The following is a 113,022-nucleotide window of genomic DNA, read 5'->3' as shown; positions in this document are numbered from 1 at the left end:
CAGCAAAAGTTATTTAAAATCAAAAGTCATATATTCAAAAGGATCAGCTTACCCAATATTCAGCTTACACAATGAACAAATTTCCACCAATAACAATTCTCTCTACTCTGGACCAGTTTATTTTCAGGCATTATTCTTCACCATGACTCTAAGGGAAATAAACTCATTCTACCTCTGGGACAAAACATCTTATCAGTGCAAATCAATGCTATTGGGAATCAAACTTGGCTCTTGGGTAGGCAAGTCAAATAAGACTGAAGAAAAATGACCTTTATTTGGCAATAGAAGCAAAAGATGCTATGGAAGAGCAAAGAGACATCTTTCAACTGTGAAGAAAAATAGCTTCAGGCCAATGCTGAACACAACCTGTTAACAGAAACGTCTATATTTTTCCTTTGAGTGTCCTGTGGGAATGTGGGTTCTTTCAGGGAGGCAGAGAACTTGCTGGTGCAGGAGGCAAAACATTCCACAACTGCAATGACTTCCAGTGTACCCTGGAAGAATGCTGAGTGTGACAAGAGTTTATAAGGCCTGGCAACATGCAGGGAGATCAACAGGCAGCTCCTGAAATACCATGATGGAAGTGGACAATATGAAAATGTGTAGATGCGTTTACGACATGGGTTATATGTAATTTAGAAAACTCTGACATACACTCACTGAGATCTTCTCCAAACTCTGTTAGAGTTGCCACCCACTATGATGAATATTAACATAGGATTAAATGAACCAATACTTCATTTTAATTCTGAGGAACACTTGGTTTTGTCATTATTTACTATTATTTATTGATATTCATTTCCACAGACCAAAATATTTTATTACATATGTAGCTGAACATTTAATTAGTAATTGTATAGCATAGAAAATAAACTTTTGGTATTATCCTCAGCATTTAATAATGCAAAACTAGTGACAAACATCTTTAGAAAAATTAACAAAATAGTCCTTCTGTATTAAAATTTCTTATTAAAAAGCATTAGATCAAAGTTAAGAGTGTGACATGTTTTAATGCATAGATGAGTTAGGCAGGAATAAAATGGATCACACTGTGGGTTTATTAATAAATCAAAATATTTGAAATCCCATCTCTCATTATAAATCAAAATATTTGAAATCTGAAGGTCACAGTTTGTCATAGGTCAAGTGCAAAAACAATGCATTCAAAGGTTTCATTGTTCTGCAGTTTTTGATGATGTGCATTTAAAATAATGTGAACTCAGGACATAAGCAATGCACTGAATACTTACCAGGTGTTTTTTATGCCACTTTGTTGAATGCAGGGTTAGTTTATTTGGGCTTTTTATTGCTTGAGTAGAAAGTGCTCATTACTTATTATTTTATGCTTATAATATAGAAAATAAAAATAAAACCAAAAAGTTTTTTAAATGGCATACATCACACTGTTGTAGTGGTTGATTTCCTCAAGATGGTCTTCTGTGGTTTTGGTGCAGTGGGAGGAGGCACAGTTGCAGGTCTGAGAGGGGGGAAGCTGTTACTGTGGCTTATTCCCAGTCCCCCATTTTCTAGGGGGAAAGGAGGAAGATGGGGTGGAGGAGGGAGGGGAGGGCCTTGGAGAGGAATCTTTCCTGGTGGGTGGATAGGTTCACTGTGTAAGTGGATCTCCCTGTTTTTTATGTTATACCGGGTATCACAGTCAGGACAATAGCCATGGTACTGCACTTTTTCATTGAACCGTACTCGTTCCCGAGGCCCTGCCTGGGGACACCTGTCTTTTTCAGGTCTGTGCATCAGAGGCGGCACTGGAGCCTTGTCCAAGTTACTATTGGGTATGCAGCAGATATCTCCATTTGGAATTTTCTTGGGTCCACCTGGTAAGCCTCCATTCCGTAGAAGGGTGCCATTGGTCTTGACAGGATTGCCAGTTGGCACCACCCTTTGAGGGTCTTCATACTTCACAGGTGTCAACCGTGGAGGAGGTGGTGGAGGGTTTGGCTTTCTCAGGACTGTGAGGATAGCAGATGGGTGCGCTGGAGGTTTAATAAGCGGTGCGTTAGCCTGCACTTTGATCTTCTCTATGCTGGAGGCCGTGGTGCCGCTGGAGCTACTATTCAGTGTGTCTGTTTTGGAGCTGTCTGTCATTTCATCCTCCAGCTGTAGGTCAGAGGTCAGGGTATCAATCTGGTCAACCACCTGGTAGAAAGGACAAGGTAATTGTGTTGAAGAATGATTCAAAACAGAATATGCTAGAAACTTTTTTTTTTTGGTCTAGCTATCATCTACTATGGGAGCATTGACTGATATTGAACTGTGAATTCCACTGCTGCTTCAAATTTTCAGTCAATAAATTTACAGAGCAGCTACATCCCGCAAAGTGCTAACTGCTTGATAGCACAATTTCAAATGCCTAGAATGTAATACACTATTTATGTGCACATTCTATTCCTGGCTCTGATACACCCACCAAAGAGAATTCTGATGTAAAAATGTAACTTCTTTGTAAGAGAATATGACTTCTCTCCTGCTTAGCACATAGAAAGCTAGAGGAGAAGATTGTTTCAATGCAGAAAGTGAGAAAAAGCCAAATAATGTGCAAAATTTCAATCATGGTTTTGCTTCTGAAAACATAATTGGCCCTTGTTAGGCAGTGCTGAGTTGGCTCGAGCACATCGCCTGCTCTCACTCCTAAAAATCCTCCCATCTTCAACCCTAATAAATTCCGTTCTTTTCTGTTCTCAAATCTCTCAGTCTTCTTTTTGACCACTATCGTTGCCAGTCTGCTTCCTGCCACAGGGTGTTTACACATATGAATATTTCTTCTTGAAATGCTCTGGCCTCTCTTCTACATCAAATTAACTCTTTCAAATATTAAGAGTTTTAGTTCAGGAGGCATTCATGAATGACTTCCCAATCCAACTGCAATTATAGGTCAAGCTAATATGTTCAATATCCCCAAGCGATCTTATTTGTTTCATTGAACACTTTCACATCATTTTAATGACATGTTGAGCAGTAGTGTGAATACTGAAATAATGTTTCCCACATAGCCCCTAATCTCAGTGAGAGAAGGGCCCTTGATTGGTTTTGCTGTTATATTCTGATGACCTGATATAGTGACTGATACTTATTAGGGGGACAGGAAATATTTGTTAGGTAAATACCTTGAGGATCCTTTCTGCAGTTCAAGTGTGGGCATAAGGATTTTCTTTGTTGTTTGACTTTTAGAGTTGTCATTATTTTTAAACTTACACAATTCTTCCAGAAGACATATTCTGTAAAAAAATTTAGCCATAAATGATGGCACAAATGGTGGTACACTGGCTCATTCTAAACTCGATATGTAAAGATTGGAGTGGGAAGGTATAGCTAACAAATCTGAGGTAATGGAACTGTCATGGCTCATGGGCACTGGGTACCAGTTCACTTGGAGTTGTATCTACCCCAGGTTTTTAATTGTATTAAATATTTGTGGCAAAAGAGAGGAAACTCATCTACTGTGAGGGAAGTGAAGCCAATTTTCAGAGCTGATAAAATACTGATGATGTGATAGGCCATGCCTCTTTAATTTCTGCACTGTCATTTCCCAAGTGTCTATTAAATGCCAAGAGAAGAAAACACACACACACACACACACACACACACAAACAGTGCTGTCATGTAGCCGGACATCTAGTAGAAGGGCTGACCTTAACTGGATCCTCAAACAAATAAAAGCACAATTTCCCAGAGTGCTTGAAAGCATATGCAGCATTAAAGATGAGAACAGGACCCCACAAGAGAGGTGGGTGAAGTCCTCCTGGAAGGTGAACTGCAGCTAACTGGCAGGAGCATGGTGGCTCAAGCAGGAAAGCGTCTGATCAAATCCCCATGAGGAAGAGGGTGCCTGAGTGAGAGCTATTTAAAGAGGCTCTAGGATGAGGGGAACCATAAAATAGGATGATACAGAGGGACCCTGAGAGTCCTTGTAGTGCTGTGAAAATGTTCCCACTTAGTTTAAAAAGAGTTCCAGAAGTTAGAGAACCAGTGTTCAGACAGACAATGAGTTTGTTCATGGGAACCTTAATTGATATATATGCATACATGCATGTAAATATACATAAAGCTAATGTGTACTCTAGTTAAATTATACACAATTTCAAATAGGAAAATGTATGCAAACTGTCACCTGAGACATACAGAGTTCAACTACAGAACAATGAAAAATAATGATAAAAATTTTGCATCAAAAAGGAACACTAAATATTCAAATAATTACAGAGTAACAAAAATTAGGCAAACAGGAGATGCTTACAAAAATAATAGACACCTCAAGACAACTTAAAAATACATTTCATACTGAATGACAGCTATTGGAATTTTATATAGTTTAACTTTTATGCAAAAATGAGAGAAATAGACCTTTTCAGATAATAAAGATTAAGAGATTATGCTGCTTACAGCTCAGTATTGAAAGTAACAAAAACAAAACAATATTCAATGAAAATACAGCTCGGTATTGAAAGTAACAACAACAACAACAACAAAATTCAATGAAAAGTTAAAAAAAACAAAAGGGACTGGAATAGAAGCAGCACAGATGAACACAGAAATTGGTCAATAAGTCAAAATATACATCAATTACAAAACAATAATACATTAATGACTAATTTACAGCAGGATTCAAAAAACATAAAAACTAAAATACTTGGGAAAATAACATGTCTAATTGATGAACAATAAAAGTCCAAGCATATTAAGGTCTCATTGTATCCTTTCAAGTGTGGGAGAAAAAAAATTACTATTTCATTTTTATTGAACTTAGAGCATATTAAGTCAAGAATGCATTTGTAAACTTTTAGGGTAACTATTGAAATGATAGACTTAAAATTATAACTTCTACCGCTGGAGTTGTGGCTCACTGGTAGAGTACTTGCCTAACATGTACAAGGCCCTTGGTTCAATCCTCAATACCACATAAAAATAAATGAATAAAATAAAGGTAGTGTATCCAACGACAACTATAAAAAATGCATTAAAAATTATAACTTCTAAAATAAAAAAGGAATAAAAAATGGGTATAGAGGGGCGGGGCTGGGGCCCAGTTGCAGAGCGCTTACCTGGCAAGTATGAGGCACTGAGTTCGATCCTCAGCACTGCATATAAATAAATGAAAAATAAAGGTACATGAACAACTAAAAAATATTTTAAAAAATAGGTATAGAAGCTCCAATAAATCTTTCAAAGGAAGAAAATAAGAAAACTAACAAATGAGGAATAAAAAAGCATGGTAAAAAAAATCACTACACATAAGAATATAAATAATTTCAACATATTTGTCATCATAACAAATACAAATAAAGTAAGTTATTTTAAAAAGTAATTTCTATTTAAAAAAAAGACTGAATATAAAGTGAAAGAAATAAGATATCAGGCAAAAAAAAATGGAATATTGATGCCAAGGATTGAACCTAGGGTGCTTTACCACTGAACCACATCCCCATCCCTTTTTAATATTTTGTTAAGAGATACAGTCTAGCTGAGTTATTTAGGGCCTCACTAAGTTGCTGAAGCTGGCTATGAACTTGACATCTTCCTGCCTCAGCCTCCAGAGCCACTGGGATTATAGGCACATACCATTGTACCTGGCACAGCCTAAGCCTTAGGAGAGAAAAATATAGTATCAACACCAATTTAGGTGAGTAAGAGAATGATACAAAACTGAAAGTTCACGTTCATATAAGAACACATAGATACAAACAAGAAATTGGGAAAAAGTTATGAACAACTAACTCACATAAAATGAGCACCGTATTTCCAAAGGACATAGGATATATTTGATCTCACTAGTACTAGAGAAAACATAAACTGAATGAAAATGAGAAAGCATTCAAATAGTTAAAATCAATAAAGTGAGCTCTTGTGTATCACCAGGGATATATCTCAAAAACCTGATACTGAATAGTTTTAAAAGCTATAAAAACGTATGTTCAGTATTCATATACTGTTTATATGGAAACACAGGTAGTTTAGTTTATACAATATGGAAATAAATAATACACAAGGAGGAAAAGGAATGGGTGTTGGGAGCCATCAAGTACATAGCAAAATTATTTAATTTTCAAAAATTTGATATATAGTAATTATGATAAAATGTTAACATTTCTTAAGTCAAAGTTATTTTTTCTATATTAATTTATTTATTTCATATTATATATACACATATAATTTTGTAATGAAAAATTGAATTTGAAATAAAGTTTATTGTGTATATTTAAGTTATGCACATGATGTTATAAAGCATACAGGGAATATAATAGTCCCTACAGAGGAACAAATCTATGTATGCATCCTTTTACATGTTACTCATTTTGCTTCTCGGTGGCCAGCACAGCTACAGTCTACTAATTTAGCACTAAGTCATGAATGCCATACACTATTGTTAACTATAGTCCTCATGCTGTATGTTAGATTTTTGACTTTTTCATCCTATATATCTACTACTTTGTATCCTTTGACTTCCATCTCTCCCTTACCTTTCCTTTCCCCTGTTCCTGGTAAAAATATACCTATTTTTATAAAAGAGAGCAGGTTTAGAAAAAATTAAGTGATTATGTAATATAACTTATTTGAGAAAATAAAAATTCAGTACAGATGACTTATATACCTCTTAAACTATAAAGAATAAACAATAAATATACTGTAGGGATGTCATCAAAATAGAATTCAGGAAAAATAGATTTACCTAAATTTAAAAAAAAAAATCAGGAGCTCATTCTGTTATGCTTCCACTAAGCCTTAATGTACTGGAATTGTCTGTTTATGTCTATTTTCCTTAGACTATGTAGGGACTTTCTATCCATTATCTCATGCAGAGAACATAGTGATTGCCCACCTTCAGTATTCAATAGAAATTTGCTTAGTGAAAGAATTGAATAAATCTAAACTCAGAGAAAAGTAAATTCCAGCCTTTATCTCCATTCCTCCCCAGCTTTCCACACTTTGTTCTGATTTACAAAGTCTTCAACCCCACCAAACCCCAATCGTCCAGAAAGACACATAGGAACTGATTAGGAAGAGAGAAAGGAAGGCCGAAAATGATTTGGTGAGACTTTGTTACCTCTTCCTTGTATTCCCTGACTCTTAAAACCTTACAACAAATCTTGGCAGAAGATATGTGCCATTCCAACTCCTAACAACTAAGAGAGCTTCAATGTATATTTTTCTTTAAATATTTGTCTGTATTACTCTAAACATATTGATAGTTTTTTAAAAATCCTATTTATATAATTAAAAATATACAGTATAGAATTCCATTACCTAGAAATAATACCAAAAAAAAATACCTTTTCAATTTCAGTGAAGCATTCTGTAGCATCTCCTTATCAACAATTCTCCAATACAAAATTTCAATTACAAGATTAATGGAGGAGAAGGAGGAATTTGAGTTCAACTGAAATCATTACAAGAAAATACATTAATTTTTCTAAGATCTTTAAGATCGATCTTTGGAAACAACCCCATTTTAAATAGGTGTAGTGTTAGTGGTAAATAAATGAAAAAGTGAAATCGATGGGAGCCAAAGGAATTCCTACCAAGAGTAAGATAATTTTAAAAGCACAATCCCCCACCACCACATGCACACTATTTGATCATGCTCAGTAACTGCCCTCAAATGCTGGCTGACAGAACTTTGTTCAACGGAGGTACAACATACAGGGTAACAACTGACAGACCCTGTCAGTTTCTTCCCTATGGGGGAATGAATATCAGTTTGACAGAATAGACTCAAAGTAGTGGAGTTAATAGTGAGGATATTCCATCATTAAGACAGCTGAGCCAATTTATCCAGAGCTCATGTTCATAACTCAGACATTTTATTTTCACTTTTGACATTAAATCAAAATTTTAAAAATATGTATCTACCTCAATGATCTACTGACACAATTAAAATAAATAGTTCTTCATCATATAGCATACAACTTTGTGTTCTGTTGATAGATTATAGTAGATGTTAAATACGGCATGTGAATTAAAATATTTGGATAAGTCCTATAATTATCTTGCTAATGGTCACATTATATTGAATTGCATCCATGTTAGAAAAAACTTAATAAATGAAAACATTTGAATTATACCTCAATTTGGTTAACTCTGTTTTGACATTTATTTATGGAAATGAATTTATTTATGTAAAAGGACTTTAAAAAGCACAGTAACTCTTGCACTTTCCAACCGTTAAGAAGGCTCAACCACAGGTATGGAAGAATTGCTCAGATAATTAATACAAATGCTTATTTCCAAAGGGATGGCTAGGCTTGCCTTGGAATACTAGAGCCTCCTCTGGATTTCTAGAGGAATCACTAGTTCCCTGATGTCATTGTTAATCAGTGATGAGCCCAATCAGCTACTGGGAGAGTTTTGTACTTTTCCTAAGTTCTCTTTATTACCTAGCCAAAATAAACATGTTTCTCTTTGCAATCTGAAACAGCAAATAACATAATTATATAATTTTGTTAGTTAGCTTTCATCATTATGACCAAAATACCTGATAAGAACAACTTAGAGGAAGAAAAGTTTATTTTGAGCTCACAGTTTCAGAGGTTCAGTTCACAATTGACCAATTCCATTGCTCTGGGTCTGAGGTGAGGCAGAACCTAGAAGGGTGTGATGGAGGAAAACTCTTCAGCTCATAAAGCATGAGAGAGAGAGAGAGAGAGAGAGAGAGAGAGAGAGAGAGAGAGACAGAGACATCAGGGATAAGAAAGATAAAATCCCCAAAGCCATACCCAAGTGATCTACTTTCTCCAGACAAACCCTACCTGCCTATATTTACCATCCAGAAATCCATACCAATTATTGATCTATCAAATGTATTAATCCATTGATGAGGTTACAGCTCTCATAATCTACTCATTTCACTTCTATACATTCCTGGATTGTCTAACACATGAATGGAATATTAAATATCCAAACCACAATACTAACAATACTTGCATTATCTATCTTACTCTTAGTTATTCTCCTTATCCTTTATATGTTTGGAAGAGGGTATGATGCAGATAATGGAAGTAATCCAAGGTAAATTAGGCAATATTCTAAATAGTAAGAGACTCAAGCTCTAACTTTCCACTATGCTAGACTTATGATATTATCTCTGTTTTTATGTCTAAATGCCTGTGTTTGTTGTTGTTGTTGTTGCTGCTGTTGTTGTTCTTTTTAGTTATACATGTCAGTAGAGTCTGTTTTTACATATTTATACAAACATGAAGAATATCTTATTCTAATTAGAATCCCAGTCTTGTGGATGTCCATGATGTCGAGATCACTCTGGTGTATGTAGAAAAGTTATACGAGATTGATTCCACTGTCTTTCTTATGCCCATTCCCCTCTCTTACCTTCATTCCCCTCTGTCTAATCCAGTGAAATTCTATTCCACACCCTCAAAACCTCTATCCCTGCTTGTTGTATATTAGAATCCATGTATCATTAGACCTTTGTTTTTGGGGGGGACTGGCTTGTAAAATACACTTATGCATTTCAAAAAGTGAAGTATGAAAAGGGAAGGGGAAGGAAAGCCTACTCCTTTTTCATGACGTATCTCAGGAGCAATGTATTCCTTTGCCCACATCTCACCAACCCAAATTAAATCACTTAGAAGGAAGGGATCTGAGAAACAGAGACTTTTATCTGGATTTCAGCACGCTGGGTAAAAAGCTATCATTCTATAAAAGGATAAAGAAAGGATATTCCAAAGGAATGAGCAACTTCTGAAAGACTAAAACAGCAGCAACAAAACACACACTCTTTCACACACACACACACACACACACACACATCTAATCACCCTTATTGGGAATTCTATTTAAAGAATATGCACTTACTTAAAATTTTTACTGAAAATATTTTTTCAACTTTTGATTTGACAGAGGATAAAGTACATTTTTATGAGTCAATATGTTGCTTTCTTTTAAAATATACATATAAATAGGAATTTATACCCTGCTTTCTGGAATTGAACTAGATTAATAAATAAATAAACAACAATCATTATTCATAGGTAAGCTTGATTAAAAAATAGTTAAAAATATATTTTGCTAAAATCAAGCTAAAACTATAATACAATTTGTTTGAATTTTGATATTCAATAGGATTCAATAAATACTCTTAGTCTAAAATTGTGTAAAACACTGCAGATTTTAAAAAATAAAGTTTCTAGCTTAACAGAGTTGGATCACATATATTTAATTACTTTCTCCTGAATCATCACTTTAAATATGTATAAAAAACTAAAATACAGTAATAACCTCAGAAAACTCTTACAGAGTAGGGTATAAATTAACCAGATATTTTTCTAAATATGTGGATAGATTAATTTAAAAGGTGTGAAAAGCACTGATGAAGTCCTAGAAGGATTCCAAGTTTGAAAGTGGGATACGTGGTCAGGGACACATAACCCAAAAGTTAAGAGTGGGCATTGGGCATTGCTCAAGAGAATAGGCTGTGTCCAATAGTCCCACATTTTCATGTGCAGTGACACTGATGTCAAGAAATAACTCATATCTTAAAGAAAAACTGAGATACTTGCTGCACAAAAGCTGAACATGTCTTTGGATAAGAAGGCAGCTCTGTATATGGCTTATAAAAAATAAGAATAAAAACATTCTTCATTGATTTTCCAATGAGTTTGATGAGAATGGGTGAGAGATGCCAGCTTATTTTCTCGCTGATCCCTAGCATCTTACACACCCATCTGATATATTTTTAGACCCTCCAATCAGCATCTTTCCTGGCCCCATACATAAAGAGTGACTCTTAAACACCTATATAGTATGAACTATAGCTGAGGATCCTGTGCTATCTGAGGGTAAGCAAGAATACAAAATTGAAAGGCCAAATGAGTGATCAAATCAACATTGAAAGACAAGCCTGACATTATTAGTGAACTAAAGAGAACTCTTTAGTAAATCTAGTCAACATATTTAGAGAGGTTGAAGAACATTTTACAGGTATAAAAAAGTACACACTGTTAAATTTATAAAAGCAGGCAGAAAATTTTTAAAAAATGGAATATAAAATGTTAAATTAAGAGAAAAGATTACTAGGGAGGCTCAAATAAAAATAAAATTTAAGAAATATTCTCAACCATAAGGTAAAAATATTTTAGAAAGTAAAAATACAAGAGAAAAATTAAAAGCAAAAAAAAAAAAAGCCACCACCACCACCACCAACAACAACAAAAAAAACCCCATCACCACTACCAATAACAAACCAACAAAAACCATGTAGCTTAATAACTGATTAAGGAGTTCCAGAAATAGAAAAAGAGAGAAAATGTGAGATAACAATAATCAAAGAAATAATTTTTAAAATCTCCAGTTGAGAATAGAAATATAGAAAAGGAATTTCAGGTGGAAATGGCTAAATGTTTATCAGAATAAGTGAAAAGAATAAAATTCCAAGCACTTACCAAACAGACATAAAGCACCCAGAAAAAAAATAGAAATGAAATGATAACCACAGTTTCTTCAGGGAAAATGGATGATAAAAGGCCTTTTACCCATATCTTCAAAAGATTTTAGTCAAAATACTTTCAACCCAAATTCTACACCTGGCTAAATTGACACTGCACTGCAAAAGCAAGGTGATATTTTTATATATTCAAAACAAAGACAGTTTACCTCTCTTGCATCAATTCGTTAAAAGTTCCTTAAGTAGATGTTCTTATATAGTAAAAATGGAATCTGAGAAATAAGGGATACATAGGATCTAAAAAGTAGAAGTGTGAAAATAAACTAAGAAATCTATCCTGGTCCCAATAAGCAATTATTTTAAACTAAAATAAAAAATAAGACTTCAAGGATAATTAATAATGGATTACATTCAATAGATTCTATAACTAAAAAGTTATCATCCCTTGGTGTCAAGGTGAAAAAAGCCACTGCACTGTGGTCAATTTTATGTAAGAGAATTCAATTGCATCTTGAATTCCCTTTTGAAAGGCTGGTTCAAGTTTAGATATATAAGTTTAAATTTTCTTCTCTATGGGCTTAAAAACATTGTTTATTTAACTTTTACTTCAAACATGGTGGTTACTGACTTTGTCCTCCATATTAAGCAAAAAGTCAAACAAAACAAAAAATGAAAACCCCAATGCTATATTTTCCATAAAGTTGAGTAAAATGACAATTTTAGAGGTTTTTTGAAAAAGTGCTTCAGCATACGGGGCAGAGTTTTTAATAAAGCAACAAAGAATTCTCCTCCTGGAAGAGGCCTACATATAGGATGATAAATTAGGTGGATTTTTCTTTCCTTCAGACTTTAAGAACTTGATTTGGAGATAAGAATGCATGTGCATATATTATTAGTCTGATAATAGCTAAAATTATGGCACCTTAAAAAAGCAAAGAAACAAGGGTCTTCCTCATGCAAACTCATAATCCCATATGGCATGATTTGTGCAGTGTTAAGGGATATATGCAAGTACAAGAGAGCAGGGAGAGAGGTGATTTTTTTCTTTCCAAGCAGGTCAGTTGGTAGTATTGTTCAGAAAGAGTTTAAAAACTAGATGACATCTGAGAAATGTCTTGAATGATAAAATAAAATTTGGAGGAAGAGACATTTTTTAGCAGAAGCAATAGCAGGTATAGTAGTATGGAATTATTGACTATAATATTTTATATGTTAAAAAGTAGGGGATGGCATATCAATAAGAGACAAACTGTAAAGACAGATAAGGATCAGTTTGCAAGGGTGTTTGGTAGGCTATTTTCTGGAGTTTATTACTGGTTGCAGTTTTAAAAGATCAGTCTCCCAACGATTCAGATTTTTGCCTCCTTGGAAAGAATGCAGGAAGTTAGTATTTTGACAGAGTAGACATATGCAGATGTTTTAATGGGTTTGTTTTAAGTCTAATTATTTTCTAGCCTAGCATGGATAGTATATAGAAAGCACAGGTCTAAATATAAAATGCAATTCTAGATATGTTTTGTCCAAAAACATCAATAAACCCTAACAACCTTGAAAAACTAAACAAGTTTCAACAGTTTATGTTGTTTTTAACACTAAGTGATCTAAAAAATTTGGCTCTAAATTTGCAAAACCAAGATGTTTAAGTGTTTTTTTTTTAAAGACCCATAATATAAAAACCAAAGTACTTGGTTTCATTTAATTCATTTTCTCATGTGATCATAAACATTTTTGAGTTGTTCCTGAAGAAATCTCCTAAATTATCATACACAATTTCTAATTGTCACATGCCCAAAAGTTTCCTTTCAGTGTAAGGAAATATAAAAGAAATAGTAAGAAAGAAAGTTGATTTAAAGACAAGCTTAGCTCCACAAGTTAAAATATGCTACAAGTTATGAACATTTCATGTAAGTCCCACATTACCTGTCTGTTTTAGTAAGTGAGCTCTTTACAATTGTTCTCCCTATAACAAACATTACCACAGATAGTAATGCTATTTCAGCCATTACACACTTTAATTTCTGTTTTAATATTTCTTGTTATTTTACCAGACAGCGTGCCTCTACTGAGGCTTCCTGTATAGTGTGGAAGAAGAATCAGCCTTTATAATTGCTTTAGCAGCCTAATAGATCCAAAGACACATCTACTTGCAATTTGTGAATATACACTTCAAAATGATTTCATTATGTTCATCATGTGCAAGAGGAGGCTGCAACTCAAAGTAATAGAACTGTAAAACTTAACCTAATCTTATAGTTCTCACACTTCATATTTTTTTTGCATTTGTTGAAGTGTAAAAAAAAAAAAGAAAAATCCCAGGTTATCTATTATTTTTCCTAGTCAATGTTAAAATAGCTCTGTAAAGTATTCTGTCAGCATCCCCAGTATGGTAGGAATAACAAAATCCCTCTCTATCCAACCTATTCTTTCTTCCATTGAATCTATTCTCTGCAATGCAGTCAGAACATTCTTTTAAAGTATGTATTTCTTATATACATATTTCTGTAATATATATTATTGACAAAACCTTTAAGGTATTTCCCATTGCTCCTAAGATGAAGAGCAGGTATACTTAACAATACTGCAACTCAGGGGACCCAAGCCATGCTGTCCACACCAGGAACTCCTGTACTGCTCATCCTCACTCTGTGCTTCCCATTTCTCCTACTCCTTAGATATTAACTCCTGCCTGTGGGTCCTTGTATAAGTCAGTCTATACATCAGCCTAGTTATACCTCACTGTTTCCTGATCTCTCTCTCTTTCTCTCTCTCTCTCTCTCTCTCTCTCTCTCTCTCTCTCTCTCTCACACACACACACACACACACACACACACACACATTCTGTCCTTCAATAATTAACTCCTATCTGGGCAAATTTCCTGATCTCCCTCCATCCTCCTACACAGCCCTAGAGCTCCTGTGTGTGTTTCCTACCATGGACCATTCTGTGATCATGTTTAATTAGCCTCTTAACATTTGTCTCCTTGGCAAGATCAGAACCTCTCAGTCTGGAAATGCTGTGTCTTTGTCTGGAATAGGAATAAATAATGAGGAAATACATGAATTGAAGGAAAAAAATGCAATAAAGTATTTTCTACAAGAGATCCATTACTCAGTTCTGTACATGCCTATAACCTTTTGAAGTAATGAACTTGGACTTAAATAAAACACTTCTAATCTATTTTTTTTTCATACACACATACCTTTAAAATGTATATGTCTTCTAGAAACAGCACTTTTGGGGGAAAGATGTTGTAATTATATATCAAACTTATCAAACTTGAAAGATTACTACAATGTTTATCTATAAATATCTAAAGAAATATTTATATTTACATTAAATGACATTTTGACATGTATTCACTTTTTACACCTTAGATAGTAAGCTAAATGTTTACTACATAAAGAAAGAAGAAATTAAGTAAATTACCCTATTATGTACTTGACTTATATTAGAATCTATGTAGAATATTAAATTACTTGTCATAAAGATCAACAACCTGTTTATCCTTTTCTCAATATCTCAAGCTCATAATTACTGTAGAAATAATAGTTGTCATCATAAATTCAAAGTAATGTGACTAGAGATATCGATTTTAATAACACTGTAAGACTGGAAGGTAGGACAGTTGGATACAACTATAATTTGGACTCTTACTTGTTGTGTGATGAAAAACCTGGGTGTTTAGTAGCATTACTTCCCAGCTTTATTAATTTAAAAAAGAAAGGAAAGAAAGACAAAAGGTCAGTGATATTTGGAATTTGAAGGATCATTAAAAAAAAATGGAAGAGCACTCCAGACACAATAAAATGCAAACTAAAAGAAATTTAAAAAATAAAATAAAATGAGAGTTCTAGGAGTAGAAGCTCATCCAGTGTGGTAGAGTATAGGGGGTGTGGTTTGTATGTACATGTGCACATTTGGTGGAAGTTTAGTTAATAAAGTACAACCTTGGAAAAGAATACAACATGGATAAAGACAGAAAGAATGAGACATAGAGGTTTAATTTCATTTTGCAACATAAGGATTTACAGTTTTCCCAGCACCATTTGTTGAAGAGGCTATCTTTTCTTCAATGTATGTTTTTGGTGCCTTTGTCTACTACAAGATAACTGTATTTATGTGGGTTTGTCTTGGTGTCTTCTATTCTGTACCATTGGTCTACATGTCTATTTTGGTGCCAATACCATGACATTTTTGTTACTATACCTCTGTAGTATAGTTTAAAGTCTGATTATTGTGAGGGCTCCTGCTTTACTCTTCTTGCTATGATTGATTTGGCTATTCTGGGTCTCTTATTTTTCCAAATAAATTTCATGATTGCTTTTTCTATTTCTATGAAAAATATCACTGGGACTTTAATAGGAATTGTGGTAAACCTATATAGCACTTTTGGCAGTATGGCCATTTTGATGATATTGATTCTGCCTGTCCAAGAGCATGGGAGATCTTTTTATCTCCTAAGGGCTTCTTAAATTTCTTTCATTATTGTCTGTAAGGAAACAATCAATAACATGAAGAGAGAGCCTATAGAATAGGAGAAAGTCTTTACCACATGCACTAATCTCCAGGATATATAAAGAACTCAAAAAACTTAACACAAACAAAACATATAATCCAAACAATAAATGGGCTAAGGAAATTAATAGACACTTTATAGAAGAAGAAATGCAATAAATTAACAAACATATGAAAAAAATGTTCATCATCTCTAGTAATTAGAGAAATGCAAATCAGAAGTACTCTAAGATTTCATTTCACACGAATCAGAATGGCAATTATCAAGAATACACGCAATAATTTGGGCTGGGGATGTGGCTCAAGTGGTAGCGTGCTTGCCTGGCATGCGTGTGGCCCGGGTTCGATACTCAGCACCACATACAAACAAAGATGTTGTGTCCGCCGAAAACTAAAAAAAAAAAAAAAAAAAAAATCTCTCTCTCTCTCTCTCTCTCTCTCTCTCTCTCTCTCTCTCTCTTTAAAAAAGAATACACACAATAATAAGTGTTGCCAAAGATGCGGGGGAAAAAGGTACACTCAGACATTGCTGGTACGACTGCAACCACTATGTAAAGCAGTATGGAAATTCCTCAGATAACTTAAAATGGAACCACAATTTGACCCAGTCATCCCACTCCTCAGTTTATACACAAAGGACTTAAAATCAGTATATTACAGTGACACAACCACATCAATGCATATAGCAGCTCACTTCACAATAGCTAAACTATTGAACCAACTTAGATGCCCTTCAACAGATGAATGGTTAAAGAAAATGTGGTAAATATACACAATGGAATATTACTCAGCCTCAAAGAAGAATGAAATTATGGCATTTGCAGGTAAATGGATGGAGCTGAAGAATATCATGCTAAGTGAAATAAACCAAACCCAAAAAACTAAATGCTGAATGTTTTCTCTGATAAGAGGATGCTGATCCATAATAAGGGTAGAGGGGCGTGGAAAGAATGAAGAAACTTTGGATTGTACAGAGGGGATTTAGGGGAGGGGGGTGGTAAGGGGATGGGAATGATGGTGGAATGAGAAGGACATTAATACCCTATATACATGGATAATTAAACTACCGGGTGTTACTCTGTACCAGGTACAGCCAGAGGAATGAGAAGTTGTGCTCCATTTATGTACAATGTGTCAGAATGCATTCTACTGTAATGCATAACAGGTTAAAACAATCTTTTTTAAAATACTGACATTATTACTTTATGTATATATGTGACTACATGACCAATATGATTCTGCAACATGTATACTCAGAAAAATGAGAAATTATATCCCATCTATTTATGATATATCAAAGTGCATAAATGCATTCTACTGTCACATATAACTAATTAAAACAAATTACAAAAAAAGACAGAAAGTAAAAGAGATGTGTGGGGAGATGCAAATTGCCTGTCCTATCACTATCCTAATGAGTTTGTCCTTGACCTGAAGGTCATAGGCAGCCAAAAAGGCTTAAACAAAAAAAGTGATGTAAGCATCTAGGATTCTGCAGACCCCTGAGGAAGTGAAAATGCATTTCCCTGAAGTAAATTATTAAAAAAGATTATTCTTGTCATAATAAAACCTAGGGAAAATTATGGAAACTGATGCAAATAAGGAGGTTGTATTATATTATTTTTGCATTAGTGAGAGCATTTGAAAATCTCTATAGCCCGACTTTAGAATATCTTTCTCAACTTGAAAATATATTTTTATTCATTTATTATGGTAGTGTCTTAGGATGAATGCACATGAGGACATTATCCTTAGTTTAATAAAGTTATGCAAGTACTGATATTCCCTTCTGTGCTTGAATTCTAGCATTCTTAACGGTGTAAGGGGAGTTACATTTAAAAATACAATTCATATCTGATTTAGTGAACCAGAATATATGAGATAGAAGAGAAAGAGGGAATTTAAAATTCAAAATTCTTTTAGAATAGACTTTCCAAGCATCTGTCTTTACTGTCATGGGGTTCCAGAGATATTTTATAAAAATAAATTAGACATAATTTGAAAAACGATGAAAGTCCTCATTACAAAGCCAACAACCATTTAAATCTGCTAGAAGATTTTCAAAATTGATCTTTCAGACCTTTTATTCTGTTACTAAATCCCTGAAAGACTTGAACATGAATTTGTTTCTTTTTGCAAACAGAGTATTTACAGCAAAATCTATTCCTGTACTTTAGTTTTAACAAATGGTATTGTGAGATACTATAAATATACATGTTCTATACATGGAATTGGGAGAAGCAAAATATAGAGTACATTTCCAACCCTTTTAAAATGTTAAGGCAATGAACATATAAAAACTGTAAAATATCTATTTGTGAATCTGCATTATTCACTTATTTCTGCATATTAAGATACAGAATACTGCTTTCTCAATTTGCAAGGCATTCAATATACTACATACTTGGCTTATAATCTCAATGGAGTAATTGCATATTTTGTATAAATAAGGACACCTAAAACTTTTTAATTTTAGAGTTAAACTTTTGGTAGACATTTAAAAATCATGATTTATTTTTGTAACTATACTATATAGTTCTATTGTATTTTACCAATTTTTCTATGAATTGTAGGTTTTAAAAACATAATTAGCATACTTATGTTGTTACTATGAAAACCTAACATAATGTTTCTTCTTTCAATACAAGACTTTCTCTTTTACTGGAGTGTGATTTGAAACAAAAGGAATAATTGTTGCATTTACAATAATATTAAGAGAGGGATTTTTAAAAATATGCCACATTATAGAAAATTATAAGCATGGGTAAATGTTTTGGAATTTCAAAATTTCATATTTTGAGTATTCAGCATGTGGATTTTAGGACACATGGATTTCCAATTTGGAAACCAAGAACTAGAGGATATAAAAAAAAACATTCTGAGTAATTTCTAATATGAATCCATCCAAACAAGATATTTTTTTCAGTAGGCTAATGCTAAATATTTGCATAATTAGGAATTCTAATAAAGTAATAAATATTCCACAGGTTAACAAATCTGAAAGGGGGAGGCAGATGAACATGTAGCCGTGAAGAGGGATGGGGTAAAGGGTGGTGGGTACCACTGGGTAACAAAAACATGAAATGTACTTCTTCTGACCTTTAAGATAGCAAGAGAAGCTAGAAAGACAGATTTGTGTGTTAAAATTATACCTTTTTTACAACTAAAAGTGATTATTGTGCAGGTTTAAATAAGTCTGTACAGGAGTCAGTTCCTGCAACTCCTTTCTCAGGCCTCTGGTTTAATAGACTCAGTTATGACATGAAGTCCCCATAGCTTTATTATTCTCATTTTGCACATTTGAAAACAATAGCTGGACAAATCTTTCTCAAAATTAAAACAGCTGCATTAGTCTTTTCTAAGCAATAAATTAACATAAGGTATATAATTTGCCAGAGGGTTAAACCTTTTATCTCAATCTTTAATTGGCACATCACATGTAGGAAGATGAGCTCAAAAGGACATTTTTCTCAGGTCCATGGCTTGAGTATGTTGGATAAGGAATTTTCCAGTTCTTCATACATTTACTATTTTAATCAATAAACAACTGAATATAATAATGCATTTTAAATTAATGATAGTATTCAATGAAAATTTAAATAATTACTTTTATTATTTAAAAGCAGATTAGTTCCATAACATAAAAGTGTTTTATTAGTAAATAAAATTTATCATTCAGTGCACTTCAAAATAAGTCATGATGCATCAGGTATCAAACCATACTGCTGAGGGACTTTCTTTTTTGTTTTCTTTGCAGGGGGGTGGGTACTGAGAATTGAACTCAGGAACGCTTAACCACTGAACCACATTCCCAGTTCTTTTTCCTTGGGGTGCGAGGGTGAGCTCAGGAGGCACTTGACCACTGAGTCATATTCCTAGTCCTATTGTATATTTTATTTAGAGACAGGGTATCACTGAGTTGCTTAGTATCTTGCTTTTGCTGAGGCTGGCTTTGAATTCTCTATCCTCCTCTCTCAGCCTCCCAAGCTGCTGGGATTATAGGCATGAGGTGCCAAGCTTGGCCCCAACTCTTTTTCATGTTTTATTTTGAAACAGGGTCTCTATAAGTTGCTTAGGTGCTGGCTAAGTTGCTGAGGCTGGCATTAAATTTGTTATCCTCCTATCTCAGGCTCTTGAGCCACTGGAACTACAGGTATGAGCTTGAAGAAGGCCTTTCTACTACAAGTTGTTTTAAAGAATGGCTTAGCAAATGGTGTTAGTATGCTAAGGGATACATTAGATTATTATGTGAAAAGCAACAGAGTAATAATCCAGCTCCCAACAACATATAAACCGATGCACCATACAGAGATGGGAAGGTGCATATCAAAAAGGCAGGAGCAAAAGAGTAAAGTTTGTATGCTGAAAAGTCACAATGTCTGATTTTTACAAAAATGTTTTTCTTTCTAAGCTCATTTTCCTAACTTCAAGTGGGTTGCTGAACTAACTAAAGATCAAAACTATTTATGATAACATTCTGGGCAAGAAGAGCCAGCAATCATAATAGGAGATGTGCATTGAAGGAAAGTGAAAAAGGAGTTACTTTTATTTTTATTTTTTTAACATTAGTATTCTGTTCATTTTTTTTTTAGTCTTCTCAACAGCACAGATGCATTTATAGACTCATAAAAAGTGAGGCCATAGTGAAAATTTTAGGAAATGGATGATGAAGTATAGTAGAATTTCCTTCCTCGGTGATGCTTGAAATAAACAGCATAAACATCTAACATCAAAAAATGTAAAAGCTAAAGAGGCACAATCCAATATCCTAACTTTGAAATATGATCAGCTACAGAAAAAATAAGAGGGTTTCATCTCAGCTCAGTACAGGTCCTAGAACTCACTTTAATGCCTCAGAATAGTATCAGTGAGGTAACAGAAGCTCTACATTTTCACAAAAACATGCCAAAGATGAAAACGAAAAAAAAAATAATGCAAAGATGTGTGTGTGGGGGCTGCCAGACAGCAGAAGAGAGGCTGGTGAAAGAAGAGAAGTGAGCAATAGCCAGCAGAAGTGCTGGGGCTAGCCAGCAGAAGTGCTGGGGCCACCCTGCACAGTCAGGATAATACAGCATAGAGCAAGACTTCCCACCGCCTATGCTAAACCTGAGTGCTGAGCGCCAAGAACCGGGAGCAACATATACCTGTTCTACAGAGGATTCCACTTTGCCACCACCTGTCCCATCGCCCTCAGGCTCCCAAGCTTCTGGACTGTGGCTAGGACATGAAATAAGCCCCTTCACACTAGGGCTTTCCCAGGGAGATTACTGAATCTTAGGTGTGATATAAACAAGTTAAGGAAAAGTCACTCTCACTACTTCTGGAAGTTCTTAGAAGAGCTGTTTAAGTTAAAAAATAATAGGAGGAAAAATAATTGATATGGTGGCTAGTGAGGGGAGAAAAGAAACACAGGAAGACATAGTGCTCCTTTAATAACGTATAAAATAACAAAATAAAATAGAAGAATTGGAGAGCCAACAGACTGAGTTCTAAAATACCACTATTTCCAAACTAATAAATAAAATGTAGCCAGTAACATAGAGGATAGACATGACCTGAAACTGAAATATTGACATAAAGGAAGATGGAGACATAACCACAGTGATCAAGGAAGGGAAAAATCCGAAGATTCAGAAAGGAATGCCCTTAGCATTTTAAGAGTCTGGTGTAAGAGTAGAATACCATACATCTAAATATTAAATAAAGGTCATTTCCAGCTAATAAACTATTTTTAAATTATTTAAAAATAAATGTTGATAAAAAGACCTGCAAAGCAAGTTTTCAATACAGAATATGGGACAACTCAGCATTTCATGTCAGAGTGCAGCAGTGAACAAGAATTAACTCCCGGCCTCTATGTCCTAGCTCATCACCCTTTTTTTTTTTTCCCATCTTGGCATTAACCAACAAGGGGAAAGGTACCTCAAATGTCCATATGCAGATACTCTAGCCTGATCTTCCAAGCTCTGTATACAGCTCCTACAAACAATCAACATTTGGCCACTCCTTGGGTCTAAAGATAGTAATATCAGTGGTTTAATTTGCTCTAACAAATTAAATGTATGATAAGAAGCTGCTACAAGTCCTTCAAATGTGTTTGTAGTGAAGGGTTGGGGAATCCAGGTTCTTGGTTACTAAAGTATGATTTAGATGGGAAATACACACCTGGGTGGGCATAGCCACTTTGCCCCATATAGTAGCTGGAGGAGGCACTGTGGAACACTCTAAATCACAGTATCCAAGGCAAAAGTCTCTCTTGCTTAGGTTTAAAGCACTACTGACTGCAGCAATTGGAGAGCAAATAACAGGCATGGATGAAATACAAAGTTGAGTTACATCATAGGGAATACTCCTTTACATAATAAACAGACCCCATGTTATGGAACAAAAATCTGTATTCAAGAGGAGAATTTCTCTAAAAGGAGGAAACTCCTACATTGGTTTTATTTAAACTACAAAATGTGCTCCAGTATTATCTGTTGGTGAGCAATTGCCACTAAAAGATATCTGTACTGGAAGATAGGCATCCAAGCAGAAGGAGCAAGTTAGGTGAAAGCAAGAAAAGCCAGGCTGCTTGCAGACTTTCCCAGAACAACATCAATGACAGAGACAGAACAGCAGTGGAAACAAAGTTGTGAGGGAAAGAAAATGTGACCCAAGGATGTCATGCCCAGCTGAGCAACTGTGAAGTACAAAGACAACAGACATAACAGGCTCCAGCCGCAAGGACCCAAGAAAGATATCAAGCTCCAAATTTACCCACCCTAAAGATGAAAGAAAATGCTATGATGAAAGGATTAGATAAATATTCAATGTCCAAATCCACATGTTCTGAAGAAAATATATTATTTCAGACTAATTTAAAATTGCCAAGTTATCCTTCAAGTTTAGAGACAACTGACAGAAACTCTCAAGGCTCTGAGATACACAGGCTGCAAGATCTCTCAAACATTCCTTTAGAAACAAGCACAAAAAAACCAAAAAGCAAATGACTTGACAACATTCTTGACAGTATGGCATCGTATCAGACACAGAAAGGATCTCAACTCCCACTTTTGCTTTGTGTGTGCCATGAACACTAAATGTCATCAGGTTCAGATCCAGAGACTGAGGGGCTTAGCTTTTTCTGTGTTGTTTAAATAGGAAAAAGAAAAGAAAATTTCTAGACAAATTTGACAAACAAGAACATAGGTTAAATCTGGACCACTGGTATTGTATGCCTAGTATATTTCTGTACTTTTCTATATGTTTAAAAAATGTTCATAACTAAAAATGTTAGAAAAATACAAAGCCTGAAAAATGTAAGACCTTGCTTTACAATGCAGAAGTTCTGAGTATTGTAATTGTGTAATATGTAAAGTTATTAAAATACAGATTCTCTATTAAGAAAAAAAATAGAAAGGGCATACTTCCCCTATAATATCTGTCAATAAAAAGAAAATTAGAGTTGCAAAATATGTTGCCACGGTATCACATTATTTAAAATGTGATAAAACAAAACTGTTCATGAACTATTTCAAATTTAAAACTAACTTTAATAATAAATATGTTTTGGGACCAGAAGATATAAAGTTGAGTTTATCATAAAATCCTTATTTTGCCTAAAGCCATGAGTGCATGTATACTTTCATTAAACCAGCTTCATAAATACAGGATGAATTTGGCAATAAAACACTCCTCTGTGCCCTAAGCTCCACTCTCAATCTGAGGAAGCCATCTGAGCCAGGGGAAAGAGGAACCTTGCTGAAGAAGGTGGGTGGAAGCTCACATCCAGAGACTCTTGGATGGGGGACATGGGTGTTATCTCTGCTTTTCTAGTGAGGAGCTTGGTAGCCATGATACAAAGGTGCATCAGCTATGACACCTGTCATCTCCTCAGACATCAAGTGATCTGGCTTAATGGTCTGTTCTAAAACTTTTGCAAGTTAAACCATCCTTCCCTCAGATTTCACTGTCTCTTTTTTACTCAAGAATGTCAACCCAGTTCAAGTTGCTGTTCAAGTATAAATACAACAGACAAAACAGTTTCTTACCTAAGGTATTCAACACACACCCAAATTCACCAATCCAGAAGGCCAAAAGAAAAGCTGTATTTTAAAAATTAGGTCATCATGGCATTTTAATACTGTCAAATTCTACCTCAAGTATAGGTACAGCTGACAGAAACCCTCAATGATCTAAGAATGCACAGGCTATAACATCTACTGAATATTTTTAAAAAAATAATCTAATTGAGGAATGGGGTTGTGGCTCAGTGGTAGAGCACTTGCCTATCACATGTGAGGCCCTGGGTTTGGTCCTCCCCACCACATAAAAATAAATAAACAAAATAAAGATATTGTGTCCAACTACAACTAAAAATAAATATTAAAAAAAATAATCTAATTGACAATGAAATGTAGCCAACAAAGATATAGAACCAAAATAATAATGGTGTTCGAAAAATAATAATGGCTCACCTTTGAATTTTTACTTTGTGGGGCCAGTGCTTAGGCTACTTATACACATCCAATTAATTCTTTAGGTCTTTTAAAAATATGGCTCATGAAAGATTTTTCATTAAACCATATAACTGCTAAGACCTTAAACGAACTTCCTACATTCCAGAGAAAAAGGGAAAGAGAAATCAAACCCAGGTTGAACTTCCCAAAGGATCCTGATTCTGATAAGATATAGCAGAATAACAAAATGGAAAGGACTATGATTACTCTGACTTTTAGAAGAACAAGGACAAATAATTTTGATTTCAGACTGTTTATGGATTTCAGCCAAAATATTAACTTTCAAATAATCAATTTACCTTCAAATAATTAGACAACTGGAGCAGATTTACTGTTGGCATTTTGTTATTGGAGTGCTTTATAGTCCTTTGAGTCAGAGTTATATATGCATATGTATTAGTGGAATATCATATTCCCAAACTTCCTGTAGACAATGCAATGTAAATAACATGGGACAAGAAAGAGAAATAACAAACTTTCAGAACTGAGTACAGAGAGCTTTAGAATTGAATTAATTATTATACTGCTTTGAAAAATTTCAGTGCTTTCTGGGCATAGTGGAATTGTGGACACAGGTATTTCTTATTTGCTCATTCTTTCCTAGAGCTGTCTGACCTTATCAGATGTTGGTTCCATGAACAACTAGACTTTGTCTTCAATCACACATGGCAAACTCTTGTAAAAACTGCAGAAATATCCACATTCTATAAACCTTAGTGTGTCTGGAGTTAATATATTGGGAAGACAGACATATCACCATGGAGAATTATATACTTATGGGCTTCTAAGCACGATGTGAAGAAAGTCATTTATTGTGAAATCATATATGGTTATGTGGGGAAAATATTTTAAAAAAATCTGGAGTTGAATCTGTAGAGAGATAAATGGCATTTAAATCTATGAATATTTCATTTTCATATATAGGTCCAGTACGTAGAGCTTTCTGAGAACAAATGAATAAACAAATCATCAGTGTTCCCAGAAGATACCCCCAAAACAGTACTAGGATAGTACTGTTTTATATTAGATTCATGAAGGTAAGAAAAGCCAGTCCTATTGGTATTCTATTTGCCTCCCCATGTGGGGGTCAGTCAAACCCTTAATAAAGTTAATTCTTAATGTTTATATTCCATGGACAAAAGAACAAAAAGCAGAAGGTTAGAATGATGGGTGAGGGAAAATGCATTAACACTCCTAAAACTTCCTTCCAAGTGGAGTCACTTTTTTTCATATCCCCATTTCTTCTACTTATGAGAAGGTAAAATGAATGGAGAGTTTTGGAAAGAACTATAAATAAAGGCCTCTCTTTTTCCTTCCTCTCAGGAGAAAGCCACCTACAGGAAATGTACTTGTTTAGCTTCAGCACAGGGAAAGCATCTTCCAGCCTTCACTTTGTACGACTGAGCAGATCACTATGGAATTCAGCCACACTTTCAGAGAGTGGTATTTTGTTAAGGGTTCAAACAAGGAGCTTTCCAGGAGGAAAAAAAAAATCCCAGTTGTGTCATTTTTCAATTTCCATGGGGCAATCACTCCCCACCAGACTGTTTTGAAGGTAGAAACAAAGAGATGTTAGTTAACTCAGAGTTGGGAAAACAGATGAACAGTCAGTTCTATCCACTCATGGGAGCACACCACTGCATGAGAGGTCATGCATTCCTTAAGCTGCCTTTTATCAGAAATATTGGTATAATTTTACTCTAAAGTTAATTCTTAATCAATTTGAATCCAGAACTGGCAAGAGAGGTGCAAATTATTTTTTCTCTCTCAAACACCAAAATATATAGACAATTTCTTTTTTTAATATTTTTAGTTGAAATGGAAATAATACCTTTACTTATTTACTTAGTTGTATGTGGTGCTGAGAATTGAACCCAATGCCTCACAGATGCTAGACAAGCATTCTATCACTGAACTATACCCCAGCCCCTATATAGACCATTTCTAACTTACCTATATGACCTTTGATCAAAATAGAAACTTAACTATTGTTTTAGATACCGTTTTTACTGCTGTGACTAAAGGATCTGAACAGCACCACTGTAGGGGAGGAAGAGTTTATTTGAGGGCCCACAGTTTCAGAGGTCTTAGTCCAGAGAAGGCCAGCTCCATTCTTTGGGGCCTGAAGTGAGGCAGAACATCATGGTGGAGTGTGTGGCAGAGGGAAGCAGCTCACATCATGGTAGTCAAGAAGCAGAGATAGACACTCCAGCTTGGGATAAAAAATCTATACCTCATAGCCACAACCCCAATTAGCCACTTTTTCCAGCCACAACCCACCTGGCTCTAGTTACCACTCAATTAATCCCATCAGTGATTAATTCACTAATTGGGTTAAGACTCTCACAATACAACATTCCTCCTCAGAAACGTCTTGCATTGTCTCAGACATGAGCTTTTGTAGGTCATCTTATATCCAAACCATAAAAACTATACTAAGCACACAGTAAATGATAATGCTTAAGTTTGATTTTGTGATGGCATGGGAATATTTCCATTTATGCCAAATTGTATGGTGTTCAACCTCCATTTGAATAACCTAGGTGCTTTAGTTTAAAAAAATAATTTGGCTACTTCAAAGATAAATGCAGACATTTATCATTTTATATCCCCAAGGAATAAAAATATTAAGTTCTTTTAGTAGTGACTTCAAATATTTTAACAAAAACCATTTGGTTGTATTTTTCTTCTTGAAGGTGGCTTCAATAAATAAACAAATAAATAAGAACATACTTTCTGCTCATACAGGTAGTAATCTCATAATAAATGTAGGTTGAATGAAATGAAATGAAATCCCCAAAGAGTTTAATGTAGAAGAGTTAAGCACAAAATATTACAATTATGCATGACGTTAAGTCAACAATTATCTATTTAAATTGGCTATATGTGTTTATAATGAATAAAAAAATGTGTCAATTTGTAATAATAGTAAGAAGCTACATTGCAAGGCATATGTAAATCACTTCAACAGAAATATACTCTTCTTATACCTTATTGTTGTCACAATAATTACACTGAGTTTTAGATGTTGATATTTATACTCACAGTATATTTCTATTATTCTGGTATGTTTTCATAAACACTTTAGTAAACTTTTATTTTGAAGAGTTATTGCTACTGTTAGAAAGTTGATTTTCTTTGAAGCTTCAATGTGGCACAAGGGATTATAGCAAAAATAACAGTTTTTCACATAATAACATAATAGCTAACATCCTTTGTACATCTATTGTGAAATGTAGTGCTATTACAAGTGAAAAGACAACTGAGCCCAAGACAGCAAAGCTATAACTTTAAATTTGTCACACAATTGAACTTTGCTCAGTTGATTTCTTCCTCCTTGGTGACAGTGTAATTGCAGAACCTCAGTTAGGAGAAATTAAAATACAACAGAACCTGTTATAATGTGGTAAGTAGGATCCAAGAGATTCATTCATGGTGATGATATTTGGAGAATAACAAAATGAGCTAAATAAGCCTAAGGAGGTAGGTTGTTCGGAATTTTATGGGTCTGGCTTTGTGTTTCAAATATAAATCCCAGTTGGAATTTTGCCCCAGTTGGTGGCAACCGTCTGCTCTATTTTAACTATAGAATGGAGAAAAGCATGGGTTCTGAGACTAGTTGGCATTTCCTGAACAGTGATAGTGATTGAAGAAACCTCCTGGTTAGCTTTCTTATCACCCATGTCCAAGGAGTTAGGAAGGATTAGTATCAAGAATATGACTACCTTTCCTCAAACTATCTGATTGGATCAGGGGTCTAACAGCTCACCATAAATACTATCCTCCTTTGATCACCTTCACTTGAAAATGTGGGTTGGGTTGAGGATGAAAACCAATTATCAACCTCTATCATCCAAATTTGCATTATCAGGGATCCAGGATATTACATGATTTTATTGTGTTTGAACTAGGGGATTTATGTAGATAATCCCATAGATCATATCCTTGTGTTTTGAGATTACAGGTAAATAAAGGACTATTAAAGGGAAACACCAAGCACTAAACTGGGTTGTCAATCATCACTAAAATATTTCTAATCTTGTGGCTTATCTTTCATCTTCTTCCAAACAAATGTTTCTACATCTCTGAAATAATAGGCCCACTCATTTATTCTTAATTTCTCCACTAACCTGAAAGGTTTATGAAAAACTCAGTTTTTCAAAAAGTCAAATAACAAACTGAAGAAAATTCATCTATTGAAAATTCCTGTCAACATTATAAATTTTATCTCTGATTCTTTGTACAAACAAATTTAGGGGCTTACTTATCAACATTCCAGCATACACAATGTCAAGAAAAACTAAGCATTTAAGTTACTAAGAACACACATTTTTAATTATTCATCATTTCTCCAGGCCAGAATTAACATAAACAATCAATAGGCAACATGATAGGGGGAGACCAGAGATCAGAAACATTATATGATTTATCTTTTTCTCTTAAATGACTAGTGTTATCTTCTATTCAGTGGTATATAATGACTAACTAAGATTGATATGCATGAGATAAAGAATGGATATGTGCTTACTTCAATAGTTATTGTTTTTGTCTTGGAATGTGTTTATGTGCTATGTTTTTGATAATTCTCTCTTCTTCACAATTTTTTTGACCCTTTCTGAAAATTCACAGTGGTTGGGTAATGGGTGTTCCAAGTCTATCCTACAAAAGATTATCTTCCAATCCTCCTATTTTTTATTTTGTTCTACTGTCTAAAATTTTATCTTCCAACCTTTTCACTGAAGTTTTGAATACAATCATAAAGTATCTAACATATGGGAATCCTTTCTTGTTTTTATTACACATTTTCTTATAATCATAGTCTTTTTTGATGGAAGCATATATTCTTTCTTGTTCTTCCCCCCTCTGGAGTTATCATAATATTGGAGATTCATCTTTTCTCTCCACAGTATTTCTCCTAAATTCTTCTCCCTGTTTCTCCCCTCCTGTGCAGTGAGGATGGAAAACAAATTGAAAAGGCTTTTTTTTTAAAAAATATTTACCTCTGAACTTAATTTTTGCCTGAGGCAATACTTCTCTTCAATCAAGTTCAATAAAAACTTTTCTGAAGGCAACTGCTTTATGTTTCAAGCAGTTTGTTACAAATGAGGCAGGGGGGACACTAATAATTTCTCTCTTCTAATGAGTTCATTGTCTAATTTTTCATGTAAAGAGCAGAGGTTGAGGTGGGGATTGAAGTGGAACATTGGAATCAGATTCAACACTCAAGATGAATTTAAATGAATTTGAAGTCTCCTTTTTCTGTCCTAAAGTAAATTAGTGCATGTTTAATGTGTGTCTTCTGGCTTCTTGTCCCAGATGTCTACATGCTATCATGTCTGCATTTGAAGCAGGAGAAACAAGGAAGGAACAGTGGATCAAAACTACCTCCCCTAAAGATATTTCCAGAACTTGTACATATCACTTATCTTCCTTGGCTAGATTTGTACTACAGGGAATATCTGTTAGTTACACAAGAAATTGGAAAGTTTAGACTTCCAGGAGAGAGAGACCATCTGTCCAGTAAACATTCAGGTGTTCTTTTATTGAAGAAGGAAAAGGAAGTTGCTTAGGGACAATTAACAAACTATTCCAGTCTTGTTGAGGAGTTCAGATTTATCCAGACAGTGTGGAGAGACCCTTGAAGGGGATTAAGTTAAGGTATCATTCACTATGAAAAGGTCCTTGTGGTTGCAACATAAAGAAATGTGAGATGTGAGGGAGTCTGAGCAGACAGACAATCTTGAGAAGCACATAAGTATGAAAAGTATAGTATGTTAGAACTATCCATAAGGAGCTGGAGAAATTGCATCGTCACCAGGGATATTTAAGGACTACACGGGTGTTTTTAATGTAAACTGGATTTATGATTATTTATCACAGTATATTAATTTAGGCCTGAGTCAAACAAATTGTATTCTCAACTACAGATATATTTTCCTAAGCCAGATAGGATGTTTGTCTTATTTCTAGAGAACGTTTTGCTTCTCTAAGGATATATTTTATGATTTAAAAACTTAATAGCAGGGGCTAGGGTTGTGACTTAGTGGTAGAGTGCTTGCCTAGCATGTGTGAGGCACTGGGTTTGATCCTCAGCAGCACATAAAAAATAAAGATATAAAATAAAGGTATTGTATCCCTCTACAACTAAATTTTTTTAAATAATATAATAGCAATGACACATATGCATAGTGAACATTTTAATATAACAAATAGATATACCAATATTAGATTTATGAATTCCTTTTAAGAGTCAAAACTATAATTTTCCTTAATTTTCTCTTTTTAATCTATTTAATACAAAATGTATTGGTGTGTAAAGCTAAAAGAAAAGAAACTTCGTAATGTATATAGTACAAGTGCACTGAAAAATCTAAATTCTTCAATTGTCTTTTAATTTTTATTGAAGTATAACATATACACAGACAAATATAAAAATTCTGTGTATAACTCAATGAAACATTTGAAGGTTACACTTCCATGTGATTAATATAAACACCAAGGTTCTGAATATTACTAACACTCCAAATTCTCTTGTGCCATTCCTTCTGTCTCCCAGGTAAAGCATTTTTCCTGATTTTTAACAGCATTAATTTTTCCTATACTCGATCTTCATAAAAGTAGATCAGTATCTCATATCCACTTTTGTGTCTAGCTTCTTTGACTGAGCATTAAATGATTGAGAGATTTTATACTGCTTCATATATAGGTGAATTTTCAATAATTTTTTATATTAGATTTGTTAGGTCTACTGAATTGTTGAGAAAATAGTACAGAGAGTTACCATATCCCACACTCTGTTTCTCCTATTATTAACTTCTTACATTATTATGATGTATTTATCAATTAATGAACCAATCTTGGTGTAATATTGTTAACGAATGCCCATTATTTATTGAGATTTCCTCAGTTTTCTTTTCTTGTCTTTTTACTCTTCCAGGATCTTATTCAACACACAACATTTCAGACAGGCATCATGGCTCCTTAGGTTCTTCTGGTTATCATAAACTCTCGGACTTCACATTTATCATAACCTGAACAATCTGAGGATTATTGGTTGGATGTTTTCTGGAAGCCTGCACAGTTGGGAATTATCTGACGTTTTCCTCTTGGTTAACCTAAGGAAATGTTATTGGGAAGAAGACAATGGAGGTAAGGTGACAGACATTCTCAATACAGATGTCAAGAGGGCTTACTATCAATATAACCTATCACTATCTATGTTAAGCTGGATCATCTGGCTCCAAGTATGACTGGTTAGGATTCTCCAATATAGTTATTCTGTCCCATTTCACAACTATACTCTTTGGAAGAAAGTAACATAAACTGGGAAATTACAGGCTTACATGACTCCAACACGATTGCTAGACTGTATAGAGACTTATATAAGAAGATGTACTACAGGGTCAAACTAATAATATCCATGTAAGGATTATGAGTTCAAAGCCAGCTTCAGCAAATTAGTGAGGCCCTAACTAACTCAGTGAGACCCTGTCTCTAAATAAAACACAAAAAAAGTAATCTAAACTACCTTCCAAAGGGCCATAGGCTACAGTTACATATATTCATTTTGTGCTTAAATCCAATTATCATCTTCACTTCTGAAATACAGTAAATTTAAGAGGCTGGATAACCTATCAGTCCTATATAGGCAGTAAAATAGAAATGACACTGATCCTCAAAAACAGATTCTGCTGACTTCATTCTACTGCTGAGGCAAAGTGACTCTTGATCTGCACACTGACAATAAATCATGTTGACTGTCCTGACTAATATACAACAAATCTGGATGATAAATGTAAATCAGCAAGAAATGCATTTAACTATTCCTAGAAAAACTGGTACTATGGAAGTTTCCTTACCAGGACTCTGCCTTCTCATTCCAAAACATCCAGCTTGCAAATATTTAACAGCCCACAATTAACCAACCCATACTTAATCCTTCCCCATGCCCATCAATACAAACAACCATCTCTCAGGAAGAAAACTTTTATATTATGTTTAACACATTCTGAATGTAAGGGAAGGTTGTGGAGCACACTGGTGTTAGACCTAACTGGATCTGACCCTATTTTGTGACTAGCTATACTGGCAACATAATTAATCTCACTAAGGCTTACATTCTTATTTATTAAAAAGAAAAGCAGTCATTTCCAATACTACAAAATTGTTTTGAAAAGTGGGTGAGATAACAAACTTGAAATTACCATAAACACTAAGTAAATTGGTACTTATAGTACATAACTATATTCAGCACTATAATGTATCACCACTGAAAAATAAAAATCAGTATTTAGAAGCCCATAGTGAATACAATGTAGACCAACCTTTTCTTTAATTGTATACTTACATTGACCATTAGTATACTAAAGGTCAGAGATATAAGATGCTCTCTATATAAGGAAGCTAAATGAATAGACCTATCAGTATTCCTAAAATTCCTTATAACTTCTTTGCTCTCCTAATCTCAATTCATTAATAAGCAATTCCTTTTCCATAGTATAATAAGTGTTCTCAGTTCTATATCAGTAGCATAGCTAAGTATGCATATATTGCTGTTTTAACTTTCTGAGAGCCCATAATAAATCTGTTTATAAGCACCTTTTCCCCCCAAATATAATTTTAATGTAAAATTACATTAAATCATTTATAAATAAATCATATCATTTGTAAATACTAATTTTTTGTAAATTACTTTAGGAAATTGTATTAAGATGAAACATGGCACTCAGATACTTTTACAAAGGCCTGCAGCATACTCAAGGTTGCATATAATTTTACAAGATTAAAAATTTGTACAAAGGGTTCAGAGGCTAGCCAAAAATAGGGAGATATAAAAAGTTATAAATAACTCTTTTTAAAACTGGATTTAAGAAATAAGCTCAAGAGTGCTCTGATGTATTCAAGAAAGTAAAGACAGCAAAGAAATTGTTCAAATGTAATCTATCAAGTCACAGACCAAAACTAAACAAACGTATATTTTGGTATAAGTGAGTAATTCTCTGTACAAATAATAATGTCTTAGCAGAGACTATAACTACCAACCAAATAAAATGACTCCGTTTATGAAATCTCCTTTCTCTGAAATCTCTTCAAAAATTAAGCAGATTTCTATGTATCTGAAATATTTCAATTGTCATCTATTTCAAGAAGAAAGATTGGAAGGTATTATAAGATCCAGCTGTGTTCCACAAATACATGATTAGAGATGAATCATGTTAGATAACAACTGGATAATTATTAGGCAACATTTGTAAATGTAGACTAATATTTCCTGCATTTTATGTATATCATTCTGTACCTTTTCTTTCATGGCCTTATTTTACTTCTTAGTTATAGATTCCTTTTGAGGCTGCTAGAATTATTTATAATTTACTTAATTTCAGGAAGCATTTAATCTAACTTTTATTCCTGTTCGTGCCCATTCCATGGAATTTCCAATATGTAAAGATAACTTTTGGAGCAGAATCTGGAACCACATCATCCAACTTCTTTCAATATACCTTTGTCTCTGTAGCCCAGATTCCCTGAAAAACTGAGAAGTAAAATGTAATGCCTGTTTCTGATATTTGTAGTTCTGTCATCAAGTTTCTCTTTAGTCTTCAAACTACTAATCCATTCTCCTCCTACTTACATTTAAGACCTCACAATTCTCTTCTGTATTATTGTACAATATTTCTGGAAATGCATTCATTAATTTTCTTCTTTTGTTAAACCCAAATTAGGATCTCAATGTGTCTTCTTCACTATACAGCCTCTGGCCAGCAGCCCAGACCCACTCTCTTGTAATCTGACATTTCATATCTGTGTTAGTCAGTTTTTGTCACTGTGACCAAAACACCTGACAATAACAACTTAGGGGAGGAATTAGTTTAGGCTCGTGGTATCAAAGCTTTAGTCCATGGCTGGCTGACTGCATCTCTCTGGATCAGAGGTAAGGCAGAGCAACACGACAGAGGGGCCTGGCCCAGGAAAGGGTTCAACTCAAGGAGGTCAGAAAGCAGGGGTGGGGGTGTGTGGCAGGGAAGATAAAATCTTCCAGAGTACAACCAGTGACCCACTTACTTCAGCCACATTCCACCTGCCTACAGCAATCACCCAGTTAGTCCACTCAAACTAGGATGAATGGATTAGTTACTAGCCATCATAACCAGTCATTGTACCTCAGAATATTCTTGTAGTAACACAAGAGCTTTTGTTGGACACTTCTTATCCAAACCATAACAATAGCCAAGTTTTTCTCAGCTTACTAAAACAGTGCTCTTCCTACATCATTGTCTAACTCTGAAACATCTGGTTTCCCTTTAAAAAAAAAAATCCAACCCAGAACCGTGGCTCTTGCCTATAATCCTAGTAGCTTGGAGGATGAGACAGAAGAATTGGGAGTTCAAAGCCAGCCTCAGCAACTCAGCAAGGCCCTGTCTCTAAGTAAAATACAAAAAAAAAAAAAAAAAAAAAAGGCTTAGGCTGAGGATGCAGCTTAGTGACTAAGTACACCCAGGTGAAAGACCTGTACAATGAAAACTACATACAGAACCCTAAAGAAAAAAACTGAAGATCTTATAATATGGAAAGACCTTCCGTGATCTTGGATAGGCAGAATTAATATTATCAAAATGGCTACCAAAAGTGCTATACAGATTTAATGCAATTCTTATTAAAATTCCAATGGCATTCTTCATAGAAATAGAGAAAAAACAGTCATGAAATTCATTTGTAAATATAAGAGGCCCAGAATAGCCAAAGCAATCCTTAGCAAGAAGAGTGAAGCAGAACCCATCACAGTACCAGATCATTGATTATACTACAGAGGTATAGTAACAAAAACAGCATGGTATTGGCACCAAAACAGACATGTTGACCAATGGTACAGAATAGAAGATGCAGAGACAAACCCTAATACATACTAGACAAAGTTGCCATAAATACATTGGAGAAAAGATAGCCTCTTCAACAAATGGTACTGGGAAAACTGGAAATCCATATGTAGCAAAATGAAATTAAACTCCTATCTCTTACCCTGCACAAAAATCAACTCAAAGTGGATCAAAGCTCTAGGCAGAAACCTTACACCTACTGAAAGAAAGTGTAGACCCAACACGCTATTGTGTCAGTTCAGGAAACAAGGTCCTCAACAAGACTCTTAAAGCACAAGAATTAAAATCAGGTATCAATAAATGGGATGGTATCAAACTAAAAAGCCTCTTCACAGCAAAGGAAACAATCAAGAGGACAAAGAAACAGGAGAAAATCTTTACCAGCTGCTCCTCAGACAGAGCATTAATCTCCAGGATATATAAACAACTCAAAAAACTTAACACCAAAAAAAAAAAAACAAATAACCGAATCAACAAATGGGCAAAAGGACTGAACAGATACAGAGGTAAGGCAGAGCAACACGACAGAAGAAAAAACATGAATGGTCAACAAATATATGAAAAAATGTTCAACATTTCTAGTAATTAAAGGAATGCAAATTAAAAATGTACTGAGATTTCATCTCATTACAACAATCAAGAATACAAGTAATAATAAATGGTGGTGAGGATGTGGGGAAAAGGTATTCATACATTGCTGATGGGACTGAAAATTAGTACAACCATTCTGGAAAACAATATGGAGATTTCTCAGAAAACTTGGAATGGAATCACCATTTGACCCAGTTATCCCACCCCTCTGTATATATACACAAAGGATTTAAAAATCAGAATACAATAGTGACACAGAGACATCAATGTTTATAGCATCTCAGTTCACAATAGCTAAGCTATGGAACCAACCTAGGTGCCCTTCAACAGATGGATAGATAAAGTAATTGTGGCATATACACACAGAGGAATATTACTGGGCCATAAAAAATATGAAATTACAGCATTTGCTGGTAAATGAATGGAACTGGAAACCCTCATGCTAAGTGAAATAAGCCGATACCAAAAAAAAAAAAAAAAAACAAATCAAATGTTCTTTGTGATATGTGGATGCTAACACACAGAGGGGAAAAATAGAATTTCAGTAGATTAGACAAAGGAGAATAAAGGGAAGGGAGTGGAGACAGGAAAAGGAAAAACAGTGGAATTAATCTGACTTAACTTTCCTAAGTACATATGTAAATACACCACAGTCAATCTCTACATCATATACAACCACAATGCTGGGATTCCAATTAAAATAAGATGTACTCCATGTTTGTATAGATATGTCAAAATATACTCTACTATCATGTATAACTAAAAATAAGAAATAAGAAATTCAAAAAAAGAAGAAGTCAAGTATCAGGAATCATGAGACTAACAAAAATATTTCTCATCAAAGAGAAATGTCAAGAATAATGTATTTTGCAAGGTCTTTGTAAAAAAATACCTATGCATTTCATATCTATACTTTTATTCTAGCACACTTAGAATGTATATCCTTTGATGCTATAATACACTGGTTGAATACTTAAGATGACATAAAAAGACAAAGAAGAGAGTATTTTTCTCAATTTTTGAAATGTTTACTGGTTTAGTAGGTAAAGGATTCATGTCTTGTCTCCATAATAGATCATAAACAGAGCCAAGCAATCTGCAATTTTAAAGAGAATAAAAAAGATATAGGAGTCAGAGAAGTTGAAAAATATCCAACCGTCTCCAGAGATGACAAGACATACAAGTGTTGGCAAAGCCTAGAGTCAGAAGAGAGCCACAGGGATAAATATTTGATTTAATCAACAGCTGGCTTTAGATGAATTGGTTGCACAGAAGAATCTTTTCTATTGTAAATGAAAGTTGGGTAAGAAGGCTTTCTATCAAAGTTTTCATTCCAAGTTATTTAAATTCCCATATGGTTTATGAACTCAAAATATAAACCAACTGAAGTGCATAAACCACCAACAATATTTCACTCTGTGAATACCCTCAATGACAGTGTTCTGAGACATGCAAGTATCATCCATTACTCCATGAAAGGCACAGAAACGCTCTTCTGAGTGCCAGGTCAAATGCAGAATCATGACTAGGCATCATAAAAAATGAGGCCCAGCCTTCATCTCAAAAGTTCATGAAATATTTTGACTTAAAAAGCAACATTAAATGAATATAAAAATGTGATTTGATTTTCTGTTGACTTGGGTATAAAGGCGATGGCTGTCCGAGATTCTGGAAAGCCCTGCTTGCACTCCCTGTGTGCATTAACCTGCACTATGTAGTTGCCATGGACATCTTTAAATCCCACCAGTCTCTTTCATTAAGAATATAAACAACATTTGACATCATTTGTTATAATATGAGCAACTGACATTTTCCAATTTTCTTGTCCTTCCTAGACTTGAGCATTTTCATTTGCTTTTTTACCCCTCAGCATACACATTGAAGTAAAATAATAAAAAATAATATCCAGCATTCATTAAATGCTCACCCTATGTCTGGAATTAAACTGGTAATTTTATAGACATTATCTCAATGAATCTTCATTATTAAGGTAGTTATTATTTCTCCTATTTCCCAAAAGTGAAAATTAAAGATTAGAGAAGTCTGGCAACTAGAATAAGTACTCAAACAATGAGGATGACAACGAATAGGTAAGGAGCCCAGGTCTCTTAGATCAACCCAGCAAGCTCTGTGGTCTCATATATAAGACATTATCCCCAAGGCTACTCTGAGCTCACCCTAGTTCATCAAGGTGTACTAAAGTTCTACCTGGAGGAGAGACCACCCACATTTTACAGCAAAGGCTCATTAATGCATTTTATATACTGAGGACACAATCTGTAATCTTCAACAGTTTTTTGATATATACATATTTAACATGGCACTTTTATAGCTTTAATAGTTAAAAATATAAATGATTACATATATAGTTTACAATTAGCTTCTAAAGATTTGTAATAGTTTGATCAAAAAATATGAAGCTTTTCTCTCTTTTTTCTAACATATTTCCATTTTGCCAGCAACACTAAGTCCAAACACCCAGTTATTTGAAATGCAACCTGAACATAACCAATTATAGGTAATGATTTTGAGTACAAGTGCTGTTGGTATGATCACCCACGGGACAGAAAGTGTGAATGGGCTGGAGATTGAGCATCCTCTTTTCAGATGTCTTAAATTTACTGATATTAAGCTAAAGAAGAAAAAGGAAATTCCACATCCAATATATGGTTCCAAGTTGGTTTGAAAGTAAAAATTATAGACTTTTTAAAAAAAATCTGTGTCTTCTTGTTTTTGATCATTTTATTATCAATAAACATTTGAATTCTTATTTCATTTAAAAAATTTTAAAAATCACTCTATCAAGTATCTTGGGGATCTCATTTAACTTTGAAATGAATTTCACTATAACTGTAATAATTTGAGAAGCAAGCTCTCCATTTATTCACATCACAAATAGTTGTTAATAGGTAGAAAGATTGTGTTAGATGCTGAGATAAGAATCAGCACCTAACATGGGTACTGACATCAACAAGTGTCTTAGAGAAACAGACCTGAAGACAGAGTTACAAAATAATATGCTATACAGACGAAAATAGAAATGTCTGGGGCGGGGGGGTAATATGAGAAGGAACAGATGATATTCACTGAGCTTCAGACAATGATAGCTAGTTGCTTAGAATTCTGGCCAGGAGTCCTGTTCTGTGCCAATGAACCACTGTTCAAGCAGATATGATAGATCTCAGTGTCTGAAGTAGCAACTGTTCTGCATGGTTAGAGCATGAACTGTAAAGATGCAGAGTGCAGGAAATCATACCAGACAGGTGGATAATTAAGGATTTATATATTACCCTCGGGAGTTTGTTTGTTTTTTTTTTCTTTATAAATCAGTTGTTTTCAGGTTACATTCTGTTCTGCTCTACAGATGCAATGAAGTACCACAGGCTATTCAGCGAGCCGTCATGGAAAAAATCCTGAAACAACCAACTCTCTTTATGTCCCTGTCTCAAGATATTAAACTTCACATCTAGTCTACTCCACATGGTTATTATGTGAAATATTATTTGAAAGAGGATTTTTTTCATCTAAAAGCAGGTCTTAAAAACATGGTCACAGGAAATATTCCTTTTGTCTACATCTGTATAGCCTAGTATTTTGTAACTCTCCGATATTGGACCTGCTTCTCTCAGATATTGATGACAGTTCTCGTGTCTTCATTCTTTTCTCTCAGTACCTAACACAATTTTTCTGCCCACAGTTGGTCATTAACCAATATTTGTTACATGAATAAATGAATAACTTATGACAGAGTCAGATTTTCACATAAAAAGATGAAAAGGTCCATCTGGTGTCTGGTGGGGCTGATTAGTATGGACAGTGTCTCCATCATCCAGGTTAAGTGTGATAGACCGAAAGATATAAGGAATAAAGGAATGGAGAAATAGTAGAGAAGCCAGGGAGGTAGGACTGATAGGACTTGGTGATCCATCTGATGTGTTGTACAAGGAGAAAAAGAAGCTCAAGGACACTCCTGAATTTCTGCCTCAAATAATAATCTATACCTAGATTTTGGTGGGTAGAGGCAGGAAGAACCAGATGGCCTGCTTTTTACATACTGGATTTAAAATTCCAGGGACATCCAGGTATATACGGTCAACACATAAACAGATAGTAACTTAGAGGTCAGGACTAAACTCAACCTACAGATTCAGGTTAACATTCTGTTTAGCTTAGAGATGGAAGGTGAAGCTGCATACGTCTGATCTGTCCTTGCCATGTTATTTTCTTTGATATAACAGTGACATTTTCCTATACTTGTCATTTTCCTTTGAAGCAATGAAAGCCAGCTAGAACAGAAGAAAGCCCAAGGAGTTCTACATAGCTCAGGGCATATGAACAGATATCTCTCTTTCCTCTCTGCAGGCATGAATGGTGTTCTCATGCAGAACGCTACTTGAGACCCATTGCTGCCTTAGCCCGACTTCATGCAGGGCCTTGTGACACTGTGATAATGCTGCCTCTGTGTGGGGTGTTCTAACTGAGACTGGATGGATACCTTAGTTGAAGGAAAAAGAAGATAAGAACATTTTCTTCCATTTCCTATATGCCCTCAAGTTCTTAGAAACTACAGAGCACTTAGATATTTTCATCACTGTTCATGTTTATCTAACAGTACTACATTTCTTATATTTTATGGTTTGTCTGCCTCCCCATTAACTAGTTAGCTCCATCAGACCAGGTATGTTAACCCCTTCACTATTGGTTCTCCAGTCCTTTCACATTGACTTGCGCAGAGTCCTTAAGAACCTTGCTGAATAAATGAATTGATAAATGAATGGTTTGGTTGTCGTTTTGTTTTGTTTCGTCATAAACAGAAGGCAGGTTGCATTCTACTTTGGCTCAGCATCATTTTGAACCAGGTGGAAGTTTTGTTTAGCCTGTCACCCTCACTGTGCTTGTTTGTTGCTACTCTTTTGCTCCTGTCCCACCCCCAGGCATACTCTGCTCCTCTGGCTGCCACAGCCTAAGCCTTACAATGGCCTCTTTTTAAACATTTTAGGCAATGGATGTTTCTCTCACTCACTGCCTCCAGGCTCTGCAGAAAGTCAGCCAAGTCACCTAGAGTCAACTCACAGATAGCCAATTCAGAAAAAAGGAAAGGGAAAACTGCCTTACCTGCTCAGTCAACTTCAAGAGTTAAAGTCCCTGTCATTTAGTGGGTGAGAGACTCAAACAGAGGAGGCATGGAAAAGAGTTGGCTTTTGTTTTGTTTTGCTTGATTTTTTTTTCAAGAGTAATGAGGTCATTCATCCTCACTGATTTTAATAAGAATGAAAGTTTGACAAATGTTACCTTGTTAACAAAACAGCAGTAAAATGTATGTTCTATTTCTGACTCTACACCCAGGGCTTCTTCATTCATTAGCACATGCAACCATCCAACATGTAATTCCAACTCCTTACACATGTATAAATAATTAAGGTGTAAACAAAGCACCCTCTTTCTTAGTCATAAAATCTGCTATTTTGCTAATGGCAAATTGCAAAGCTACTGTGAGGCATTAGAAGAGATGACTTTTGTCAAGCCCTATGTGTACCTGTCTCACGTTTTTCTTTCCATATGGCAGCAAACATGTGAATGCAAACAATGTAAAACTCCTTGTATTTTTTTTAATATATCAGAAATTTGAATTCAGCGACACAAACCTAAAATGACAATAAAATTATCATCTTTTCTGTCCTTGAGGCAAAGGGAGAAAGAGAAAAGCTGCCATTACTTGGGGGCTTTGGATTTTGAGCAGATAAAAATAATTTCTAAATTATTTTTCATAAGCTTAGTCTAGTCAATCAAATTAAAGGAGGCAATAAAATGTAATATAGATAAATGTATCAGGAAATTAAAATGTTTTTCACCTATTTCCATCTTTATAATATTCTTGCCATTAAATTGACTATAACTACGTTTATTTATTTAAAAAAATTGTAGAATTTAAAAACTTATGATAACTAAAAGACAAAGAATATCAAACAATAAAAATGCATTAATTAAACACTAAGTAATGATTAAATATCTAATATTGGTCAATAAGTAACCATTACGTGTAGTATGGCTGGGCACACAAAAATAATTTACTTACTAATGGGAAGTGTTATTCATTTGCTCGTTCTGAGCTGGAGGGAAGCACAGATGCTGAATTGAGTCATTACATTCTGAAGTTTGAAATAAAATCTGTTGTTTTCCTATAATAGTAAAGTTAAAGTTGCAGTGATTTCAGAATGCATAGAATTTAATTACATAGCTAAGATCCAGGCTTGAATTCTGTGCAATATGTGCCTCAACTCCTCTAAAATAACATTTTATTGAGGATTGGAGTATTTTCCACTGATCAGATAATGCAATATATTGTGATTATTATTATGAACTAAATAGTGAGAATGTTTGTCCCTTCTTAATCAGATAAACAGAAGAACAGAGGTCGAAATGTTTCTGGGATAATCATCATATCCCAGCAGTGTGTACATATGTTGGGGTATATATTGGTGTATGTGGGTTGATGTGTATAGCCATGCACATATATATATATATATATATATATATATATATATATATATATATATATATATATATATATAAGTGTGTGTATGTGTATGTGTGTGTGTGTGTCTCTGTGTGTGTGTGTGTATAGTGTATATGTTGGCATGTGCATGTCCTTCTCTCTGTGTGTGTGAGAGAGAGAGAGACAGAGAGAGAGAAGAAAAAGACTGTATAAAACCAGACTACAGGTGGCCTGGATGCAAATTCCAGAACAACATTGAGAAGGAGCTAATCCTCTCAGAGAACCCTGGCTTTACATGGAATTATGGAATCTCAGAAAATTATTAGAATCAAATGAGTAAATATATTGAAAGTTTCAAAAGAATGTCTGCTATTATTTTATTTATTAACATTATTGAAATTATTGTAGCCTCTGTATGTCATGAATTATCCTAAAAAATATTGGGACAAATAAAATGTTCTGGAAGCTTCTGGATATATGTTTACTTTAACATACTATATTACTCAATACTTCATGAATGACCATAGTGAAATAACCTTCCCATCATACCTCTTCTACACTTTAAGAGATCATAATGATGCCTGAAAGCACCAGAGAACCTCAAGAAGAATTAATAAATCTGGCTAAAATCTCTACCAAGGCAGATGACAATATCATTGCATGTCTCAATATTTCTTTTGCTTTATGTGTTACTTTGCATGTCTCTTAAAGCAAACCAACAAGGAAACTGCTAAATCAGAGTTTTTCTTAAGAGAGATGTTTAAAGTATATAGGAGCAAATAAGTTGAATAAGTTGAAAAGCAGCAAAATGTAAGAAGTTGAATAAGTTGAAAAGCAGCAAAATGTAAGAAGATACAAAGAGGAAGTAGAGTCATCAAAAAGACAAAAATATAATAAAAGTCAATATACAAATGGTAAATTATTTTCTTTTCAAGCTATTTCTTTTCATGCTCATAAGAAAAGGTGTACCCAAGATTATATTATATATTTACATATTTAATAAGGGCTCTTAATATACCACAGAGTTAACAATTTTAAAAACATCACTCTTATTTTTCTGGTGATATAAATATGGGGATGTCTGTTTCTTTAAAAAAAAAATTCAGTAAGTATCCTGTGCAGTTTTATGCTTTAAATAAATTTCCATTGTGGCTTAATGTAACTTCACATTCTTATTTATGAAATGAATTAATTCCAATGATTAAAACTATTTTATTTTTGGGTGATGACTATTTAGGAAAAAAAAAATCTCAATAACTAAGGGATGTGAAAAACTTCCATTTCTCAAATTTACTAAATAGAGTAGATAACCTGAAACTTCTTTAAAAAAAACATATCTGATTTTGATCATAAAAGAAACATACTACCTACACAGTAGTGCACACCTGTAATCCCAGAAGCTCATGAGGCTGAGGCAGGAGGATTCCAAGTTCAAAGCCAGCCTCATCAATTTAGAAAGGACTTAAGCAACTTAGTGAGACTCTGTCTCAAAACAAAAAAAAAATGAAGAAAAAAAAGGCTAGGAATGTGACTATTTGTTGAGCACCTTCAATCCTTGGCATCAAAAAACAGAAAGAAAGAAAGAAAAGGAAACAGATTCTCCAGGGGCCAGAAACAGAAATATGCACCAGTGAGCTGGTGTTGAATCAACCTTGGTCTGGAGAGGAAGATGATCACGTGGGTAATTTAGCTGTTTGTGGTTTGATATTCAAATGGACTGTAGATAATGAAGGGTTCATACCTACATCAAATCAGGAGCCAAGAAGAGCTGTACCTTCATGAAAGGGTATGCAGAAAATACACATATATGCAAAGTGGAAGACAAAATTTTTCCTGTGCTCCAGGTACATGAAACTTATAAACCTTTACCTTGGTTAAGGATTCAAATGCATAAAACCTATAAATCTTGGTAAACCTAAGTCAGGAAATCATGAAGCTTGTCTGCCAGTGGACTATTGATAACACAGGAACATTTGGCAGAAAAAGAAGAAAGCCAGACCGTAGGAGGCTTAAAAGATTAGAAAAATCCTAAAATAAAAATGACAAAATGTGTAAGTAAGCAATCTACCATGAGTGTGAGTTAGCACTAGGAACAAGCAATAGGAACAGAAACCCAAGAACTTAAGATAATAAAAGACATAAACTGTAAATAGTATGCTTAAAGTGACTAAAGGCATAATGTTTTATAAAAAGATATGATGTATAGATATAAATGAACACAACAAATTAGGTACAGCTGAAGAAGAAAACATTAAACTAGATCACATAGAAAGGAAATGTAGTAGAAAAATATAAAGTTACTGAAAATATTTAAAAGTGGTTAGGGGATTGTGTGTAAGTTTGTTGTCATTATAACAAAAAACCCATATAGTCAACTTAATAAGGGAAAAGGTTGATTTTGTTTCATGGTTTGGGAGATTTCAGTCCATGCTCAATTGACCTATAAGCCATTCACTTCATGATGGACAAGAAGAGGGAAAGAAAGGAAGCCGCTAGGGTTGCAGTATCCTCTTCAAGGGCACACTCCCAGTGACCTCATTTCGTTCCATGACATCCCATCCATCTCTTAAAGGGCTCACCACCTCCTAATCATGCCATCTTGACCGAGCCTTTAACACATGGGTATTTTGGGAGACATTAATCCAAATCATGGCAGAAATATAGATAATATAATAAGAGGAATGACAGAGAGAGAGAGAGAGAGAGGATAAAAATAAAAATAATGGACTATGTTGGTATTTAAAGAAATGACTGCAAATATTATAGATTTGATGAAAATCACAAATTCTTAGAAGGAGAAAAATGAGATTATGGTTTAAAAAAAAATTCACAGCTGGTACCATCAGAATGACCAAAGAAAACAAAAGAATTTGAAAGCAACCAGAGAGAAGAGACAGATTCATTGACAAAGAATAAAATTATGGTGTCAACTGATTTAAAAAATAACAGTAGAATACTAAAAATAATGGATAAATACTATAAAAAGATTAAGTGAAATAACAGCCTAGAAATCTATGCTCAGTATTAAGTCATCATCTATATTAGAGAAAAATTAATAAATAAATATACAAATTTATTACTAAAAAACAAGGAGAGTCTTCTGCTACTGATCATAACTAAAATAGCTAAGATATATACTTGAAGAATATAGAAAACAAGCCCAAAAAGACAAGCAAAGATGTTGGGAAAGTGTGCCATTAAACATGCATCGTTAGTACAAAACAATAGTCACAATGATTACTTTATGATGCATACAACAAGATGACTCTAAAATATTGGACAACATGGTCATGAAGAGAATGAAAATTATACATCAAATTAGGTACCAGCTGAAGAGGAAAACATTGAACTAGAGATCAATTCTGAGATCCTTTTATTGTTTAAGAGGTATACAGAAACATTTAACTGCAGATGTTAAAATCTGCATTTTGGAAATAAGCACTTGCAGAAATTGTGACAAAATTTTCTTCAGGTGACTTATTCGGGTGATGTACATCTGCTTATTTCAAACAATTTAACAGAATTCAATAACGAAAATCAAAGGTTTCTACCTTAAAGCTGCTTAATTTTGGAAGGGAAAGATATATAATTTCATACAACAAAATAAAACATAACAATCCATCTTATCCCAGAGAAATCTAATCTTTCTTGCTTACATTTTTTTTCTTTCCTCCACTACAGCCTTAGGAAGAAAAAGAGTTACAATAAACATACTGGCTTCCTAAACTTTAAAAAAGCTCTGTGCAGGGCTTTGCCAAAAACACATAACACAAACAGAATCCATTATTCAACATATGCTCAGAGGGCTCTAACAAATGTCTGCAAACTGCCAATACACGTGCTTTACATTAAATCCACCCAACTCAGTCTCAATACCTAAAAAACAACTGTCCGCAAAGCAAAATATGTAACCAGAAAACTGTTTACATGGTCCCCATGCATGCTACTTTCTTAAAAAAAAAAAATACCCATCTTTGTTCCCTTACTGTCAACACATCAGTTTCTGAATACCAAAAAAGAAAAAAAAAAAGAAAGTGAAAACAGAAGGACTGCAAATAAAAACAAGAAATAGAATCCAAGCTTTCAGGCTTGGCATTCAACCATCCAAGGAACAATCCATGTTCACATGTGAGAAACATAAATTTACAAGATAACCAGACCTATTGAAGAAGTGATTATAGGATCTATGTTGCTATTGAAAGAAGAAATATTCTAAGCAGAATAAGGACAACAGAAAAAGAACATAACTGAAAAGAATAATTATACAAAGAATAGAGCAAAACATAGTACTTAAAATAAAACGAACCACTTTTTTTTCTTTTAAAAAGGAACAAAAAAGTGGGGAGAGAGTATGAATTAGTGAGCTTTTGACAAGTTTTTCTTTAATAGAAAGTTGTTGAATCTGTAAGAAGTGGACTGACATCTAAAGCTTTTAAGCATCAGTGCTATTCAGAATATTCCTGGGAAGAATAACTTGGAGGTACATCAGAGCCCTATTATACCTTTTGTAAAACATTGGTGTGGCTCTCTTTCTGCTGTGATGTATGGTCAGTGAGTACAATAGTTAAATAATCTATCATATTTTACTAAGTTTTCTTTTACACTGCTTGACGTCCAGCAATGAACAATGACACATCAGGAACATTATTTTAGAACAGGTATGAGGTGCATGGGTTCATTCTTTTTTCCATCTGTCTATTGGAAGCTGCCCAATACTGCATATTAAAGACTATAAGAATGTATCTCATACCATATCACATTTGAAACCTTTATTTCTTGCAGTTCCAATTCATCACATGATGTTAAAGAACCTTATAAGGTGATATTATTGTAACTTCTTAAGAACTCAGCTGTGATATCTAGCATGGCTCTACAGAATTTATCAGCATGTGGTAAATAATCTATTATTTTGAACAATGAACACAGAGTGGGAGGATCACATGTGGATCACATATGGCTAACACTCAGAAAAATGAAGTATAAGGCATCTCTCAAGCATTTAAACCTATATGATTTGGGTATAATCCCTATTTGACTGTTTCCTTATCTTCAAAATGAGGAAAATAATAAAGTCAATGCCTTTCATATCTCACAAAGCAGAATTAGGAGAAAATAAAAGGACAGAACATAATGAAATAGGTTTATTAACTAAAAAGAGGTATTTTACTTACTTCCTCAGAGTACAAATAGTGAATTTCTTCTACACTTTGCAAATCTTCACTTATACATGATTCTAATAAAATGATACAACTTCAAAATAAAATGATCCAAATCAAACATTTCTATTTGAAGAAAAAAACTTCATAAAGTTAAAAAATAAGTTTTATTTTCAAAATTAGCTATTAAGATTATTGTATCCAAGGGAAATAACATCAGTTCAGAATTCTAATACATAAAAAGTCTTATTTTGTTGCCAATCTATTTCTAATTTTAACTGTTTAAAAACAACTTTGATCTTTCATTCTACAAATTATGTGGAGAGGGAAATACAATTATGATGATAATAAAAGTTTGAATTCAATTTTCAGTCCATTTTAATACTTATCACTAGTATGATAAGTATTATGTCCAGGTACTTTATTCTGTGGGCCATGATCCAGTTTCTTTGTCCCTTTTTTAACAGTTTTATTGAGTATATTTTATATATGATAAAATTCAGCCATTTAAGTGCACAATTTTAGTCAATGATTTTTAAGAAATTTAAAGATTTATGCAATCATTGCTACAATACAGCTTTAGAACAATGTCATCATCCAAAAAAAAATATTAAAGTTGTTTGTAGTCAATCCCTAGTGTAATTTTTAGTCATAAGGCAATAGATAATCTGCTTTCTGTCTCCAAATATCTCCCTTTTCTGGAAAGTTACTGTAAATGGAATCATACACTATATGGTCTTTTGCATCTGACTTTTTATTAACACAATATTTTTGAAGTTCATTCATGTAGTAGCCTCTGTTGGTAATTGGTTCCTTTTTATTGCTAGATCATATTTTATGGATATGTCATCTTTGTTTATCCCCACCATCAGTTGCTGGACATTTAAATTGTTCTCATTCTTTTGGCTCTGATGACTAATGCTTCTATGTGCATCAAAATTGAGTTTTATGGGTGTGTGTGCATAAAGTACTTATTCAGCCATGGGGAAATTGGTTCAGGTTGAGCATCTCTAATCTGAAAATGTTCCAAAATCTGAAACTTTTTGATAGCTAACATAAATTTTCACAAAGTTTTAGATTTTGGAGCAGTTCCAATTTTAGATTTTAGGAATAGAGGCCCTGTAAAATTTATGTAAATATTCCAAGGAAAAAAAACTCCAAAATTGGAAACACTAAATAGTCCCAAGCATTTTGGATAAGGGGTAGTCAAACTGTATTAAAACATACAAAGCATAAATGACTTTCTAAGTGTCAATTTTTGTTCTAAAGTTTCCAGGAGAAGAGAGATAGAACTGCAAAATTAGAAAGAACCCTCAGATTCTGGAGTTGGGTTCTTTGAGTCTACATTAGTAATAATTAGACAAGTCATTAACTTCCTTGGTTTACTCCACTGAAGAATGGGGCTAATGACTATGATTGCCTTTTAAGCTTGTCATTGCAGAACATACTTAGCACCATGTCCTCAAGATGTTAACTATTATCATAATTATGTACCAGATCATCATGGAAATAAGAGAGTAGTAATGCTAATAAAATAAGATGTTAAAATGATTTCTGAATTGATTTTCCCACTAAGGGATGCAAATTCCATTCTTCATTAATACGATAGATTATCAAGCACAAGCAACACGTTTTTATAATGGAGAGTAGCAAAATATTTATTTTCCAATCTGGCCACTACCATAGTCATAAGTGGAGAAGTAATGCTAACAGCCTCTTATTGCAAGATAGAACATCACCTGGTACAGAGACAAAGAGAAAAATTAAATCTCTACTTTTGGCTATCATTCTTCCTGCTATCATATCTTCATGAATATGACATTATACACATGACAGAGGACAGCGAATAAAAAATATTAGAAAGAGCCATTATGTAGCTTATGTAGCTCCATTTATTTATTCAACAAATATGGACTATACTTCATGGTCCAGGGGCAGATCTTAATCCCTTAAAAAGAGTAACTTGTTTAATCTTCACAATAATCCTGTGAATTAGCAAGTATTTATTATCTTTATTCTGAAATGAGATAACTGAGACAGAGAGACAGTGAGTGATCTGGCCGGCATCACACAACTACTAAATGTTGAGCTGAGTTTCAAACCAGACAACCTGGCTCCGGGGTTTACTTTTACATCACTTGCTAAACTAATTCTCTTGGCAGAATTGAAATATCTGAATGAAGTAAAACATATTCTTGGGAAAGACAAGTGGAGGCTGGGGGTGTAGTTCAGTCCTAAAGCCTTTATTTAACATTCCCAAGACCCTATGTATGATCACCAGTACTGCAAAGAAAAAAAATGAAATCATGACCAGTTTTGTTCTATGTACAGACCAGTTTCCTTTATTCACAGTATTTGATTTACTTTAAATCTCAAGAAAATATTTCTTTCGAAGAAGAATGGAACAGGCATGTCTAAATTGTAATTTACTTTCTGTTTCATCTTAAATCCTCTTATCCTTGTTTGTTTGTGAGTGAAACACTGAAAATTAAAAAGGAAGGAATTGAGTGATATACCTAAAGTATATAGCTATTAAGAAGTGAAAATGGGTTTCAAGAGAAGACATTCTAAACCCAGAATCCATACACTAATGATTGCACTGAACTGCTTCCCACTGCATCCCAGGAAATCAGGTCACTTACAGGAGAATATTTAGCAAGAATGAATCAGGACATAGAAAATAATTACATAAAACTACTAAGAAACATCAAGACATGATAGATATGATTTATGCATCACAATTTGTTTTTTAACAATGGATACTTTTGCTCTTACAAAATTGGCCACTTTTATGTGTCTCTTTTTATCTTCACTAAGGAATCCATTGATTGGGACATTTTTCTTCCTTTCTATCCTAAAATAACTCCAATGACAGCACATATCCACATGGTGGTATATCCTGTGAACACATAAAAATAAATGTATCTGCTGTAGTCCAAGGAGTAATTCACTTTTCTAAGGAGGATTAATTCCACATTAATTTCTAACTCTTAAAATATAAAACATGCTGTGTTTGTAAGTGAACAGTATTCATTTTTATTGTTCTTTCTCCCTACTGCATACTTTTGAATGTGCTAACATTAAGTTTCTGCAAATCAAATTCTATTTTGACTCACAGCCTTTTAAAGAACAAAGAGGAAACCATACAGAAGGTGCTCTAGATTTAAAGAGTGTGAGAAGTTGCTAAAATATGGAATTACTGGCTTTAAAAAAATGCATACTTGTCATGCTTTGCTCTCTGATGACAATATCAGAATAATGAGTAGGGCATTTCTTCTGCTGTCTGTAGCCTTTCTATCTCTTGGGAACCACTCTAAAGCTTCAAAAGGTGGAAAAAGAGCAATTTGAGCTATAGAATTTCTTTCCTTTAATCCATACTCATGTATTGTTCTGTTAACTTTTCTAGATCTTGAGAACTCAGAAATAAAAGAGGCAGATCAGGGCCCTTGCTCTTAAGGAGAGCTTACATTTGACAAGTGGAAAGAGAAAACAGATAACAAAACAAACATACAACCAAGATGTCCTGGAGTGATAAGTGCCATGAAGAAGCTATGGGTAGAATATGGGATGTTTTGGGAAGCTAACCATGAGATGGGGGAGACAGACATAGTCAGCTGAAGCTCAGGTCAGGTGGCCACCACAGGCACCTCAGAAGATAGGAGCACATGAAATGAGACTAAAAGACCAAAAAAGGCCAGCCATGTACATAGTATGCTTACACATAGTAAGCAAAGGACCTAAGAGATCATGGTGGCTTGGTCAAGAAGTTGACAAGCAAGGCAATTCAGTGACAGAGCCCTGGTGGCAAGGGGAACCACAGAAGTATTCAACACAGTATGGCATGGATCCTCTTATACTTAAAAACAACAATCATTTTTGTTGTGATGAGGAAAATAAATTTTGGAAAAGAAGTGAACCCATGTAAGGGCAGTGTCATTGCAAGGTGGGGATGGCTGGTATGGAGTAGTGAAGATGGTAAAAAGAACCATCCAGGACATATTTTGGAAGCAGATTTGACAAAAAATTCTATAGTATGGGATGTGAAAAATTAATAAAAGAGGAAAAGTAAGAACTATACCCAGAGTTTTGGCCCAAGTAATGTGTTACATGATGAAGTAACTTACTGACACAGAGGAAATATAGGAAGGAATAGAATTGTGGTACTGGGGAATAGAATTGTGGGATTGGGTATTAATTCTAAAGTTCTGCATTTTTTTGTTGGGGAGGGGTGAGTGTCTCAATATGTTACCTAGGCTGGTCTCAAATCCCTGGGTTCAAATGACCTCTTGTTTCAACCTCCCAAGGACTGGTACTATAGACTCAGCCACTGTGCCATCCTGAAGTTCTAATTTTCACATGTATCTTTTAAGATGCCTATTAAACATTAATGGAGATGTTGAATGGGCTAAAGACATATCTTTAGAAATTATTTACATACAGTTGGTGTTTGAAGCTATAAGAAGTGGGATGGTGTGTTAGCTTTTTGTCACTGTGACCAAAAAACATGACACATACAAATTGGAGGAGGAAAGGTTTATTTTGTCCCAGAATTTCAGAGGCTTCTGTCTATGATCAGCTGACACCATTGCTTTGACTCTGAGGGGAGACATGACATCACAGCAGAGACAAGCTGCTCAGCCCGTGGAAGTCAGGAAGTAGAGAGAGAAAGAGAGGAAGGAACCAGGTACAAGGTATAGTTGAGGGTCAGTCGCTAGTGAACTACTTCCTAGAATCATGGCCTATCTGCCCCCAGTAAGCCATTTAAATTATTAATCCATCAAATGGATTAATCCACTGTTGAAGTCAGTGCCCTCACGATCCAATCACATCCAAAAAGCCCCATCTCTGAAACCAAATTTACACGTAAGCTTTGGAAGAAATTTCAGATTTAAACCATAATAGGTGAGAAGTGAAGAAAGATCTGAAGTCCTAATTTTGACATGTGTCTTTTAAGATACCTATTAAACATTAATGGAAATGTTGAGTGGTGAAAGACATAACTTTAGGAGTTATTTACATATAGTTGGTATTTGAAGCTCTGAGATCAAATGTGGTGGGAAAGAAGGCACAGAGGGAGGGAGAGGGTAGGAAGAACAGGGCCTTAACATTTAAAGATTGAAAAAAAAAAAAGGATTCATCAAAAAGCACTAACTAATGAGAGATGGCCAGTAAGGTAGAGAGAAAATATAATTCAAGCTGTTCCATGCACAGATCCATGACAGATAACATTTTAACGACAATAATCAAAACATGGAGCTCTTTAGCATTTTCTTACATGTCATTGCTGTTACTGACCTACCACATAGGTCAAACAAAGCTATTGCTTGTTGATTATGACTGGGCATAAACAATATTTCTCCAGAATAACATCAAGCAACCCTACCACCTGAGCACATTGTTTCTGCAGCTTATCAATCACAGAAGTGCCCATCTGTGGAGAATCACAATATAACCATGAAGCTGCCCTGCCTGATTAACCTCTGCAACTGCTGGTCTTGCTGTACACTCTGTTCCATAATTCCTCATTGTTATCATAGTCGAGGTCATTCTTTTTGACAAATAATTGTACATTAACTTAATTCATTATTTTATAATGGAATAACAAGGTTTTGCAAAATTATGATATACATTTCTCATATTCTTCATTTCATTTTACTAAATCAGCAACTTTGCCATGGCTTGCCAATTTATTATGTATTTCTTCTTCAGAACTTTAGACAACAAACAATCTTTATTTTAGTTTTAATACTTTTATACTATCATCATACATTCTTATTTGATGAAAGTCAATTTATTAACTTTCATCCTCTGATTTATTTCCAACTAAAATAGAAAAAGAATGTATGTAAATAAATATTTACTCTTGTATTATATGTTTCTGTTGTTGATATGTTTTGCTCTTCTACTATACCATGAGCATATCAAGGGCAGACCTGTGTCTTACAAAACTTGATAGCTCTTATTTCTAGCACAGTGCCCAGTACCAAGTGAATGTTCAATAAGTATTGAGTGAATAAATAAATTTAAGTATTTTTTAGGTTAGTTCAAACTTTAATTTTTAGTTTGATAAAAATGGTAAAGATATCAGAGGACTACTTTGTTATATTTTAACTTGGACAATTAGGAGAAATTTCCCTATTTCTGAGATTCAATCAGTCCCTCAAATTTTTCTATTTCCCTTTTTTGGGGGCTATATAATTTTCATTAGTATGGTACTATATAAGGGACCATTCTGAGTGACAACAGTTATTCAATTGAATTTTTTTAATCCTCAAGAACTCCCAATGTCATTAAAATCAGTAGATATATTAAATGATGGGTTCTTTCTTCTGTTCAATTCAGCAAAAACTGCATATATTTGAACAAAATTTATAGTCCCTATAATAATAATGGAAAGGCATTGCAAATTCTTTACTACTGGTTTTACTAGTCAAACTTTATAATTACTTCATCAGTAAATTCATCATTTTTAATCAACTGAACTCAATTGAAACAGTTAAACATTTAGATCTAAATCTTTTTAATAAAAATTATAACCAAGTTTAACAGATTCTGTCACTGATAACTTCACTGGCAGCAATCTAAAAGGCATAAAATTTGTTACTTGAGGGAATAATGTTTGAGACATCAACCAATATCTACAGAAGGTTGTGTCAGAGTATATTACTAATTTGGTACTAACTTTTTATACTCATATACATTCTAGATTTTTTTAAAGATATTGTCTAGCTGTATATTCATCAAGACTTTATTCCAATAGAAAAAGCTGGGTCTACAGCACTCTTACTTTTTTCTTTTTTCTTTTTTTTTCTGTAAAAGTCATGTGAAACAGAATGCACGGAAATTTAATCCTGAGTTTTCTGGTTCACTAGGTCAGCTGAAGAGATTAGGAACTGAGAAGAATTGGCAAGTTAATCTTATTGCTAGAATTTGAAATTCAGAAATCTTAATTTCTATTTTTATTTTTCTACACAACATAATTTAATATTGGATATGTGGCATCACTTCATAGTAAATTCACATTGTTCTTTAAAAAAAAAGAAAGAAAAACAAACTAATTCTAAGTATTTCTCCATGGGTCTTCCTATCTATCTATTATGTAGATAGATATAGATGGTTTTTTAAATGTATTTTTCATCCTTGTTGCAATCAACAGTTTACCCTTCCTTTCCTTTTAATATACTTTTTCCACTTTATAAAGTACTATAACTTTTTTTAATGTACCTCCAAAGAAGAATCTGGCTGAGAAAAACAAATAACTAAATTCCAAATAATACTCTCTCTTTTTTTATAATAAAACACATGAAAATGAAGATTTGTTCCCAAATGCATGCCATAAAGTTCTGAGGACTAAGTGAGAATAATGATTTCAAACATGTCAATATAAGTAGAGTAACTGCTTTTACCCAGATACTTCTGATATTTGGTTTTAAATATAATAAGTTGCTCTATAAATCCAATAGTTGAGCGAACATGGTATCTCAGATTCTATCAAGATGTGGAAATATTTATTATTTAGTACAAACAATAACAAAAGACTTATATAAATCAAGTCTTAAATGAAATTATTATTTCAGAAATATCAATGAGCAATAGATCTCATATTTTTTCATATATAGAAAAACATTGGAAGCTTATTTTTTAAATGTTTTTTAGTTGTAGATACATACAATACATTTTTTAAATTTATTTATTTATTATGTGGTGCTGAGGATTGAACCAAGTGTTTCATATGTGGTAGGCTAATGTTCTACCATTAAGCTACAACCCCAGCCCAGGCAGCTTATTTTTAAAGGGAAAACAGAAAATTGCAATAAAAGAATACTGTTAACCTTGACTGTGCATGTTTTCATTTCATTAGGGATCCACAGCTGCTAAGAGTAATGATCCTTCTTATGGTCATATATGGTGCAACCAAGATTATCCCTAGATTATGAATAAGTCCTATGTGCCACAAATCAAGTTTTAACAACAACAAAAAGAGCATTGACTTAACAGTTGATTTTAAATTATCTCCTTATATTTTATGAACTATTATTATTTTTTAATGACCAAATTAATTCCCCACAGTCAGTACACAGAGATAAATGATCAAATTGTGAGCTGTTTTTTTTTTTTTTTGTAGAAAGTGTGAATATTATGACATGAACTCATTAATCCTGACATCTTGAAATTTCAATCCTGCCATTTAAAAAATACTGTAAAAGTTCCTTAAAATATCTCTGGAGTCCTACAAGTAAACATTGATGAAATGTATAATATTACAGTTATTTTCATCTGTAAAATTTAAACATAAAGAAACTGATTAAAAATATAACAATGAATAGGATAACTAGTGTTATCTTTATTTTTGTGTTATTCATGATCATTATTTATTGATATTAATATTCAAAGAGATCTTGTTAATCACAACTCTGTGCATAGGAAATGATAGGTTGGACTTTTGCATGTTTCCTAGAAATGCTGTTAGGTACTATTCAAATCCCTGGAAAACATCATGTTAAATTGGGGCTGACCTCTCAGGTATTTCTTGGTCCTGTAGTCACTGTGTGCCTGGAGCACTTTTCTCTGTTTCATCTTGTGGGGAGGTGGGAGTAAGTTATGAAACTTTAGTTTAAAAACATTGAAGATCTTTTTAAAACACCATATTTACCTTATCCTTTCCCAAACACATTAAATTGAACAAAGTACCAGAGGTTAGGAATGGGGTGGGTGCCAACATCAGCATGAAGCACAGGATGTACTGGTGGAATTTTATTTACACATGTATGGAAAAGAAGAGTCAACATATGAACATGTCCATAAGGAAGTGAATGTGAAGTAACACATATTGTGAGCCACAAACATAAGAGCTATAAGCACAGATCAGTCAATCAATCAAGTCTTCAAGAACTGGGTACCAAGTTCTGTTCTGGGTTCTGTTCCTGAGAACAGAACACTATAGCAAGCATGGGGAACCTTCTTGAGGTGAATACTGAGTCATCACTCAGTGCTGTGTAAGTACTGGTGCCGAGTGAGTTACTCACATAAACAAATCAGGACAGTAATGAGGTAGAGAAGGGGCAGTTGACTATGCTACAGAAACTGACATAGACACTCCAAGAAGTGTGTATAGATAAGCCTCAACAAATAAGACAGCCACATATGAAAGGACAGTTTTTCTCAGGAAACAAACTCATTGTCTGAGGTGCCCAGGGGCTAAGCCAACCTGAAGGAATTGCTCTGAAGTCATGTGAACCACTACTAAACTAAATCTTAGTGATAAATAAAATGTTAAGACAGAGGGCAAGTGATCTCTTATGTGGTGATTCTATTAAGAGTCTAATTCCCAAAAGACATGGCCTGTGAGATTGCACTCCATCCAAGTGTGTAAATGGTCTTCCTGATGGGTGCAGCCTCTCATAGCTGCCTGTACCTTTGGTAACATGCTCCCCAAACACTGCAGTTGTGTAGACTTGTTTAAACTAGGTATGTATAAAAGGATAAGAGCTTAAATCATTCTGTCTGCTCAATTATTCACTCATTTGTTCACTGACTACTTATTGTGCTGGATCAGGAGTAAGAAGGCAAAAATGAATGAGAAGTCTCGTTTCTCAAGAGTTCAAAAGGACTAGCATGGTGTTAGAATTGAGAAAAGGCATAGTTTTCTAGACTTCTTGCTGCTTTACATGCTATTTCTGCCTTTCCTTAGCAACCTTGAAAATTAAGTAGAGAAAATCAAAGTTTTACATTTGGATAAACTCGAGGCATTTAGATTCAATATTCATCCATCCATAAATGTAGTCAATAAATACTCATAGAACACTAACAATGTGCTAAGAATCCTTGAATATTATTGAGAATATGAAAATAAATAAAATATATGGAATCTCTGCTCACACATTTATTATGTACACATGGACTATTCAGGATACATTTCTGTCAATGATTAATTGTGAAGTTTGAATGCATACTCTTAAATAAAAACAATAAGCTAAAGAATAGCCTTATTCGTGTACTGTCTTTATTATTACTAAGTATTAACTCTATAGTTAAAACATTTAACAACAATAAGAATCAAAAATTTGGGGAGTATTGAAACTTTCCAATCACATTTCACATAAATCCACATTGACTCCTCCTAACAGTATTGACAAAGATCAGAGATTCATAAAATTATAAGGCTCGAAGTGGAAAAGTAAAGAATTGGTAAAAATTATGCTATTTTAATACATCTGAAGGAATTTCACACCTCTGCTTTCCTCTCCCCCCAAAATTCTTTATTAAAAAATAGACTTATTTTTTAATAAGAGAATAATAGACTTTTCTCTTGAACACTGATGCTTCCTTGGTTCTTGCTAGCAAGACACTGGAGGATGTTGGTAGAGATATAATTCCAGAGGCAGACTCACTTGCTGTGTACCAGGCAAGGTCCTTACTTTGCTGTTCTTCTCTGTTCCCTGAAAGGGAAGTAAAAACTAGTACTACCTTCATCGGTTAATGTGAGAACTGAGGGTGCTAACCTACAAAAGGGTTTAACAGTTTGAAAGTATATTTTAAGTGCTTATAAATTGTTTGCTATCATTTCTATCATTAAGTTGAAACAACACTACAGTAATGTCACAAATCAGAATCTTTACTCACAAAGGCTCTCAAAATATTTTGAATGGGGAATTCTGAACCAACACCAAGCCAGGACAACCCATGTAGATGGCCACATATTCTCTGTGTAATACAGTTGCAGACCAAGCGACAATAGTTGATGCCCATAAGTTCCTCACAGCAAAGCACAAAGGCCAAACTCTAAGTGCACTGCCAGAATTCTCTACTTCTTAATTACCACTTTTTCCATTTTGACAGGACAGATTTTGCTCGGTTGCTTGGCCGAGATTGCCTGGCTTTGCACAGTGGAAATAAACTGTTACCAAGCCATTCAGGCCATAATTTGTGATCTGATTCAGCAGTAGGACTTTCCTGCCAGCTACAAGCTGAACAATCCCTTCCCTCATTCCCTTCATGTACTTTAGACAGTTTCAGACAAGGCTACCTAAACAAAATGGGAAGGTTTCAATGTTATCTCCTGTAAATGTGTGAAGTGAAACATCAAACTGTATTTCAGTTTTCCAGAGGATGATGTCCATTTGGAGGGAAACCATCTAAATGTTAAGCTTGGCATAGATTACTAGAAAATAATCAAGGATGGTGTGAATTTTTTAGAGGGCAGAATACCAACCTGAATTCTTGACAAATGTGCATTTACATTTTTGGCCTTTGTGGAATAAATCAACATCCACACTTTGCTTTTGATAATTCTATCCTAAGCATTTGTTTATCTTTCCAACATCAAGTTGAAAAAAAAATAACCCTCAGTATAGAACAGAATGTTGAATAGATTTCTTAGGTAATGTGATAGATTGTCTACTATGCTTGCCATGTTATCTTGTCTCCCCTATGATCAATGACATACATTGGTAAAAAGTGTCACATCACAGGGTCATGGTCTTATTATAGTAGAAAAATATGTCTCTGTATTAAAATATCAGATTTACTTAGGAATCAAACATATACCCATCACCTACAAGCTGCAAACATCTATCAATTGAATACACCTGTGTGAAAATGCTTTGCTAAGAAAAGCTCTTTTCAAATGCTAATCATTATCCAACTGGCTGCACTAAAGTTTCCTTCAGGGAAAGAATAACCTCTTACTCCTCTTTATGACACAGGACTCTGAGAATCAAAGAAAATCTGTTTATTGGCTTAAATACACAGAATTAATATTCAATTCTTACTTTAAGCACACTGTGTTACAGGAATCATAGTCCAGATTTCTTTAAGTAATCCGTGTGCCTGGATATAAACAATTAAAATGCAATTCAGTCTCATTTTTAGTGACCATTATCTAAATGTGTTACTGCCTTGAAGTATTTATATCACTACATTACTGAAATTGAACAAAGAACTCCAGTAAAGTCTACAATATACATAAATTTTAAAGGTGAATTTAATTACATAAGAAATCATGCATGTAAAGAAATTTTATGAAATAAGTAAAATTTTTAAAGTTTTGTTTATGATTTAGTTATTTTGTCCCCAATGGAAACCTGCATTTAAATTATTTGGTAATGTTTTTATGGGGATTAAGTCATGAATTTTAGAAATATGCTAAAAACTTATTGAAAAAATGATGTAAAGCATGACCTTTTATAGAAAATAAAACATAGAAAGATTTAAAAGAATAATAAAGCCGAAAAATAAAACATATGAGCTTTCAAGCTGAAACAAATTTCAACTTAAGAGCAATGATAAACTCTTACTGTAAAAATTAATATTTCTCCTTAAAAAATACCAATACCAGTTTTAACTGTGCATAATGTGATTGTTCAGAAAATGAACTGTTAAACAACAAATATGATTCTTGATTTAAAATTTATTTCACTTTACTCAGACTGGGGCAAGATGTATTACAACTATACCACATGTAGATTCATGGGCAAATGATGCATTATATGCTCTTCAATCTGCTGAACTACAAGTAAAAGCTTTGCCTATAATCATCATAAAGTATACATTATGCTCATATGTTTTTATCCCGAAAAAGCTTGATCTACATAAATAGCTCAAGAGCCTTATCTCTTTTATCACTTTTGTAAAAACACAAAGGTTAAGTTTTCAGGATCAAAATCTAATTAGGTTATTCTTGAGATAATTTTTAGTTTCTGCCATTTTATTTATATTTTTCAAGTGTAAGTCCTTCCTATGCTAGTTTTCATTTTATTTCTCATTTCTTCTTAATAAAATATTTTATTGCGTATGTTTCATACTGTAAGCTTTCTAGTTATGAATTCTTTTAGCTTTTGTTTATAATAGAAAGTTTTTATTTCATATGCAATTCTGAAGCTTAATTTTGCTGGGTGTAGTATACTCGGGTAGCATCCATTTTCTTCCAGGGCTTCATGCATATTATTCTAAGACCACCTAGCTTTGAGGGTCTGGGTTGACAAATCAGTTGAAATTCATATTGGTTTACCTGTAAATGTGACCAGTCATTTTTCTCTTACAGTTTTTAAGATTCTATCCTTATTCTGTATGTTAGACATTTTCATAATAATGTGTCTTGGAGTAGATCTATTGTGACATTGTATATTTGGATTCTAGTGAATTTCACCATCATGTACATTCACAAGATTCTAAATTAAATATATATATATATATATATATATATATATATATATATATATCAGAAAAATCAGTACAGTAGAGGGAAGGTAACAGGTGGAAGGAGGAAAGGGAGAAGTACTAGGACTGAATCAGCACAAATTATATTCTATGCTCTCATAATTATGTTAAAATGAATACTGTTTTCATATATAACTAAAAAGAACCAATAAAAAAGGAAAAAAAATCTCATTATGTCATTTGAGGTACTCAGTTTCAAAGGAATAAGTGCATCAATACTCATTAAAGATGACTTCAAAGTTTGTGGAGGCAATGTTACACACAACACAATCCAAGCAATTATATTTATTAGAATTTTGCAGCACAAAAATTTCAAAAAGAGTCAAATCAAATGTGTATGCCTTCCTTTTATTTTCTTGTTTTCTTTAAAGTAAATTTAAGCTCTAACCTAAAAACTCATGTCACTCTATTAGGTATTCAGGGTTTAAGTAAAGATGGTAATTTTTACATAAAACATTTCAAGGCAATATTTAATTGTGGACCAGTTACCTTTGTAATGCACAGGATTTTCTTCAGCTGGTATTATCAGACATAAGCACACCAATGGAGAAAACCTTTCCACACCTAATTTATACAGTAAATTATAAGGTCTGCTTTTCTGTCTTTGTAACATAATGTTTCAAAATAAAAATATGGGCTTCTGCACAAGGTTAGACTGTGAAGAGATGCCTGAAGTTACATGTCTTTGTTTATGGAATGTAGGCAGAGTAGTACAAACCACAAGACCAAGACACCAGTGCTTCAGGGAGGCCTGAGAATTTGGAAAGCTAAGAGTTGTGCAAAAAGTAACACTGGAACCAGGAAACAGAACTGAAACTGTGCCAGCTTTCCACTAAGTTTAAACCATCATTATTCCAGGAATACCAGAGAAATGGACAAAAAAAAAATGGGTGAAGATTTCCAGATAATCAAAATAATATTATAATTTTTACTTCTCTTTTCATGTATGAGTAATGTAGGATATTAACATACATCACTAAAAAGTATCTAAATATTTTTTTTTTTGGCCCAGGGGTGCTTAACCACTGAATCATATCCTCAGCCCTTTTTTGTATTTTATTTAGAGACAGGATCTTGCTGAGTTGCTTAGGGCCTCACTAAGTTGCTGAGGCTGGCCTTGAACTTGTGATTATCCTGTCTCAGCATCCTGAGCCACTGGAATTATGGGTATGCACCACTGTGCCCAGCATGTATCTAATTCTTTTAAAAAATGTATATTTCATCTAGAGAAAGAAGTTAAAAACTTCTTGGTGACTGCTTTGAACCTTATATTTACACTTATGTTTTTTATTTTATTTTATTTTATTTTAGAGAGAGAGAGAGAGAGAGAATTTTTTAAAAAAATATTTATTTTAGTTTTTGGCGGATACAACATCTTTGTTTTGTATGTGGTGCTGAGGATCAAACCCGGGCCGCACGCATGCCAGGCAAGCGTGCTACCGCTTGAGCCACATCCCCAACCCAACTTATGTTTTTATTTTAAACTTATTTTTTTATCTAAAATTTGGAATTAATGGGTCTTCATTCTGAGATTAGATTTGTGGCTACAATAATTTGGCAAATATACTAAATAATTTGAAAAGAGATACCAAGTAAAGCAACTGATGGAATTTAATAACGTTTGTGTTTTATTTGTTTTTGTTGTTTTTCATTGTTGCTGTTGCTGTTTTTGAAAAATAGATTAAAGTTTTCTGGGAAATAAAAGGAGGGGACATGGGGAATTATTACTTAAAGATTACAGAGTTTTTGTTTGGGATGATGAAAAATTTTGAAAATAGGAGTAATGTTTGCACAACATTGTGAATGAAAATTAATGCCACTGAACTGTGCAATTCACATGAATAAAATGATAATTTTTATTTATATATACTTAACCACAATTTTTTAAGTTATTAATTTAGTGCACTGAAGTCACTGAATTGTACAAGTAAGTAAATTGTAGGGTATGTGAAGTATACCTCAATATAGGAAAAAAATGATATCCCTTTTAATGAAAGATAAGCAAAATTTTTTGAGAAGTTATGATCCTCTTAGTATGAACAGTAAGCTCTCTTTTGAATATGAACAATGTCAAAGATAAATTTTTTTCATACAATGCTGACACCTGTATCAGAGACCCTCTTTTGGACACCTTTTTGATTCTAAAAGAATTATAATGTGAATGGACACCCCAGTTTACATTCCAGAAATACACCAGAAATAGATTGTTCCCAATTTGTTATCTATGAATCAAACATAAAACAACCTGCACCATGGCAGGAAGGAAAAAAAGAGATGAAATAGTAGGACTTTAGAGAGACTCAGTAAGTATCACAATATACATTCTAAAGAAAAGCAGTTTATAAATAATAATGTTAGTAAAATCTATACCAATAGAAATACTTCTATAATTAGTAGTCTTAAATCATTTCATTCAGCATATCTACTAAGTACTCAAGTATTTATCAGAGTACTAATAAATACTGTAGTCTTTTTTAAAATTACTTAAAGTGCTTGCAAAATTTGGAGTATTAAGCAGTAAAATGTCACATGGAAAACATCCAAATTTTTGCTCTTATTTTGTTTTTGTGTGTTGGTCAGCTTTTCATCCCTGTGACCAAAAGATCTGACAAGAACAATTTAGTGAACAAAACGTTTATTTTGTTTCATGGTTTCAGAGGTGCAGTGCAGGGTTAGACAGCTCCAAAGCTCTAGACTCAAGGTGAGGTATCATGACAGAAGGGTGTGATGGAAGAGAGTCCTCAGTTCATGACAGCCAGAAGAGAGAGGTTGAGTACAAGGAACCAGGGATAAAATAATTCCCAAGGGAACACCCCCAGGGACCTATTTCCTCCAGTCATGCCCTATTCTTCGCTTACAACACCAATTAATCCATTCAAATTATTGATCTATCGAATGGATTAGTCCAATAATTAGATTACAGCGTTCATAAGCTAATCATTTCATCTCTGACCATTCCTGCATTATCTCAGGCATAATTTTTTGATGGACACGTCATATATCCAAACCGTAACAGTAGGTAGTTTTGTATTAACTATTCTTCACCTCTGCTTCCTATTTTGAATACTAATTTGATTATTATAAATTCCAAATACCAGTGCTGTTTTCCACTTTCATACATAGAAAGTGCTAAGAAGTCAGTCTAACTGGAAAGGGAGGCTAGGGACTTAGTCTAAGAAACTTATTTTGAATAATAAGAACAATATACTTACTTCAAATATAGGTTCATTTGAAGGGGTTAAGAGTAAAGAAACAATGGTGATTACTTAGGGAATTCTATGTCTTATTCCATTCTTGGGCTTCCAAAGTCTCTGGGTTTTAATCCTTACCAAATTAAATTTAAAACAAAACCCTGGACATGTTTCCAGGAAATGTAAGGAAGAAATGTAAGGCATTAGGTATCATCCATGTCCAGCACAGACAACTAACTGGTCACTCGGGTAATTCTCAAGGCATTAGAAATAAAACACAGACATACAATTTACCTTTAAACCAAGCTCCAGGATGGCTCCTCTGCCCTCGGCCTCAAGCTCTCCAAGGAGGAGAATGAGAAGCACCCTTTGGAGTGGGCTTTTATGAGGGGACTCTAAATTCTTGGGAAATCCTGTCCAATGAAGGTCAAGCGGGGCAGGGTTACAAGGACAGGTGAGGTGATTGGATCCCTGGGGATGTGGAGAGACATGCCTCTACATGAAAACACAGTCACTGGAACCCTAGAACCCAAGAAGGCTGGAGCTGTCTAGCAGAGAGGCTGCCACCACAACACTCAGCAGGGGAGTTGACTCAGTCACTTGAGAGATTGGTCTCCCACAATTAGGGAAGAGTACAAATGGCTCAGAATTGGTCATATTTAAAAGATTTTTCTTAAAATTAATTTAGCAGAATGAATATATACAAAGCAATAAACTCCAAGCAAATAGAAGGAAACAAAGGAACCACTGCAACAAAAAGACCTAATGATAAATTTTTAAAAGCTAGTGAAAACTCTTCCTTAATATGCCTAGAAAGTGGGGAAGTAGCTGGGCACACTTGTGCACACCAGTAATCCCAGCAGCTTGGGAGGCTGAGACAGAAGAATCGAAAATTTGAGGCTAGGTCCAGCAATTTAGCAAGGCCCTAAGCAAGTTAATGAGATCCTCTCTCAAAAATAAAAAGGTTGGGCTGGGATTGTGGCTCAGTGGCAGAGCGCTTGCCTAGCATGTGTGAGGCACTGGGTTCGATTCTCAGCACTGCATATAAAGAAATAAAATAAAGGTCCATTGACAACTAAAAACTATTTAAAAATTTTTTTTCAAAAAGGCACTGAGATGTTGCTCAGTGGGAAAGTGCCCCTGAGTTCAATCTCCAGTACCCATACTCAAAATATACATAAATGAAATGGGGAAGTGCAAGTAGGAAATTGCTACTTTAAGAAAGCAGACTATGAAAAAGGACTTCAAAATCCAGATTGAGGGCAAAGGTGATAAAGGCTCACGAAGCACACAGCACAGGTCCCTACTATAGCCTCCAGGGTCATAGCCCAATCCCAAGCTCCAACTCCACCTGTATTCACAAGTCCCTGCAAGCCCTAAACTACATTTCCTTTTCATAATGAGTCATGTGAAGAATACTAAATATTCATCTCCACAAGTGAAACACTTAAAAAGTTTATTTTAGTTTCTCTTGTTCAGTGCTAAGAAGACACAAATTAATAGTTCATATTAGATCACTGTATATTTATATATATAAACTTTTCTCTGATTTAAGGATGCTGATCCATAATATTTTGGAAAGTGAATATACTAAGATATATGTTTAACAATATTATGAATAATTAGGGGTGAATTAATTGCCTCAAATGCTTCTTGAACCAACTGAACCATGTATCAGTATTTTCAGGTCCTACAGAGGCAGATGCAAAGTAGAACTTAATAACTAAAAATATCTTATGCTCATAGATCCAATAGAATGAAATTATCTTCCTTTGCAAAGAGATCCTGAAGCATTCCTGTATGCTGGAAATTATTTACTAATTTGTATATTTGCAAAGGATACATTATGTTAAGTAAAAGAAATCAAATGATTTACTGCAGGTTTTCTAAGACCAAGAATTGGTGACTAATGTAACAAATAATTAAATATTAAATATAATAAATACATATTTATTTTAACAGTACTTAGGAAAATATTACTACCTGAACAAACCAAAAGCCTTCTTTAAAAAAAATTAAATTTAAAATTTAATCAATATAAAGGAGGCAAAAGTATGCAAAAATGAAAGTGATAAGTCAATGCAACAAAGAACATATGTCTGACTTACAAGTGACTAATATGGAAATTAAAAAAAAAAATCTAAAATCTCCATAACTGAATTTGAGTCTCAACTGCTACAACTAACATGCTACATTTGCTGGCCACTTAATTTCTATTCAGTGTTCATATTTTTAAAATGTTAATCCCAATTCAAAAAGCACAAAACATAAATTATAATCGCAATAAATTATATTACAAACTACATAATATGCTACCCAAAATATTGGAAGCAACCAACAGAAGTTATTTTTAAAGCATATAGCTAAAAACATATTTGAACTCAAATATGTTAATCTCTACAAATCAATATAATATTATATATATTTTTTTTCCAGCAAAAAATTACTGAGTGGCCAGAGAACATTTATGATCAGGGAAATACTGATTAAAATGTTCATTAGATACCATTTTAAAATTCTTTATAACAAACCTTGGAAAATCATTACAGTGAATCAATAGGTAGCATGTAAATACACTGCACAATATCTACACAATGAAATGTCCTTTATATTTTATTTATTTATTTTTTTGTAGTTAGCACTCTTAATAGAACTGATCAAGTTTGGAATTTTTATATCATGTGTCAAAGATATATTAAATCAAGGTTATGAATATGGACAATATGTGAATTTCTTTCTTTTTTAAAATTTTGATTTGTTATATATGACAACAGAATTCATTACAATTCATATTACATATATAGAGCATAATTTTTCATATCTCTGGTTGCACACAAAGTAGAGCCACATCCTTCGTATCTTCTTACATCTACTTAAGGTAATGATGACCCTCGCGTTCCACCATTTTTCCTACCCCTAAGCTCCTCCCTTCCCCTCTCCCCCCTTTTTCCCTTTGCCCTATCTAGAGTTCATTTAATCCAACCAACCTAGATACCCTTCAGTAGATGAATAGAGAAGGAAAATGTGATATATATACACAATGGAAATAAAAGAGAATAAAATCATGGCATTTGCAGGTAAATGGATGAAGCTAAAGAATATAATACTAAGTGAAATTAGGCAGTCCCATAAAACCAAATGCCAAATGATTTCTCTGATTAAAGGATGCTGATCCATAATATGCTGAGGGGGATGGGAGTATTAAATGTCCTTTATATTTTATAATGCAATATTTGTTAGTAGTCAAAGTTCATGAACTATAACTCAAAGTTTAGAAAACATACTATGTACAATACATCATTTTGCACAATAATTACATATGACACAAAGCAGACAGAATTCAAAATAATTACACATACTATACATGGATTTATACCTATGTGGAACATATTTTAAAATGCAATATAATAAACACTAAGTCTAGCATTATTTTTTATATCCAGGTACAGAGGAAGAGAAAAAGAAGAGTGCAATTATGGAGGCTTACATAGTAATGTAAATTATATTTATGATGTGTTATAAGTTTTAAGTCAAATATGCAAAAGTTGGGTAATGGACACAATGGTATTATCTCCTCTACAATTTCTGTATAGTGAAATACTTCAATATGCCAAAAAAGAGAAAAAATAAAACAGAAATTTCTAAACAGAAACAAAATTAAGAGAGAAAGCAAAAGATTTAATTTAATGGCTCAAAATTAACAAAGGTTTCAATGGTAAGACAAGGTTCAGGAAGTTTGGACTGTAAGCTTTGCTGCACTATCAGGTTTTAGTTATATAAAAATTATAAAGTCTTCCTTCATATTTTCAGTTTGACCATAGGTGAGGTCCTATTTAGAGCTCACACCTTTGCATCACAGTATATGGATAAAGCTCAGGTGCCTTATATTAAGAAAGCAGATAAGCCTTTCCCACAAGCTTCAATCTGTGCCTTCTCAAACTGACCCTAAGTCAAGACCACATACTGTGTCCCTCTCCAATGGATTTTTTAAAAAGAAGATAAGAGATTAAAAACTATGATTTTTTATATATATAAAATTTGATGCATTATCTAAGCTGAACAGAAGCAAGTTTCCTGGGCCCAAATATTGCATTGTATAACTTCATTGCATCAACCATTAATTCAATCAAGATCATCTGTGCTAAGCATCTACTATGCACAATATTGCTTCTACTGCTCCAAGAGCAATTCAGCATTTCATTCCCCAGACCTACTAAAGCATTTGTTCAGAGTAATGAGTGGAGTATTTTCTTGTGAAATTTATGTTTGAAGAGAGTCTTTTAGAAGCAGTATATAGACTTCAACCAAGTTAAATTTGTTAGCAAAATTTATGGAAGGGTGGTATGATATCTTCATCATTATGTATGAGAAAACTATAGCACCATAGAAATGCCTTGGTTAGGCTAGTTTATCTTTTCAGATGATTTGATGATGAAAGTGATAGATGCTCAAAATACCGCATAAAGACTCAAGCTGTTGTATTGCATAAGAAATAAAGACTATGACAGCAATCCTAGGCTTTTTTATCTTATACACATCAAATGAATGCATAAGCTATTCTTGAAAAGCTGTTTTAGCATGTCTCAGAGAAAATATCATTCCAGAACTTATATTTGCAATTAGAACTTCTGAAAATTCAAGATAAGCAATTTTAAGCTCTTTTTGCATTTTTATTTACAACACCATTAATCTTTATGAGTTTACTATTTTAAAATTACTTTTTCTTTGTTATTATATAGAAACTCCTATAATCCTAAAAATTGAATAATCCAGAACTACCTATACACATAAAATACATATACTTATGGAGCAAAAAAAGGTACTTATGAAGGTCAATCATAAAATAAAGCAAATGAACATATGAGCTATTTGTATTTCAACTTGCAAAAACAATTTTTACATTTATAAAACTAAATAAAAATTTCAGTTTACACTTCACTTTCTAATGTTTAGGTCATGTTTAATGTAAAAAGAGTTCAAAGAAAACTTTGAAATACCATATATCTCATAAATCAATTGGGGTTATATTACTTATAAAATGTTTATATCGTCTATAAAATGTTTATGATAGTGACAAGTGGAAGAAGAGAGATATATGGGTACACATATATATTTTCTAAGAAAATTCTTTGCAAATCAAGGACATAAAATAAAGAGCATATCTACAACACCATTGTTTCATTGGTATTGGAATAGTTTGGAATACTACTATATTAAATCTAAAGAATACAAAATGTATAACGAATATCAGATTATTTTTCTTTATTATACACTACTTTATTCCAAAGCTGTGATGAATAATTGTAAGTGATAAAGAAATACATAAATATAATATTATTACAAAGAGTAATAAGATAATTTTCACTGAACACTTATCAGAAACTAGGCATTTGACTTATAATCAGGTTCTCATTCTACTTTCACTACAACCATTTCACATTTTTCCTTTCCCATTTTACAATAATAGAAAGAGGGACTTGTGGCAGTCACATGTCTAGAAGAGACCACATAACTATATGAATCCATATATGACTAATCACTAAGTCCCCGAATAGCTGAATAACTGTCAATCATAGCTGCTAAAAATTTTAGATATATTAGCTTCATCTAAAAAGTCTCAAGCTTTCTAAAAGTACAACTCTCTAAAGCTTCAACATAGAATCACTTTTGATAGAATGGACATTACACATTGAAAATAGTATAAAATAAAATATTAAAAATTCCTACTGACCAAATACTTGTAGATAAAACACAATTTCTAAATGAGATAAGTTGAGTGCACAGAAAACTTCAGGAAATATGAATGAACATGTGCAGCAAGACAGGTGCAAACTGTGATGGGCACTCTGAGGAAGTCCATGAGTGAAAAGGGAAGAAACCAAGAATCAGAGCTAGTCTTGAAAAAATCAAGTTGGGGAGATCCTTGGAATGAGGTCTTGTTAAGCCAGAGCATTTAATAGTCTTACCTTTTGTTTATAATCTTTTGAGAGAGAAAGTGCTGGAGAGGATGTGGGGAAAAGGGTACTCTTGTACATTGCTGGTGGGACTGCAAACTGGTGTGGCCAATCTGGAAAGCAGTATGGAGATTCCTGGGAAAGCTGGGAATGGAACCACCATTTGACCCAGCTATTGCCCTTCTTGGACTATTCCCTGAAGACCTTAAAAGAGCGTACTACAGGGATACTGCTACATCGATGTTCATAGCAGCACAATTCACAATTGCTAGACTGTGGAACCAACCCAGATGCCCTTCAATAGATGAATGGATAAAAAAAAAAAAATGTGGCATTTATACACCGTGGAGTATTACGCAGCACTAAAAAATGACAAAATCATGGAATTTGCAGGGAAATGGATGGCACTAGAGCAGATTATGCTTAGTGAAGCTAGCCAATCCCTAAAAAACAAATACCAAATGTCTTCTTTGATATAATGAGAGCAACTAAGAACAGAGCAGGGAGGAAGAGCAGGAAGAAAAGATTAACATTAAACAGATACATGAGGAGGGAGGGAAAGGGAGAGAAAAGGGAAATTTCATGGTAATGGAGGGAGACCCTCATTGTTATACAAAATTACATATAAGAAGTTGTGAGGGGAATGGGAAAATAAACAAGGAGAGAAATGAATTACAGTGGATGGGGTAGAGAGAGAAGATGGGAGGGGAGGGAGGGGGGATAGTAGAGGATACGAAAGGTAGCAGAATACAACAGTTACTAATAGGGCATTATGGAAAAATGTGGATGTGTAACCGATGTGATTCTGCAATCTGTATTTGGGGTAAAATTGGGAGTTCATAAACCACTCGAATCTAATGTATGAAATATGATATGTCAAGAGCTTTATAATGTTTTGAACAACCAATAAAAAAAATAAATTAAAAAAATAAATAAATAAAAAGAAAAGAAACACATTCTTACAGTTAAGTGTTTTCTGAAAATCACATCTCAGAAATAGAATTAAAACAGTGGCTAATGCACTAAAGAGCCTCATAAGATCATCAAATAAATCAAGAATCACAGATATGATTTTGAGTATAGAAAGCTGATATAATTACTAACTTCATGCATATAAGAGAAAACTTACACTCTGGTCTAGTCTTACTTCTTGGCAAGCATACTTAGAATCCAATTTACATTTGCATGGTGATTTTTGCCCAGTTAGTTTAAGGGATCGCTGACCTAAATCCACAGCTTCAGATTGTTCCTGGGGGAAGTGGCAATAAAGCCTCTATTGGGCTGAACTTCCCTGCATTTTGAGGTTTTATGTGTACTACCTTGGGACTGACATAGGCTGTATCAAATGTAAATAGATTCTGATAACAGGAAAATAGATAGAGAATATCTGGTGAAAGAGAATGGCATATGCTGAGGTGTCAAAGTTGGGGCCAATAAGAAACACTCGAAATTAGGCATGTTTCAGGTTAAAGGGAACACACAGTATTTTACAGTTGAAAATACATTACAAACAGTAAAAATCATGGAATCAGGATAATAAGCCTAATTTTTACTCTATTAAAATAAACAATAATAAACTGATCATTTAATCTTCACAGTAACTCTATGTAGTGGTTTTTATTGGTATCTATTTAAAACTAAAGCATGCAAAGGTTAAGTAATTAAAGTAACATTGCTAGTGTTTTAGTTGCTTTTTCACTGCTGTGACTGAACACCCAACCAGAACAATTGTAGGGGAGGAAGAGTTTATTTGAGAGCTCACGGTTTCAGAGGTCTTGGTTCATAGAAGGCTGGCTCCATTCCTCTGGGTTGGGGTAAGGCAGGACATCATGGTGGAAAAGTGTGGCTCACATGATCAGAAAGCAGAGAGACAGGTCTCCTCTTGGCAGATACAAATTTGTACCCCAAAGCCACACATCCAATTCTTACCAGCTCTAGCCACACCCTGCCACTTCAGTTACCACTCAAGTAATCCCTATCAGGGGATTAAATCACTGATTGGGTTAAGAGTTTTACAACCCAATCATTTCTCCTCTGAAACTTCTTGCATTGTTTCACTTGTGAGCTTTTGGGGAACACCTTATATCCAAACCATAACAGATAGGAAACAGCAGACCAAGATTTAAAGTCATGAAGTTTACAGGATTTTTCTCCCTAGAAAATGATATTATTAGAATTGAGGTTTAGTATAAATAAGGGGTGGATTCTATGTTATAGAGATAAAGATGAAAGCCTCGATTGTCCTATTATTTTAAAAAATAATTAAGGAAGAGAAAAAGAAGGATGTTTTAATAGTGGTCTAAGAGTTCACTGTCAGAATTTGTGCTGTATATTTCATGTTGAATTACTTAAATTCACCATAAAACTTAAAACCATGGCATATGGTTTTCAAATATTACTTAAGAAAATTATTTAATACTAGAGATGAAACAAAGAAAAAATAGTTACTTAGTAGAATGATTAATGGGTTAAGTCTCTTAAAAGAAGATTTTTTAAGTTAAAGGTATACAGTCTATTGTTTCTTAAAACTGCTGTGCATTTTACATTTAGAGACTAAGATGATTTTATAGAAAACAATCAAAAACACATTTGTGTACTTTGTCTATATGTAAACTCCAAGATGACATGCTTACCAGTATCTGAAACAGACACATTCATCTTGAATCTCTAACTTGAAGTATTGAATAATACAGCTGAAGTTCTTAACAGAATGCAATTATTATGAAAGACAAAACTTAAACCACAGTACTAGGGGGAAGGCGTGAGAGAGGTCAAAGAGAGAGGGGAGAGGCTTTTTTTTTTTTAACTAAATAGAAAATCCTTGTCCTTCATTCTTTAAATCAGCATAATTTTCTTACACTATCTTGTAGTGTGTTTGATCCTATTTCACTGCCTTAAAATTTAAATAATAAAACTCTATGCATATTATCACAAGAAAATGCATGTTCCTCAAGCACAGAGGTAGAATGGATATATTTTTGTTGTTTTTACATAATATTTCAAAGCCTATTGATCTTTTTTTTAAACAGTTGTAACAATTAAACATTTATTTCCCTATGGGGGAAAGCAAATATTTGATGTCATATTGGAGAAAGTACTTTTGAGAGACTGAAGACTCACAGCTGAGCCAACTTAGTGCAGCACAGAGGCCAGCGACATGGATTCAGGGAGGAATTTCAGCCCCTGTCTGCCCTGCACAATGGCAAGGGCCTATGTCTGTGAGTCTCAGTTGCTCTGTCTCATGGGGTACCTGAGAAGAACATGTAACATATGAAAGCACTTTCTAGAGGAACCCCTTAACAAAAGGCTATTATTTTAGAAGATAGTTCCTTCATCTTAAACATGAGAGATGAAGTCATAAACCAGAATTATGATTCCTTATTTTTCAAATTACCAAATATTTGATCATGGGTTATTCATAACATGTTCAAAATGCATTTTAGTCCATTATAAAACACAGATAACCTATCCTGGGCCTATCTTTAAAAAACAAATTTGAGCATCAATTTAGATACTGCATGTGGAATAAAAAAAGCAATATAACTGTGATATAACTAATTTCAAATGACATCATAAAATACTTTTTAAAATTCAAGAATAAGGACAAGAAAAAAATTTAGCAATTAACTTTTCAGTCAATTAATCAACAGTGATATACTTTCACTTTCATAGACCAATTTATTGTCCTCTATGTAGCTAGAATTATTTAACTACTAAATGACCTCTAAGACTCTTTCTCACTATTTCTCCCTCTTAACTTTTATAAATTTGATGTCTTCTTGCAAAAATTGCTTATCCAGATTCTAAATTGGAATTTAGGAAGATGAAGTTATTGTGTCTATCCAGTTCAGGTAATGCTCTTCAATAATACACTCTTGTGTCACAGAATGCTATGTCCCCCTTATCTATGGGGGATGTGTTCCAACCCACAATTGGGTCCTAATATCACAGGGAGTATCAAACCCTATAATTTAAAGCCATCTTAAATTTATGACTCACTGTGACAGAAACTTTTGCAGCTTGAGGTACAACAAAAATTAGCACACATTTCTTTTTCTGTCTTTATAATTTCATAAATACAAGTTACATTTTTTTGTAAATGTTAGCAATCTTAACATACAATTTCTGAATAAGTCAAGAGCTTTCACCTTTTCACTTAAAGGAAATAATACAAATTGCCAGCATCACTACTCTAGTGGTTTAGAGATATTAAGTAAAATAAAAGTTACTTAGACACAGCACTGAAATACTTCACCAGTCAACCTGTTAATGCAAATGGCTACTAAGTGACTGACAGATGGTTTGGATATATAGCATGGATAATCTGAACAAAAGAATGATTTGTATTTGGGGCTGGAAAGAATGAAATGGCACAAGATCTCATCATATTATTCAGAATAACAAACAATATAATTCTGGTGCATTGTTTATTTCTGGAATTTTCCATTTAATATTTTTGAAGTTTGGTTGACCCCAAATAAAGGAAACTTCAGAAAGTGACACCATAGATGAGAAGGGACTACTGTACTTACATTTCATGCCTCAATTCCTATCACTTCTCACTTTGACCTGTAATTAATAATTAGTCCCTATTTTATTATTTTGCTGATGTTTTCCCATCTTCCTGGAAGGCTTTCTTCTCTTCAATATTTTATCATGTTATTTCTTTCCCAGTAGTAAAATGACCTATTTGCATGTCTCTCTCTTTGATATATTACTAGAAAGGGTGGGGGAAACTTTGTTCATCTTTGTGCCATCATCAGAGCACAACATGTTTGACCCATAACAGATACTTAGTAAGTGTTGAGTTGAACAAACAAGAAACTGTCAGAGTAATCTTAGAAACTTCTGCATATCTCTAAAGTGGGGCAGCCTAGGTCAATTGCCTGAATGGTTATAGCTGCTGTGACTGCGCTCTGAGAACACTTCATAGAATCAGGCAACAAGTGGATAAACTACAGTTAGGGTGCCCTGCACAAGATAGTTTCCACTCAGACTGTTAGGCAGTAGTTAGTAATGAACCGTGAAATTTGAACCAGGAATATACCAGGATCATGAGGTTTCTCTGAATTGCCTTTAATGAACATTCAAGTAACCTGTAGGAAAATAGGTGTACGAACCCTGAGAATAAACAGGTGGAAACCAAGGGAGCCAATTAAGAAATATGTCAAAAAAGAAAGATTAATAGGGCTAACTCATGACAGGATCTACTGAAGTAATTGTAAAATTAGAACTTATGGTCTGAGGTTTCTCACTGTATTTCAGGAGGAAAATTTCAGTAACGGTGCAAGCGCTCTAAGATGAAGTCTGCCTGATCATTGACACCAGCACCCACTTTAACACACATATGATTGTAGATGAAGACCCCCCACCCCTGAATAGGATGGCCACCATGACAGCTCCACAGAGGAGCAACTAAGGTCAAAAACTTCCCCACCAAACAGGAAAGAGGAGATAAACATCCGATTGGTAAAGACCACAGAAGGTGGAACCCAGTTCTGCAGGTAAACATCAGGCCAGCAATAAATTTGGAAGCAGCATCGTTTCCTTTGTGACTCTCTGACCACTCTCCCTCTTGAGAGGGTTCTTTGATTGAGCCTTACTTTACTTTCATTCAAACTAAAGTTCTTTTGTATGGTTTTTGGTGTCTGACTTTAAATTTTCTTTCATTGGAACACAAGAACTGGGGTGTAGGGTTTCAGCTCCCCAATCTCTTTTGACAAGACAACATCACTCCAAAGCATCCAGCAATCCCAGAAATGTCCTGTGTCAGGCAACTAAGCTTAGCCTTGGCCATTCAACACAACCAAATCTCATGAGACTTACAAACAATCCTAATGTTGTTCTTGACACAGTTGCTTTAGTTTTAGGTCTGTTTCCAGTCCTGTTCCATAAAGCAAAACTCCTAGTTTCTCAGTAGAAATACTCACCAATATACAGAAGGCAAAATAAAGTATCCCCTTTTGAGTTGGCTTAACCCTTCACATATTCAATATAATACCTCCAGGAGCCAAATGTGACTCATTGCTTCCCTCCTGGTTTGCCAGGGCTGGTAATTTTTAGAACTGTCAGATGGAAGAGCAGATTGTGTTTTCCAAGCATGTTGACATGTTGCTATCTTACATGTGCATGCATACACACACACACACACACACACACACACACACACACCCTTTCTTCCATACTCCTATTAAAATATGGCCTTTGAAATCCTCCAATGAAATGTGTGGTCTATGGATGCTCCTTTCTCAAACCTGGGTGGAACTTCATAACTCTCTACCAGGAGAATGAAGAGGAAGTGATGCTGCGTGACTTTTGAGGTTGGGATATAAAATGCAATGACTTCAGCTTGGCTCACCCTCTAACTTGAGCTATTTGTTCTTGTAACCCAGCCAATGTTGTAAGCAAGCCCAGGCTACATGAAGATGCACTGGGTGGACGTACCAACCCACAGCCACAGCAGATCTCCACCAACAGAACTATAAGGGAATGAGACTATGGATAATAAGTCCAACCCTGACATTCGGGTTTTCTAGAAACTATGAGAGATAATAGATGACTACGGCTGTTTGAAAGTCAATTTTCCAGCTAGACTTGAATTAAGCTGACACCTCCCCATAATTCTCTGGGCAATTTTTATTGATAGAAAATAACCATGCTGAATTTCACATTCCTCCAGCTAATATTATCATTATGGTAGAAATAAGAAAATCATTCAAAAAATACTATTCCACATTCCTAACTCTGGATAAAATCCCCCAGATTGTTTTTTAAAGCCATCCAGAGTACTTCTTTGTTTTCAACTGTTTTTCTCCTAGAGGGTTTGAAGAACATAGTTTGTTGTTGTTGTTGTTTTGTTTAGTTTAGTTTTAAAATTTATTTCTGTTTGCTTTTAATGAAATTTGAATCCCTTTTCGTAGAAAATACATAGACCTTCCTACTCCCTACTATCCCACAATGAGGATTTAACCTAATTATTTGAATTTAATTTTTCCATATAAATCCCTGATTCCATTTGAATTATTTGACTTGGGGAAACCATCCTCAGATACACAGTTGTACTCACTCACACACAGAGTGACTCACAGTTATCACTCCTCAAATTCCATCCTCACTGCTCTTCAAACTGGTGGCTCATCCTCACCCTCACTGAGTAGTCACTCACCAACAAATACCTCCAACAAAACTCTAAAAAGCCTTTAGGAACAGGCCACCAGGAGGATCTCCACTCCAGTCTGTGACACAGCACACTCCTGAAGGCAAAATAATTCAATCTCCTCTCTAGATTATTACTTATCATGTCATATATGTTTTAGTTGCTCCATCTATAAAAGGGGAATGATAATTATACCCAGTTCCTTCATGTGAAAATTGTAGGAAAACATAAGCACTTACTAAATTGATGCATATTTACAATTATGTTTACATCTTATCTTCACACATGCATTCAATCTTTTTCTGAACAGGTTTTTATCTCACCTGACCATGGTGTATAGGCAATTGCTCATACTCGTGAAAATGTACAGTTAGAGAATGTCAGGATATTACATTAGCAAATTATTTATTTGAAGAAAAAAAAGGAGGATTATATTTAAATTCAAGGAATGATCAAAATTTAAAAAGGAACCCTTGACTAAGGAAAATATTATCCTCTTATAATATTTGACATTGAAATTATTAATTCTGGCAAAATACATGCAAATTCAGGAAGCCAAGTTATGATGATACAATAAGAATAAGAAACAATTTTGGAAACTGCAACTGCATCTTTGAGAAATTCAATGAATAAACTCCCAGAAAACCTACAACCCTTTCTCTCAATTCAAAGAGGTTAAAGAAAAAAAAAAAGTAAGTTTTGGCAATCTCTCTGCACTCAAAAGGACAGAGGTCAATTGTGATTTGGATAGCCAGGTCTGGTTTAGGATTTATATTCAAGTAATATGGGGATGAAAGTCTTAGTTGTTAGAAAGTGATGAGCAATTACATAAAATAAAAAAGCTCCGAACATAATGCTTACTTTGTGAAAAAGTAAATCTCCATCTGAATACTTCTACTCTGTAGCATTATAAGGCTTACTTTGAAAAGATAAAAATTTTAAAAAACTGCATTATGGTTATAGAAAAGAACCTCATCAGTATTCTAGGATCCTATGAAAGAGTCATAGGAAAACTAACATTGAGGTGCTTTATCTTAAAAGTCAATGATATATAATTTATCTCCAGGAAAATTACAGTGTTATGGGTGAAAGATTTAGAATTTAATGGTTTTTACATTTTTATTCATTCACAGCAATACTTTATAAGAGGGTACTACACTACATCATCCCTGAAATGAAAAGTTCTGTTGAGAAAAAAATAAAAAACTGTTCTAAGTTTCATATAAAATGGACATTTAGAGGTAGGTGATTAATTTGAAATGAGAAACATCTCTACAGAGGGTGATGATCACATTCACATCACTGAACAAAATGTCCCCAAATTAAACATACAGTTAATTATATTATAACTTATTTACTTACTTTAATATTTTATAATATTAGATTGTTTACAAAGAATTATAGTAGTAGAAAATTCCTAAAAAATAATGTTTAGTGAGAAAATAGCAAATAAAATATATAATAGGACAATAGAATCACGATAAAATAAATTAATTAATGGTATACTAATGGGAGAAATATAAGAAACATTTCTTGAATTTCAGGTTTATGGCTGACATTTTTCCTTTTGTATTTATTCTATTTTTTCAAATATTTTAATAAAAAGGTATCATTTATAATGAAGTATTTTTAAAGATTATTGTCTTTTCCTCTCTCTTCTCTGTTCCTCCTCATTCTGTTTATTTTCTTTATTTATAAGCTAGCAAACTAATTAAGAGTTTGAACTCTGGATTCCAAAACAACTGGGTTTAGATCACATTACAGCCACTTTATAACAGTGTGAACTTACATAAATTAGTAGACCTATAGTGTTCTAAATATATAAAAATCAGCATAACATAATAACAACATCTGCATCTTTGAAAAATTAAATGTGTTACTTGAAATAAAGCTGTTAGCATTATATCTGATTCACTGTTATCACTCAATAAATGAGATTTGCCACTACAGACTCTCTTTTTGTCACCTGATCAATTTGTGTCCTTTTGTGAACCTTTTTTCAGAGAAGTTCAGTATCAGATTTAGAAGGCACAACAAATATTACCCAACTAAAGCAAATATCTGTGTGTTCTTTCAAAATAACTAACTTATGCAAAAAGGTTTGCAAAAGTCCCAGGAAGCACTGTTTTCATGAAATCATGTTTCTCAAAAATATAAGGAAGATTTTCATGTGTCAAAAAAGAAGAAAACTATGCAACTTAAAATTATGTTGAAGAAAACACTGGTATTATTTCATTGTTCTGATTTTATTTTCTCAAAATTGAACTAACCTACCTGCCAATGAAGTCACATTCTGTGGGGATGATGGGGAGCCAAGGTTATCCTCTAGACCTAAATAAAATAATCTGTATTTATTTATTTATTTTTTATTGGTTGTTCAAAATATTACAAAGCTCATGACATATCATCTTTCATACATTTGATTCAAGTGAGTTATGAACTCCCATTTTTACCCCAAATACAAATTGCAGAATCACATCAGTTACACATTCACAATTTTTACATAATGCCATATTAGTGACTGTTGTATTTTGCTGCCTTTCCTATCCCCTACTATCCCCCCTCCCCTCCCCTCTCATCTTCCCTCTCTACCTCATCTGCTGTTGTTTAATTCTCTCCCTTGTTTCCCCCCCCTTTCCCCTCACAACCTCTTATATGTAATTTTGTGTATTTATTTTTCAGAGTTTGCAGCATTTGCTAAGTGAGATTTCCTGTGATTTCTCAATATGAACTCTGTAAGACATTAAACAAGGACATTTGAGATGAAAATACAAAAACCTTCTTGTTTGAATCTCTTTGTTAAAATTTCAAAGCACATCCTTGAAACACATTTTGCTTTCGTCTGTATACATAGCTATATATAGTTATATGTGAATCACATTTGTGTGAACTCACAAGAATATGCAATTATTCACCCATTTTGAATCATTTCCTTGAATTTACCCATGCTTTTAAAAAATGTCTTTCAACATAAGAAAATTAAATCTTTTAATATTGGTGTTTCTTTTAATCAGAGTTCTCCAGAGAAACAGAATCAATAATATCTATACTCAAGAGAGCCAGTGGTATATTTCCAAATAGAGTCCTAAGGCATGAGAACCAGAAAAGCTGATGGTATTGATTACCAAAACAAAACCACCAGGCTCGAACTCCAAGAATGGCTATTATTTTCATGTGACTCCAAAGATAGGAAAAGACTGGTTTCCCAGCTCAAATTCAGACAGAAATTCCCTCTTACTCATCTAAGATTTGTCCTTTTGTTCTATTCAGGATTTCACCTTATCGGACAAATGCCTCCCACAGTATGGAGATTCTTCAGAAATATAAAAATACAATTGCCACCTGATCAAGCAATCCAACTACTGGGTATGTGTCCAAAGAAAATGAAACCAGTATTTTGAAAAGGCATCTGCATTCCTATGTTCATTGCATCACTATTCACAATAGCCAGGAAATGGAAACAAAGTACATGTCTGTCAACTGATGAATAGACAAAGAACATGTGGCACAAATACACAGTGTAATCATAAATAGATTGAAATCCATCATTTGCGACAACATGGATGAAATGGAGATTAATTATGTTAACTGAAATAAGTCAAACACAGAAAAACAAGATCTCTGAGAAAGGAAATGTAATGAAAAGGCGATTTGCTAAAATATGTGAAACATTAATATTATTACTGTTTCTATTCAGCTTTTGCCCCACCTGATAAAATTCTTAGATCCTCTCAGGTTGAATATGTCCATGCTACAAAGCACTTCTCCACATTCATAAAAACTGGTATGAATACACTTGATCCAAATCCATCGTTTCAGCTATAATGGGTCCATTGGAGTGGACACAACTCTGCCTATGAAAGATATCTATATTTAAAGTGAAGGACCAGGTCACACATAATAGGTCATTTTTTCCCTCTTTCATTTCTAATGAAAATAGAAGAGTACATCAAATATCAAATATCAAATCCAACTTGTAATCATGTATATATAACACTTCCATTTTTATATAGTAAGCACACAAATTATTAAATATCAATAAATTATTTTATCTTTATGATATAAAGTATTAAGTCAACAACAAACCAACAAAATATAGTAAATAAAATTATTAAAAATAGGAAAAGATAAAATAATTCTCTTAAGGAAAAAGCAAAGAATATGTTAAAAGCCACTGAAGAAGACAGAAAACTAGGCAAAATATCCTGAAGAAGTGGTAAGATTACTAAAGTCAAAGTTATTGAAGAATCCTTATTAAGAGAAAGGATTTTAGAAACTCCTTATTAGTCAATATGTTTAAAATAGATAATTTTCTGATTTTTCCAGAAAAATATCCAAGAACAGAATGGTTAAAGAATTATAGCCCAATTTATGATAGTAACCATCAAAACGGCATTGTACAGGACTAGACTTTTTCTTATTATCAGAAAATACTTCATTCCAAAATATATTGAGCCTCAGTCAGTCTTGGCAATATAATGGCTGCAAATACATTATTTTTGTTATTTTTCTATCTTTTATTAACATATGTTATTGTATTACACCATGAATATTCATTGCCACAATGAAATTATCTGCTCAAATGCAAATGCCTTGTGAATCAAAGCAGAAAATACTAATAAAATAGATAATCACATGAACTGTGATCCATTGAGATATGTAAGCCCAAAGGTTTTCAAATTCAATTTTTCTTTCTGATAGGTTTGAAATTGAAATTTCTTTCTTTTGCCATTATGACTTCACAGTAAAGGAACATTTCCAAATAAGTATTTGAATTAAAAGTGATGAAATCTTCTGGGTATTTAGCATTGTGAGAGAGAGACAAACAAAAAATATATTTAATAAACAAAAACAATCTTCATCAACATTCTTTACTTCACAGACTTAAACTCAAAGGCATTAGCTTCTGCAATTGCCCTCAAGCTGATGTAAATGTCCAATACCTGCTAGTTAACCTCAGTTTAGAGACAGAAGCCAAGACTGTTTGGCAATGTTTTATTTGGGCATACACTAAGCACACTAGAAAGTGCATTATAGACTTTGTCCCTAGTAGCTTTCTCTACTTGATATCTCACATTTTGTTTGTGATATCTCCAGTCAGGGTTTTCTTTTCTTCTTTTTTTTTCCTGATTCAAATGATATAGCTCCTATAATCTCCTTAGAGATTCTAAAATGATATTAAAGTTTCAATCCTCATTTAAGGCAATAAGAAGTATGTGACCAATATGATAGTTCCCTATTTCTCCATGTATTTTCACTAGGTTCCTAGAAATCATTTTCCTTTGTTCTTCTATTTCATGACCTACTTCTTCTTAGTTTCTTTATTAGCTCTGCTCCTTTCTATAATCACTAACATGTGAACTTCCCTTAGGCACAGTAATTAGATCTTCCCTCTCATCTATTCATTCTCCTCCCCAAATAAGACTCATCCAGTCTCATTAATTTAAATACCACCTGTAAATAAATAGCTCTCTGCTCAGACCAATCTCCTAGACTCACAGCTCATATACCTGACAACCTACTTGTATATCTACTTGGGTATCTAACAGGCAACTCAGATTTCACATGCACTGTTAGAGTCTATAAACAAGTCAAAATAACACCTGGCATTTTGCCAGGGGAATGTTAGAGTTCATAAACAAGTCTGGATGGTGCCTGGCAAGATGCCAGAGGGAGTGGTTTGAGAAGTAACAAAAGCGAGCCATTAAGTGTGGAGATTCCTTATTGGTTGACTGATGTATCTAGTTTATGCTAATTAGATAAGCTGTGTGGAATGTATAAATACCGCTCCTGTCCTGCAATAAACGGCTTCCACTCCTGCTGTATCAAGTACACAAGTCGTTCGTCACCCCCCTGATTATTCTGCTGCAGCCGGACTACAGCAGATGGTGGCCCGTTATGGGGAGCCCCGGGACACTCGGGGGTAAGTGACGAAAAAAAAAAAAAAGCTGCCCGTCCATAGATAGGACGGGAGCAAATCTGCTCGTCCCTAGGCAGATAGGGCGAGAGGAAAAATGACCATTTCGAGAAAATGGAGAAGATTGATACAGTATGTTTGTGTCTTGTTTTGTCTCAGTGTATTGTATTGTTTTTGTGATGAAAATATGGAAGGGGTGAGAAGTAAATTGATAAGGGAAAGAGGCACCCCAGTGGAACCAAGAATAGTTAGGGCATGTGTTGATAAAAGCCCAAGAACTCTAGTCAGAAAGAAGAAAAAAGTTCAGAGGAGGAAGGATTATCAAGAAAGAAATTGCAAAAGGCTACTACTAAATACTTTTCGTTACCGGACGGTGCGTGAAGCGGAGAGGAGGCTGCCGAGTGTGCAAGCCGGTCACAGCGCAGCAAGAATTTTCCAAGAGGCCACGGCGACTGGCCCTTCCCTGCCTCCTGGCCGGGGAGCTGGCTCTTCCACTGCCTTGAGCCCAAATCTAGACCTGACCTGGAGGCACAGTCTCGCAGGCTCTTGCTGCCTGTGCCCAGTAGCAGTTTGAGTCCAGGACACTCCCCAGGGCCATCTGGGGCTGCCCAGGCACTACAGCCAGCAGAAGACGCTACTGGTGTCCCTGATGTTTGGTCATTTTCAATGCCAATAACTAAGCTACAATGGTTCTCCCACACCTGGAAGCTGATGAGTAATGAGCACTATTAATGCTTATTTCAAATGTAAAAAAAACCTTGAGATAATGTACTAAATTGTTCAGAAGGTTGTTTTCTTAGTAGAATGCTACAGGATTTTCTTTAGCCATCCGGAGTTCCTGCCTTCGTCCCAGTGCCGGTAAAGACCAAGGTGGAAGAATTTCCAGTGTTGCTGAAAACCGGACGAGACTTCGGCTGAGAAACGGAGGAGACTTCGGATCAAGTTAGTTGCCTGCAGAACTTACCTGGACTGTGATTTAAGCTAGCTGCCTGCAGAACTTACCTGGACTGTGATTTACCTGGACTGTGAGTTAATCTATTGAGACACTGCTTTACCTGGACTGAGACAACAAACTGTAATCTATAACAAATTGTAACTCGGTATCTTTGCAAACGGTGTCATTGCTGGTATAATTTTTCCAAGGGCTTCTTGCATGGAGCCATCAATTGGCTTGGTATTGTGGCATTTTGTATCCTCCCTTTCTGTTTGTAGCAGGTTATTTATGGTGTTTCTGTAAAAACCACTATGGTCGTTATTTAAATTAAACAAAAGGGGGAAATGTTAGAGTCTATAAACAAGTCAAAATAACACCTGGCATTTTGCCAGGGGAATGTTAGAGTTCGTAAACAAGTCTGGATGGTGCCTGGCAAAATGCCAGAGGGAGTGGTTTGAGAAGTAACAAAAGGGAGCCATTAAGTGTGGAGATTCCTTATTGGTTGACTGATGTATCTAGTTTATGCTAATTAGATAAGCTGTGTGGAATGTATAAATACCGCTCCTGTCCTGCAATAAACGGCTTCCACTCCTGCTGTATCAACGTACACAAGTTGTTCGTCACCCCCTGGTTATTTTGCCGCAGCCGGACTGCGGCAATGCACAAAATGGAAATTCTAACTTTCCCTATCCCAGTAAATTATAATTCTGTATCTCTAGTTGGTTACATAAAAAATTTTATTAGTGATTCTTTTTCTTTCAAAGGCAGCATCAAATCCATTAATGAAACCAATAAGTATTCATTAAAAGTTTACTGAAGATTTAACTACTTTAGTAATTTGAGCCTCTTACACTACAGTAGATTATATATGTCCACATAGTTTGAGAGTTTTCCCACCAAGAGATGAGCTTTACCAATCTCAAGAGATAATAAATAGATAATCAGATATAAAGGCTAGTTACCTTGATTTGATCATTATACATTGTATAAATGCATAAAAACATTACACTGACCTGCCAAAATATGTTGTAGGCGTTCGCTTAGCATGCGTGAGGAACTGGGTTTAATCCTCAGCACCACATAAAAATAAAATAAAGACATTGTGTCCACTTATAACTAAAAATAAATATTAAAAATATGTAAAATTATCACATATGTCAAAAAACTAAACAAAAATTTACTATTAAAATATATTCATATGTAATATGGATATAAATATAACAGATATGACACTTGCATCCCACCTTGTATCCTCCAGACCAACCACTAGCTGAATACCTCCAAAAGACCCTATGGTTTATACTATACATAAGCTCAGACTCCCAGATTCTCTACTGAGGAACCATGTATTTTGACAGAATATTTCTTATTCTAAGCATTTTCATCTTCTTTTAATATGCATATGACTAAAATATCAAAAATAAAACAACACGCTGTTGCAAAGTAGATAGCCAAGAGATTTGAAACAAAAAAATCTATAATATCTGTAATTAAAATCTAAAATCTATATAATCTGTAATTAAGTAAAAATGGTGTGATTTTTACTTTATCTAAAATAAAAACCAGAAGTTTGAAAATGAAAAAAAGGTGAAAGAAATGAAAAATGGTGAAATGAAAAATAAGTGAGTTAATTAAAGATAGCTATACAATGTAAAAACAACAATGAGAAGCAATGAGACTAAGAGTTTTACCCAAAACAGCTAATAGTAAGTATAAGACTCAAAATGGCCTTGTATTTACTATCTCCTTTAAGTGGCAAAACACCTCATGAAGAAGGTACTACACTTTAGGTAAGGAAAGAAATTAACATGCTCTACATGACATGGCTAACGAAGTGAACTTAGATTCATTAGGTTTCAAAACCTGACTTTAATGTATTGTACTCTAACAGCAGTATTAAACCATGTTCCATAATCATAAACAGAAAGAGAGATGAGGTTTAGATTTCCTGCCCAGGAATTTGGGCTGCTTCTATGATGGCTTTGACCTCCAGAATATAATAGAAATGATGCTATGCCTGTTTCTACATCCAGGCCTTAAGACAGTGTCACCTACTGCTTTTGTTTCTTAAAATGCATGTATTTGGAGCCATAAAATTCCATATAAAGCAGATCAAATACCATGTTGGTAAAACCATGGGGCAAGCTCATAGACTACACAGAGGGAGAGAGGGACTCCACCAAGCCCAGAATTCTCAACATCCCTGCCAAAGAACCAAGCATATACCACCAGCTGAATACCTCCAAAAGACCCTAGTTTACCACTCATGAAGAATAATTGCCCAGATGAGGGCCTTCTTTGTCCTTGGCTTATAAACTTGTAATAGATAATAAAATTCTTATTAATGTCACCAAGCATGGGGGTAAATTTTTTCCAAGTAATAGATAACAATATCCTCTACCAAGGTATGTTATTCCTTTCTTAGATTTTTATAATAATTTTAAAATATATTTTAATTTTTTTTTCCTTTGGTACTGGGGATTGAACCCAAGGATGATTTTTAACAACAGAGCTAGATCCCTGGTCATTTTATTTTATTTTATTTTGAGACAGGGACTCATTAAGTTACTGAGGCTGGCCTCAAACTTGCCGTCTTCCTGCCTCAGCCTCCTGAGTTGCTGGGGTCACAGGTGTGTGCCACCACACCCAGCCATTCCTTTGATGAGTAACTGTAAAATCTTCTAATTTAGCTCTGATCCTTTTGATTCTTCACTTGATCTTCCCAAGCATCCACCATAATCTTCTGAAAATATGTCACTACTCTGCTCAAAACCCTCCCACAGATTCTCACTGATGTTATTAGCTATAGCTTTAAAAGAGCTTTGATAGCCCTATCTGAACCTAACCTCTTTTAATGTTCTGACCTTATATCTTATCATTTTTCCCTATACTTACTCTGCTGGTGAGTATGGCTTCACTGATGTTCCTAGAACACACCGAGCACCCCCCTATACGCACAATGTTTTTACTACTACATTTGATTTTACAACTCCTTCTGTCCAGACAGACCTCCTCCAGTGTCACTCACATAGCTCACTCCTCATTTTTTAATCCATTTTCTGCTTAAATGCCACCTTCTAAGAGATAATGACTACCTATTAAATAACAGTCTCATCACACCATGCTCTATCATCTTACCTTATTCCATTGTCCCCAACCCTATAACTTTCCTATGTAAAGTACCTCTTCATTTGTTTATTTTCTGTTTCATCTCTTTTTACACAATTATATTCACATTCTTCTTTAAAAACTATATATCTTTAAACTGTAATTGTTTTTACATTTTTGAAAAGAATACAACTTTATAATGTTTGCAATTCGTTTTTCATTCAACAATTTATTGTTTTTCAAAACTTGTTGCATGTTTTTGTAGCTTTTAACTTTTTATGATACAACTTTTGAGAATATAAAATACATATATTCTTGTCTTGATTGGCATTTAGATGTTTTCCAGATTTGCTACTATGAGTAATGCTACAGTGAACATTATTCTACCTGTCTTCTACCACATATGTGAAAAAGTTTTCTTTAGCAACATACCTATCTTTATAGAGGGCATTTGCATCTAATGCTTTTTCCATTACTCACTGCATCTTCACTGAAAACTATCTACGCTCCCTTGGCTTTGTAGTGAAACATGTAAAGCTTATAACCAGGGAATGAAGACATTCCCTGAGACACAGAATTAAGAATCAATAACTGCAGCTCAGGAGACTGAGGCAGGGGGAGCATGAGTTCAAAGCCAGCCTCAGCAGAATTGAGGTGCTAAGCAACACAGTGAGACCCTGTCTCTAAATAAAATTCAATATGGGGCTGGGGATGTGGCTCAGTGGTCGAATGCCTCTGCGTTCAATTCCCCATACCAAAGGGGAAAAAAACATCAATAACAGAGAAACCAGGAACAGTCCCATATATATATATAAAGATTGATTGATTGATTGATTGATTGATTTTTATGTGGTACCGAGGATCAAACCCAGTGCCTCACATGTGCTAGGCAAGCGCTCTAGCTCTAAGCCACAACCCCAGCCCTGATTTTGTTTTTAGAAATGGGGTCTCACTATGTTGCCCAGACTGACCTCAAATTTGTTATCCTCCTGCCTAAGCCTCCCACATAGCTTAGATCACAGGTGTGCAGCACCACACTGCTTATCCTTGAAATTTGCAACTGTCATGATCTAATAACCCCTATTATTTTTTCTTTAACCATACATTCTGTTCCTTGTCTCAGAAATTGTAATACTTCTTTAATTTTGTTTCCAATTGTACCCTTATATTTACCCTCACCCCAAGTGTTTCCAGTCAGGTTTCTTATTTGCAAATGGTCCTTTGCCATCCATTATTTTCTATCAGAAAGATGCCTACCCACACTTCAAAAGCTAGCTTTATTTTCATCTTTTTTGTGATTCCATTCTTGATCACAATGGAGATGATATGACACCTTCACAATTTTCTGTTCCTCCTTCGTTGGGTAATATTCAGTTTCTATAATCTTAGATCCTCCATTTCAGTGGGCATCTTCTCATATGCTGCAGTATGCTTCTCCCCTTGTTCAATTTGTGTGCTTTCTGAGTTCAGGGACCCTAAGTTTATTATTTCTTCTAAGACACTAAATCATTATTAAATAAATACATTGTATCTGTCCTTATTCCGTGTAGAAATCACAGTCACACTCCAGTTTTTTGATGTCCAAGAGACATATTCTGTGTTGGACAGAACAGTCTATATCTCCATCACTGTTAAAAATAAAGCAATGAAACTGCCCTAACCATTAGCTAGCAAAAATGTCTCCCCAGAGCATCACACAAAGTGTTCTCAGAGTGTGTTCATCATTCTTGTGAGCTTTGACAGATACAAAATCTGCCAAACTAAAGAAAGATCACATTTAAAACTAAAGTGCTTTGGGCTGGGGAGGTGGATCAAGCTGTAACACGCTTACCTGGCATGTGCGGGGCACTGGGTTCGATCCTCAGCACCATATAAAAATAAAAATAAAGATGTTGTGTCCACCGAAAACTAAAAAATAAATATTAAAAAAATTCTCTTTCTCTCAAAAAACAAACAAACAAAAAAACTAAAATTCCTTCATGATTATGGAGGATAAAGTAAATAGATGATAAGTGAGCATGCCCATAAACCCAGCTACCAGGCAGGATAAGGCAGAAAAATCAGGGGGAGCCTGGGCAACACAGTGAGATCCTGTCTCAAAAAAAAAAAAGTGCTTTTTGAGTATTTAAGAGGAAAAAGTACAACTGACAAAATGGTTATAAATATTTGTAAACAGAAAGGCAAATAAATAACCCTTCAAAACAGGATAGTGATAGGAATACAGAACAGGAAAAAATGAATGAAATCAATGCATCTCACATGACCCAGAATGAGAAAAAGAAATTATATGTTGCTGCACCAACATAGAGCCCTAGTGTCAAATCTTTCAGAGACAGCTGGTGATTCTACCATGTTTGTCAGGAACCAGTGATGACAGCCTCACAAAAATATTTTATAGTTTTCCTGAAATTAGCTAAATTCACTTCACAAAACTTCTACTGAGATGGTTCTGACAAGCTCATCTAGTATAACAGCTATTTAATGTCTAACTCCTTTGCCAAAAATCAATGGAATAATGTTTTTTAAAAATGTTTGTGGTTGTATGTAATCTATCATTATCAAAAAAATACGTAATTATCACGTTTGTATTTTTCTGATCACCACAAAAACAAAAAAAAATGCTACAGCATATGTGTTATGGTATGAAACATAGACAGTATATCAACAAATATTGCACAGCATTTTCAAATTATAATTTGTTCACTTGATTAGGAGAGGGAGGATGTGGGAAATTGAAGAAGAGATGTTGGTTCTTACATTACTTTTTACACAGACCTTAAAAAATCATTTCCCCAGATAACTTTATTTTGGTTTTCAGGAAAGATGTTTATCATAAATATCCATATTCCTCATCATAACCAATGACAGAAAGTTCATCACTAGACTTGTGGGCAGTAATTCTCCACTAGCTGCAAACCTTATTACTCAGGAAGCTTTAAAAATGCATATGCTTTGGCTCTATCTCAGCTCTATTGATCTTGAATCTCCCTAAGTGGAAACTGGAGACTATATTTTTCAAAAGTCTATTTATTATGGTCATGTATTAGCTTTTGCAATCCCTGATATTGTTGTATGTTGCCTGTTTACATCTGCAACAGCTATTTCTGGATTCTCCAGATCTCCCAAATGATGAATGATATGCAGGGGAAGAATTATGTCACCACACAACTTTCACAATCACCTGTCCAACAGGTGCTGGTGATGTACTAACAATCACTGAAACAACACAGGGTCTTAGTATATTTAATTATATTAAAAAAAAACACATCTTGAAACTATGGCCTCATCCAGCAAACAAGTTGGACTGCATCAGAATAGATGGGAAGTAAAGTGCACCTGGATCAGGTAGGACTTGCTCCAGGGTGGATAGGTCATTTGTTGCATAGAACTAAGAACATAGTAAATTCTATTAATGGTATCCTACCAACTTCTGTGAACTCTTGTTTATTCTAGGAACATTTTGATTAAAGGCATTAACTATGATAGGTAAAGCATAGCGGTAGGAAGGTAAACTGGAGAACATGAAAAGGTCTACTCCCTTAGGTAAGAAGCTGTGAAAGCAGGTTTTCAAGACCCCAGGCAAGTAAATTGTAATAAAAGGGAAAGGAAAAGGAAAAATAATCCCGAAATCCAACAGCACAGACTAACCATATCAACCAAGGTCCAAAACTGTACATTGGTAGATATGAAAGTGCCACTTGAGGCTTAAATGTCATGTGCACATTATTGGTCTTAGGACAACGGATTCATTCCTCTACAATGATATATAAGGCATGATAACCATGAAAGTATAACACAAATAATATCTGATAAGCATAAAAGTCCACATACAAACTGCAGGAGCTGAGTACAGGAGCTGAGTATAATTTAGGAACAAAAAGGAGCTGAGTATAATTGTACAGGAGTTGAGTATAATTTAGGAACAAAAAGAAAGAACAAGTGACAGAATTCCATAACTAAATAAGAAAATTTCATTTTTTTTTTCAATTTAAGAGTAATATATCAAAGACTAGAGTGAAACCTAAAATAACAAAATGCTGGCTAGGTTAGGATCATAGTGCTTTTCTGACTGTGTAGAGAATTGCTTCTAGAACTGTAAAAACTGTGAATAGCTATTGCTTCCCAGAAGGAGAAGAGTAGACATGGAGATGGGAGAGTCATAGTACAAAGGGCCTGCTCTTTTGAAAGTTCTATATTTTAAAGCCTATGCATCTATAAATGCTTTAAAAGTTAAGAAGTTTTCAAACAAGAGGTGTGTGTTCCAATTTATTATCTTTGATACATGGATATAACCATATTCTGAAATTAGTGATCAAAAGAGTTTCTATCAGCCCAGTGCATACCTTGGTAAGACCACTAAATAGTTGTGGGACCAACAAATTCTAGATTTTTTCAGAAACAAATGCCAAAATAATAAAAATAAAATTCAATTGAACGTGGCAATACAGTTGTTTTGATAACATCTTGGAATGATTAAGAAGAGATACACACCCTAGTCAACTGTGCCATGTTTGTATATTTAACAGAGAATATCCTATGATCCATGTATGATGGGTTAACTCAGGGCTGTCAAAAGCCAGGGAAAACTATTTGAAATGAATTGAAGTGTCAAAATACTATAAAATAAACCCATGTATGATGTAATTGTAAAGTTAATTGCACTTACAAGCTCAATACTCAAAACAATGAAATAGGTTGGTATTTTATAGGTACTGGGTTTGAGAGGATGTGTATGGTTTTGTAATGCTATTTAGAATTACCAAAGCTATTTCACAAGAAACACTATTCCTTTTTGCATCCCAGAAATCTTTAAGAAGTGGGTATCACTTTTTGTTTGTTTTACAAAAGAGATTTGCTAAAGTTGTAGAAAATACCAGAAATTATACTTAAAGGTTTTTACTTAAATGTCTTGATTTTTCCAGGCTACATTCTGATGATTTAGACATCACATGAATCAAAACCAGTCTTTCTGAAACTACTAGTTTAAAATTTTTCTCCACATTTAGGCAAGGTTAATCCGTTTGATTAGTCTTTATGGCATAGTTGCCACATATAGAGAATATAGAGTCTGAACATGTCATCTCATCTCAAAGACATGTAAAATTAATAGTACCTACTTTTTTCCTAGTTTTAATATTTTAAATACTTTTATTCCCATTAACTTCTAGTGTATCAAACACAAAGCTCAACTAGGATTTCAGTACAACCGTACAAATTGATATACTTGCTCCCCGAGTAGTATTACAATCCATTATGCCACTGTATGCATCAAGACCTTTCAACTGTAGATTACTAATATAAACCGCTAAAATATTTTGTTAATCTATAATCTAGGGTGCTCTAATCCAAAAAATAACCAAAAGAAAATGTTATCAAAGTTTAAGTCAGCATATTGCCATATTGACTATACAAGCTAAATCCTATTTATAAACAATATATTTCCTTACAAAAATTGGTTATATAAGAATAATAGAAAAATGTTGACATTTAGTGTTGTTAAAGGGATTCATTCATATCTGAGTTTTTAAAAACATCATTATACTATTGTTTTTTACAAGGATATGATCAATATCTACTAAAATAATAGATGTGCAAAATTATATTCAAATTTGCATATGAAATTAGTATTAGGATCAAGTGGCAAGATGTCTCTTTTATTTCAAAATATCCTATGTCTTAGGGGCTGGGATTGTGGCTCAGTTGGCAGAGTGCTTGCCTAGCATGTGTGAAGCACTGGGTTTGATTCTCAGCACCCCATATAAATAAATAAAACAAAGGCCTATTGAAAACTAAAAAAAAAATTAATCCTATGTCTTAAAAAGAAAATAGAGTGTTTACCTACTTATAATCCTGCCAAGTGTTATCTTTTCATAACTATATATTGTTTATATAGAGAAGGAATTGATATTGCAGCCATATCAGGTTACTTCTTTTCTTAATATTCTTTCAAATTTTTAAAAAATATTTTTCAGTTGTCGATGGGCCTTTATTATTTATTTATATGCAGTGCTGAGAATAGAACCCTGTGCTTCACACATGCTGAACAAACACTCTCCCACTGAGCTACAACTCCAGCCCCCTCTTTCAACTTTTAAGTGAAAGTTGTCTCTCATTGTCTTTAGTCTGTTCTGTTGAAAGAGATTATATTAAGAAATAGTTCCTTAGACTTCTCATTTCCATATTTATAGACAAATCTAAAAAGTATGAAAATATTTAAGGAAATTTAAGTTTTTTTAAAAAGCTCTAATGTGGTAAAATGACTAATTTCTAATGAAAAGCCATTATAATTTGTAATAGAAACTCAACTTCTAACCAACGTCTATGTCCTCACCCTCCAAAAATATGAAATGTTTTCTAGATATCATCAAATTCCAAGCAGGACTAATTACAAAATGATTCTTTAGAAATGTTCATGTACAGAAATTCAGACTTTGAAAAAATATATTATTTCAAGGGATGCAAAATAATTTCAAATTGTTAATAATGTATTTAATTATGATGATATTTTATAGTCTGTATTTAAGGATAAAAAGAAAGAACACATGATAAGGTGAATACCCAGAAATACTAGAAATGTCCCTAAAGTCATAAAGCCAATTAATGACAAGGTAAATTATTTGAACCCAGAGCTTTTGAAATATAGTCTACATATCTTTGTATCACAGCAGCGCATGTTCAATTAATTGTATCAGAGATATAATTCAAAGCAATTTGAAAAGGGAGCACAGATACACTCCAAGTCAACATCATGTAAGCAAAATAAAATATAAAGAGGGACAAGAAAGTACAGGCACATGCATGGAAATATCTAGATCTAAAACCACACAGATTTTGGCTGAAAAAAAACTTACAAACAGGACAGAATGTGGAAATTTCTGACCCTCCCAAGTAAAGGAAAGGAAAAAGTTACTTACATTTAGAATTTCAATTTTATAGCTAGTTCTTTCTACTAAATCATTCTTTCTACTAAAATAAATAGTGCATCAATACCTCAGAAGTAACATATTTCTTGGTTCTGATGAATAAAAACAAATTTTGCAAGTGTTTATTTAAATGTCATTTATAGCTTTTTAGATATTAAAAATATGTATACACTGTTGTGTGTTATAGCAATCTTCAATAAACACCATGGGCCAAGGTCATATATGGTTCTATAAAGGTGATTATATAACGCAATATGAAAGAATATTGGAGAACCTTCTAAAATAAACATATTCTAAAACACTTTTTTCATATAGAAGTTGCATCTGCTAGCTCTTTATGGGGACTCTCAGGTGGACAATTCAGCACTGAAAGTTTCATAATGCTGTCTGTGGAATGACCAGGAGGGTAGACAGGATTGCCACTTAGAATTTTGTAGTTTCTCTCTCAAAAAAGGTCACCAAGGTAAGGATTAGTGACAACTGAAATGCCACCACTCCTGCAGTTCCCAAAATATACAATTTGGCTGGTTAGCTCAGAGGAGGAGGGGGTTCACAATTCATCGACTCAGGAACTATTCCTTTCTCCTAAATGAACAAAAGCATATAGAATGCACTAGCAGCACACTGGAGATGGGTGGCAAAGATTAAATAATATTTTAAAATTGAACCTCTAGCCTTGGTTTCCATCCCAAATCAATAGTAATATGCTTGAGTATCTATAGGTCATACCAGGGCTTTTCTTGTCATATAGCTCTGAATCTATTTAATCCTGAAAACCAGTCAGTTCAGTCTGAGAGATGTGTAATGGGACGCACAGAAATAATGGCTGTGAACTGAAGGAATTTAATTATAGAAATCATTAACATGAAAGTCTTGATTGGTTCCTATTTGGTATGAGCAGGACTACACACTAACAAACCAACTAAATAGGATACAAGGGGTGAAGACCTCAAGATAATCAACAAGTTTATAGATTGCTTAATATATTCCATCTAGATAACATGGTATATAAACAAAAAAATAAAATAGATTATGGTATAATTAGTACTAAAAGCTCTTGCTGGTAATTGGAGAATAGATGAGCGGTATACTAACATTTCTCTTTCAAAACACATGTTTTCTGTATGCTTTGAAAAAGCTAGAAAAAGTAGGGATTAAGATACAGTTCAATTTTATGCCATTTAAATTGTGAATTTTCCATTTTATTATGTTTTATGAATTTATTGGCACAATATAATTATACATAATAGTAGGATTCATTGTGATATATTTATATATGTGCATTTTATTGATCGGTTTCCTCCCATTTCCTTCCCTCCTCCCCCCCCCCCGTGATCCCCTTCACTACTCTACTGCTGGTCCCTCTTTTATTTTCATGAAGTCCCCTTTCTTCCTTCTTTATATATTGATTGATTTTATATATATATATATATCAAATTTTTTAAAAATAGTTTTTAGTTGTCAATGGGCCTTTATTATTTATTTATATGCAGTGCTTCCATATATGAGTGAACACATACAACCCTTAACTTCTTAATTCTGCTTTTCTCACTTAGAATGATGTTCACCAGTTCCATTCCTTTTCCTGCAAGTGACATACTTTTGTTCTTATTTATAAATGAGTAAAACTATGTTGTGTGAACATATACCACATTTTCTTTATCCATTTGTTCATTGATGGACACCTAAGCTGGTGTTTGTTTGTTTGTTTGTTTATTTATGGTGTAGATGGACACAACACAATGCCTTTATTTTTATGTGATGCTGAGGATTGAACCTGGGTCCCGCCCATGCTAGGCGAGCGCTCTACCACTGAGCCACAATCCCAGCCCACACAACTTGTCTCTTGTGAATTGCACTTCTACAAATATGAGTGTGCATTTATTGCTACAGTATGCTGACTCTAATTCTTCTGGATAAATACCAACGAGTGGCATAGTTGGGTCTTACAGTGGTTCCATTTCTAGTCCTTTGAGGAATTTCCATACAAATCTCCATAGTAGTTGTGCTAATTTACAGTTTTAACAACAGTGAATAAGTGTTCCTTTTTCCTCAACATCTTGCCAGCATTTATTGTTATTTTTATTCTTAATGATTGTGATTCTAATCAGGATGAGATGAAATCTCAGTGTAGTTTTAATTTGCATTTTCCTGATTGCTAACGAAGTTGAACATTTTTTTTTCATATACTTCTTAGCCATTGGCATTTCTTCTTTGAGAAATATCTGTTTAGTCATTTGCCAATTATTGATTGGGACATGTGTGTTTGTGTGTGTACACTCTTGTTGAGTGTAAGGATTAGTGACAACTGAAAATCATCCCTGAGTTCTTCATATATTCTGAATATTAATCCTCTGTCAGAAGAGCAGTTGACTAATATTTTCTCTGCTTTCTCTTTATGCTAAGAAATTTCCATTTTAGAATATTCTTAGTTTCAGAATGGTATTCGTGCAGTTCAATGATTACATTAAAAAATATGACTTGGCTGATGTACAATTCCTATTCATAGAAACAAGGACTTATCTTTTAAAATATCAATTTTTCTAGAAGGTATAACAAATATGACAATGGTCAGAATTATACTTTTAAAACTAAAGCCCTGCTGTCTCTGATGGGAAACTATATGCAACTGGAAAAACTCAAGCCAATAAAATTTTATTTAGCAGGTTATGTTCGTAATTTGGAAAATCCAAGAAGTTATCCATTTTACAGACAGTCTCTTTTATAGACAGATGTTGTGTTCCCCACAAATTTATATGTTGAAGCCCTAACTCACATTGTGATGGTATTTGAAAGTGGGGTTTTGGGGAAGTAATTAGGATTAGATGAGTTAATGAGGGCCTCCATGATGAGATTAGTGTCCTTATAAGCAGCTCTCTCTCTCTCCAACATATGAGAACACAGAAAGAAGACAGCCCTCCAATATGCATGAAGCCAGCCATTACTGGGAACTGAATTGGCCAGCACCTTGAACTTTCTTGTTCCAGAACTGTTGAAATGCATTCCTATTTTCTAAGTCATCCTGCTTATGGCATTTGTCATGGAGCCTGAGCTGACCAATATGGGCCAAAACAGTGTTTCTCAAAACTACTTAGTTTTAATAGTGGCCAACCCTTCTTGCATAAATCATATGTAATACCTCTGTGATAAAACGGTTATTAGAATATGAGAAATTTGGAGGAAACTGTTTGGAGTGAGGGAACCATTCTGTTATCCCTAAGTGCACCACCTATAAACACTGACTTTGCTATAAGGGATCAATCAATATACACTACATATTTACAAAGATTCCGTTGAAAGACTCCTTATTAGCCTAAATTCTCTCCGACTAATAAAATAAACCTGCATGATAAAGGGTCAGCGACATAGTAAGCAATCAGCTTCCTTCTCAATGCTGGCTGGCACAACCCTCCATTAGCAGAAGATCACTGAGTTCTCCTCAGTGGACATTGGAGGTAAGACAGGCTGTCATTGGCTTCTGCTATGTTTTGCCACCTCTCTCGTGTTCAGTTCATTTCATAGGAAATTATGACATGAGTTTGTGATCTGTTCCTTTGCTTGAACCCCAGCCTGAGTCCCAGTGCTTCCAATTATCTTCATATTAAATTGGGAATCATAGAGCCACTCCAGCCAAGGTAGGCTGGCAAAGCTAGAGTCTGGGATGGTGTGAGGCTCACATGAAACAGTATATGCAAAACAACCAACACAGGAGCTAGCACTTACTCATAAATAGTAGTTCTCATATTTACATGTGCCCAGTATTGTCCCTATTCAGCACAGAGAATTGCCTCTCAAAGTAGAGCCAAATTTCAATTTCATTATCACCTTTTCCGTGTATCTCTGGATTTTTACATTCTATTCCATTGGCTCAGTCTTCACAGAGTATTAATGAAGCAATCCAGTTCTCTAATACACAGTTTTAATGTAAAAATAAAGACTTTCCCATTCTATATTTGCACAACGTGAATTTTTAAATATTATTTATTATTTGAAATCCTCCGTGTTAAATTTGGTCATAATTCCTGTGCACAGTGCTAGACTATCAAAATCTCCCTAAAAAATACACATTATGTATTTATAAGCATTTCTTTGAAAGCATGTACAGAGATTCTTGGCACAAAGCCTTCTAAAGAGGGTGTTCCTTGGAGTCCTATGTGGCAGTACTGCCTACACACCTGGTTCTCTCCACAAACATCATCAAATGAAATCAATTTTGAAGATTTGTTTCTAAACTCCAATATGTTTGCTATCCTCTCTTGATTGTCTGTCATTTGTGAATTTAGTTGACATTCATTCTGTGGATTTAACCAATTTAAGAAAAAGATGTTGAAAGGGACAAAACAAAACAGGAATTCATTAGAACACATCTAGAGAAGCCTTGCTGGTTAGTCTCAAGGGATGTTTATTGAATTCTTACTGTACGACCGGCTAGAAAATTGCTTATATGCTATCTCATTCAATGAAAGATAGTGCACTGACGTGATCTGAGTATGATCGCTACACTGGTTATCATTATATCAAGCTACAATGCCATGGAGGCTATTATCTTAAATGCGCTACTGATTGTGGTATAAGAATTGAATAAAGTAAAATATACAAATCAGAAGAATTATGGAAATGAGAGACAACAGAAAGCACTTGCCCAAGGAGAACCAAGAGGCTGCCAAAACTGAGAGCCGCATGCATCATTATTCAGAATTATTATATATTTGATAAGCTGAGTCATAATCCAAAGAATCTCTTCTTCCTGATTTTAGGGACAGTTCCTTCTGTGTAATAAACATGTTATAAGGTACTTGGCAAAATGCCTCACTAAAATCAAGTTATGGTACAGAGGAAGTAGTCTCAATTTACCATTTAGTTGTCCCACACAAACATTAAGTGTGATGAGATTGGTTCTTAGGGAATCTACACTATATTCTGATCATCAGTGCTCATTCTTTTCACAGACCATGGGTTAATAACAGCTCTATGCAGAATTTTGCAAATAGATAGATATATATAGATAGATGTTTGTAAGAATATATATATTTTTTCATTTTATACTTTGTGAAAAATAAAATATCATGGCATATATATATATATATATATATATATATATATATATATAATTGACTACTTAGTATTCTGTGATCTCCTCTATTCCTTGTGGTATGTGAATGATGTGGCACTGAAACTAAAGTCAGAAAACCTGGGTTATGTTTTTAGGTCTGTTGCTTCAATAAATTTGTCTTTGGCAAGTTATTTAAAACCTCTAGAGAGAAGGAATCTGAGTTTATATTTTTCTGGCCTATTTTTTGAACTGTGTGATTGCAAAGAACTAAAAAAAACAAAATCTGATCAAGAAAGGAAACTGGTTAGTTATGGAGAAAAAGTTTGGAACTCACTTCTCCTTATTCAAATTCTCATCTTTCTTTCACAATCAGCATGCAGTGGATGACTCTCAAAATCAATAGGAAATGAATGCTAAAGTACTCCCTAAGGCGTGACATGCAATGAAAGAAGCATAGCCAAGAAGTTCTCAAGTACTTCTGCAAAATTCTCACTACCATCAAATACAATTTTTCTAAGCTTAGAAAGTTGCAAAAGGAATTAGAATGTTGCAGAAGGAATTTGCCCATGGATGACCTAAGATCAAGAAATATGGTTTGAGTTATATATGAAATTATTAAAGTTTAAATGGCAAAAAATTTCTTAAACTATTTTTTTAGCTAGAATCAAAGATCTCCGTGTTTTTTTTAGAACACGCTAAGAATTCTCCACCCAAAATAGGAAAATATATTTCTTCTTTGTAACTTTATCTCAAAATAATATAAATGACATAGATTCTGAATAGTTAAAATAATAAATACTGTGTTTAACTGATTTACAATTTCTGCCTGATTTCATGTATATTAGGAGTCAAGACCACTGCCCAAAATATTGTGGATATCTTATTGTTTTAATTACACTTATACTTACACTGTTTTTAGGCTATATTAATGGTAAGATCAATAAATATCAATAAGAATCAAGTACTTTATTCCTAATATGCTCATTGGAGGTGATATAATGAGACTGAGAAGTGTTTACTGCTACAACCATCTCTCTAGCCTTATCTATTAAAGGAACCATCAGTGGCTTTCGAGAGATGCAAAGTGAATTTTGAATCAATTATTTGAGAAGCTTATGTGGTCTTATGAAAACAGTCTGTTTATTATATAGTCTTTCACTACTATGAAACTTATGGTACCCTTATTTTTCCCAAAATTTCAGACTAGATTATGAACTAGAATCTGAGAGGATACCTGAAACTCACTTTTGCTATGGTTTCAAAGGAAAAAAAAATTCTCCTCTGGTCCTAACAGAGTAAATAAATCCATGAGATTCTCTGTACTTCCTGGACTTGAGGTCTTGGTGGAAATATTCATAAATCCATTCAAATAGTTAAATCTGTTAAGAGCATAAGACACCATGTTAGCAAAACAAAAGAATGTGTTCCACCATGTCTGATAAACCACAAGTGTCTTCTTTCTGATGAACCAAGAATTCCTTCTAGCATTACTGATGTTTCTCCATACCCTTGAAGTGACATTAATTCCATATCAACAGAAATTTCTCTCCCATGTTTATCTCTTCTTATACTTACATAAATGGTCTTACCCATTGATCAAAGGAATCAATGACCATTGGTAGAAACTCTTGGATTTAGCAGAGTGACATTTGATAAAGCTTGAAATAAGCTTGACTTATTCCCAAATGCACAGAGAAAATTAACATGCATTTATCATGTATTGATTACATGCCAGACACAATCTTAGGAGAACAACAATAGGATGAGGGAGCTCTTGTTATCCATATTTAATACATGATATATCAAAAAAATGAAATTAATATCTAGTAAATAGTTTTGCAGCCAGTTATCAAAATAAGCTAGTCACAGAAAGATGAATACTGCATGATCTCACTTACATGTGGATTCCAAAAAAAGCCAAACATCCAAAGAAAATAGAAGGCTGGGCGCAGTGTGGTGCATGGTTATAATCCCAGGGGCTCAGGAGGCTAAGCCAGGAGGATCTCAAGTTCAAAGTCAGCTTCAGCAATGGTGAGGCGCTAAGCAACTCAGTGAGACCCTGTCTCTAATTTTATATGTTATTTAAAGACAGGGTCTTACTTGGCACTCAGTTAACTCTGACCTACTCTTCAATTGTTTTTTCCCCAAAGTTTGCTCTGATTTTCCTGACTTGAAAAATCTCCTTAAGCATCTTTTGTAGTACTTGATAGACCTACAATTATACATATCTGTGAGGAATTATATAATTTTAGTCTATTAGGGTAGAGTATAAACTCCAAGAGTTCAGAGGCCTAACAGTTTTTACCCAACATTGTATTCCTAGGTGCCTAGCAGCAATCTATGTGTAGTAGGTGCTGCAAAAATATTGGTTGAATTAATTAATTCGAAATTAATCACCTAGAGTTTGACAATTCTGTAGCCATGAAACATAAAACCATTTATTTAAAAGATTTGAAACTTACTAGAATTGAGATAATGCCCCACCCTTTCCCCGTTAGCCAGGCATACCTAGGTTCCTAAACCACTATTAACATATGTCGTTTTTCTCTATGCCAACAACACAAAGGCACATTTTAAAGAATCAAGAAGTATATGCTGAGACTCTCCATACATATAAGATTCAACAGATGTACAAAGAAATATAAATTGTGGTCCCTTCTTTCAGAAAGTTCGTAACCTAGTTGATACACTAAGATGCTCAGGGCAATGTGAAGCAGTGACAATGTAACAGCGCGAAATAACAGGGCCATAAAAAGGGAGCTCATGGAGGACCAGAACAGTTGAAAAAACATCAGGAATGAAAAATAGGTGGTACACTGTGCTAAGCAAGAAAGACACAGGATGTGAATTAACACAGAGCAGAGGTAGCTTCAGGCTAGGGAAACAGAGAAAATAAGATATGATGAAGGAGGCCTGCCTAAGTTTAGCTGAAGGTGAAAATACAGGGGAAACCTTTCCACAAGTAGAAAGACCAGAGATGAAGAAAGATCTTACAGCCCAGCCTGAGATTTCAGTTGATGGAGGATACCACAGAGAACCACTTCCACTTCTTAACAATGAGTAGATTTGTTGGTATTTGAGTTTTAGAAGAAAATCATCATAACAAGTTTATCTTTTAAAAAATAACTACATAAAGGCAGAAAAACATGCAAGTTTAAGCAACTTGGAGGTATAAACAAGTCAGATCAATGTGATTTTTGTAGAATGGTAACTCAGCTTTATTATAGAAAAATATCATATTGTATATGTGTGTGCAAATGTGTTTGTGGGTATGCATGTGTGTGTATATATGTCAGGAGACCAAAAGAAGAGCTAGTGTTCTAACATGGAGTCTGAGAGATCTCGGCTCTTAGGTTTCTGAGCATTTAAAGTCAATTCAGTGTATCAAAATCTAATTTGTAGAATTTAACTGAAAGCAAAAATCTTGGAAGTCCTGTGGCAGTGATTATCACTGTCTGTTCCCTAACTTCTTAGCTACCTTTAGGTCAATGGCAAGCCAGATGCCATCACAATGTTACATTACAGTAAATCCATGAAAAGATATCATGGGTCCTGCCCTTGCTTATTTCCAGTTCTACTGATAAAAGATAATTCTAGGACAACAACAAAAGAAGAACCTCAAGACTTTAGGGTTAATTATAACATTCAGTCCTTAAAATTGAAGCTACTATGTCAACCAGGACTTGCTATTTTTCTCTATACATCCACTTTTTCTTTGAAATGATTCTGATTCAACTCACATGCAACATTTTATTTTAACCTCTAATGAAAAGTCCCCAATACTTATAATTTTTTTTGTTCATTACTCTTTTAAACATTTGCCAAATTGTAATTGAGGGTTGGCTGAGCTTTCCTGATAGCATTATAGAGTATTCAAACAATGTAAACAAATGATGAGGAAATATTGATGTATCCTCATCTGAAAAACAATGACTGTGTGTGCTCAGGTAAGTAAGGTTGAAGCTGAGAAGGCTAATTTATTTTTGGTTAGTTACTTAGAAGTAGGTACAGCTTAGAAAAATGAATAGTAAACATCCATCATGTAGTTTATTTACAGACTATATACTGGAAACAGTTACATATGCTTGGCTTTCTTTTTTGAAATCAAGTTTCTGAACTTGAAAAACACCTTCTACCTTCCTCAGTATCTTCAGACTTGGCACTAACATTATCAGCACACAGAAGCTGAGAAAGTTCATCCTAAATCTAGAGTTCATCATGCGTATTCCATAAAAATTGGTGTTTTTACTCTCATTACCCAACATTTCTCTTCTATCACTGGAGTCAGATTCTATAAAAAATTAAGATATATAAAACTCACTGATTTTGTGGGTACATGTTTTTATAAATGGTAGATCCACTGGGAAGCTGGGACTGGGGAGACTCCTTCTGTTTCCTGTCTCACTACCCATATTATACCTCAAGAAGTTACATATTGGTTCCTCCTCTTTTTGGTACTTGCTGGGAAATGAAGAAGGATCCAAGAATCTGGGAGTATTTTGCCAGCTTGGAAACACAATGCTTTGAGCTCTTTAGAATTTTCCAAATCCCCTTCATTGGACCCCAGTGTCCATGCTTAACTCTTCCAAGAGCAGAGGTCTTTGGCAAAATCCTTGGGTCACCTCCCCACTGAGTGCTTTCAGTTTATCAGATCAGACAATGTGATTTGAACAACTTAGCATCTGTCTCTTCAGTTAACACTGATATGCAGGCATGATTTCAAACTATTTAACAATCAGAAGGTCATGTTCAGCACTCAGAAGCAGCTTGCCCTATTGTACTACTTCTGCTATATCAGTCAATAGTCTTTTTGTTTCTGAATCCTGGACAACCTGTTGAGGCAGTAAGGAGAAATTTTGAGTGGTGGATGATGGAGGGCAGTCCAATCAACATCTTTCACTGTATACAAAGACATTTTATTATTTTCATAACCCAACAGATACATATTTACTATTGTGTACCCACTGAACATTAGTCCTATTTGTATATATAAGCATCCCCTCACATAATACGGATTTATTATTGTTAGCTTGCAAGTAAATATTTGTAAAGTTAAATATGGAGATAGAATATCACAGTGGTTTAGAGCATAGGCTCTGCCACCAACTCCAACATTGCCACTAACACAGCTTCATTACTCATAAAATGCAAATGGAAAAATACTACCACATAAGTGCCCTGAAAATTCATAAAGTGATGCATGAAAAGCACTTTGCATGGTGAATGTTCAATAAATGCTGGTACATGTCCACCTTACTAGTAGAAGACCATGTTTTTATCTGACTACACTGCCAAACTAAATACAAATGGAGCCTCTGATTGTATTTTAAATTACCAAAAAATAAGTTACCAAGAACACACCTCATACTGATGTATTCTTCCAATTTGGGATCCAGAATTAAGAAGTATATTTGTAAGCAAGTATAAAAACTAAAATAAAATTTGTAGATACACAAGATTTTTTAATTTTATTTTTAATGATGCAAACATTCATGAAGAGTAGTGTAATTTTGATATTAAATAATTTATTGAGAAAATACATAGTATTGGGATAGTCCACTACAGATAACTACCAAAATATAAAATATGCCTTATAGCGTTTAAAAGAAATATTTAATTTGGAAAGCCCTAAATTACCTCTTTATTTTTATATATCTTTAATAATTTTTCTTTGCCCATATTTTCTCTTAAAAACAAACCCCATTCACATGAAGCATAAACAGTATGATTTCAGGTTTTTCAGCCTCTTTTTATGACATTATAAAAAACACTACCACCGTAAGTGACTTACCAACTATCAAAATATAAGAGCATAGAAAGAAATCTTTCCAATGAGCTTGACACTATGTAGAAAATATAAACTTCTAATAAAAATATAAATCATGTGGACCGAATCCAATATACATTATGGAATTGACTTTTATTTACCAGCAAAAATAAATAAATAAAGAGACCAGTGCACTTACATATGAACACAGCTCTGTGCATGTAAACAAACACCTAGACATACTACCTGTGGGCACCTAAAAGGGAGAAGATGACCCCTTTCACCAAAAAAGAGCTGTGATGCTCTTTCGGTTCATATACATCATACCTGTCTCTTCTCTCTTTTAAAAATAAAATTAAAGAAGTTGGGTGTGTGAGTTCTGATTATCCTGATTACTTGGCTATATGGAAGTCTCAACTCCTCAGCAAGCCGTACATCAACATTGGTTAGAGAATGTACTCTAAGATTTCAAGCCAAGGAAACTACCTCTGGGATGTTTTTGGATCCCTAATCTCTAAATTGGAAAATCCCATTTGAGTGTCAAGAACAATGCCAAATAGTTTTTTTTTTTTTTTTTTTCATAAGAGTAATGGATAGGAAGTCAACCCTTTAGAGAATCATTAAGATTATTTAATGAGTGTTGAGTACAAGTATTTTTTTAAGAAGTGAAGTATAAAAATTCAGAATATAATAGAAACCTGCTATATAAAATAAAATGGAAACATAATTGCAGGACTTAGTGTTCACAACATTTTATTTCAGTTTCATATACAAATACACAAATGTGTGTGTACTAGGTTATAATGGGAAAGGCACTGCTTCCTGTTGGGGTGGGCAAAAGCATGGAAAGTCATTGAAACAACAGAAACCACAAACTGGCAAAGGAAGCGTTCCAACCAACTAAATATTTAATGTAGTCCACAGGATAGATTTCTTTAATTGAATTACTTGAACATTGGAAAGACTTGAACATTAGAAAATTCACATAAAAGGCAGTTTACATGGCTTCCTCTGAAAGGTCAGGTGATCTGGCTCTCCTCTGGGCAGCTGAATAACCCCAGGCATCATTAGAAAGAGCACTGGCTCATTAGGTCATCAGCTCTCTACATCCACCTCCACTGAGCACTATACAAACATAACTTTAGACATTTGAACATGTCACCTCTGTTCCTACCATGATGAAAGGTTATTAGAGAAACTCATGATTGAGGTCAGATTGTCCCACAGTCTGACAGATGCTGAATAGAAATGGTTCATGGCTATGACAAAACTAATTATAAAACCACCCATCTATAAATTCAACACACTCCTTAGAGGTTTTAGTCTCAACTCTTCATTTCACAGATGAGGTGACTGAGACACCCTAAGAGAGCAAGTATAATGCCAAAGGTCACAGAGTTAAAGTAATTGTTCCATGATTAGAAATAAGTCTTGCTCTAATCCTGATGCCCTTTCATGTTTCATGGCTGCCTTTAAATATATATATATTTTAGAAAGGAAAGGCAATACAATCACTGCAGAGGCACACTGAAGCCAATATGATGGGTGTAATGTGTAAATGATCTATCAGTAATGTGGACATTGCTGAGGGTAAACAAGGGCTAGTAATCATTATTCTACTCTCAGCAACATCTCATTTTGTTCACATTAGTTTCCTCACCTACAATTTCCAAGTGTGTATCTAGTTGAAGGAGGATATATTGATGCGTAGATCAATTATTACATAATGTACCTTCTAAAAGATTGTACCATATGAACAACCCAGTTTATATGGCAGTTCATGGCTAAAGGTGACTGATCTTTAAATGACTGAAAAGTGAGTAAACTCCTAATGATTTTTTATATAAGAGCCCCCAAATAAAAAGCAACACTGGGCTCATAAAATTTCTGCATTCAGTTTATGGACAAAAATAACCCACCTCTACGATCCTAAAAAATACTCTTACATCTAGATGTATTTCTTAAACATTTGATAAGTAATTTTAAGCATAAAATTTTTTTAAATATAATAAGCATAAATTTTTAAATATATTTCATAAAAATTTCTCAAGTATTTGACATTATAGGAAATGGTCAATTGTTTTCTTAAGTGTTTGAAAATTACAAGTTGTATCTCTGCACCTAAAAGGTAAAGGGTTATATTTTAGCACCAAGATTTCTAATAAAAACAAGTGTGACATACATATTACAATAAAGTGAATAATTGAAAATGCACAGAAACTGTAATAATCTTCATAAAATATTCTATTTTTACTGTATCCTGAAACTGAAAACTCATCAAATTATCTCCCCATAGTTAAAAACACAGCAATAAAATCAGTTTGCATAATTATTCTTGATAATTGTCTTAATTATTTCTAGTCTTGATTCCTTAAATAATAAATGCTAATAATATAAATTCCCAAATAGGTGTCTTCATAACAGTGAGGAGTACATGGGAAGAAAAAACGTATCCTCCTCTAAACAAAGACATTTTCAGCACTGGGTTTGGGACACTGTAACAGGATGACACTGTCCTTGAGAGATGTACAAACAATATATATCTCTTCTCATTACTGTCACACTGCATGATACCTAGTATCAGTCTCTTGGATAACCTTCATCTCATTTTTAAAATTTAATTTCATTTTTATGGAGACTAAATGAACACAGTATCTTGATTAGGATCCTGGAATAGAAGGAATTCAGTGAAAAAAATGGCATTAATATTAATATTAATCAATTGTTTTTGTTATTAATTAATAATTATTAAATATTAATTTTGACCAATGTATCATATAATGAATGATTTTAACATGGGTGAAAACTGGGTTGCGAGGGTAGAGGAGCTCCTTATGCAGTCTTTCTTACCTTTCTGAAAGTCTAAACTTATTCCAAAATAAAAGGTTTATAAAAAATAGTTGAGAAGACATGAATAAATGCATTATGAGAATGCCATATAATTTAGCAGTGAAAACAAGATATATAAATTTATCATGAAGAAAGTATCTATTTTTTCAAAAAGCCACTCTAGCATGACTACTACCACTTAAAACCTGCAACAATGTAGCTCCAACAAACTAGGCTAATAAGAAGGCCCAAAATGTTGCACCAAAATTAAACCAGGCCCCTTTAAGACATGTAATGCATTAAAAAAAAAAAAAAAAAAAAGTTTAAATGAAGAAAGTATCCTTTTCAAAATTTCTTTGTAACAGTCTAAGGTAAAGAAAAGTTAAGAATGTGACCTCAACAGGGAAGTCTGAGGTAGTCACACTGCTTATTCTTAATTTGTGGCTCTAATAAGCCCTCAGGAGTATGTAGGAGCAGAAAAAATAAAGTAGCGAAGGAAAGAGAAAAATAATTCCTACCAACTGATTCGAAAGATCAGGAGGATATGAACAGCCAAGACTTCTGGGAGGAAATGCCTTTTGAGTTGATGCTCTTATCTATTCCCCAAGGTCTGGCTGAGCCTTGAGAGTTGTGTGACCCCAATTATCTTGGCAGGATCACTTTTGGGTCTAAAAATCACAATTCTTACCAGAGACTAACTTTTGATATTAAGAAAAAAAAAAGAAAAAAAAAAGGATGTGGATATAAAGGTATCTCAGTACCTGAATCCTAAGATCCTAAGGAAAAGGCAAGTTTTCAAAATGCCCTTACACAATAATTTTAAAGCCCCAAATCTCCTATGGCAGAATATACTATTTAATTGCTTGTCATTAGTTATTAGGAGAGGAATGCAGTTTTATGTGTCCTACACTTCTCAACAAAATCTTATCCTTATGACTAGAAAGAAAACAGAATTGGGAAGCTGTGAAAAACATTCAGAATTTCAAAAAATAATCATATATTGCTATATGCCTACTCCGTAAAACTGATGTTCCAATATAAAGCCATCTACTATGAGACCTCAAGAAAATCTTTTCAGGTTTCCATATATATATATGCATACACACACACACATATATATATATATATATATATATATATACACACATATATATTTTCACACACACATATAGATATATAAAAATATACACATGGATCTACATGTGGACATACCAACAGATAAAAGTATAGACATATATATGTATATAAATTATCTATATAGATATTTTTGTATTCATGCATCTGAATGTATTTGTTGCATATCTCCTGTGTTCATGGCTCTGTTTCAGGTGACTATATGGAACTTAACATTCTCTCTGAGCTGACACACTGTGAGGCACCAGTAACAAAATTAATAATTTAATTACATTTGTGATATGACAAATGCTACAAAGGAGTAGTCTATAACTTTAAAAGATGGCAAAAAGGGGATGACCCTAGAAGGGCCAGGGAACCCACAGGAGACAGGAAGGAGAGGTATTGCAGCAGGTATAAGATCTGAGGCAAGAAAGAGCATCACCTGTTCAGGGGACAGAATACAGGATGATGAGACTGTGACCAGAAAGTTAGCTGTCCAGGGGCACATGGCACAAAATAAACCCAGTGAGACAGGACAGATGGGGTCACTCAGGATCTTACAGACTTGAGAAAGAAATCTGACCATTGTCCCTTTCACAAATTTTATCCCCATATTTTCTGGTAAAATAAGCCCAAATATGCAAAGCATATTATATATTGGAGGGAAGTGACATTTTCACATTTGTACTCAACCGGTGTACAGATGAGGCTCCTTAGGGGCCTGTGCAGTGGCCCTTCTGAGAACTGGTTTCCTAACCTGCACAGAGGCACCTAAAGAATGAACAACAGTGTTTGTGCTTGGATCATTCACGTAAACAACATTTCCACGGCTGTCTTTTCTGTTTAATGAACCATCACCATATGAAGGCATCACCATGTGAGGTTCACCAAAAGTGAATTTGTTTCTCAGTAAACTCAGCACATGATCAACTCTGCACTGACATTTTCCTCTGTGAAAGTTCTCTTAGGCTGCCAAAGTGATATGCAAGAATTTCAACCAAAGAGGGATTTTGAAACAGCAAATAAACTAAAATGTTACAGACAATAGACTCTGAAAATGACTCGGACATCTCTCTCACTACACGTTAGTTATGCAGCGAAAAAAAGAAAAAAGGAAGAAAAAAACCTTAATATTCATACAACTTTTCAACAACAATCCTTGTAAGAAATTGAAATTGAATAGGTACACATTCTAGATACTTTTTCTGTTTTCAGGCTGGTATATAATTATTATTAAAAATGTAAACATCCAAGTACATTATGCCAAACTGATCATTTAAACACTCATTAATAAACAAATCACATAAGACTCTGAGTCCTCATAACCCTCTACTACACACATATTTCTTTTTTTACAAATATAGCTCAGCACTTCCAGAGATATTTAAATACATGAGCTATTTGTAATATGATTTAATCTTAATCCAAAATGCTTTATATCTTACTAATCCATTAAATCTCAAAATAAAATCTTTTTCAAAACCTATGCCCATTAGTCTGTTCATTTTTCTTTCTTCCCTCTTCATTCTTTTTCTTTTATTTTGCTTTCTTATTCTTGCTATAATTACAAATATTTGATCCTGATTTAGAATATTTTAATCTCCCAAGGGAAAAAAAATATTATTTTGAAATAACATTGTTGCTTTGTTTTTACCAACATCATGATTCCTAAAACCTAGTGTTCTTCAGTAGGAAATATTCATGAGAACCTGTATCAGTTGTGCTCATCGTGTTTTTAAAATCTCCTCAGAGTTAGTTACCTGTCAGAAATCTCACCATGTGCTAAAAGCTGTGCTGAGCTACTCCTTTCTGTTTTATCAGGAGCATAGCTATTATTAAGAAAAAAATAAAATCAAGTCAAAATAAACTTCATCTGCCCTTGGGGTCATCTCCTCTGTTCCTGATGGAACTCTTTTCCTTCCTATCAGTTTTCTTTCTCTGCATTTACTTCACTCACTTTTTCATGATCTACCTCCAGGCAACAAACTCACAATACAATTGCTAGTCAGTGGCCAACATTTTGTCCCAGCAGCATCCCTAAGCAGGCTGCTCTTGCTGATCCCACTCCAAGCCTGGCTAGATCCACTGGGAAGAGTGGGAAATAATTCAGTTGATTGATATCTCAAAGGACTCGATTATTTGGTTGCATTTAAAAAGTGGAAGCAAGGATAGCTTTTGTTTTCATCTGCAATTGCAACACATGAATGCAAATGCTGACAATACTTTCAGTTTTCAAAAAGCACTCTATTGATCTGTACTTCTTGTTTCTCCTGAGGGATTCAAGCCACCAAGCAATAACAAAATATTTTAGAAGTGGAAACCTTTATCCAATCCCCAGAATCTCCACTAAAAATGACTTCTTAAGAGTATTCATTAATTTTTATAAGTTCAAAATTATAATATGTATATCCAATAAATTGTACTCCTGTGTACTTTAACAATACAAAACTTTGCAGTTGAGACTTATAGATGATTGCAACGTCCATGCACAAATTACTTGTGGATTCTAGCTTGATTGAAGAGTAGGGACAAAATCCTGACTCACGTAGAAATAATGCTGGAACTGCCACGTTTTCTCAAGAACTATTACTAAAAATCTCAGAATACTCATCAACTAAAGTAAACTTTTAGCTTGAAAAAAGGATAGTAGGATTATTTTATTCATGATAGAAATAGACAAATTAACAATTGCCTGGTTGCATTTCCTAAAAAGTAAATAATCAACATGAACAGAATCAATGAATAGGCAACTCAGTCAGTCTTAATCGTTTTATGTAGAGGAAAACAGGCTCCAAATTATCCTTTAATAGTATGTTTTTATTAAAGAAAAACATTAAAAAGCCCAAGATAAATGGGTGATCATCTCCAATTTACAAAAAAAATCATTCAAATGTTCAAAATCAATTTATTTCATGCTGACATCAAATTTTCAGTTCCACTTACTAGTCCTTTAATTAACTGCAGTCACCTGTATGGTAATTCTGTGATCTTACTTGGCCAAATTCAGCTCATTCTGCTTGATGGGTGCAAGGTGGATGGAGATGAGAAAGGTTTTCAATATAACCATAACCACTAGTACCACAGACAAACTATATTTTTAGAATGAGATGGGTAATATTTGTGATATATGTATATCCACTGAGTTTCAGTTGGTATGCAACCTGTGCACTGTATGTTCGGGAATTTTATGATTACAAATGAAGCAAGTGTAACACAATGCCATTTCTAGCCAATAACCTGTTTTTCTTTCTCTCTCTCTCTCTCTCTTTTTTTTTTCCTTTAGTATTAGGAATTAAACCTAGGGGTATTTTACCGCTAAGCTAAATCCCAAGTCCTTTTTTTATTTTATTTTTTTTATTTTGAGACATGGTCTTGTTAAATGCTGAGGCTGGCCTTGAAGTTGTGATCCTCCAGACTCAGCCTCCTGAGTTGCTTGGATTCCAGACATGTGCCACCATGCCCAGCTAATAACATGATTTTCAAAAGTGCTAAATATATGCTCATAGATGATAAGGAAGTTTTTAAGGATTAATTAAATAAAACAAACTAAATACAATGTTTTTCTAAAGATAGTAACAGGGCCAACTCTCTTGTGTCCTTAAAAATCTGTTCAAATGTCACCTTTTCCATAATTATCCCACTTAAAATAGCGACATGTTCCCACCTCCTCCCTGGTACTCAGATACCCCTCGTACCAGTCTGGCTTTTTTTCTTTTTGTACATACTGATTACTTTCCAAAATGCTTTATAGCTTACTAATTTATTATGACTTTGTTTAATGTCTATTTCCCCTTTTGAAATTTAATCCCCAGAAGAGCATTGTCTGCTTCATTTACTGGTATGTCCCCAAGTTCCTAGAACAATGCCTAACATGGAACAGGCATTCAATAAACATCTCTTGTTTGAATGATTAGGTCGGTTAAGAATTGCTAAAGACAAAGCCTCCAAGTTTTATTAAGAGGAATTAGGAGAAAAAAATGCAAAGATTCCCATAGGAAAGGTAGACCACAGGGTAAACTCTCCTGTCCTCTGCTGACTCCTAAGCTGAAGTAAAGTAGACTGCTGAGGTGAACAGACAGGTAAGGGACAGGGAGGGAAGAGGGGAAGCAACAACTGCCCAGAACTCAGACACTGCTCTGAGCCAGAATAACCTGCGAACACCGAAAACTGAAGATGGATGATATCCCACTCCACTCTCTGACAGCTTTTATTTATATACAGAATAAATTCTGGAATGATGTACAAAATATTAATAATAGGAATGGGGTTGTGGCTCAGGGGCAGAGTGCTTGCCTTGCACATATGAGGCACT

At 34.1% G+C, this 113,022-nt stretch overlaps 1 protein-coding gene across 3 annotated transcripts; it reads right to left on the bottom strand.

Moving 5' to 3' along the window:
• Positions 1-249: 249 nt before the first annotated feature.
• Positions 250-79,410, bottom strand: Prr16 (proline rich 16). Of its 3 annotated transcripts, none has more exons than XM_046426349.2 (2): positions 79,338-79,410; positions 250-2,154 (listed from the first exon to the last, which is right to left on the bottom strand). In XM_046426349.2, exon 2 carries the CDS (start codon positions 2,101-2,103, stop codon positions 1,399-1,401), a length of 705 nt encoding a protein of 234 aa, XP_046282305.1. In that variant the 5' UTR covers positions 2,104-2,154; positions 79,338-79,410; the 3' UTR covers positions 250-1,398. The 3 variants fall into 3 exon arrangements, with proteins under 3 accessions (XP_046282305.1, XP_046282306.1, XP_046282304.1); XM_046426350.2 differs by lacking the exon at positions 79,338-79,410 and adding an exon at positions 8,531-8,625; XM_046426348.2 differs by lacking the exon at positions 79,338-79,410 and adding an exon at positions 3,123-3,524.
• Between the last annotated feature and the right edge of the window lie 33,612 nt (positions 79,411-113,022).

Source organism: Marmota monax, unplaced genomic scaffold, assembly GCF_021218885.2.
Source record: "Marmota monax isolate L192 unplaced genomic scaffold, Marmota_monax_Labrador192_F-V1.1 WCK01_AAM20220418_F8-fsc00983, whole genome shotgun sequence".
NCBI lineage: Eukaryota > Metazoa > Chordata > Mammalia > Rodentia > Sciuridae > Marmota > Marmota monax.
Note: the sequence above shows the minus strand (reverse complement) of the source record. Positions and strands in the feature narration are given on the sequence as shown.

What these genes read in the sequence shown, in the direction of transcription:
- Prr16 (XM_046426349.2), bottom strand. Translation starts at nt 2,103, where the DNA reads ATGACAGACAGCTCCAAAACAGACACACTGAATAGTAGCTCCAGCGGC.